Source organism: Phragmites australis, chromosome 3 (assembly GCF_958298935.1).
Source record: "Phragmites australis chromosome 3, lpPhrAust1.1, whole genome shotgun sequence".
Classification (NCBI taxonomy): Eukaryota; Viridiplantae; Streptophyta; class Magnoliopsida; order Poales; family Poaceae; genus Phragmites; species Phragmites australis.
Window position 1 is genome coordinate 25,165,235 of NC_084923.1, and position 144,179 is coordinate 25,309,413.

The 144,179-nt window shown below is 42.6% G+C and overlaps 3 protein-coding genes, 3 long non-coding RNA genes and 1 pseudogene across 7 annotated transcripts in view; 2 read left to right on the top strand and 5 right to left on the bottom strand.

Annotated features, from left to right (window-relative positions):
* Positions 1 to 13,431: 13,431 nt before the first annotated feature.
* Positions 13,432 to 20,206, bottom strand: LOC133910616 (alpha-copaene synthase-like). Its single transcript, XM_062352951.1, is given in 8 exon segments — positions 13,432 to 13,722; positions 14,017 to 14,265; positions 15,122 to 15,260; positions 15,510 to 15,728; positions 15,920 to 16,295; positions 17,535 to 17,793; positions 18,704 to 18,889; positions 20,009 to 20,206. Coding segments are annotated over 8 exon segments (1,914 nt in total). The 3' UTR covers positions 13,432 to 13,434.
* A 279-nt stretch (positions 20,207 to 20,485) lies between these two features.
* Positions 20,486 to 44,441, top strand: LOC133912724 (uncharacterized). 2 transcript variants are annotated; one of them, XR_009908883.1, is made up of 4 exons: positions 20,486 to 21,410; positions 21,615 to 21,678; positions 22,219 to 22,275; positions 44,041 to 44,441. It is a non-coding gene; the product is annotated as an uncharacterized LOC133912724 (long non-coding RNA). The 2 variants fall into 2 exon arrangements; XR_009908882.1 differs by lacking the exon at positions 44,041 to 44,441 and adding an exon at positions 23,783 to 23,887.
* Positions 44,442 to 45,336: 895 nt separating this feature from the next.
* On the bottom strand, positions 45,337 to 54,718 carry LOC133912725 (sister chromatid cohesion 1 protein 4-like). The gene is made up of 15 exons (XM_062355616.1): positions 54,505 to 54,718; positions 53,504 to 53,654; positions 50,735 to 50,993; positions 50,557 to 50,651; positions 50,428 to 50,477; positions 49,914 to 49,963; positions 48,819 to 49,576; positions 48,340 to 48,708; positions 48,120 to 48,264; positions 47,519 to 47,655; positions 46,605 to 47,329; positions 46,385 to 46,418; positions 46,007 to 46,115; positions 45,791 to 45,920; positions 45,337 to 45,693 (listed from the first exon to the last, which is right to left on the bottom strand). Exons 2-15 carry the CDS (start codon positions 53,625 to 53,627, stop codon positions 45,595 to 45,597), a joined length of 3,084 nt encoding a protein of 1,027 aa, XP_062211600.1. The 5' UTR covers positions 53,628 to 53,654; positions 54,505 to 54,718; the 3' UTR covers positions 45,337 to 45,594.
* Positions 54,719 to 56,700: 1,982 nt separating this feature from the next.
* Positions 56,701 to 81,403, bottom strand: LOC133911112 (uncharacterized). The gene is made up of 2 exons (XR_009908599.1): positions 80,939 to 81,403; positions 56,701 to 56,977 (listed from the first exon to the last, which is right to left on the bottom strand). It is a non-coding gene; the product is annotated as an uncharacterized LOC133911112 (long non-coding RNA).
* A 21,451-nt stretch (positions 81,404 to 102,854) lies between these two features.
* On the top strand, positions 102,855 to 103,902 carry LOC133912726 (uncharacterized). The gene is made up of 2 exons (XR_009908884.1): positions 102,855 to 103,110; positions 103,207 to 103,902. It is a non-coding gene; the product is annotated as an uncharacterized LOC133912726 (long non-coding RNA).
* Positions 103,903 to 108,654: 4,752 nt separating this feature from the next.
* LOC133912727 (pentatricopeptide repeat-containing protein At4g31850, chloroplastic-like) lies at positions 108,655 to 112,187 on the bottom strand (annotated as a pseudogene).
* A 31,981-nt stretch (positions 112,188 to 144,168) lies between these two features.
* Positions 144,169 to 144,179, bottom strand: part of LOC133910617 (uncharacterized) — a 4,080-nt gene continuing 4,069 nt past the window's right edge. Inside the window, exon 2 of the mRNA XM_062352952.1 lies at positions 144,169 to 144,179. This exon is cut by the window's right edge and continues 353 nt beyond it. Within this exon, the coding sequence (XP_062208936.1) occupies positions 144,169 to 144,179 (11 nt within the window).

A 144,179-nucleotide genomic window follows, 5' to 3' on the forward strand; every position in this document is an offset into this window, starting at 1 on the left:
GAAAATATCCCCGAATGAGTTCATGCCTGGAGACCTGGTACTACAAAGGCTCCTAAATGCTTCAACTGTGGGAAAGTTGCACAGCAAGTGGGATGGACCTTTCTTGGTAAAGAGTTCAGTTAAAATTGAGTCTTATCACCTAGCTACTGTCGAAGGGGAAGAGCTTCCATGCACTTGGAATGTGGATAACCTTCGCAAATTTTATGTGTAGCAAAGATCAAAGGGGTTCCTTCATATTAATGGGCGAAGCACCTATGTAATTTTTACATTTATGTAATTTCAAATTCTACATTTCAATTGAAACAATGTGCAGGTGTTGTATCTTTTCCTCACAGGGGGAACCCTTTATCAAGGTGTGAGTTTTTTACCGAGGTAATGACCTTTTTAAACCCTACTTAATATATATGTAGTTACCCCCAAGAAAATGTGTACATCTAGAATCTGTGCATAATTCATCACCGAAGTGATGCAGGCCTTCAGTACAAGGAAGCACACCAATCGACAAGAAGAGGTGAGTCGAAGCCTCACCATAAAAGCCAAGGTATGGAATGTCTAAGACGTCTTACCTTTCGACTTAACACGGGTGCAAACCCGTGGTAAAAGTCCAAAGCATATAAGCTACTTCCTCGTTGTCTTTATTTTAAATCAAATATCCTTTGGCAACATTTTCACTCTTGTGGTAAGATAATTGTTATACAATTACAACCTTACATATCTATTTAATGCATGAAAAAGCCGAAGTGCTGCCTGACTTCAGAAAGAAGGTGGCACACCTCTTAACTAAAAGTGGGGAGCTAAGAGTCCTTGCCCCTGCACCGAAGGCAAAAAAGACCTTCGAAAGCAAAAGTCGAAGTGTTTCCAGACCTCAGAAAGAAGGCGACGCACCCTCTCGACTAAAAGTCGGTGGCTAAGAGAGTCTGCCACCGCACCAAAGGCAAAAGAGACCTTCGGAAGCAAAAGCTAAAGTGTTGCCCGACCTCAGAAAAGAAGGCAGTGCACCTCTCGACTAAAAGTCAAGGGCTAAGAGTGCATGCCCCTGCATCGAAGGCAAAAGAGACATTCGAAAGCAAAAGCCAAAGTGTTGCCTGGCCTAAAAAGAAGGTGGTGCACCTCTCAACTAAAAGTCGGGGGCTAAGAGTGCCGCCCCCGCACTGAAGGCAAAAGAGACATTCAGAAACAAAAGCTGAAGTGTTGCCCGACCACAGAAAGAAGGACATTCGGAAATAAAAATCGAAGTGCTACTCCACCTTACAACAAAGGCATCGCAACGTTCAAATAGAAATAAAAGGCAGGGGCCAAGAATGCCTACCTTCGATCCTAAAACCTGGTCAAAGTCTTTGAAACAAAATAAAACTTCGGCAAAATGAAAGTCAAAGCCTGGTCAACCCTTGCCAGAAAATGTGCCTAAGAATTTCCATTTTATAATAATTATAGAGCAAAACCCAGGTGGGAGGATACATCGTCAATGGTAAATAAGCTGTAGATATTAGGCCTTCGAGAGCGAGTATGGGAGCAAATAAAAAATAAATTTGTCAAGACAACGCTCGACAGTATAGTCATCGCCAAACGACGCTTTGCGCACGTTGCTACCGAAGGTCCCTATGGCTTAAAAGTTAGGGGGACGGTGTTATCTCGATCGGCTTTGTGCACATTACTGCCGAAGGTCCCTATGGCTTAAAAGTCATGGGGAACGGCATTGTTTCTGATCAGTATCTTGAGCACGGGGTGCAAGAAGGCGCTTTTGGACACATGGTCTGTAGACAAAGACTCATCGAGACTATATAACAAAGAATAATAAGTTTATTCAACAAATTCATCGATGTCGTAATCTACAAAGTCTTTATACAATCGGCTATGACCAAATTGGAAAGCGATGCCCTAACTGGTATGAAAGGGCTGAGTCGGATCTAGCAGAGATCTGACATAGCTGCTCGAAGAGGTTCTAGATGAGGTTATGGGTGAAGCACTTTTATCTTCGACGTGTTTTGAAGAATCAGGCCTTCGGCGATAGAAAAATTGGAAATGCTCGGGTGGAGGTTCGTAAGTGTCCTCTAGCTCAGGTTTCAGTTCAACGAGTATATGCGGAGGTGCAAAGTCTCCGCGCTCAATCCTACGTGTTTCCCGCTCAACCCTTCGAATCTCTAAGTCCGAAGGGAAAAAAGAATCCCAAAATATTTTAGAGTTGGCATTACTAATTTCATATGCCCTAGCACTTGCTCTCCAGTACTTCTCAAATTCGATGGCTGGATGGTGGTGGTGGAAGGAATCCCAACAAGCCCAAGTCACAAAAAAATTATCACACATCATAGTGATGAGAAAAACATCTTCGGCAACCTACACAATGTCCGAAGGGAGGACCTACGTAGGAAGTGAAGGTAATCAAAATATTTAATAAGAAATAAACACGTATATCTAACAGTAGGTAACCAAACGTTCTAAGTTCAAAACAGCACTTCACTTATTCCTCAGACCTGCTCTCTATCTTCGGCCGCCTTGGTGGTGTCACCAATGTTTTGCGAAGCGGTAGCCTGTGAGGTTGGTGGGGGAAGAGGTTCCAATAGAAGAGGGACCACCCTTCGCCTTTGCCTGGAGAACGAAAGATCCATAAATATGCGGGAATGTGACAAAAATCTCGAAGGCATAGCTAAGAAGTGTACTCATTGATGGTTGATTTCTGCTTCTCGAAGGGCCATTTCGCGACCATGTTTACACCAGTAATTTGTGGTGAATGATCGTGCGGTGGCCTTTGTCACCTTGTCACAGCCGTAGTCGACATATCTGAAGGATAGCAAAATGTTGATTTTTGAAGCTCAGTGTGATGGACGCAACCAGTCATCTCAATTGATTGGACTAAACTTCTGGCTGAGACCATTGCACAGAAGTCACCATATAACTAAGTTGCGGGCATAAGGCTGCTGCTAGTATCGGTGATCCATCCGAGAAGGCCACCTAGCCCTGCATCATTAAGCGTTGGAGGCACGACCGAAGCACCGATTTCCTCAAAACTCTTGCTAATAGCTTCGCTAGCTGTGACGGCCTTAGGATCTAGAACCTCTAACATCCTGATAGCATCGTTAGACAGCTGCTTCGCCTCCTCTGATTCTTCATGTAGTCATTGGGCTTCAACTTTTGCAGCATTGTAGAGGGCTTGAAGCTCCGACACGTTAGCTTCGGACGCCATTAGGTTCTTGTGAAGAACAATTACCTCTTCTTCTACGCTTTGTTTACCCGAGCGAAGGGTGCTCACTTCCTTTTCGAGCTGTTACAATTGCAAAACAGCTTCCTTCATATGCTGCACATAAACCCACTTCTAGGCTTTGGCTTTCTCCACACGTGCATGATACAGAGCCTTTTGTGCCTCCGCATTTTTTGTGTGAGCATTTGCATGCTCAGCATGTTTGTGTTGAGAGTGCGAGACAAGCATGACCTGCAATAGCACAGTAGTATGAGAATGGGTATACGAAGAAAAGTTGAATAACAATACAAAATACTTTTGCGATAGCCATGTCAGAGGCATTGATAATTTCAGAAGCAGGCTTCCATGCTAGCGGAATCTAAAGCTCGAGAACAACAAAGCAATCAAATATTTTCTTCACGTCTTTCACCTCCCCAGAACTTGGCTCAAAGGAAGTAAGCTTCAGGGCTTCGGTGTCGATTGCTTTAGCATCGCGTAAGCCACTATAACACATGAGCCCCTTGCCGCCGCGGTGGGACGAAGGTGGCGAAGAACTGTCCTCTTTGGTATCTGTGGCCTTCGAAGGAGCTGGCCTTAGAGGAAGAGCTAGAGGATGAAGAGCTGGAGAATGACTCAACTCCGGCTACTTTGGCATCTTTTGTTCCTTCGAGTTTCTCAGCTCCCCCCTCTGCTGATTCAGCAACAATGTGCAGATCCGATGACTCATCCTCGTCATCGCTGAGTATGAGTGTGGCGAGGTCCACTTGCGTAGAAGCACCAGGCTTCGGCGAAGCGGCGGGAAATTCTTGTGTGCCCTTCGGAAGTGCCTATTGAAAGGGCATAGCACGAATGTCTTCTGAGCCTTCGGGGACATTTTCATCGCCCAAGCCATCGAAGGTGATTTGACGAAGTCTCTTCTTTCAAGGCGGGAGCTTTCTTTTCTCTGTTTCCTTGCAATGAAGGGTTTTTGTTTTTCCTCTTTTTTTTTGACTTCTAGCAATAGATGCTTCATCGGTTATGATGTTCGGGGAGCAGCCATCTTTGGCTTGACCTGATGAGGACAAAGGCAGCTTTGGCATGCCCTTGTAAAGAAGACCTCGTAGATCAAAAATTTGGTTGAGTCGGCGATCAAGAGCCTGGTCGGCACAAAGTTGAGCCTCGCCTTAGGTGAATTTCCCCAAGAGAAGCATAGCTTTGGTCTCCACTTCACCCACTGTCAAGTCTACCCCGAAGCACATAAAGTAAGGAAAAGACAGAAAACCAAAGCACAATTAAGAAAGGAGAGTCCCTTCGTCCCTTTATCACCGAAGTTTGGGATGGACCAAGACCTCTAAAATCAGGCTAGGGACGGTAGAGTCCCTTCGTCCCTTTATCACCAAAGGTTGGGATAGACCAACATTCATTGAGGGGGCAAACCCCGGATGCCATGAACTCTTCTACGAGGTCGCACGTGCTCAGGTGCTTTGCACACCTGGTGAAGGCTTCGAATGCTTCCCTCTGTGAGTCATTCAGTTGTACATCTGGGGCTTAGCTCCCCTTAACCTCATCACACTTGGACACAGGGTACTCTTTTTGGTCTACCTTATGGTAGAACCACCATTGCGTCTAATCCTTAGGCCACGATAGACGTCACCAGTCCGGCACGGTAAGTGAAGTTCACACAACCGTAGTGAGCCTTGTTTTACACACTGGACATGAAACTAGCTTCAGCTGGTGGTGGAGTTTGTGGGCTGCAACGAAAGCCCTGGATGAGGCCTTCTCTCCTTCTGAACGTGCTGCCCAAGCAAAGAGATTGAGCTGAACGATGGCATTCGGTGTCAGCTGGTGGAGGTAGACTTCAAACAATTTTAGAACCTTCGACACCATCTCGGCGCAAGGGAGATGAAGCCCTGCTCTAAAGTAGTCCACGAAAATGATGACTTCGTCGTCTTCGAGCACTGGAGTTTCCTAATCCTTTGGAAGTCTGACCTTCGAAACATCACTGATCAAGCCTTCCTTGATTAGTCCGACTACGATTTCTTTGTCAACCTTGGATCACCCAATCAAGCACATCTTCGGGTGACCAGATTTGCTTTTCGGAGCAATGAGATCTCTTCGGGCTTCAGAAAGAGACGTGAGAGACTTCGTATGAGAGCAAGTAATTCAATGAGCGTGCAATAAAACAAGTTAACCATCTGGCAGTACATGTAGCGGTAAAATAAAAGGATGATGTCAGTCGAGAAGATGCACATTGGAAACTGAACTGTTGCCCAAATGACAGTTAAGAATGATCCAACCGTAACTGCCATTTGTGAATCCTAAACGTCGCGTATGGACAAAATTGTCAACCCAGTAAAATAAGAACAGTCAAATGACCAGACGGGGCTATCTACTAAAAGGCAAGACGAGTCTCAAGAGGTCTTCGACGAGCCCAAGGGGATAGCATTCGATCATACCATTTGATTCACGGGTTTGGCCCATCGAAGAAGAACCTTACCCGTGAGGGGCTGCCATTGGGGAATGGACTCACGGACCCCCTTTGGATGGTGAGTCGAAGGCCTCTAATGGACACGGATTACTAATAAAGATTACAGTTGTGTTATTTCAGGATAATGCTTACCACCGAAGAGAGCCTTCAGATAAGTGACGAAGGCAGCATCAGGACTTCAGACCAATCAAAGACCTACCCACGTCACCTTCAGGAAATCCCCCGAAGGGAGCGCCGAAGCCGTTGTCGTAGGCAGAGCCTCTGAGGGACCTTCGGAGGTCAATCGAAGGTCGATTCGCGATTCCATGCCAAAGCCGGTCAAGGGTGCACCGAAGGTCCCGTCTGCGATAAACTATGGTGAAGGGTGAAATTGTAAAAATACCAATATACGTAGGAATGTACCGAATTACCCCTGAATATGCCGAGAATATAGCAGTTAGAGGAGTAATGGTGTAAATTGTAATAAAGAGTGGTTGAGTACGGGCTATAAATAGGCATCACTGTACCTAAAATGATAGTTGACATTAATAATATTGTGCAGTTTCCCATAAGCGCGCGTCACCGTATGAAGCCTTCGGCTCCCTTTAAAGGGCCGAACGCCCACCCCTGTGTTTGGTAAACAAGTTTCCAACAATTATATAACTATAGTGCTCTTGAAACACTTACAATTGCATTTTGGTATGAAAAAACAGGACATCAAATTGATTGGGATGGAGGGTATGGTTTTTGAAGGCCCTATTTAATATAAAAGTCTACTTCTACCACCAAGTGGCATAGATCAAAGCCTGATAGATCAATTGACTCACAAAGATCAGGGGAACAATAAAATAATTAATATCACAAAAGAAACAAAAAATATATAGATGTGAGTGAAGTGGACTAATTCATTGTCCTTAATGGGATTTATTACAGAAACCTTGAATTAGTTGATAGGATAATTAGGACAGAGGAATCTTTGAATGGAGTAGAATATTTGGGGAAGTTGCTTGCTCACAAGAAAGGAGCAATGAAGAGGAAAAAAGTGCTCCACTCGTAGAGAAGAAGCTTTTAACAATGAATAATACAACAAATAGGTCTTGGGAAAGTTTCTAATAACAAAAAATAAAAGTAGGATGCAAACGGTCGAGGCAAGACCACTCCACTCTATTAGTAATGTTCTCTAGCATATGTTTGTAAGTATGAATCTAACAAGTACTTGGATGAAATAATAGGCTAACTTGATCTGTTGCATCACTAAGTAATAGACTAGCCTAATCATTTCTTTCTAATCACGAGAAGTAGAACTAATCAATAGATAGGTAAAAATTTGGGGCCCTTGTTCGGTTTCTCATCTTGCTCATGACCAGGGACGGGCCTTCCTACAATGATGATTGTGGCATGAAAAGGCATCACCAAACAAGCCTTTGATTGGCTCAGGAACACTACTAAATGATTGTGATCATGAGCTATTTGCAGTTGTACATAGCAGACATATATAACGTGGGAGCGGAAATCTCACTAGTTTCAAGCATGATAGATGGTTATATGGTGAATCATCCGAATAATTTGGCACCTAACCACTTCGAAATCTAAAAGCCTTAGCTTGATCGACAGCAAGCACTACAAGGAAAATAATTTGGTGCCTGTTACTACACCCCACAAATGCTCCTAGATAACATGGCACTTCATGCAAAACCTATGCTACACAAATGTCAAAGCGACTATTCTACTGTCGACTCAACAGCATGTCGATTCTCAGCTGATGGTCAATATTTGGTGATTGCTGAATATGGAAGCCATGGGCACCATTGAAATGCAAATTCTTTGTCTGGATAGCCATCCATGGCATGATTTAGGCTTTGGTTTGTTTACCCAATGTGAACCTTGGTAGGCACTAGGCACCTGGTTACATGAGACTCATCTAACGCCAGACCACTAGACTAACAAGCTCCTCAAAAACAGCAAAGCCCTTTCCGACTAGACAAAACAACACGCTGGTGACACAAGGATGCAACTCCTCATTGCTAAAGAAATTATGTTGAAATTGGAAAATACAATGATTATATAGATGCTCACCCTTGGGGAACCAAGTCAAGATACTAAAGACAGTCCATTTCCAGCCGTTATATAATGGTCGTGGCATGAAAAGGCATCACCATACAAGCATTGGGTTGGCTTGGGAACACTATGCAATGATTGCGATCATGAGGCTAGCGGCTACAATAGACATACTCGTGGGCAGCGAAAATTGCACCAGCTTCTAGTTTAGTGGATGGTTTTGCGCCTAATCATCCAAATATTTGGCAAGTAATCTCTTCAAAAACTCTAGGCGAAAGAATCAATCAACACAACAAGCACTACACCAAGAAAATTGGGTGCTTGACATCCATGACTACATCAACCCACAGATGCTCATGGAATACATGACACTTAGGTGCAAAATAAATGACAAAGCAATTGTTATGTTGCTGACTTAGTAACATAGCACTTCCCAGGCTGCAAATGAAGCCATGGGCACAGTCGAAATGCAAATTCTTTGCCTGGATAACCATCCAATGAAGGATTCAATCTTTGGACCATTTATTAGCTAGACAGTGGCCCAACAGGTACTTTTGTTCCCTAGAAAGAGCAGTCCACTCGTTACTCAAATGAAATTATACCCAATTATGGACCTGGATAGCCACCTTCTTAAAGAGAATCGTCTAATGCCAGACCACTAGACCAATGAGGCGCTTCCCCAGTGGTGTGAACGATTGATGTCCACTATGCTCTCCAAAAATAAAGAGGAAATGATTCAACTTAGTCAATGTAACTTTGCTTAACTAGGAAAAACTTAGCTTTTTATCTTTGAAGGTACAAAGAGGTACCATGTACCCAATTGGAAGGTAGAATTTTTTGGCTCAAAACCCTAGGAACCTACCTGCTGGCCATGGAAGCTTCCAATCACCAGCAGATCGAAGGCATATCCCACCACTACTACAAAAAGATCATCACTGCCGGTTCAAAAATAACATCACTACCGGTTTTTGAACCGGTAGTAAATTAGTGGCAGTGATAATCATGAATTATCACTGCCAGCTTATGAATTGGCAATGATAGTAAGTATCACTACTAGTTTAAACCGAGAACAGGGAGTGATAATCCAACTATCACTACCGATTCAAACCAAGAACCGGCAGTGATAAACTATCCACATCTATAAAAATACTCTACCACGTATGCTTCAGCATGGGGATCAGCCTAAGTTTGATATCAAACTTAGACAGAGGCCCCATGTCAAAATGTTTGTGGTAGAGTATTTTATATATAAATCTACATTCGCAATGACAAATAGGAAAGGATGTTGCGAAGCTGCTGTACCAAGAGCTCTTCTGATGTTCCAAGTTAAAGAGCTCCTAATGTAGCAGTCCTGTGCCATCCGTTTTACATCTTGTGCTATCTGCATGACAATACTATCCGAGTGACAATAGTAAGTCGAAACGAATGGTGAAAACACAATCATCTTGAAGCAAATGTGTTTTCTGCCATTTGTTTAAATCTACCTATTGCCATAATCTTTAACACTCAAAATTAGCCACTCATTTAGTTAGCGAGATGGGAAGATGAGGAAACAAGGTTACGGGCTCGAAAATAGTGAGGTTAGCAACGGGCTCAAAGACGGTGGTCACAAGGTGGATCGGGCGGTCATGAAGTGGCTACGGGCTTAGAGACGTCAAGGTGGCTTGGGGAAACGAGCTACTCAGGCTCGAGACATGGCAAGGAGCTTGGAGTACGTGGAAGCTGGGTACAAGGGGTAGAGGCGGTCGTAGTGGCGATGGTGACCACCGCACCACTTCGACCGTCACTACCCCTCAGGAGTGGCTTTTGGAGATTGGGAGCGAAGTGATATGTGGGGAGCGACTGAGGGAGAGGAGCTTGATTTATAGAAGAATTATCATTGCCAGTTTAGAATACGAATTGGCAGTGATAATAACTAACGTCGTCGGTTCATCTTCGCTCAATTATTACTCCATCGTTTAGATATTGATCCAGCAGTGATAAACTTTATCACTGTCAATTTAGAATACGAGCCAATAGAGATAAGTATTATCACTACCAATTCAAATTGGCTCAATTATTGCTCTGTCGGTGAGATTTTAAACCAGCAATGATAGATATTATCACAACCGGTTGGTATTACGAACCAGCAATGAAGTATCACTGTCAGTTCTAGCTACGAACCGGCACTGATATCAACTATCACTACCGGTTCGTAATGGTTCACAGTTAGATCTGCCGGTTCAACTTATGAACGATAGTGATACCATATCATTGCCAGTTATCCCGAACCGGTAGTGAAAGGGGGTAGGGATGACTCTTTCTGTAGTAGTGTACCGAATCAAATCACTTTAGGGACCCATGATGATAGAGTAGTCTCAACAACATGGCCTGGTAATACTGCTCAATCTCAGTGAGGTTCGCAGGATGGTTGTCTGCTCTGTCGCGGCGAAGGTGCAGGTCATGGGTGCCTCTCGAGTCCATGATGCGGACATGAGAACCATGCAAGTAACACATGCTCTACTCTAGCTGCTCTTGGTGGAAGGATGGATTTTTGTGCATAACACATGTTTCCCTCTCGCTGCTCTTGATTAGTCAATGTTGAAATACATGTTTCTATTGAATTTGCTAGGATTGATGTCATGATAAATATGTGAATCCTATTCCACATGAGTCAGGATTCCATATATTTTGAACTATGCATGAACTTTGGTGAATAAGAACAAGAATGAACTTAGTGTGTATATATGCTTGAATGAGATGTGAATGAACTTGTATGTATATATGCTTAAATTAGACTTGAGTTTTCTATGTATATATGCGTGAATGAAATGCTTATATATTGTTGTGTGCTATTTGGAGCTACTAGAAATGCTTATATACATGGGACTACAACTGCCGGTTCAAGAAAAGAACCAGCAGTAATAGTCTAATTATCACTGCCGGTTCAACTATAGAACCCTCAGTGATAATCCACTTATCACTGCCGGTTCAAAAACTGGTAGTAAAGCCAGTTATAAACTGGCAATGATCATGATTTCTATAGTAGTGTATTCTTGTAATTTAGGGAGTCCCTACATATCCCCTGGTGTCTTATGTTTGCATATTTTAATTCACATTGTGTCTTGTGTCTGTTTAATAGATTGTGTGACTCGATTGTGCGATCTATATGATATTTTCTTGCATCTTTAATTATCTTTCCATGGTTATCTAGATAATATATGAGTATTTTGTTCAGATAATACTATAGGTATATAAAACAAAGGAAATGGCAAAAAATCTGAGAAGGTATGTATCTTTCCAGTGTCTATTTATTTGTTGCATCTCCTTATATTAAGCTTTGATGTATATTTCTTCAAGCAAAGAGTTGTTGTCCTCTATCGATGAACATAAGATCACAAGGCATGGTGTTTCCTCAAGGAAATTTAGTATGCACAGACAACACATATGTGGTTGGGGGGACATGCTTGGCAAGAAGTTTATAGAGTTACTGTTGAAAAATTTCTAAACTTAGACATGAAAGATTACCTCGACCATATGGGAACATTCATACAATAGAGGATTGATTCTATTGGCTATTGTATCGCTTGGCCCTATACTCATGTAAGTTTGGACTATTGCATTGCACTTACTACTTGGTTCTAAAAAGTTTATATTTTCTTAGAAAGCAATTGCAGATCTATATATCAGCTTTCACGATAACTCTTATATTTCCAGGTTAAGAGAGTTAAGGCTAGTTCTATTCATCCACAGAAAGCAGGTGTGCATAAATCTAAATCCGTGTATAACAAGAAATTGTTGGAACTAATATCTAAGAGTAAACATGTTACAAGATGATTAAGCTGTGCCAAGAAACATCTGAAGGAGCTATTATCTTGGAAAAGCTACAACTAGTACTAAAGTATCAGCATTCTGCAGAACTGCCACACTACACACATATCAAACATTTAGATATGTTTTTCTTACGTTTTTTGTTAATGTAAAGAAGTATCACTATCTCCTATATGTTATGATATTTCTATTTCGATTAACAATCAGTGAAATGAACTCTCAATGTAATATGTTTCTTTTATGAATGAATGTTGCACTTTATTCTTTGTTTTGATATGATATCAATAGTACTAATGCATGCATATCTTGTATACTTTTTTATATTTAAAGGATGCCTCTGTTTGGATGAGAAAAAAAGATATGATGGATCTAAAAGGGGTCAGACGGGTGAAAACATAATTTCAAAAGAAACATTTATTAATTCCTCTGCATCTCAAAAGGCATACTAGAATGCCTATATAATTGAATAAAGACATCCCCATAATGTTTCAATAGAAAGCAATATGTGACTTTTGAGAATGCCTCTACAGCCGTAGAGACATGCTTGAATGCCTCCACAAAGTGTCTCTATCTCTATAGAAATGTTTTTTTTTGATAAAGTAAGCTTTATTGACTCTTAATGTCATATCGAGATGATATCTCTATAGAAATGTGATATAATGTTTCTATAAAGTGTATATATTGCTCGAGACACAACATAAATGCAGGTACAAAGTGCTAGTACACTTTTTGAGATAAGGTATGATGTCACTATAAAATGTCTATATACACATACAAACACATTAATTCTTTGCGTACTTTTGAAATGTCTTGATACTTTATTTCCACAAATCCATGCCTCTACCAAGTGACTTTATAGTTTTTAAAGACGATTTATTAAGTAACCTTATGGTCATAGCAACACTACATGTAGTGGCACCTCTATAAAACTTTGAAAAAATGTTTCAAAAAATATATCGGGACATCATATAATGCCTCTAGAAGACAAAAATAGTGTCTCTACATACCACTTGTGTTGTAGTGTGTGTTGTTCTTAGGCTAAGGCATTCATGCTATAAACTAGGGCTATTTAATTGTTGTTGATATAGATTGTACCTCTTAGTGCCGGTTATAGGTGTATACATATATCAGGTTAACACGAAGGGGACAAACGATAGCTGGTCTAGGAACCAAGTTGTTTTTAGTGAAGTGACAATCATGCGGCTTGACTTGCTTGATCATTGATACATGTGAATACAAGGTACACTTCTTAATGTTGTAGCCTAGTGGGTTTCTCCTTAAATTACTCGCAAGGATCATATTTGGCTGGCGGGTGAAGGTTATAAATGAGTGCATGACCAAGAATGGGCACACTTAATTTAGGCTTCACCCTCGTAGTAACTACTATAGGATAAAGTGCTTAATTCATCTCCCTATGAAAAGTCTAGATTAGCTGAAAGCCTACGAACCTTTGTTTGCATAGAGTCTTTCTTATCAATTGCAATGTGTTCTTAGTTTAATTTTTATCTTCGCGTTTATTATTTTCTACAATTATTTATTTTACAACAATAAAACCTTATTATTGTATTGCATTGCATTCATATGATACGACTCAAAGCGCAATTCACCACATAGCAAGCTCCATGTCAATTCGATATAAACCTAGGAATACTTTTGGGGAAGAATGCTACAACGGTCCGTACTCTTGAAGTCATCACATATATAGTGAAAATAGTAGTCACAACATAAAATAGATAATTCCTAATCGTTTTACAAATAGACAACAACTTGCACATACATGTAACAACAACACCAGCCATAACATAAATAGTGAACAATAACCACAAGAAACGTTGAACAACAGTGAAACAAGCCACTGCTAACTAAGTGCTCACACCTTGAACCAAATAACACATTTGGTTTTGATACTTTATTGTTGTGATGGTAAAGTTCTTATGATGGTGTCCTAGAGCAATGGTTGATCAAGCAGTATAGATATCCACTCTTTGAGTATTTTTGAATCTGTGTATCCATCTATGTTCTTGTACATTGTCTCCATCATTCGTGCAAGGTTAATTACACGAACAAGGAGTTGAGGTGGTATTGAAGTCAAAGTTAGGTACTCATGGTTCATACTGTTCCATGCATTCTCCACCAAATTCCATAGCACCCCACTTCCTTCTTCCTTTGTTGTCTTAAACTCTTTCATGTAGCAAGTTACAGCAGTAGCAACATTGTTTCTTTCTGTTTCAAACTGCAAGAAGCATTTGGTAAGAATCTTAATTTATAAAGAAGTAGAAAAAATGACAGGTACAAGCTAGGTGTACTTATATTGGTACTTTGTTCATTGTGCTCTTCAACTATTTAAATAATAATATTTCTCATATAACGATTCAAGTGAATTATACCTGAGTACATATGTGCAGATATTGCACACATTAAATATGTACTGCACTAGTTGTTTCATTATAGAGATTATTCTATATAAGCCTACAATTAAAGTAGCACAAATGTTTGATCCATAATAAATTTTAAAGTAGAAGATTACCTCATGGGAAACAATGTCATCCATGATCCGAGATATAATACATGAATCCTTCACAATTTGTGGAAAATTTGACATCCATTTTAGAATTTCTTCTGTAACATTCTCTTCAAAGACAATGAAAGCTGTGCAATTAATCGCCCAGTAAAAACATGTAATGAGTGTGACCTTCAAATGCTCCTCTAAAGGAGGAATGTACTTGCTATCTCTCCAACTAATTTCAGTCACATAACCTTTGCATACATGGTTGATCTATCACAAAAGAGACAAACAAAATGGTAAAAAAATGCTACAACAAAAGTCCTTTCTCATAGTTGGAATACAAGAAGTAAACACGTCCCTTGGCTAAAACTTGGTACTGAATGGATAGTCAACGTATTGTATATGACTAAATTAGTAATTTCCTATGGAAGTGATTTTTCTTAAACTAGGGAGAGTTCATGAAACTAGTAGTGATGCTTACACTACACAATTAAGTCTAGTACGAGCAAGTAGCGAAAATATTCTCAATTATTTTTTCAAATATATTATTGCAATTTTCTTACCATGTTAAATAACTTCAATTATTATTAATCATAGCAAGTAAGTTCAAAAAATTTAGTAGCTTAAAATATGATGCAAAAAAATGGCTCACATTAGTAGCAACAACAATTCTCCTATCACTGTTTAGATAATGAAGTAGCAAAAAACTATACTTTCATCTAAGTACAAAGTTTATGTTCATAATATTTAGTTTTGGTAAAACTACCTCAATCCATTCACAACATTTTTCTGGCACGCATGACTAGGAGGCACGTAATATAAATATTTTTAATGAAATTATATCCATATTAGACTTATTAGATAGAAATACTAGTGATTTATCTAGTGAGTGAAATTTGGTATATTTCTATAAATATCACTCAAATGTTATGCTTCCTAGGTAAAGGGCCGGGCCAGTATTTAGACTATGTTAGTTTCTCAAATTCCTTGTATGCATAAAACAAGCTACATGCAAATAGATAGAACCATATATACACTTATTAAACGCAAAAACTAACACATTCATGTTTTGAAATAAAAATTATGGAAAACACAAATTGATAAGAACAAAAGAGTGAACCCCTACAATATCTCGGATAATATTAACATTTCTCCTTGCTATGTCATTTGGAAGTGCATTCTCGATTTCAGTCATAGTACCAAACATAAAGCGGGCAAAGTCACAGTAGCATCCCCGGAGTTGCTCAACTTCCTTCATGTCCCACCTACAAGAGTGGTCGTTCAAGAATATATGACATAATCATATTTTACATACATATTACCTAAAAATATTGCAGTAAGATTTTTCAAAGAGTACAATTGAGGACACAACTCCACCACATGCACATAATATAAACATATTTTAAAATAGTAAGTTAGTTGATCCATAACTTTTTTAACATGGGAAGTTACAATTTTGTATTACTAGATAAGTCCCCAACATTTTGGGTATTCAAAGAAATAGAAATAGAAACCTTTGCATCACATGAGCGAATGGTTGCAGCTCTTCCCATATGCCATAGTTGTCAAAAGTGTCATCATATGGTGTAATTGTCGCTATAAACTTCGCAAGCAACTTTCTGGCCTTGGCATACTGTGGCTCATAGTATACTCCCAATGCCCAAAAATATGCTTCTGTTGGCCTATGTCTTGCATAGAACAATTTTCGCGGGGACTCCAAGCCATGGTACCACCTTTACGAAATACATCTTTTATTAAACTTCTCGGTGTAGTTACGCTAATCAGGTAGGTCTAGCTAACTACATATTGAAAAACTAATCCTGCAAAACTCTCAACAAATCTAACAAAACGTTTTTAACTACTAGCATGTACCAGTAGACAAGTTTGAATTGAGGACTATTTTACTTCATTGTGATGTACTTACTCGCATATTTCCTTGACTTCTTCACGGTGAATTCACTGGAGCAAATAAAAATCAAATTTTGCGAGTTCAAGTAGCAAATCATTGCACTCCTCCTTATCTTCTTCATATAGAGGTATATATAATCTAGCCTCCAATCTCTTCATCCTTCGGAAAGATGGAGTTTGAAGAGCATGTTGTACTTTATCTGCTAGTGGCTTTTCAAGATGGTCAACCATTGATTTTAGAAGAGTTGCAGTTTCCTTTTGAGCTTTTACAAGAAATTGTTCATTTGGAGTGCCTAGATGAGCTGCTTCATAGAGTGCAAGCAATGCTCGGACATCGCTGTACAAGCTGGCCTTTAAGTTTCCTTGGTTGTCCATGAAGCTTTGGAATTTATCTGAAATACATTAGTTTAATTTGTTATTAGACTATCAGTTCTACATATTCATCTCAAATAATTAATGTGCATCAAGCAAATCACCTGGCAAGTTATGAAACGAAATAGAAGATATGATGACGACTACAAATTAAGATATTAAATAACGTTCAACGTATTCTGGACAACTCGGTTACCAATAAACTACTATAGGTTACTCTTGAGCGTGTTTTCTGTTGGCAAGTTAGACTACAAGACACTGTGAAACTTAACTGAGTTATTCACTAATGGACAATAATATTACTATGGTCATTCGCTACAGCATACTTATCCTATTAAAGTAGTATAGTTTTGCGACATTTATGTGTGAGAGAGTGATCGCGAAGTCTTATTTGACTTAGGCTTGGATTTTATTTAAAATGTTAAATTTGCTAGCGCCTGCAACTCAATACCGCACTAGTGCAATTAAAAAAAAATAGTAGCTGACACATAAGACTTACAGAACTACAGAAAGACCTATCCATTTCATAACTGACTTTGCTACCAGTTTTTGAACCAGCATTAAACAATCGGCAATAATAGTTGCCGATCATCACTGTCGATTCCTGAATTGGCAGTGATAATTGAGTCTAGGATTTAACTTTTTGACTACACCAAAAAATTGAAAAAAAAAAGTTTAATTTTGCACATAGAGCACCCCCTCATACTATCTACATGAGAACTATGTGCACGTGCGGTTCATGAGGCTAGAACCCGCGACCTCTCATCTCACGTGAAGCTTCCTTACAATCCCACAATACGATATTTGTTTCTTTTTAATCTTTGTTGTCCAAAACTTTTAACGATTATTTAGGCACCTAAATGACTTCAAATGAAAAATATTGTCAGCTCTAATATTGTAGATCTCATCAAGAGCTATAATTTACATATAACATATATTTCCATATGAAAATGTGAATTTATGAAGATGAACTGCAAACTAACATTGGATTATTAGTGCTGATTCATGCCAAAAACCGATAATGATATATCAGTACTGATTCTTGATATGAACTGGAAGTAATAATGGTTTTTACTATCGGTTCTTTTTTAAAGGACAATCATTGTCAGTTCTCAGTATGAATCGATAAGGATATGTTGTCATTGTTGGTTTTTTAAGGAGCCGTCAGTGATAAATGGTCACGCATTGGTACTGTTTCTGTACAGTGTTTTTAAAGTGCACCATTCATAGCAAGCAAGGTCAGGCGAGAAGAGAGTTACCCCAAGACATGTAGTATCGCTCTTGCCTTAACAACCGGAATTGGAGGGAGATTTCATGGAAGCTTTCATTGTTAAACTCCACTGAGTTAAGCTTTTGTAGTGACGCGTGGATCTCATCTTGAAAGTGGTAAGAAATGCCGAGACGCTAAACTGCATCGACCAACTTCATTTCAGCCATGGGATCGTGCATGCCGATCAATACCTTCCTTGTTTCGCTGATTAGTACGTCGCGTCTCTCTGTCATCCATTCCAGTGACTTCTGTAGTGATAATTAAATTGGAACCCAAGTGACCAAAACTTGTATAGTCAAATATACCCAAGAAAAGAAAAAAAGGGCCATACCCCAACCATGCTCCCAAAAACTTGAATTTCACGGGGAAATGATTGAAACTTCTCGCATTCAAACTATATAATTTCAGGGAAAACAAAAGATAAGTTGGCATCCATGGCAAGCGAACCGTGCAAGTTGCAACTTTAATGTCTTGCCACTGTGCAAGTAGGTGCATCTTAGAATGCGTACTCCAATGCGAACGGGTTTGTAGACTGGTAGCAAACCTCTAAAGGTGAAGGGAGTTGGTCAGAGGTTCGAATCCTCAGATCCGCACATCCCATTAAAAAGTCTCCAATAAAGGGTCCAGAGAAAGAGATCTGATGTTAAAAAAAAAAGAATGTACATGCTCGAATAATCATATTCTTTTATCTCAAATATTTTTTTCTCAATTCAATTTGGCATGGATGGTAGGCAGGTAATAGGGGGACATGAATCATTGTTTCTTTCTTTCTTTTTCTTTAATTGAGATCCTATCTTTTGTTTCTTCATGATGCAGTGGCAGGAAGCTTGTCACTTTTCCTTTTAAGAGGTGCCACCGTCTCGTAGTGCATTGGATTTTTCTTATTTATAGATCTATTGTTACTTTAAATAACTTCAGAGCGTGACAGCGTGTAAATTATTTTCGAAAACAGAATTATATTGTAGGTAAATGCAAATTATTGAAGCTCAAGTGCATCTATTCTTGAGGGATTGTATGTACGGATACTGTTATATAATACACTTATAATGGGATTAATTACAAGTATATGATATTGATATAACATACATATCTTTAAAAAATAATACACGCGCGCGCACACAGGTATATATATATATATATATATATACACACACGTACCTCATAAGTATGGAGTAGGGTAGAGTTTTTAATGAAGTAGTCGCCCCAAACGCTAGGTCGGTAGTCGACCGCGTGACGTTTCTCATCCAGAACCTTGTAGCCCTGAGCGATCACTCTGCAGCCCCTGTTGCCACTGGCGGAGGGTAATGGAGACCAAACTGGGCCTTGGTCCCCCCTTCTAAGTTGCTAAACATGTATTGAACTAGTATATATGTGAGTAAATTAAAGAGGAAAAAAGGGTTTGAATCTGATTGCTCAACGCAATGGACAGTAATATCAGACTTTCAAGACAAAGCTAGCTCTTACAAAAACGCATTTAGCTTTTATGTTGTTTTTAGCCTATTAGTTAGCCGTTGCTATTCCATTTAGCTTCCATTTTTCTCTTCCAAAGCATAAGACTACCAAGATCTCATGCATGTTAATGCGTTGTTTTGCATTTTTTTTCTCCTGTCGCACGGCTGCTCATCTATCTTGTCTTTAACATTTAATTTTTGCTCCTTGATTTACAAAGTAGAAAAATAACTTATTTGTTTTATAATGCGAGATGAATAGCGATGGCCTTTTTGGCCCCCCCTTGTTATCAGTTCACGCTCCGCCACTGCCTGTTGCTGCTCTTTCCCTGTCTCGAAGCAGCCATCTCTCTCGCGTATACACACGAATTGCCTTAGCTGTGAGAGTTCTTGATGCCTGCTTCGCTCATAGCTAGTTGCATTGCGTTTTATAGACACACTACATGTGTTCCACGAGACCACGACAGGTTTATCTGTGCCTACTGTTAGGCTACACGCTAACAGCATCGAAGATATCACCACACAAGTTTTTGAAAAGAAAATTATATGGTAACTGGTGATGATGTGGTATCCGAGATGAGCAGTTGCATATCCAAAGCCACTAATAGAAGAGCTCTCTCCTTTTTTTTTCTTTCATGTCTAAAAATTAAAGGAGGCTTAAAAGACTCCCAGGTACATCCAAGGTTAGATCCACCCATGGAGATGAGCATATCAGATCGATGCACAAGTTTTATTCTTGAGAAATCATCACCACATGCCCACATATATGGTTAAGTAGCAGGCAGTTTTTTAAGTCCTATCGCAATATAATAGACACTTCTTAGAGAAAGTCTAATAATGGGTATATCACCCACCACGTCACTGTTCTTGATAATCTGGAGGACAGAAGTGAGAGAGAGCAGATCTTTTTTAGAAATAGGTGTCGAGCGCAACACATACTTAACTCCACACTATTATTTTTTTTATACCATTTAAAAAATACGAAGAGATTCATGAAACCTTGACATGATCTTGCCTCCACCCCTCCCACGTTCTGCCACCAGGCCACCGAGATTGTCATGGCGTCACAGCCGTCCTCGTGGCCCATCTGGTCAGGCCGCATGCATCCGCCGAGCCGCACTGCACCAGAACCAGGGCCGCAGGCTACCGCTGGCCACATGCCCGAGCTAGCTGGACCACAGCTGTGCGCCTGGCAATCTTGGCCATGTGCCATCACGTCCAAATGATTCCCTGCACAATGCATCAAAACAGAACTTCCATTTTTATTCCACGAGACCAAGTCAGCCTGGGCTTTTGCTGCATTTTTTAAAATAATATTATTTTATTAAAAATTGAAAAAAATTCTATACAAAGTGATTTCTGAAACATTCACATATTCTGCGCAACGCGCTCAGGCGTGGAGCCACGTCAGCTAGAATAGGACAGCCGTAGGATGGCGATCGGACGGTCGGATCGGGCGGTTTGGTCTGCCCTGTGGTTCTGGATCCTCTGATCGAGTTCAGCTTGGACAGCAGATCCACCAGCTTCTGCACGCCTGCCTGGTACTCCGCTTCCTTCCGTCGATCGCTCCGCCGCCGCCGCCATCCCACAAAACCAGAGCAGAGCGAAAAACCCTAACCAACAGCCCCGATCCAAAGAAAGAGAGAAGAAGAGCATCAGGAGGCGTTTAGAGTAATGGAGCGGACGGCGTACTCTCGCACGAACCACTCCGCATCTCCTGCTCCCTGGTCTGCTCGATTCCCACCAAACCCCGCTCGTCCAGATCTAAATCCGGCGCTCCAATGCCCGAGGCGCCACCGCCGGCGCTGCTGCCACTGCAGGCGGCGGCGAGCGCTTCGGCGGCCGTCCTCCTGCCGCGAGCGTGGCGGCGGCGCCTTCGGGGGTTGCTGGGGGCGCGCTGGTAATGCCGTGGCTGGCTTCCTGTAGTTAGCTATGAGTGTCTCATGGCTGCTGAGGGGAATGAAAGTCTGATGACTCGGCGGTTCCCAATTCAAAATTTTGGCCCAGCATGTGTGTGCCAGTTCTTTTCATTTCGCAATCTGGCTTGCTCTAGAATTTATCTTAGGATGAAGGCGGGGAGCTAGAGTGTTCCTAGCTGCGATAATATTTCATTCCTATCTAAAAAGCACACACTAAGTTTCCTTAGTACTACTGTTCATAAGATCTTCAATTCCTGTCATCACGTTATCCTGGAGCTAAAGTATTAGGGTAATGTAACTCTGGAATGCCATGAAAATGACCTTTTATAATAGAAGCTGTCCACTTTTTGGTGCTGGATTTAGTAAAATTTTGCTGAGGCGTGATTCATATTGTTGAAATATTTGAAGGAAGAGGCGGCTGGTGCTGCAAAAGAGAAGAGGCCTCACAGGGTTATGCTCACCTGTCTACTCGCCTTGGCAGCCCATGCCTTGGGAGAGGTAACATTCGTAAATTCAGATAAATGCACGTTGTGTATTCACAATTAGTTCACATATTGCACATACATGTGCATCTCTCTCTCTCTCTCTCTCTCTCTCTCTCTCTCTCTCTCTCTCTCTCTCTCTCTCTCCATTGTAGAGGTTGCATTCGCAAAGCAAATAAATGTTATACTTATTCTCCTTCTCCCTTCGCATTCGCTGCAGCTACACTTCTGATCCTCTTTCATTTTGTTGCTAAAGGGCTGCTGGCAGTTTTAGCCATCCCAAGGTATGCTCTACTGCAATGTGACTCATGCCATGGATCATGTTGCATAGATAAACTGCAGTATTAATACAGTCCCTTGCTACCATGATCTTTCATATGCATTTTTGGATCAGGTTGCATTCACTGACCACTGTCACCAGAAGTTATGTGGACTGGTCTAACTGAAGCTTGACTATTTTTGTCTGTATTTGGTGATTACTTCTTTCTTCAGCCTGGCATAGGATATTCTTATGACAAGACTTAATAAGTTAAAAAATTCTGTGAAAATCCATCAATTGTCGAGGAATTTTGGTTACGAAGTTGGTTGATTAGCATCAAAATGAAGTCATTTGCACGAGCCACCCTAAATTTACATGGTGTTGTAAGTTACATGATGAACTGATAAAGCTATCATCCCAACTCAATTACACTTTTGTGCTTTCATTCAAATGCGGATTGGCTTTTCACACAAAACTGTGCAAAGGCCTGCTGCTTTTCTTCATTTCTTTTTTTCTTTTGGCTTAAGTTTGTTTGATCCTATTGGCTCTTGATATATGAATGCAGGATACTGTACTGGAGTTGGAATTTCAGGGCATCAAAAAGCAATTTGCTATGCTCCAGGTAAAACAATTTCTCTTTACTAGCTGCATCTGTCCCAGACTCTTAACAAGTAATAACTCATATTTTGATAGTGCCAATTTGAGCAAATGAGCCACTATCATCTTTCTAGCCTTGGATGTTAATTCTGGTAGTCCATGTTAAAATATTCTACAGGCTTGACTCAAGCAAAAGTTATACTATGAGAAAATGTAGGTTATAATGTGTTATAGCTCTAAGATCTACTTGACTTTCATTTCGAGAGAGTAATTAACCATTTTTTGCGGTGTTAGTCCGGTTACTGCCTTGTTTAGTATGAAGAGGCTACCTGTTTCCTTTATTTCATGTTTTAATAAGAATCTGTCAAACCAAGGCATCCTCAGCTTCATTATGAGTCAAAAGTATACATTCTCCTGTATCAAAAAAAAAAGTATACATTCTCCAAGGGGGCAGGACAATGGCATGGTCATTGATCTTCTTGATCCAAATTATAAATAAATACCCAGTTTCATGGACAGAATTTGCATTGAACTTTTAAACACCATTAACATTCCATTAGAGTTCCTGTGATATACAATGCTTATGTTACTCCAGTTTTGACCCGTTACCTAATTCCTCAAAAATATAGAAAACAGAACTGGGCACAAGATTTTTGAGCACCTAAATTTACCTTGAAAGCTTACCCTTGACTTAAGTTCTAATAAACTTAGCCATGACTTTGCCACTCTTAAGTTTATGCAATATAAAATGTTGACCATTAAAAGTAGACTTGTATTTTGATGGCAAAGTGGGAAGGGGTTTGGAAGGGATGAGACACTCCCTTGTGTGGTGACCGGTGACTTCACAATGTTGACAATAGGATCCAACTTCTTTGACGAAGCACTTTATCTCCGGTGACTTGATGGCATTTCCACCGGGTTGAAGAAGCAATCAATGCCTCTCTTGTTGTAGTACATGGCATTCTTCATGAGAAATTCTTTATGCTTGTACTCTTCTTTAGTCAACCAGGCCACACATGAATTTAAGCTTGCAATCTCATCTCTAAACTCTTTTTCCCTTGCATGGTTAGTCTTTAGAGATGAAACATTATCACATGAAGATGAGCAAGGTATTTCAAAGAGATCATCACAAGATGTAGATGCATTGATCTTACCTACTTTAATAGTAAACAATTCATTTAGAGAAGAATTAATAGCATCATATGCTAGTTCAAGCTCCTGATATTTGCATTTCAAGTCAACATGCTCAAGTTTTAGCTTTTTGTTACTAACCTCAAGAGACTTGCTAGATGCAACTACTTCATCATTTTTCTTAAGCACATCATTGTATTTAGCAAGCAACTCATTATGACTAGAATTAAGCATAGCATTAGTATTTTCAAGAGACTTGATTTTAGCTTTTTGTTTGTTGATGATAGTAGCGTAGTTATTCATGAGTTTAGATAGATCACTAGGAGAAAGATCATCATCATCGCTACTATCATCATCATCACTACTCACCTTATTATTATATTTTGCCATGAGGTATATAGGTGGTGGAGGTAGAGGTGCATCATCATCATTGGTGATAGCAAGACCAATGAAGTTGTTGTCTTCATCATTGCTTGAATTATCACTTGAGTTACCAACAATTTAGACCTTGCATTCTGCACCCTTCTTGTTGAAGAGTTTCTTCCTTGAATGCTTATCTTAGTTCTTCTTCTTGTGCTTGTCCTCATCTTCATTTGCTTCAATCTTCTTACCTTTGTTTATGTTCTTCTTGTTTGGTTGAGGGCAATCATATGACATGTGATCAAGCTCACCACAATTATAGCATCTCTTCTTATCTTCTCCATCGAACTTGTCAAATTTTTTTGGACGAAATTTGTTCTTCTTTGGATCATAGTTGTAGCCTTTCTTTTAGAATTTGGAGATCATCCTTGTGGTTCTTCTCGTGAGAAGAGCAAGCTCGGTGTCGGTGTCATCATCATCACTGTCTTCTTCATCGCTTTCGCTTGATGATGGAGCTTTATTTTCTTCTTATCAACCATCTTTGCCTTGAGAGTAAGATTTTTGTTGGATGAAGACTCATAATCTTCAAACAAAAACATCTCATGAGCACATATCTTCCCAACGGCGTCGATGATAGTCATGTCATTGATGTCGCTTTTATGAAGAAGAGAGATGACAATATTATATTGTGGTTTCGAAAGTACCATCAAGATCCTATGAATAATGTCTCCTTGAGACAATTGAGTTAATTCAAGAGAGTTAATCTCTTCTACAAGCATATTCATGAGAGAATACACATTATTGCACAATTCATTTGGAAGCATCTTGAATTGATTAAGAGCATTTATAAGCACATGATATCTTTCCTCACGAATTTTTCTAGAACCCTTATGAATTTCACAAAGAGCGGTTCAAATCTCATTAACATATTCCTTGCTACGAATTCTAGAGAAAATCTCTTCACTAAATCCCTCAAATATAGCATTATTTGTCTTAGCATTCCATCTAATTTGTTGGTCGGTAAAAGGGTGATCAAATCCAATGGAAGCGGCTAGCCAAGCTTCGGGGGAAATCGCCTCAAGATAGCTTGTCATGCGAACTTTTCAATAGGCGAAGTTCTTTTCATCGAACCTTTAGCACGCTCATTTCCCGGGGCCATTGCATTAGGATTTTAAGCCTATTAAGAGCACGATGTTCTGATACCAATTGAAAGGATCTAAAGACCCTAGAGGGGGTGAATAGGGCAAAAAAAACTTAAACCAACTACCGAATTCTAGAACAAAGAGCAATCTTAGCCTAGAATGAATAAAAGCAACTAGACGACCTAACAAGCTAGAATGATAAGTAAAAACATGCAAGCATATAGAACATAAATAAAGTGCGGAATTGAAACTTGTATGAAGGAAATGCTAGAAGCAAAATGCGGAATGTAACAAGAGTAGGGAAATGGGACATCGAGTTTTTCCCGAGATATTGAAGAGTTGACACTCTCCACTAATCCTCATTGTAACATCCACACAAGGATGTCGCTCCCCCTTGAGTCACCAAGACTCAAGTGCTCACTAGTGATTGCCACTTCTCCATTTCCAGATTAGCGGGCATCAAACCAAGTATACGAACTTCACGGGGCTCTCACAAGACCTCCAAGAGCTTACCGAGAATACCTCCAATCTCCATGATCGGCTAGGTATTGCCAACCACCAAGAGTAACAAGCTAACTGGTTCACTTGATCCCTATCAAGCCTAAACAACAGCTAAATACACACTCGCTACTCTTGAAGCACTAATAAAGTCCTTAATCTTCAGGTAAGAACTTACAAATCACATCAAGTGCTCTGCCTTGCTTCTAAATGATACTAACTGTGTATGAATGCTTCTGGGTTGCAAGAGAGACGGATGAATTCACGTGAGAGGTATATATAGGCTAGAGGTCCAAATCTAGCTTTACCCAATCACTCACATTTTCTATGAACATCGGATGGTCTGGTGTACACACCTCTGGCAGCACTGGACAATCCGGTGAGACTATTTTTCTTCACATGTTGTCTACTATCTGTCAGTAGCCGTTGCAAAATGCTCCGATCACATAGTATCACCGGACAATCCGGTGAATTATAATTCATTTCCTCCAAAAATACTAAGTCACTGTTAAATAGTTTGGTAATAACTCCCTTATGTCACCATACTATCTAGTCAGTTCAACTCAGATTTTCTCAAAAACAGTCCTTATGTTAAATAGTCTGGTGTATGTGTCCTTCTGATCACCGGATAATCCAGTGCATGTAACTTCAAATTTCTCTAAAGAATGACTCTTCTGTTAAATGCTCCGGTGCAAAATTCCTCCAATCACCGGATGATTCAGTGAGGTCATTTGAAACCTTCACAGAGAGGGAAAATAGTCCAGTGAGTTTAAACCTTCTCGCACCGGATAATCCGGTGAGAACAATTTTTCTGGAACTTGTCCAATTCAATCGACTTCGAGTTTTAACTTCTTAATTTCTCACCCATAGGCTTTTATGAGTTACCTAGTGCTAGATTTTCGTAAATGTGCATTCAACTATATCTAGACTCAACTAGGTCAAGCTACAACACTTAGCCCCCCCTTTATAGTACGATCAAAAAGACAAAAAAAGATTTATGTCTATTTTAAGTGTCCTTCATCATCTTGTGACACTTAGAAGTAGAAGATCCTTAATCTTGACGTGAATATCTTTTGATCGACCGATAGAATTCTATGAGAGATAAGAAAACCTATTCAATTATTATGAACTAAAAAATTTTGATTCCCTTCAAAACATACGCATTAGTCACAATGATACGGTTGCCGTTAATTACCGAAATATTTACCACTTACCTAGAGGACTAGATGCTACAACATTGCTATGACAGACTCAGGCTTCAAACCTTTTAATATTTCAAAATTCAAATTTGAACATTTTTTACAATAATTTTATTTTTTGGAGGGTCCTAAATGAGTGGAATTCGCTTATGATTGTAACAAGTACTTAGGATGAAATACTAGGCTAGCTTGATCCGTTTCATCACTAACAGAGTAGCCTAACCACTTCTTTCTAAGCACCAGAAGTAGTACTAATCAATACACAGGTAAAATTTTGGGGCCCTTGTTCGGTTTCTCATCTCGCTCATGACTAGGGACGGGGCATCCTACGATGATTGAGGCATGAAAAGGCATCACAAAATAATGATGTTCAGAAAGATCCGATAGTTTGATTGCCCTAAGATTTTAACGGTAGAAACTAGACAATGAAATGTAACTATTCCAATAAGAATCATATCGATCGAATCTATGGATCAAGGGTTATAACTGTTGCAAGTAGACTGTGACATATGGTAACGAAAATAAATTAAACACTAAATTTGTGATTCTACAAGAATTATGAAAAATTAACTAACTGAACTTTTCTGAATTTTACCTTGATACTTTAGGATGATTTTAAATGAATCAAACCAAGACAAATTATGATAATTAAAGAATCATAAAAAATCAACAACGAACAAGAAACAAAAAGCACAGAGAAGGTGCGAAATTACCCCTATCAACTTACAAAATTAGATCTCAAAGAATACTTGTGAGTTCACAAGATGCATCTCAAAGAATCTCTGAAAGAGTATGTAGGAAGCCCTAGATGCAACTCAACCTCAAACTCAGCACTTCGTGGACATTACCTATTTATCTTTGCTCCAATAACCTGGTTCTTATTCCTGACAGACACCTCCACCGAATGGACTCGGTTGGCCCCTTGCTACACGTCATCTGCTTGGGCCATCTACTAGCACACTCGGGCCGACGCGCCCCTAACTTAGGCCTCCTCGGTGCTTCTTGGGCCATGTTGCTCTGTGCATGCTCTGACTTGGAGCCATCTCTCCAACTAGGTTGCTTGCCCCTCATGCTCCTGCCCTGCCTGCTTCACACGTGCGCCTGGTAGGCCTGGGCATTCGGATTTTTCAATTATATCGGTTTGGTTTTTTCAATGTATGAATATTTCAGTTTCTAGATAATGCAAACCGAAGTTTCTGAAATTTTTTGGAAAACCATCCATTTTCGATTTCAGTTTTCACTGATCATTGAAAACCATGTCAAACCTTCACTGCAGTGGCAGCCTAGTTCTGGCTCATGCTGTTGTGGTGCGAGGGGTCCAACAGCGGAGGTCCGGAGTTGGAGGCACCGACGCTGAGGTACGCATGAGGTCGAAACTACCGCGGAGCTCTTCACGTTGGCCGACAAGTGCGCCAGGGTGACGGAGGCTCGGTCGTTGCTTGTCCCGCGCCCTGAGCAACCCGCTGCCGATAAGGCAGGTCCTTCCCGCTCCGACAAGTGGGAAAAGAAAAGGAGATAGAAGCGCGACGCTGCCCCTGTCGTGCCGACGGAGGGCCCTGCCCGCAGGCCAACACACCGAGCGGCTATCGACAAGAAGCCTGCTCCCACGAGGCCCAAGCCGAGAAAATGGTGTGAAATCCACCAAACTGACTGGCACGACCTCACTGAGTGCCGATCGGTCAAGTGTCTCGTCGAGCAGCGCCAGAAGGAGCGTGAGGAGCGCCGCAGGGGTGGCGACGACAAGGCCACCCCCAAAAACTAAGAGCTTGGGTTCCAAGAGCCCAAGCACACCGTCGCTTTCATCGATGGAGGCGCGTACACACTCTCCTCTCGTCGCTGCGTCAAGACAATGCGGCGTGAGGTGTACTCGGCGACCCCAGGCGCTGCGGCAGCAAGGCCTCTGAAGTGGTCAGAGATCCCGATCACCTTCAGTCTGGCGGACCATCCCGCGAATACTGCATGGGTGGGGCGACTACCTCTTGTAGTGTCCCCCACCATCTGCAATGTGAAGGTCAGCCGGGTGCTGATCGACGGGGGTGCAGACCTAAACCTCCTGTCCCAAGAGGCATTCAAGAAGCTGCAGGTGCCTTCGAGGCGCCTAAAGTCGTCCCTCCCCTTTTACGGGATGACGCCATGGCACAATTACCCCTCGGGCAGGTCGAGCTGCCCGTCACATTCGGGAGCCGGGATAATTTCCGGACGGAGAACGTTGTCTTCGACATCGCGGAGGTCCCTCTACCTTACAACGCAATCCTCGGGTGCTCGGCGCTCGCCCGGTTCATGGTGGTAACGCACTACGCCTATCTCACGGTCAAGATGTCGGGCCCTGTTGGCCCCATCTCCGTGCCCGTCGAGACCGGCAACGCTGTCTCCTGCACCGAGCAGTTATACTCGCCCTTGGTCTCTGCTCGGGCTGAGGTCGAAGGACGCCCAGGGGGCCCGGGACCCTCTTCATCCAAACCTTAACTCGCCGCCGACGCCTCCATCCCCACGAAGGAGGTTGTGGTGGGCGAAGACTCGTCCCAGGTCATCTGAATCGGCGGTGACCTGGGCGACAAATAGGAAAGCGTGCTCGTAGCCTTCCTCCGGGCTAACACTGACGCGTTTGCATGGTAGCCGTCAGATATGCTCGGGATCCCTAGGGAGGTGATCGAGCAAAACATTGCCATGCACTCCGACGCACGGTCGGTGAGACAGAAGATTCGGCGGCAGGCGCCCGAGCGCCAGGAGTTCATCCGGGAGCAAGTCTGCAAGTTCCTCAACACCAGCTTCATCCGAGAGGTCCTCCACCCGGAGTGGCTGGCCAACCCAGTCGTCGTCCCCAAGGCCAACGACAAGCTGCGGATGTGTGTCGACTACACCGACCTTAACAAAGACGAAGAAAAAACATCTTTTATTTCCCCATCCGAGCCGCCAGATACCAGCAGAGCAATGCTCAAGATATCCTTTAGAACCAACAAGTTGAGAGACACTCACCCACGGACTCCGGGTTAGTTCTGCAAAGTTCACTGAGTCCGGATACTCCGGTACTCAGTATTTAGTCCGGAGTCTCCGAGGTAGACTCCGGCAGAGGGTGCTCTGTTCTGATTTATTTTTTGTTAAAAAAAGGACCGGAGTCTCCGGTGTTCACCGGATACTCCGGTAGATGGTGAGTTTTAAGGCCGGAGTCTCCCTCGGAGACTCCGCCAGAGGTCAATCGGTTAAGTCTATTTTTATTGAAAAAGATCGGAGTCTCCGGTGTTCACCGGATACTCCGGTAGGAGAAAAATGTTTTAACCGGAGTTTCCGAGGGAGACTCCGGCAGGGGTGTCTCAGTTAGCATTTATTCTTTTTTGATAAAAAGATCGGAGTCTCCAGTGTTCACCGGATACTCCGGTACCTGGAGAGGCCGAAGGGTCTGGCATGTCTCCGGACTTAGTTTTTTTGAAAGCCCTGTCAGGACCGGAGACGTAGCTACATCTAAACATGGCCAAATGGGCCATTCGTGCCGGCCCGGCACGGGCCCGACTCGGCACGGCCCAGCTACGGCACGGCCCAAATGGCCCATCTACAGTAACGGGCCGTGCCGTGTCGGCTCGCGTGCCTTCCCCTCGGCCCACGGCACGGCCCGTCGGTGATCGTGCCGTGTTGGGTCGGCCCAGGCACGATTTCTGCCCGACGGCCCGGTCGGTCCGCCGGGCCAAAATAGATAAAAAAAATATAAAAAAAATGAAAAAAAATATATAGAAAATAGATAAAAATATAAAAAATAGATAAAAAATATTTAAAAATAGCTAAAAATTAAAAATATATATATAATAGAAAATACGTGTCGGGTCGGACCGTGCCGGGCCGTGTCCGTGCCGGCCCGACTCGGTCGGGCCGTGCTGTGCTGGCCCGTCGTGTCGCACGCTCGGCCCAGGCACGGCCCGTGGCCTCGTGCCGTGCCGGCCCGGCCCGTCGGTGATCGGGCTGTGCCGTGCCTGGGCCGTGCCTACAGTGCTGTGCCTCGAGCCGGCCCAGTAGGCACGGCCCATTTGGACGTCTTTAGCTACATCTTTAGATTCTAGCTGCGCGCTTTAATTCATAGCTGTTTTTGATTTCCTGTATAGACCGGAGACTCTGGACTATTTCGGATACTCCCGACCAGATCGGAGTATCCGACCTTCACCGGGTACTCCCGACCAGACCGGAGTATCCGACCTTCACCGGAGTATCCGGAAGTTTTAATCTGTTGTTTTAGTTTTAATTTTCAGAAAAGCCTATTCACCCTCTCTCTAGGCACTTTCACCCGCAACAAGGCTCTCATCCCGTTAAAAGTGTGATGACAACTACAAGACCATTGGAACTCCTCCACATGAATTTATTTGGGCCGATAGCCTACATAAGTATTGGAGGTAACAAATATGGTTTAGTTATTATTGATGACTTTTCACGTTTCACTTGGGTATTCTTCTTGCATGACAAAAGCGAAACACAAGCTATTTTTAAGAAGTTTGTAAGAAGAGCTCAAAATGAGTTCGAAGTGAAGATCAAGAGAGTGAGAAGCGATAACGGAAGTGAGTTCAAGAATATACAAGTTGAAGAGTTTCTTGATAAAGAGGGAATCAAGCATAAATTCTCGGCTCCTTACTCTCCTCAACAAAATGGAGTAGTCGAGAGGAAAAAGAGGACTCTAATTGAGTCCGCAAGAACAATGCTTGATGAATACAAGGTATCGGATCAATTTTGGGCGGAAGCAATCAACACCGTATGCCATGCCATCAATCGGTTGTATCTACACAAGATATTGAACAAGATCGTATATGAGCTTCTAACTGGTAATAAACTAAATGTGTCATACTTTAAAGTATTTGTTAGCAAATGCTTTATTTTAAATAAGAAGGGAAGAAGTTCTAAATTTATTCCAAAGGTATATGAAGGTTTTATACTTGGTTATGGATCAAATGCCTACGCCTACCGTATTTTCAACAAAACCACCGGTTGCGTTGAAATTGCGAGAGACGTGATATTTGATGAATCTAATGGCTCACAAGTGGAGTAAGTTGATCCTAATGTGCTAGGTGACGAAGAAATACAAAGCGAAGCAATCAAGAAGATGGCAATTGCTGAAATTATGCCTTTAGAGCAACAAAAGCTTCAATAGACTCAAAATGATCAAGATCAACCATCTTCATTAATACAAGTGGATCCATCAACATCAACTCAAGATCAAGGCGACAAACGACCACAAGACCAAAATCAAGACTATGAAGACCCAAATAACTTTTTGGATGGTGAAGTGGGAGATATTCAATATCAATCTCAAGTACCTCACCCACGTGTTCATCAAAGCATCCAAAGAGATCACCCCGTTGACAACATACTTGGTGATATACAAAATGGGGTAACTACTCGTTCAAGAATTGCAAATTTTTGTGAATTTTACTCTTTTGTTTTCTTTTTGGAGCTTTTGAAGGTAGAAGAAGCTCTTGATGATCCGGATTGGGTGATGGCCATGCAAGCAGAATTGAACAACTTCAAAAGAAATAAAGTTTGGTCTTTGGTGGAAAGGCCAAAGTAAAATGTGATTAGCATAAAATGGGTCTTCCACAACAAACAAGATGAAAATGGGATAGTAACAAGGAACAAAGCTCGATTGATTGCTCAAGGATTCACTCAAATTGAAGGTTTGGATTTTGGTGAGATTTATGCTCCCGTAGCTAGACTTGAGTCAATTTGTATATTATTAGCCTACGCTACTCACCATGATTTCAAGTTATATCAAATGGATGTGAAGAGTGCATTTCTCAATGGACCAATCTCCGAATTGGTATATGTGGAGCAACTGCTCGGCTTTGAAGATCCAAACATCCCGCACATGTTTTACAAACTCCATAAGGCGCTCTATAGGCTAAAGCAAGTTCCTAGAGCATGGTATGAATGCCTTAGGAATTTTCTTGTCAAAAAGAGCTTTGAAATAGGCAAAGCCCACTCTACTCTTTTTACCAAGAATGTTGATAATGATTTATTTGTTTGCCAAATATATGTCGATGACATTATATATGATTCTAATAATCAACAAGTTTGTTAAGATTTTAGTAGGATTATGACAAAGAGATTTGAGATGTCTATGATGGGGGAATTGAAGTTCTTTCTCGGATTTCAAATCAAACAACACAAGGAAGGAACCTTCATTTGCCAAACAAAGTATATCAAAGACATGCTCAAGAAGTTTGACATGGAAAATGCCAAACCAATCAAGGTACATATGCAAACTAATGGACATCTTGATCTCAATGGAGAAGGAAAAAGCGTGGATCAAAAGGTATATCGTTCCATGATAGGTTCCTTGCTTGCATCTAGGCCCGATATCATGCTTAGTGTGTGTATGTGTGCAAGATTTCAAGTCGCTCCAAAAGAGTGTCATTTAATAGCCGTTAAGAGGATTCTTCGATATTTAGTCGAGAACTGTGCATCCAGGGTGATCAATGAGAGATTGAACAACCCATATGACTATGAGAAAAATGTCGCAGATCATCGCTTTTGGAATGACTTCCAAGCATATTTTTATAAAACGGTGATCTTAGCAAAGAAGAAACCAATTACACATATGCAGTGGATTGATTGGAATTACATAGCTCAGAAAGATGATCCCGTATTCAATGAAGTCATCGCTACTTGTGAGAGCAAGAAAGTCAAGAACATAATGGCTTTCAAGTATGATTGGTGCGAGGAAGTCATCGCACAATTTTATGCCATCGTGTGGTTCGAGGGATCGGAAAATCCCTTTATGTATTGGATGACAGAAGGAGTCAAGTACAAAATAAGCTTAAGAGGATTTGCTTATCATTTTCATTTTGATACTCGAGACACATCCAAAGATCAAATCTATAACGAGAATCATCTTACTTTGGAAGAGCTTGAGTATTTTAACCATGAACGAGTCGAGTTTGGAAAACTTACAGGAATGAGACCATTCTACCTCCTTGTTTCGACTCACTTTGGCACCAAAGAGCGGGGATGCGACAAATGTGCATAGCATCTCTAGAAATCTCCTCGCCGTCATGTCCAATGATCATGCTCCCTTCAGTGTGGCGTACTTCTTTTGGGAAGAAATTGTGTTCACATCCAAATCGCCCATCAAGAGTTGTGGATACGCTCCCAACATCATGTCTATCATTGAGAGAGTGTCTAAAAAAACCTTTGTGAAGGAGATAAAGCATGAACCCTATCGGATGCGACCCCTTAACATTCGAGCTCCCTCTCCCTCGCCATCACCTCCTCATGCTCCACCAAGCTCAAGGAAGTTTGCCTCGAGACGTACTCCTCCTCGAGGGTCATCTTTTATCAAAAGTGCTCTCAAAGCCATTTTCAGAGTGTGCACTCATAATGCTACTCAGATCAAGGAGCAAGTTGTCCGTTTAAAGAAAATGGAGAAGCGTCAGAAAGCTATGTACGTCTCCATGAACCTTCAGCCACCTTGTTCACCCATCGCTTCGGATGAAGCGGAAAGTGCATCGGTTGAATTTGAAAATCCATGGGCATGGTATGATGAAGCCCAAGCAGTTGCAGAGAGCTCTCAAGCTCAAACTCAAGATGACTCCTCCGACGCCGTTCCTGGCAACGACAATGATGGAAGTGATGATGAAGATAATGATGATGACGCCGATGACGATGAAGAAGCTAGCAGCGATTAGGTTCTCTCTTTTTGGTGCTTGATGCCAAAGGGGGAGAGGGTTATCCAATTCTTAGTTTCCTTAGTTTTCTAGCTTTGGACTCTATTTCATCGTTGTTGGACATTTGGACTCTATTGTTTGTGCTCTGAACTATGTGCTCCATTTGAATTTGTAAGACTTTTTATGTTAGTATGATGATTGTTGTATTTTCTTAAATTAAGTGTGATTCATATCTTGCCATATGCATCTTGTTTACTTAATATTGCATCCCACGGATTCTAGGATATACGGGAAGCTCTTGTTTACCTAAGTGGGTTTTGGTTTATTGATGACAAAACGATTGAGAATCTAATATGTTTATCTAAGTTATGAACAGGTTTAAGTCTTAGTTGAGAAGACATATGACGTTTGACACTCGTCGAAAAGAAAGGAGAAGAAACTAGGAGTACTCAATAGGATTTAAATTCTTTTATTTTTGAAATTAAGTCTAGGATAGTCGCTCTATTAAGAGGGTTGCATTTGATTGCTTGATTAGTGTCTCAATGCTCAAGATATCCTTTAGAACTAACAAGTTGAGAGACACTCACCCATAGACACCGGGTTAGTTCTGCAAAGTTCACTGAGTCCGGATACCCCGGTGTTCACCGGATACTCCGGTACTCAGTATTTAGTCCGGAGTCTCCGAGGTAAACTCCGAGAGAGGGTGCTCGGTTCCGATTTATTTTTTGTTAAAAAAGGATCGGAGTCTCCGGTGTTCACCGGATACTCCGGTAGATGGTGAGTTTTAAGGCCGGAGTCTCCGAGGGAGACTCCGCCAGAGGTCAATCGGTTAAGTCTTTATTTTTATTGAAAAAGACCAGAGTCTCCGGTGTTCACCGGATACTTCGGTAGGAGAAAAATGTTTTAACCGGAGTTTCCGAGGGAGACTCCGGCAGAGGTGTCTCAGTTAGCATTTATTTTAATTTTTTTGATAAAAAGACCGGAGTCTCCTGTGTTCACCGGATACTCTGGTACCTGGAGAGGCCGGAGGGTCCGGTATGTCTTCGGACTTAGTCTTTTTGAAAGCCCTGTCAGAACCGGAGACTCCGGTGTTCACCGGAGACTCCGGTAACTTAACAGAATTGCAACGGTTAGTTCTGACACGTACTGTGACCGTTCTGACGCCGTTTTTGCATTGGAGCCGGATACTTCGGTGTTCACCGGATACTCCGGTCAGGTCTAACAGAACAGTAAAGACTAGTTTTTTAGAGAGGGCTATAAATACTCCCACATCCCATGGCATTAAAGGCTTGCTGTTGCTGGTGAACTCTAGACTCCTTGAGCACTTTAAGAGCATTCAAAGTCCCTCCAACCACCTCTAGTGCAAAGTTTGCAAAATTTAGTGAGTTTGGGTTTGGAGTGAGATTAAACCACTTGAGCATTGAGTTCTTCCTCGAGCATTCGCTGTGATCTTTACTCTTCAAGCTTTGTGCTTCTAGACGGTAAGGCGTCGCCCGTAGAGCACCCAATCTTTGTGGAGTGCCACGGGAAGCTTGTAATCGACTTCAAATTGAGTAAGGGAATTCTAGCTTGATCTTTATGGTCGCTAGAAAAGGATAGGGTTGGAAAAGACCCGGCTCTTTGTGAGCTCCTCAACGGAGACGTAGGCACTTCTTTGTGAGGTGGCCGAACTCCGGGATAAATCTCTCGTGTTCATATTTGTGCAATTTACTTAATCGTGCGAATTTGTGAATTTACTTATAAGTTGCCTTAGTGATCATCTTGCTAGTTTTAATTGTTGTTTTAGCTCTGTGATATCTAGTAGACCTAGCTACATTTTTAGATTCTAGCTGCTCGCTTTAATTCACAGCTGTTCTTGATTTCCTGTATAGACCGGATACTCCGGACCAGACCGGAGTATCCGACCTTTATCGGAGTATTCGGAAGTTTTAATCCGCTGTTTTAGTTTTAATTTTCAGAAAAGCCTATTCACCCCCCCCCCCCTCTAGGCACTTTCACCCGCCTAGGCCCTGGATCCATTACCGGTTTTCCAGTGCTCGAGTTCTAAAAAGACGTCCTGGGGGCTTAGGCGCTCTACACAAGAGAACCCATGTTCTCGGGCGCCCCGAGCTCAAGACATCTACCCTTCCCTGGACCGGTCGGCTGGAAAGCTGACAGCTACCTGGTGAGTTACTAAAGTTATATGAATTTCCTTCCATATATACGTAATGAACTATTGTTCCCGAGTTATCCTCGGGACCCTCGCAAGCTAATCTGTTCGGCGAGATGTTCTCCTCGCGCGCAAAACCCCACCCATGTGCTCGCTTTTTCGGAACGACAAAAACATATAGTAGTCGGTGTACCATACAGGCGGCGATGGCTGGCCTAGGTCCTTTATGGTGGCCGTGGTGCCCGGCCGGCTTGGCAGTGCCCCGAGCACTACCGAGCCTCTGGGGTTCTCGGGTATTCCTACCTCTCGAACATGAGTGGTCGGGACCGCCTAGATCCTAGGGGCGGGCTATCGGTGCTCGGCATGGTCAGTCCTACCCCGGACACCACCAAACCATGGGGACTCTTGGTAGCATTTCCACCCGCACGCGTCTCCGGTCTATTTGCTTGAGAGGTCGCAAGGTGAAAAGTGTTCACTAGCATGGCGTGTACCGTGCCAGGTGGATTTGTCTCCCGAGCAAAGAAGTTCATGTCTGTGTCTCTTGACTCAGCAGTTGTGCGAGGGCTCGAGGGCTAGACGCTCGGACGATCCCACTACTCGAACGACGAGTGATTGGGGCAACCCAACTTTCCGGGGGAAGATTGCCGGGCTCGACCCGGTCAGTACCTCGCGGTACACCAAGCAAAAGCAAGCAACATAAAGAACAAGTACAGAACGAAGTTTTGATCCCAAGAGTGGTTTCTATTATATCAAAAAGGAACCGTTCAGGAGGGGATCACTCCCATATTTACAACATTCCAAAAAACAAAAACCCTAACTATTTACAGGCTCAGGAGGAGAGCACGCGTAGCTGCTGCTGTCGCTGCTCGGGCCTGGCTCCCGCACAAAACACTCCGCCACCTTGGTGGCAACGTCGCGGACGGCTTCTCGGGCGGCGGCTTCCTTTGCCTCAACCACGCCCTGCCGGGCTGGCTCCAGCGGGAAGGCGGGGTCTCGGCTGCGGTAGTAGGTAAGAACGTGCTCGGCCACTCCTTGGGCCAGTGCACGCCCCTCCTGGGTCGCCAACTCCTGGACAGCGGCAGGAAGGGCCTCGAGGCGCCAGGAGATCTTTGCAAACCCGAGGGCGATGTGGCCTATCGACTCCTTATCCAACGACTGGTCACCCATGAACACGCACCCAAGCCCAGCTGCCTCCACGGAGTCCCGTGCCTACTGAAGGATGTCCCGCATCATCAGCTTCATGTTCGTCCGCTCTGAGAGGACAATCTCGAGCTCATCCTCGGCGTTCTTCAGCCGGGCCTAGAGGCTGGTGCCGTCGACGGTGCTGATAGGGATGCCCCTCGCAGTCGGGACCTCTCGGCGTTAGGCGACCGCCTTGGTCTGGGCTCGCTCCAGCTGCTCAGCCCGGGCCTTAACGGCCTGCTCTTGGGCAGCCAAGTAGGCCTCCTGCTTGGCGACCAGCTCCTCCCGGGTGGTGAGTGCTGACGATGCCAAGTAGGCATCCGCCTCCCGCCGCGCGATATGCTGCTCCCGGGCGTCAAGCGCCAGTGACGTTATGTCGACGTCTGTCTCTCGCAGCGCGACCTGCTTCTCCCGGTGGAGGACGTCGGCGCAGTCGCGCTCGAGCGCGTCGTTCTGGCGGGACAAGTCCGCCTGGGCAGACCGCACGGCCTCCAACCTTTTGCTGGCCGCCTCCTCCCGAGAAACCACCTGTCGCTCGCGAGCAAGCAGCTCTGCGGCGCACCTCCTCGACGCCTGGTCGTGCTCCACCGCAAGCCGCTCCAAGCGGCTGGCCTTCTCCTGCACGGCAACAGCCTCGTCGCGGGCCTCCTCCAGTGCCTCCCGCTCCTAGGCCACCTCGCGCACGGACTTCTCGTAGGCTGCGCGAGCTGAGGCAATGCGGGTCTCCAGCAGCTTTCGGGCCTCCTCCAGCCGGCCCCTCTCATCGACTACGGCGGCACGCTCTTGTTTGAGCTCGGACCGCTCTACAGCAACGACCACTTCGAGCCGCCCGATGACCTCTTGGGCGCTTCCCAGCACCTCGGGGAGGGGTTCCAGGGCCTGGCTAGAAGATGACCGGGGGCTGGGTCCCCTGTGAGTCCTGCTTGCAGAGGCGCTCGGGGACCCCGATGGCGGCCGCGCCGGCACCGCCCTTGTCGCGACCACCTCCCCTGCGGCCGTTCGCTTCTTCCTCGGAGGGCTCGGGGCAGGTTCGGCTGGGGCTCTCTGCTCAGGACCGGCCAGGGCTCTTGGCTCAGAGCTGGCCGGAGCCCTCGGCTCGGGGTCCGCTGGTGCGCTCGGTCCAGAGACAGGGGCTAGCCTCGGCTGCTCCGAGAGCTTCTGGCCTCCTGCAGAGTCCTTGGGCGGCCTGAAACGAAAACAGGTTAGTAACTAGCCAAAATCCGGGCAAAATGTGCTCGAGACAGAAAGGGAGCTTACGTGGTTTTGGGCTCGCGGTACCGCCATCGGGACTCCGGGATCCGGAAATCGGGGCTCTGCGGCTTCGGCTCAGGCTCGGGCTCTGCCCTCCTCCTTTTGGGAGGAGGGCTCTGGCCCTCGGGCCGTTGTGGGCTAGCCCCAGCGGCCGCTTCGGAGCCTACCTCCGAAGGCTGGTCGGTCCAGCCACCAGCTGTTGCATCGCCTGCCGGGCTCTGGCCCCCGGGTTGCCGCGCCCTAGGTCTAACCTTCGCCTCGGAGCCCACTCCCGAAGATTGGCAACCTCGGCTGCCCGCTGTCGCACCGCCTGTCGTCGGCTGTTGTCGCGGGGGTGACGGCAACAAGGATGAGGATGGCTAAGGGACGTACGCCTGGGGACGCTTCCCCTTGTCGCCTCGGGTCGCCGGCCTGCTATCTTCGGCGGCGGCGCCCTGCCCTCCGTTGTCATCCACCCCGGGGATGTGTATAATCTCGGGGTCCCGGCGCCCCAAACGGTCCACCAGCCCCTGGGCGTCGAAAGACGACATTGACGCCTGCAGAGCCGCCTGGCCCGGGTCTGCGCAAAGCGCCAGCTCCTCGCGTGGCAGGACTGCCCGGGTGAGGTTGTCGACGCCGGTCACCACCTTCAGCAGGGTTGCCAGGGCCCCCTCGTCGAGGTCCTCCTCTTCGCCGATGCAGGTCCTCGTCAAGTCGCTTGGACTGGTGTACATCCAGGCGAAGCGGGCGCGCTCCCGCAGAGGAGCCAGACGGCGGCGCAGGTAATCGGTGACCACCATGAGCGAGGTAAGCCCCGCCCGGCGCAGGTCGTCGATATGATTCAACACCGGGCGCATGCGCTCATCCTCCGCAGGGGCCGCCTCCCAGATCGGCATGTGGGGCTTCGCCGGCGTTTGGGGCAGCGAGAGGTGGTGATGGGGACTGACATCGATGTAGACCCAGTCCCGGCTCCAGTCGTCCCATTTGCCGCGCAACACCTGTGGGATGTAGACGTCGCCGAGTCCCTCCCGCAAGCGAAAGTTGCAGCAGCCGACAACCTCCACCTCATCAGATCCCTTCTTCTTCCCGACCGCTCAAAGGATGAAGAAGTGCCGGAAGAGTGCGACTGACGGCGGCACTCCCACGAACATCTCGCAGAAGTGGGCGAAGATCACCAGGATCACCACCGAGTTCGGACTCAGGTGGGCCAGCTGGACGCCGAACATGTCCAGCACTTGCAGAAGGAACGTCGAGAACGGCGGCACCAGCCCGGCGGCAGTGAAAGATACGAAGACCACGATCTGCCCGGGCCTACGCGTGGAGGGCGGAAAGTTGGCCGGTGTCACCACCGACGCCTCCCGCTGGCTAGCGGGGACTATCAACTTGCGGACCTTCTCTGCCCCCTCCTCATTCATGAGGCGGGACTTAGGCAGGACGCTGTTGGAGCTTGACGCGTCCTGGCGGTCGCTTCCTGCCCTCGGCATTTTTTGGGGTCGGGAGTGTGCTGGGAGAGGCTAGAAGCAAGGTGCGCCGCAGGCTGAAGAGAGAGCTCCCGGTGTGCAAGGAAGATGAAGGCAAAGGATGGCAACCGCAAGAATGGCGTGGGGGGTAACGGTTTGTTGCCCCTCTCCTTTTATATCATGGGGAATTCAAACGGCACATTCCTTGGCGCAATTTGCGAGGCGCATCTCCCTCGATCCGTGCGGTTGCCAGGCGCACCACCCTCGATCCGCGCGGTTGCCACGCGCGCCTATCGCCGCGGTATCACTCCCCTTGGAAGTCAGAAGGGCACGCGTCCTTTCTGTTTCCCGCCTGGGCCTTACCAAGAGCCTGGGCCAAAAAGACTGCAAAGACCGCAAGAGTTTGGCACCTAACGACAAGCCACGTGGCACCGATGCTGTGATCGGCCTCGAAGAAATAGGGCCCCATCCGCAGTCTCTGGGGCCATCGCCTGCCGATGGGCCCGGGGGCTACTGTCGGTGACATGGGAACTAGGGGTCCCCGAGTCCCGAGGCTAGGACAGTAGAATGCCACGTGGCGCCTTCCCATGAGGACCATCTCCCCGAGGCCCGAGAAGACCCAGTTCCGGGAGGGGTGCTCGGTGCCATGGACAGTGGTCCCCGAGTACCCGTAGTTCCCCGAGGACCCGAGAAGACACAATTCCGGGAGGGGTGCTCGGAGCCATGAACAGTGGTCCCAGAGTACCCGTAGTTCCCCGAAGATCCGAGAAGAGCCATTTCCGGGAGGGGTGCTCGGGGCCATGAACAGTGGTCCTCGAGTACCCATAGTTCCCCGAGGACCCAAGAAGAGACATATCCGGGAGTGGGCGCTCGGGACTATAAATAGTAGTCCCCGAGCACCCAGAGTTCCCCGAGGACCTGAGAAGCCCCTTATCGGTGGACCCCCACAAGAGCTCAGCGGTGAGGTGTCAATTGGTGAGGTCCGATGCTGCATTTAAGAGGGAGTGTGGTTGTCACTTCCAAACACTCACCCCCACGCCTGTCGTACTGAGTACGTCAGTCCCTGCCACCGGCTGGCAGGAAGGTGTGGGCACATTTAATGCGACGGATCCCATCGCACGTCACCCTGCGCGGGTTGGAGATATCGTTGCTGGACACGAGGCATATCGCCTGCCGCTTGCTGTGTCAAACCTGCTCTGACCGGGCGGGGATGCGGGGTCGTTCGGTGGCTGCCCGGTGCCCCCCCCCACTGCACCTGCTAAAGTTGGCGTAATGGGCGACAGGACCACCCGAGGGCGCATTTTCAACCCCTGTAACATCAAACTGCAGCCATATGATGGTTGCTTTCCATTTATGGCACATGGGAACTTGTGTCCTCCTTTCTGGGCACGCCAAGCCTCCCCCGACGGGATAAAAGGGGGTGCACTCGGAGAAGAACGGAGGAGCTCAAGCAGAAGTCTTAACACGCCCGAACGAATCGAAGAAGAAGAAGCTCTAGCACACAGTTAGAGGTCGGCACTTGAAGACCGAAGCTCTAGACTTAGACAAAAAACCTTGTAATACAAAGATCCAGAGAGAGGCATTCCCAGAGCATTAATAGCATATACACAGGAGTAGGGTATTACGCTCTGTGCGGCCCGAACCTGTCTAAAATCCCTCGAACATTTACTCCCACTAGCAGTCGATCATCCGTCCCGCCTACATCTCACATACTCGCATTAAATCCGCATACGAGGTAGATTCATAATCATCCCCCGGTCGAATCTCAAAGGGAGTTCATCCTCCAACAGTGATAGTAAGTATCATTGCTGATTTTGTGCCTTGAATCGGTAGTGATCAATGTGCCAAGTGGTGGTAAACTGCTCTACCAAGAACTCTTCAGTATGGGGATTTGACGTTCTAACAAACTTCCATCTTAAACTTTGAGATAGATTTTATTTTTGAGATAGAACTTCCATCTCAAATCTCCATGCTAAAGAGTTCCAGATAAAGCAGTTTTGCACAAAATGGCACATTGATCCTAACTGGGGTAGGCCTGGCAACAGGATAGGTTGAGGCCGGGTGCAGTAAGAACGCACCAGACCCGAAACCCAAGTTAGAAAACCCGCCCCGAACCTGAACCACTAAATAGGTGTAAAAATACACTTGACCTTGAACCCGAGTCCCTGTCGGGTTCCCCATGGGTGCCGAGGTGTCGAGAGATGGGGGCACTAAGCCCGGCGGGACCGCGGGTGACGGTGGCTTGGAACTAGGGTGTGGCTACAGCGGGGGGCGCAGAGGCAGGCGAGGCCATAAGGCAGTAGCGCGGTGCTACAGCATCGTGGGCTGCGGGCGGGGCGCGACTACGGCAACCTTAGGCCGTGAGGCAAGCACAAGCAAGTCGCGAGCGATGGCCGAGAGCTGAGGCATCGGGTGCGGGCGGGCGACGCCGCGATGACCAGGAGCCAAGGTGACAGGCGTGGGCAGGCAGGAGCTTAGGCTGTGGATGTCGGGCATGGCTGCATGGGTGAGCAGCGGCGTCATCGGGCCTCGAGCGAGCGGCATGGAGGGTGCAAGCGGGTAGGTGCCGAGGCTACAGGCAGTGGCCGGGAGCCGAGGCGTCGGGCACAGTTGAGCAGTGATGGCGGGTTGCTAGGCCTTTTCGAGCACCTGTGGATGCCCACGGGCAAAATCCTACACCCGCCCTCGACCCGACCACTAATCGGGCCTCAACCCGCAAGCCCCATGGGGCCAAAATTGGACCCGCCCTCGCCCCCACCCCAGTCGGGTGTAAAACCCGCAAGGACCCGACCCACCCTGACCCATTGCTAGCCCTAATTCGGGGGGGGGGGAGGGATGAACGTCCAGAGAGAGCGGCGACACGATGATCTTATTTTTGGTCTCCGGACCTAAGGCAAATTTGCGATAGAAACAACCTTCAGGTCGAGGCGTTGGGGTGCTAGGGTGGCATCAGGGCGGCAAGGCACCGGGGCGACGGTTGTCGGGCTAGTGTCGAGTGTCAGGGCAACGGGCGTCAAGATGATAATACGTCTAAGTGTTGGGGCGTTATGACATTTGAATTTATATTCAATGGTATCATTGCTAGTTGTAGTATACAACCGGCAATGATACTCTTTCCAATATTTAAATATCGTATATTGTGACAAATTACTGCCGTTTGGTCTCTAAAGAAGTATCACTATCGACCCAAGACCTCAACTGGTAGTGTTGTATCACTACCGGTTTGAGTTACAAACTGACAGTGATAAAAAAAAAGTATCACTATTGGCCCATGACACCAACTGGCAATGATAGTGCGTATCACTGTCAGTTCTTAACGATTCACTGATTGATCAGCCATTGGAGATGGTCAACTAGCAATTATACCTTATCACTACCGATTATTTTCAAACTTGCAGTGAAAAGGGACACAAATGACTTGTTCTGTAGTAGTGATTGTTCTCTAGTCCGAACGTCTCGCATGACCTCCTGACCGTCTTGACCTCAGTTTCTCTATGAACCTGGTCCTAGTCCCTGCAACCGGTCATGTCTGCCCTTAGGATACACCTGAACATGAACAAAACCAGCAACTAATTTCGAACACAAGTTCTTACAGACTTCACTCATGTTAATCTGCACAACACCACTCACATAAATGTATTGCACATACCAAAACCATAAATATCATTATACTACATGTGCATATTCAAGCAACATATTATCAACACATGTACATCATTTAAATTACCTTGATTTTACCAATTTTACAATAAAGCTGATTTTTTAGGACATGTGATCTCACACATGCCTTTGGTTGGCTCAGGAACACTACGAAATGATTGTGATCATGAGATATTTGCAGCTGCAATAGACATAAATAACATGGGCAATAGAAATCTAACTAGCTTCAAGTATGATACATGGTTATGTGGTGCATCATCCAAAAAATTGGCACCTAACCACTTCGAAATATAAAATCCTTAGCTTTGAGCTCGATTGGCACTACAATGCTAAAAATTAGGTGGTTGACATCAACGACTACTTCACCCCACAAATGCTCCTGGATAACATGGCACTTCATGCAAAACTCATGCTACACAAATGGCAAAGCGACTATTCTACTATTGATTCAACAGCATGGCGATTCTCAGCTGATGGTCAATATTCGATTATGATTGAATGTGCAAACCGTGGGTCCCATCAAAATGTAAATTCTTTGTTTGTATAGCCATCATGGAAGCTGTGAGTGCCATCGAAATGTAAATTTTTTTGTCTGGATAGCCATCGACAGCATGATTCAGACTTTGGTTTGTTTACTTAGTGTGGACCTTGGTGGGCGCCTGGTTACATGAGACTCATATAACGCCAAACCACTATACTAACAAGCTACTCAAAAATAGCAAAAACCCTCGTTTTATTTGAAGCTTCTAGAGCTTGTTTTATTTTGTTTTTTTGGGTTCCTTGCATCCCAAACTGCCTCCATGAAATTGTGTGGAATATTTTTTCTATCTATAAACATTCCCCATATTTTTCAATAAAGAAAACCCTAATCCTAAGCGGCCTGAACTCTAGTGCTACATTCCATTCCAAACACTGACTGAATGATTGATTTCTTTCAGCAAAATAATTTCAAAGTTAAAATTCTTAATTTTTGACCAATCTAGTTGTTGATCATGGACATGGGAAGGCGATCAGCCTGAAGATCGAAGAGCTGGACTAGTGAATGGGGGGCCTCAGCCTCACTCACCCTTCTCTGTACTGTACCCCAACCTGTGGATACCTTGGATTATGCAGCCATGATTGAGTTGATGAGGACAGTGCATCCACCCTGCAACAAGGCACATCACACTTCTGTCATGTCAGCCTAATGCACCGAATAGCAGGTTAGTCGCTTTACAAGCCCTTTCGTTGGCAAATTAACAAACGGCTTCGTGCCACCTGCCACGTTCGCAATTTGCGGCCGACGAAAGACTACCGAACAACGCAAAATTGGAGCTCTTTTACCCCCAAATCTAGCAAACGGAACGGTTCTCAAGAACGGTCGCTCGGAACAATTGGGTAGTAAAACATATTCAGCTCGACATAAGTCAAACAAGTACATCATCACTAGAGTTCAGGCTTACTAGACGAAATAACAACAATATGCCATAACTTCGAGCTGATGCTATCAGATTACACGACAGACTATACAGGAGCTAAACATATATACAATGAATAGCCAAGGTACAACACGATCCTAGCAAACACAGATCAGCGCGGGAGATGCTACAGAGGGAATAACTTAACAACATAGATGGAGTTACAAGCATGGCGGCATCAGCATTTGTTGGTAATGTGACAGATATGTATGTATCGCGCCAGGCTAGCTGACTTTGATCTAGAAATCTGACTTCAGGAGCTTTGGCCCTGGCTTTATGCTGACAAAATCAAACGGGTTTGGTTGCTCCACATTAATGTAGTCCTTTGTCGTCAGGACCTGTGAACCGAATAGAGAGCATTATCACTCAAGGGTACTAGGGACGTGAAGGCTCAGGCTCCGAACAAATCTGTTAAAGAGGGAGTAAATGCCATACCAAAGTCTCGAAGAACATTCTTGATGCTTCCTTCCGAGTCTTCCCACTTAGCAGACGATCGATTGCTACACTCTTTCTTCCCAGACCAGCTTCTTCATCGAATAAAGTCTTGAGATACTTTGCAACACCCCTGCACAGCAAGTGCACATCATCAAAATGTTGAACAAAGTATAGAACACTTAAGTGTGAAGGAAATAATACTTAGCTCAAGTGTACCTTGTGCGAGAAGACCAGCCACTGTTGTCAAGAGACTGGAATTCATCAGGATTTGGTTCATCATTATTTGCGTCATCATAGTCCCCATCATCATCATAGTTCAGAAAATCTGTAACAACAGAAGGTCAAACTATGACAAAAGCTTGCTAGGTCTGTCACAACATAGGACCAGAGAAGTAAGCGCATGATTGGGAAAATACTTGCTGTATTCTTATCAACTGGCTCGTGGAATCCTCGTCCACAAAATTTGTGTATGAGTAACAGGACAGTCAAAAAAAAAACCTGGTGCTAGGTGCTGAAGATATGAAATCTCCATGCATGTAAGGCATACACTACATTAGAGCACAGGATGATGCTTTTATCGGACAGAAAAACTACCTGTATCAACACCATGAATTGCACTTCCAAAATCCTGTAAACCAAACAGAGGATAACATTTATTATATGGCCTTAATGTAACTGAGCAAAACAGTGCAAGTACTTCTCCGCAGCAAGATATTTCAAAAGCCAGAAAAATTCATGTCATAGTAAGCAATTAACAGATGCACAAAGCATTTCGCAAGTTTGTATATAGGTAAAAACATATACATGGACTTACATTGCATTCCTTCAGTGCAAAGTCATGCACCGTATCCAGATCCATAAGAGATCCCATGTTGTTTTCTTGAAAGCAAGAATTATCTCCCATAGCAGACAAAGCGTTTTCATCCTCTGTTGGTTGAGCAAAACCAGAAGCAGGATTGCATTCCACCCCGGTAATCTCAGAAGTAGGAATCTCATTACTCCCAATCACATTAACGTCACTATGAACAAAATGATTAAAATCTTGGCCAGAGCTATCTAGAACCACATCTGGACTTGACACTTTTGCATCAGTACTATGCTGCAAATCAGATGGAATATCTTGAAGATGATCATTATCCAGTGTATCAACTTGAGCATGTGCTCTGTCAGCAAGTGCCACTTCTTTCTCAGTATCAATTAAAGGTTCAGTGACTCCTTGAAACACAGTATCGGCAACAAAATCATTAGATACACCATTAACCTGGTTGTCAGGAGGTATTTGCAAACCGTCAGGAGGTATTTGCAAACCTAAAGCAGCTGTCGCACAAGCAGCATTATTTGCTTCTGGCTGCACCACATCTGATCGAGTTCCATCTGGAATATGAAGCAGGTCATCAATAGTACCTATACCCTTCGCATCAGATGTCCCAACATTGTTGCTATCTTCTGCAATGATTTCAGACATGACTGGTAGCCCTTGTACTTCCACAATCTCATATGACCGCCGATCGTGCAAGTTGTTAAGCTCCTCGGATAGGCCTAGTTGGGATACAAAAACATCCATGAGTATAATTTTAGAGCTCGGAACTAACCACCACAATAACCATCATTAATCATCAGACTTTGAAACTAATTCATATCTCAAGATGCTTCCATATTCTCCTACTTCACTTCAGTATGGCATGCAGAAAAGGAAACAAAAAATCAAAGATAGTGTCGAGAACTTACTGGAAAAGATGGGCTCGCGGAATATGTCACCTTCCATCGAACCTTTCTCGATCATCCATATTTCAGAACGAGTACATGGAGCCTTTTTACGAATGCGCCGTATATCCTCAGTATTGATCAACTGCTGCCGTATAGTACTGGAGAAGGGAAGACATCGTCGCCAAGTCAGCTCATGCTAGAAGTTAATTAGGGCAAATAATCTATAATTGGGTTCGTAGAGACATTTCAGATGGTGCATACAGAAAACATAACCAAACAGTAAAATGTAGGACCAGGAAGTATCCCAGATCAAAATTTCAAGCAAACTGCAGCATGTTCTTCTGTAGCTTCTACAAATATCACGTATGTCAAACTTACAGTACTAACATCAAGAGGGAAGAAAATCTGCACTGAAGTAGATGCCACAAGTTTACTTCTCTAACAATGCTTTAGGTTGGCATTACGACCACATACAACAAGAACCAACTCAAGGGAATAAGGAAAGGGGAATTTCACATCCGAGGTGGCAGTAATAATTTAAGATCACAGATACATTTAGAAAATAAGCAGTCACTTGTTCATAGCAATAAGCTCATTTGAAGGCTATAAAGCATATACATACTCAGCGTGTAGAACCATGGCATCATCCAATTGCACTTTTCTCTTGAGTGTAGCTATCTTCGATCCCAACCTAGGGCGTTTCAAAGATGATGCCCTTGGTGGCAGTGGTGTTGAACCAAGCGTCAATCCAGGTGTCCTTCTACCGACTAATACAAGGTCATGTGATTAGGTAATGCAGTAAAATCCAGACAACAGGAATGTGGTGGACAGGTTATTTGTACCTAAAATAGATGCCAGTAAATCATCGTCATCAGGAACAAAATCGGTGATCCTTTTACCACGTGGTCGGCTAGACAACTTTTCAGTAGTCTCACTTTCTAGAGCCGGTAAGCTATCTTCCAGGTGTCTTTTTCTGCTAGTAAGACTGCCTATTTTGTTACTTCCATCAGATTCAGTGATTCCTTTTTCTGCAGTTATCTGCCCCAAGTCATTTGCCTGATTGAATTCAGCATCTGGAGCTGACAGCATTTTCTCAGGCTCAGCAAATTCTGAGGTTGATTGTTCATTTGGTCTATCACTCAATGCCACTTCTTGTTGCATTGCCTGGTCTTCCTGTTGGAAATCTGCATTAGTTGCATGCACATTATCCCCTGCATTACAAATAGTAAAAGAATTAAATGATCTTCAGCTTTGTCAACGAACATGACGTGTTGGGGGGGGGGGGGGGGGCGGGGGGAGCAGCAAAGAGTCAACTGATTACCTAGAGCATCAACCGATGGCTCATTAATCTGTGCTGGGTTCTCCATCATAGATGGCTCATTCAAAGGTACAACTTTCGTGGTTGCTTTAGCAATTATCAGTTCCCCACATGCAGAAATAGCATCAGTACTGATGACCAACTTATCAACAGCAGCTTCCAAGTTTGATGTTTGACACTGGGGAGGCAAATCCTCACGTGTGCATTGTTGCATCAATGAATCGATGTCCTGCACAGGCTTTGCCAATGCATATTCAGTCATCTCAGCACCCACATCACTGGCATTTGCTGTGGTTGGATGGAGAAAATCTGAAGCTGGAGCAGTGAAAGTCTCAGCCTTTGCTGTTTCATCATTGCCTGACGGTGAAGCCTTTATCTGTGGACTCAGAACAGGACTTCCATGGACTCTAGAAGGAACTGTCTCTTCCATTAAACCAGGTGTAGCTGGGGCCTGAGCACTTACAAACTCTGGTGATGCAGGTTCATCACAAGGGAAGGGGCTAGGTTGATAGTATGAAGCTGATGGCCCCGCAATACTTTCATTGTGCAATAGCATATCATTCAAATCTGGTGTCTGTACATTGTAACCATTCCAGTTAGGAAAACTGTTTCCTCCTAGATCATCTGCATTGGGTGGACTTAGCTTTCTGTGACTAGAAGGTCCATCATCCATGTTGTATCCTTCAGCAATTTCATCTTTACTTTGGTTATCATCAACGTCCATATCAGTTGGAACTGATGGTTGGCCTTGAATGATAATGCTGGGGAGAGGCAAACAAGAAAATACATAAGCAATGTTACTCAAGCAAAATATGAATTAAAGGGCAACAATGCCACACCAGCACATTCAGAATGTCATGGGAACAAATTGGTGTTCTCATAACATGAGTAAGTACACTCAGAGATAACTGGTCTTCTGACAATATCATTCAACTTAACAACTCTAATGTTGCAGCCTAAAGAAACTCCAGAAAAGTCAAAAGTTTGGATGCGAACAAAGACACAGATCATTGCAGCCAGACAAGATAACAATATAGATCAAATATCCAAGAGACTATAATAAAGATAGTATTCAATCAATAGAGGAGGAAATTTTACCCATCATCAGACTCAAGATGAATCGAGTGATCCTTGTTGAGCATTAATTCCTGACCACAAATAAATAAAATCAGCTCTCGGAGAGAAATTAGAAGTTTTAATGCTGGTATTATAGAGTCAGTCTGCTCTTTTATCATAGTATTATGAGATATAAGATAACATACAAAAACCACCAATTACCTCAAGTTCAATAAATTGCTAAGTCTACTATTAGATGGACAAGATGAACCACCAAGAAATCAGCACCTAACAAACTCAGTGTCATTCTCCAATGTCCAAACTCTACAAATTTTTCCTATACAACTCTTTCTATATTAACTATGTGTTCCAATTATCAAGTTCTACTCCAAATACATTGACATGACAAGAACAGGGTGATTTTTAAAAAAACCTTTCTCTTAATAATTGTATAGAATATCTTATTCAAGAAAATGACAAAAAAAACACTAACGGTGAAGACAACAAACTTTTCAAGAGGAAAAATGGAGAAAAATAAAACAAAAGATCATATTACCTCCTCCAGATCCAAGCCAATATGTGAAGAACTGCCATCACCAAATCTTTCTGTACATTTAATACTAAAATAATTAAAATGATATTCAAAATTTGAGTGACACAAGATGCGGACAGAGACAGGACCAACCATCTAGGCCAAACTGGGATGTTGAATACCCTGTTCTCTCTGGGTTGTCTTGCAAGGTGATCTGTTCTTTTGTGCTTACATGATGATCAATGTCACTGGATCATAGTGGGAAGTATTCAGAAAACAGAGAGGCCATTCTTAAATAATGAACTTATCAAAACAGAAGTCAAGGATTTACCCTTGAAACGCAGCTTCTGGTAGTTCAAAATCATCAAGATGGAAAGTCTCAGGTAGTGTTATAGAGTGATAAGGAGCAGTTGACTCCTCAGGGGGTAGATCAACAGCAGCGGACCTGAAGGCTTGTTTTATCTTCAGCAAAGCTTCACTGCAGTCATGGAATAGGTAGTTGACCTTCCGAGAATAGATTCTGACCACGCCTAACATTAGATGGCTTGATAACCGAAGTGCAATTGGAACGTCAGGAAATATAATTGAATCTGCAGGAATAGTGGCCATTAATAATTAACTCATAATGATAGGAAACGTACAATGTAGAATTTTTAGGCCAAACACCAATTATATCATGAAATTCATTGAACTGCCACATCAACTGTTATATTCATGGACCTGGGGAAACAGTGTTCTCTATTGGTTCCTTGGAGAAAGTAAGCAAAGGGCACAGGTAACAAATGCTCTAAATTTTGAGATCAAGTTGTAGAGAAACCATCCCCTGTACATTACCCACTAGAACAAGCCAAGGCCTATAACAGTTGCTTCACTATAATGATAACTGGAAATAAGCAGGCTTCCTGAAATTCCTATGTTACCAATAAGAAAAGAGACTGGGAAAACCAATACTGATAGTAAAAAATAAGATTTTGACAGCTAAAAATTTCACATTTATAGGAATAGAAAAATAAAAAACCCAAATTGATTGGAGAATGGAAAGATAAAGCAATCCTAATAAATCATAATAGTTTGGGTTCCCTCTAAGGGATTTGTTTCCTCAAGACATAACTCATGGTATTGAACTTCGCACAGGTAGTTGGATATATTAACCTAACTTATGGTACATGGAGATAATGTAGGCTAAGTTCTCAACAAAATTTTCTATGTAAGAAACTTGCATGTGATTTGCTTTCAGTAATTACATGGTTGCATGTTTCTTCAATCAAGCATGTTTCCCAATCAAGCAAGACAATTACATCAATTTATGCATGGCGTAAAAAAAACACACAACACAACACAGTATGGCACATAATAATTGGAATGGCATTGTATTGGCTACCTCGAAATTATTACCACCCATTGCCCAACTGACCGACTCTAACAGAAAGTAATGGGGCAAATAACCAAAATAAGTTTTTTTTTCTGCCCTGACAAGCACAGAGCAATATGGATGTATTTGTTCGTCATCTTAAAAGAAAAACTGTTCCAATTTCAGTGTTCATCGTAGTAGAATCATCATGACTGACTACTGATTTTCTATTAGCGACTTTTTTCTCAAGACAATTCCTGGTATTGAACCTTGCACTGGTAGTTGGTTGTAGTCACCTAAATTATGGTATGTGAGATGATGGAACATATTGTCTCAAAATCTTCTCGGCAAGAAACTCGTGTGTGATTTGTTTTGTGTAATTACATGGCTGCAGGTCTCCTATAAAGCATGGATGATGTTGCTAAGTGGTAGCAACATCAATTTATGCAAGGCCTAAAAGAAACACAGCACAATATGCCATATAGTAAATGGAATATGATGTCGCTATTAATATCGGCTGCCTCTAAATCATGACCACCCTAGCCCAACTGTCTAACTCTACCAGAAAACAATGCGGCAAATAACCAAAACAAGTTTTGAGGGCATGTGGGGCACAGAACTAGATGGATACATTTGTGCATCCTCTAAAAAGAAAATGCGTGTCAATTTCAAGGTTCAAGTACTTAGTGTTTCTGCAGAAGAGAAATTACAACACTACATCACAGAGCCTTCATGTACCACAGGCATCATGTAATTTTGTGCTTCTGGTAGATATTATGTGTAACAGAAATGCATGGAATATAAGTACGGCACCTAAACAGCATCAGCGTACAATCAAATCAGATGCTAGACTAGTGTATTTGCATCTCTAGTTCTCTATAGAACTATGTTTCTCCAAATCCCCCATAGAGTATACTAAACCAATATTTGAGCTACCTTGACTATTTATACGAGCATTAAAAACAGAACCAGTTCAGAAAGCCCTCTCACTCCTCCCGGTATAGCTGTGACGAACTGACAATCATATAAAAAATAAGAAAAAAACAGTCACAGACACAACAGCGGATGCTAATATTTTATCATTACAATAAGTTTTACTTAAAAATTACTCCGTCCAGTCACGAATGGATGATATTTTGCACATTGAGGCAGCCTTCATAACTCAATTTTTGCCCCAACTTCTATCATAATATAAAAACCTAGTAAAGTTATAATATTATGAAAGCAGACATCCTTCTAGTTCTCTTAGTGTCCTAGTGAGCAGTAAAGACCATACATAATTGAGCAAAAAGCAGTTGGTGCTTTTTTAAACCCTAGCGAACAATTAAACCACGAAAGGGCACCACTAAATGCACGGAACTAAATACCTTGCCAAAATTACAAAGCAATGATTTTGCTACCATGATGTTGACGAACCAGCACAAATAAAACGGTAACTCGTTGACAACTCAAAAAAGATGATATTTTTACGACCCACTTCGTTGGCAGCAACTAGAAGCTAGTTAACCCCAAACCAAAAATGCTAACAAGATTACTAATCCAGAAGCTATAGGTAAGGGGAAGAACAACACTAAACAATAAATGAGCTAAATATAGCATTTTTTTGTTTTGTACAGCTACAGGACTAACGAGCATTAGCAAAGCAATACTTCACAAACCCTACAGCAGGTCAGTTCATGGGCAAACTTAATTGCAGAGTGCAAACCCTAGATCTTAAAAAAAAAGGTAAAATCAGCAAAGAGCACCCACCTACAGAGACGCCGATGTCCGTGTCCGCGACCTGGTTCTTGCGCAGCTTCCGCTCCAAGTGTGCAGCAATCCATATGGTCCCGAGGGGCCCCTTCTTGGCCAATATGAACTGCGAGTAGAACATTTCCGGCTCCCCTCCTTATACTGAACCCTAAAAACAATCAGAAAATGAACCGGTGGACTTAGTGTTGGGCATGGGTATTCAGTAGAGCACCCAATCCTTCTTCCTTTTTCGAAAATTTGGATTTGATAGGTCACAAAGCAGGTAAGAGATCTATCTCCCAGAACAAATTGCATCCAACCAAGTTAGGGTTCCTTACCAACGAAAGAAAACAGCCCTAGATATTCTGTGCATAACTAAAAATGAAACCATTGCATGATTGTCTCAAAATGCATACGTTGGCCCAACCAGCAAAGGAAAACCAGTATTGAGTTCATTCAGCATCTCAATTGAAGGGTAGTTACTATCAGCCTCAGTTGAAAGGGTTGACGCACTAGCAAAAGAGGGGGGAAATACTGTTACAGAAACATCATCTCCAGTTCATTCTTTTGGTTCTTGGGTTCAGATTATTATTGTCCAATGGCTGCAGGGTCCAAGGTAAAAACGGTTTTCATGCAGTAACGGAGAAGCAACAAGTGTGTTTTACCTTTCTTACAGAATTACAAGTCCAGGACCAACACAATTGTCATCAGAATTCCATGTTCTAGAGTTCTTGTCTTATCAGGGGTAATGTTACTTTCATCAGAAAGTCAGATGCACTCCTTTTCAGCAACACAAGACTGCAAAAGATCTAAGATTTGTCCACTTCAACTACATCACAGATCCATCACGGCTACTACATATGAACACGGTGATCCATCACGACAGAAATCTTGTGATTGGCGAAATAGAGCGACGACGATGCGGATCTGGATCTGGTAGCGGCTCGGCCAGGTAAGTCTTCTTGGTGTAGGGAGAGGGAGAAGAAAGGGGAAGAGGGAAGGAGAATGGGTGAACTCACCGGTGCCGGCGGGCGCGGGTGGGCGACGGCCAGGTGGGTGGCGCGGCTCGCGCCGCGGCGGGTGGCACCACTGGAGCCGGGGACCGGGGAGCTGAGGCCGGACCGCCAGAGGGTGGCTGGCGTGGGCGCCTGGCTTGGAGGGCGGCAGCGGCGGATTTGGGATGTAGAGGGTAGGGGAGGCGTGGCGTGGACAGTGGAGGCAGTTAGGGTTAGCAGCTATACCTTGCGTCTTGGCTTTGGCTCCTTGCCGGTCAATGCCTCGGTGGGCTGGGGCGTTGTGTTGGAGCGCCTGGGCCGCCGGCCTATATGTGCACTGCAATCCTTTGCGGGGCAAATTTTGTAACCTCTTTTGATCTCATCAGGTGTAAATCTCACGGAGACCTGACCCGCCCTGGTTTATTTCTAGACCTACGCTCGGTTATAGCTTTTTGGCTTCTATTTTGATTTTCTTAAAAAAATCAATCGTCCGCGTCCTTCCTTCTCCTTTTTTCTATCAATGTGGAACTGTTGGATACTGGACCAATAATCTTTGTTCTTTTTCGGAGAAAAAAAGGCTTAGTTACTTCCACTTTTCTTGAAGGATCACAAATTCAAGGAACCAAAAACCTATATGCTAGACAAGAGATCAAGGTTGTTGTGTTAAGAATAGCAATTTGTATTTAATAATAGTTTATATAAGCAATATATAGAGTATATGAGGGCAAACTTTAGACTAGAAGATTGCCATAATACCTTTAACTATTATACCCTTAATATCCCTCTCAAATACAAGGCATGTGCAATAGCGTTGTATTTAAAAGAAATGACACTAAGTAATAAACTTAGACTAATACATCTGAAAACAAATTGTCTCTTCAAAAATCGTTGTAGAGTGGAGCCTTGGTAATCTTGTCAAATCAAGCCGAATAGCGTTATACAAGTACACAATGATCATGTCCCTGCAGTCCACGCGTATCTTGTTCAGCAGGAGTGTGACATCGAACGTTGGCAAGAACATGTGGTCAGGGTGGCTCGAGTCGATCAGTGCGGTGAACGAAGAGAATGGCATGTGATTACTTGGTGTGGGGGATGAGAGGCGGGAGGATGAGGTGGATGAAACTAGCCTAGAGACACCCATTGGTGACTACTACTACTGCACACTTTTGTTATTCAATTCTCAATTATTGCCACGACTATTCAAAGTACTTCAAAGCCCTCCTCCTTTACACGCCTCTTTCTATAGCCATTGGTAGTGGTAAACCCCAATTTGTAACCAGCCGCCTATGTGGACGACGATGTTGAATTGCTAACATTGTATGAATTAATCTCTAGTGGATCAACAGTGAGAGAATTGACTAGAACTTTTGAATTAGCAAAACCACAAAGATGGAATGGTAAGAAAAAAAGTACACCATACAATATACCTATTGTACGTTAGGCAAGAGATACAAATTGAACAAACACCTGCAGCCTTTAAGTCAATATAATTATATTACCATCAGATTGTTAATATTATAGTGAGTCGGTTAGTCTGTGAGATATCTATCTATATTAAAGTTAAGCCTTAAAGAAGGCAAAAGAGAGCAGCATGCCATTACATTTTCTTTGTACCATTTGATTTGAATTCAGTGATCACAATTCATCTACACATTAAAGAATCCAAAAGCTACCATAAAAGACATTTAATAAATACATGTTTCTACTAAAGATAAAGCTAAAACTGAAGGTATAATCATATCTGTTTTGAATTGAAACAAACAAAAAGCAACACAAACACTTGTCAATCATTAACAGAACAAAACTTTTGGTCTAACTGTAAAAGTTAAAAGAGAATTATTGCAATAATGTGCATGTGTAATTCTATTATTGCACAAAGTTAGCTGTTTCGTTATGAATACTCTTGAGCAACATATTTCACCATGATTTGTAGTGAATTAAGAAAAATTATAGAGTGAGATTTTTCGATGATGATTCTAGGCTTGAGATATCTGGTAGTGGAATGTTTTTAAGGTTGCCACTTGGCAATAACCTAGTGGTCATTTAAGAATTCTATAAATAAGGGTGTCCCACTCCACCCAAGATGTCATGAGACATAAGAGTCCTAAGTAATGATACCATGTGTAACACCCTAGACACTACAAAAGCATGGAATGTTACCACAACTACTCCACATACTTGATGAAATTATAAAATTTCGTAGCACCTCCTCTAAAAATATGATAAAGCGGAAGCAACAACAGATATCATAAAGGATACGTAAAATAAAGTAGCACATTATCATAGAAGCATCATAGCAATTAACCAACATATTAACACTTCGAGCTTAACTTATAACATGGCAAACCCAAAACTCAAGTTTAGCATGCTAAGATACAAATGCAACTCTATCTAATATATTATTATTACAGTATCACTACTTGATAATTAGGTGAATCATGATGTGCAAGAAGTGCTCCTACTTCCGTCCCTCCAAGCCAAGCAAAACATCAAGCACCTAGAAAGATGGTAAACGGGGTGAGATAAAACCTAGCAAGCAAATAGCTTTAACAAGCTATTTAAACTATAAGTTCATTAAGCAATGTTTTAGCCATGAGAGTAGCAACAATTTGTGGATAGCAAGATTATCCACCTCCAAATATCCATAGGAGAAAACTCATTACTTCAACGATAAGAAAAACTTATGTTTGAAACTACATAGTACAAATGCAATGCAAATGCATGTCCACTGCCTTTACACCCAACAAAGTGTAAAGTTGCACCACACCTCTCATCGGGTAACGTACAGTGCATAGCGGTACAAGTCACGACCAACAAACAATGACATATTACTTCATATGAGGTGCAATGCAAATGAATGCATATGAAACTGTAAATACCACATCACCTCATAGCTTTTATCATCCATATATACCATAATAATAACCCTTCATGATATTAAAGGCATAAAAGCAAGATAACCACATAAGACATGAATAAAAATTTTTCTTCGTCAGATTCATCAAGTTAAGAACATATATCATGGTGGTTATGGTTCTAAACATTTAATTGAAGTGGAGGTACAATAAACAATAAGTTAAAGCAAATAGCAAACCACCCTAACATTTACTTGCCTTTTCGATACAACCGACAACATTCAAACGCGATCAGGAGCACCACCACCTGATTATGAACCACACCTTAGCAAAACATTCATACAAGCATGCACATACAGTAGGAAACACGTTCCTAACACCCCAACCCATCGCTCATAAGAGAACCACAAAACAACACCTATATCCTTGTCCCGGTAAAAGTAGTAGGGCTTCACATTTTTCATATATTTTTTATGCAACTGATATCATAGCAAACAACCACACTTCTGGAAATGATAGAACAATGGCTAAAACTTCCATGGAGAAACCATATTTTTATCAGGTCAATAAGGGCTTCTAATCTGCTGTTGAAAAGAGCACTGAAAACTATCTCGAAAAGTCTAACAAAACCCTTCACATTTTTCCCATGATTAATCAAAAAATTCTAAAAGTTTTACAGAAGCTATAAAACTCCATTATCTACCACTTTCTAGTTATAGCCTTTTTGGATTTGAAGCCTCTAAGATGGCCAAAACACGCTCTGAATAAGACTGAACTCTTTTGACGATGAAACAACAACAACAACATTTAAGAGGCCATAAATGGAGTTCTACTCATCCTCTAATAATGTTATTTACGCTATTGGGAAGATTATGAAAAACACTACAACTTTGCTTCAGATCGTACCCTAAAAATCATCCCATTATGATGAACAAAAACTGGTTAGATCTATACTGTCCAGATTCTCATCAAAGAAAAACATCCAAGTTGTAACAACGATATCTCCCAAACCACAGGGGCTATGAGGGTAATCTTGGTGCCAAAAGAAAGGTAGTAATGTCCTCTACAACTTTGTCCATGTTGGATAAATTTGTTTCGGCCATTAACTTGCCCAAAAACGATGTTGAACAGGCAGGGACTGCACAATCTGATAGATTTCAGAACGTGGACGAAATTGATTTTGACCAAACCTCCAACTAAATCCCCTCTAAACTCATGATTTAAACCATAGAAATCAACCAAAAGGAGGGGATTAGGGTTGGGCATCTCACCTAACACAACCACAACGAGCACGACAACGTTCTCCGGGGTTCTCCTCCTCTTTCTTCTCCTCCTCCTTCCCTTCTTCCTTTCTCCTTCTTCTTGATCTTGGCATGCTGCAGCAAGGGCGTGATGAACAGGTCAGGGTGGCCACATGGAGGCTGGGGCATCCTAGGGTTTATTTCCCCCTCCGTCTTCCCCTCTTGGGCCAAAGCGCATGGACCTAAGGCCAAAGTTGGTTAGGTGGTTTGTAGGCGGGGCCTAGGGTGTGTCTGCCCCCTGAAATCAGCCCACACTCCCCTCCAACAAAATTACCTAAGAAAAACACTTCCCTGATTCCGTCGAAAGCTGACAATACATGATTTTTTTAATAGGATTTTAGAAAAAAAAAAGTCAAAACTAGCACTTGGGCATTACACCATGACTTAGACATAAGCATGACAAGTTGGCTATGGTGAGTCTCGGAGTGTCACTAGATAGAGAAACTTGTCTTCTTGTAGCATCTAGGTCCATATGTAAGTGATAAGTGTTCCAATGATTAATGACAATTGTATCATTGTAATTAATAATTGTGTTTTGAAGGGTATTAAAAAAATTAGTTCATAATAATGATTAGGTATTCTTAGTTCCTAAGTTAATTATATGGACGATCAAAGGACATGTGCATTAAGATTAAGGATCTTATAGTTATAAGTATCAAAAAGGAGATAAATGACACTTAGAGTAGCATAGGTCATCTTTCTTAGTCTTTTTTTTACCATACTATAATGAGAGGCTAAGAGTAATAGCTTAATCAAGTGAGTTTATATTTGGTTTGATGCACATTTGTGAATTTCTAGCACTAGGTAGTTCATAGAAGCCCCTAGATACCAAGTTAGAGCTCAAAAAGGGTTGAATTGGAAGAGCTCAGTAACAAATATATGTCATAGGATAGTCCAGTGACTTGAAATGAATTCTCACCAGAGTTTTTCTTTCGGTTCAGATCAGAAGAGAACTTCGTGCACATGATGATCTGTTGTCTAACTAGAAATCACCGGAAGCTTTTTTCGGTGACACATGTTCAAAAGTTTTTGAAGTGTTTCACCGGATTGTCCGGTGTTAGAGTGATGAGTGAACCGGATTTTTTTCAACAGAAGCAAAATTTACAAGGGAAAATGAATTTGAGCTCACTGGATTATTCGGTGGTGGAAAGAGTGGATCATTAGACTATTTCTTACAGAGGCAAATCATAAGTACAGAAAAATGAAGCTCTACTCGTCAGATAGTCCGGTGTTTACATTGTGCTCATCGGACAAATGCACCAGAGCAATGTTGTAGAGAGGTTCAGAAGAAGCTTCACTCACCGGATGGTCCGATATAGGCAAAAATGATATCACCAGACTAATTCTTGCAGCGAGGTTTGCAATGAGTGTTTTGGCCTAGTTCTTCTGACCAGACTGTCCGGTGTTACTTCAGTTGTCACCAGATGAGTACACCAAAGGATCAACGGCTAAGGATAGCTAGCACAATTATCTCTGGAGTTTTGCCTCACTTGATTGTACGGTGTGTGTGAGATGGAACTTACCAGATCATCTAGTGCTAATAGAAAAAGTGGGTGATTAAGCAACGACTAAATTTGAATCTCTAGCCTATAAATACTCCCTCACTTTGTTTCATTTATCTCTCTAGCAACTCAAAGGAGTTCATACACTATGTGTGTCTTCAAGAAGAAAGGGAGAGCACTTGAGTTGATTTTCAAGTCCCTAATTGAAGGTTAATGACTTCATTAGTGCTTCAAGAGTAGTAAGTGTGCATCTAGCTATAGTCTAGATTTGATCTTGGTGAAGTGAAACTATTAGCCTGTTACTCTTGGTGGTTAGCAACACCTAGCCGGTCTTTGGTAATTGGATATGTCTCGGTGAGCTCTTGGAGTTCTTGTGGGAGCTCCGGGAAGAACTATATGCTTAGTTTGATGCCCACCAATTCAGATATGGAGAAGTGACAATCATGAGAGAAAACTTGAGACTTAGTGACTCAAGGGGAGCGGTATCCTTTGTGGATGGTCTAACGATGACTAAGCAGGAGTGGTAACTCCTCGATACCTCAGGAAAAAATCAGTGTTCTCTTATCCATCTTCTTACTTTTCCGCATTTTCATTTGAGCATTTTACTTGTTGCAAGCTTTTCTTTCCTCATTTACTTTGTGTTCTAGCTTGCTTGTTTTTTCGTGCTTCCTTCTAGTTTGATCGTGTAGTCGTATTTTAATTCATCTAAGGTTAAGGTTGTTATTTGTTCTAGATTTTGGTAGGAGTAAATTTTTTATATAGCCCAATTCACCTCCTCTCTTTGGTCATTCAATCCTTTCACTTCTGCATTTGGTCTTGTGACAATGGCATTGTCTTGTAATGTAACTAAATTTTATTCTTGTTTATCCTCTATGGGACATTCTTGCTTCGAAAGAAGTAAAGTGGACATGCCAACAATGCATATCAAATCGAAGGACACAACCATATGCACTCAATTAGAGTTTTCACACTCTCGTGTATGTATTTGTACATAAAATGCAACAATACAAGAAAATTATTTAAAGGAAGTAGTTTATCTCTAACGCAATGACTAATCTGGGAGAATCTATAGAATAATTTGTGTCATACCATAAATATAAGTTATTTAGTGTTCCCACACTTTGCTAAATATGTGTCATTGTACAACTCAAGTTACATTTATTCATCATGTTTATTCAAAATCAACACGTCGACAGGGAGAAGTGTGACTAGCTGCCCGTAGTTCTCTGGTGGAACCACCAAAGTCTACTGCTGTTGTTCTTGCAAGAAAAATATTGAATGAGTATGATACACCAAAGAAGTTTTGGGCTGAAGCAATCAATACAGCGTGTCATGTATCCAACCAAGTGTATCTCTACCAACTTTTGAAGAAGACGCCATATGAGCTTTTCATTGGGAGGAAACTCAATCTCTCCTACTTTCAGGTGTTTGAATGTAAGTACTTAATCTACAAGAAAAGAGAACAGCTAGGCAAGTTTGAAAAACGTTGTGATATTGGTTTTCTTGTTGGTTATGCATCGAACTCAAAAGCATATCGAGTATTCAACAATGGCACCAATTTTATTGAAGAAACTTATGATGTGGACTTTAATGAATCTAATGGTTCCTAAAAAGAAGATATTTCTTGTGATGATGTAGGCGATGAGTCTTTGAGAGATGTGATGAAGAATATGATAATTTGTGATATCAAGCCTAAGAAGGATGACAAAGATGTACCTTCTACTTCTACTCCACGCACCTCAATGTCACCCCAAGTTGATCAGGATGATGAAAAGGATGATTAACCACTTCCATCACAAGATATCCATATCTCTCAAGAGGAAGCTTAAGCTCAAGCTCAAGATGTTAGACCACCACAAGACACACCTCAAGAACCACAAGTGAATCAAACTCACTATTCTAAGGATCGCCTAATTGACTTGATCATTGAGAGTCCATCTAGGGGAGTAAGAACTCGCTCTCGCCAATATACTTTATTTTGTGAACATTACTTGTTTGGAACCCACACATATGGATGAGGCTCTTAAAGATCCGGATTGGGTAATTAGTATGCAAGAAGAACTCAACAACTTCACCTGCAATGAAGTATGGATACTTGAAGAAAGACCTCAAGATAAGAATGTGATTGGAACCAAATAGGTCTTCCGCAATAAGCAAGATGAATATGGTGTGGTGGTACGCCACAAGACAAGATTTGTCGCGAAAGGTTTTGCACAAGTTGAAGGTTTAGATTTTGGCGAAACATTCGCTCCCGTGGTAAGGCTTGAAGCCATCTGCATCTTTCTTGCATTTGCTTCACATCATAACATTAAACTGTATCAAATGGATGTAAAGAGTGCATTCTTAAATGGCTTCATTAATAAGCCTATCTATGTTGAACAACCCCCGATTTTGAAGAGTCTAGATATCGTAATCATGTTTATAGATTGCACAAGACGTTTTATGGACTCAAACAAGCCCCAAGAGCTTATTATAAACACTTACATGACTTCCTCATCAATCAAGGATTCAAGATCGAAAGGGTGGACACCACATAGTTCACAAAAATCATTAACAATAAACTCTTCTTATATCAAATTTATGTTAATGATATAATATTTGGTTCAACTAACAAAGAGTGTTGCAAGAAATTTAGTGACATGATGTCTAGGGAGTTCGAGATATCAATAATTAGCGAGCTCAACTACTTCTTTGGTTTTCAAATCAAGCAATTAAAGAAAAGGACATTCATCCATCAAGAGAAGTGCATGAGGGACATCCTAAAGAAGTTTAAGATGGATGATTGCAAGTCAATCAAGACCTCTATGCCTACTAATAGACATCTCGACTTGGATGAAATGGGTAAAATGATTGACCAAAAGCTTTACCATTTTATGATTGGGTCGCTTCTTTATCTTACCGCATCTAGGCCCGATATTATGTTTAGTATTTGCATTTGTGCTCGCTTCCAAGATAATTCTAAGGAATCACATCTTAGCGCAGTTAAGAGAATCCTTAGTTACCTAAAGCAATCATCTAGCATAGGCTTGTGGTACCCTAAAAGTGCTAGTTTTCTACTCTTGGGTTACGGATTCGGACTTTGTTGAATGCCGTGTGGATCGTAAGAGTACTTCAGATGTGTGCTACTTGCTAGAGCGATCCCTAGTCTCATGGTCTTCTAAAAAGCAAAACTCCATAGCCACTGCTCCACCTCAGCAGCACCGGAGTATGTTGTGCTCAAATCCTCTATATGAAACAAACCTTGTTAGACTTGGGTGTTTGTCTAGAGAAGGTTTCACTCCTTTGTGACAACAAAGGTGCCGTAAAAATTATAAACAATCCTGTTCAACACTTTCATACAAAGCATATTGATATCCGTCATTACTTTCTTAGAGATCGTATGGCTAAAAATGATATTTCTCTTGTTAGTGTAAGATCATAATATCAATTGGCAGATAGCTTCACAAAACCTCTAGATGAAGTCACTTTTTGTAGAACCTTCTCTAGATAGGTGCTTGTCTAACCTTCTCAAGATAGTGCAATTTTGCTTGAGTTGGTGGCCCCCTAATTTCTCTTAAGGAGGGATGTAATATGATAAGATAGATTTATTTTATACTATTCATTCACATGTCATATAGCTTATATTCATGTTTACTTTCATTCACTTATTATGTATTGCATATGCATTGGCGGTAGAGAGATCACAAAGGAGGATATCACTCTTTGAGATTGCTGTTTACTTTTAATATGAACATACACCTCTAAAAAGTATGATTAAATAGACGCAAGTGCTTAATCTTTAAAGTTTTAATCATTAAGTTTTTAGTAATATGGCTCATACATTCCTTTGGAGTTTTCTTCCTCCTTTTTATTTGGTTCTTATTGCTTATTGAAAAATTATGTATGCTATAGCCGCTTTGGCATATATTTGCAAATTAGTGTTTGAGAGTGTAAGGTCTTCAATCAAACTAGTCCAAACATGCGTTTATGCTATTTGTTTGTTCGAAGTTTGGACTTAGTGAGAGATTTTAGTTATGCATAATCTTTCTCTTCTCACCGGATTGTTCGATGCTCCATTCTTTGTTTTCATCGGATCGTCTGGTATTTAGTTATCCTGCCAGTTAGCTCAATTCATCCCTGGAAAAGGTCTGGTGCTTTCGTCCGGTGAATGGATCAGAATCAGCAGATAATCCAGTGTGTAGTTTTTGAAAATTCCTTGAGAGTTTATCCGGTGCTCAGTGCTCTATCATCGGAGCATCCGGTGAATGAAGGTGGTTTCGACTATGGTTGAAAATGCTCTCTGCAAAATTTCATCTGGTGTTTCATCCGATGTTCTCTGTTGTCGTCACCGGACCTTCCGTTGTTTGAATTTTTCCACAGGTCCCACATGTCATGTAAGGGCATCCTGGCCGGCCTCTCTCTCTGTTTTTCAATCTCGACGCACCACCCGTACGCCCGCTCGTCTCGCTGACTCGCCACCTCCCGTCTCCATCTTGTCAGCACGCTGCCGCACCACTGCCTCCCTGCATCGCCGTTGTAGCTACGCCGCCACTGCCCCCGCTCCACCTCAGTAGCGTTGCTGTTCCACCCTGCTGCTCACGCGCACCAAAGCCGCCACTGTCTCATGCCATAGCACCGTCGCCACCGCCTAGGTCACCGGCTGTCGTGCTACCCAGTCACCAATAGTCCTCCTCTCTTCTATTCTTCGTGGTGAGCATTTTAATTCGGCCGATTCTTGATTTTTTTAAAAAAAAATCCTAGATCAATTTCATGCAAATTTGCCCAAATTCATACTATTCATATGACATCATTAAATAATTTAAATCTTGAATAAAAATCTACATCGCACTAGAAAACCTTGTTGATGATTTTTTACCGGGTTATATGAGGGGACATGCTAAAACACTATTGTTGGAGCTTGTGTACAATATTGTCTTTTGCTGACAACGCTAGTCCTAAGAAGTGACGGCCACATAAAGACAAAATAAACTACAAAAATATCAGTCCCCACAACCAGTCATCTCAGTTCCAATCAGCTAGCTCATCTCTCTCCTAACGTCCCGCATCTTTCTTCCACCATCTATTTCTGTTTATTTTGCGGCTTTGCTGCTGGTCTCGGCACGGTTCATAAATGCATCGGTAACCGTCCAAAAATTATGGTTACCGACCTTCTCGGCCCGGTCCGATTTTAGAAATCGAACGGTAACTGAAATTTGAATTCAAAAAATTTGAAATAAAAAATAAAAATAATAATAATTTTTTTAAAAAAAAATCTTAAAAAAACTAGACACAATTCTAAGACCTTCTGTGAAAAAAAATTCAAAAATAATGTCGTTTGCATCATATTCTATAGGGAGAAAGTTTGAAAAAATTGAAAAAAATTGAAGCGTGCGGCTCAGTTATTAACTCACGTTAAGAAAAAGTGTAACATGCAAACATATATTTTTCTTGTGTAAAACGTATTTTAAGAGAATCTTTAAAATTGATTTTACTTTATTTAGAGTTTTATTAAATTCTCTATGATTTTTACAAAGTTCACAAGCATAAAATGAATATGTTAAGAAACAACATTGTAATTAACTTTTTCATATCTACTATTATTTTTCCTACGTAAATCATAGTATAAATAAGCTAATGAAAGTGATTTCACTAAATTTTGAGGTGTGATGGGTCAGTTATGAATTAATCTAGTCGCAACACATTTACACAATCATGCATGTTACAATAACTAATTCATGAGTTCATGTATTTTTAAAAGACATATGATCATGTAAGAAGACTAAAAAAATTAGTTTCATGATTTTTGGATTAGCAAAGAGTAAACTATGCATTTAACTTGGTTTAACAAATACAATTTCTCACAGAAAATTTTGAACCTTTTTATGAGTATAAATATTTTTATCATGTAGATCATGTTACAAGGAAACCAACAAAATTTGTTTCACTTGATTTGAAGCTCAGATGAATTAGTTATTGATTTTACAAGGCTGAGCCCTTTTTGGGTTTTTTTTAACTGCGCTGAAATTCGATAAAATCGCTCTATAAATCGAGAAAACCGAGCGGTTACCGACCCAAACCGTTCGGTAACCGACCAATTCAAAAATGCGAGAAAATCGCTCGGTAACCGACCCAAACCGCTCGGTAACCGACCAAAACCGAGCGGTTACCGAACGGCTAAAATCGTGATTTTTTTCCAAATTTCTAATTTTGCCAAATGAAGTTTCTCCAAATTTTTTTGAATTTTTCACCAGTAACCGCGGTTATCGCGTATTTTCGGTTACCGAGCTCCGATCGGTAAGGTGAATCCTGGGCCTCGGTAGACGGTGCTCGTAACCATCGTTACCCTGGCCCACAACTATCATTATGTGAGCTGAATTTTCTCTTTCTTTGCTTGCACACACCCGTGTGATTTATTTGTACTGGCCCTTCTCCTCTTTGTACACACCCTGTCAGTGTACAAATAAATCATTAAAAATACTCGCGTGTAAATTTATATTAGGCCGCAGTCACTTGATGTTGTCTCTCCTCCTTCAGATATCTCGGATGCTGCAAAAAGAGAAATTGACTAGTACGTTTGTAAAGCACGTCGCTCAGATGTTCGGTTTAGTTAGGCTTCTTGTTAACTAGGGCGCCCAACAAGCAGCTGCACACCTAAGCATAACAACATTCCTGTCATTCAATGATTGTTCTCGGGTCTAGAAAATCAAATCAACCGCCAGAACCTTTTTGGGGTGTTTAACAAAAGTTCCAGAGGGCAATGGGATGAAAGAAATGATGAAATTTGTTTAAAAGTGTGTTAGTAATTCTAAATTTTAAACTTAAACAAGGATAGGACAAAGCAGAATTGTTATAAAGTAAAATTTGTATGTTGTTGTAGTTGTTTGTTCTCCTTGCTTGCGAGCAAGAGGTCGCGAGTTCGACCTCATGTGTGGCATTTTTTTTTGTTTGTTTAAAGTAGGATCTACGGTTTAATTTGTTGGTAACGTGAAAAAATTTAGATGAAATAAAGATTTTATTCTGAGACCTGTTCTAAGCATTTAAAGTGAGTGTCAAGTAGGCTATATAGATTGCTATGACGGACTCAGGCTTCAAACCTTTTAATATTTCAAAATTCAAATATGAACATTTTTTACAATAATTTTATTTTTTGGAGGGTCACAGATGAGTGGAATTCCTTAGTGGACCTCTATTAGTAATGCTTTCTAGCTTATTTTGTAAGTATGATTGTAACAAGTATTTACGATGAAATAATAGGCTATCTGTTGCATTAGGTTATGTTTGTTTCAGTTAGAGATTATGGATTATGGTTTTTATAATCACTAGCTGAAATAAACAGACATCTCCAAAGCCAGATTGTAGCAATCTGGATTGTTTACAATCAAGCGATCCATCAGCCACCAGTTTGTAGCATATTGTAAAGTCTGAAATACCAAAATGTCAATCAAACTTCCAAGGTAACTACCCGCTCTGCCACTCTCCCCTACCCCGAGTCACGCACCTGACCAACGACCGGCGAGGCTACTAGCTCGTCGGTCGGTGTGCCAGCCAGAGGTCCTATGCAGTTGCGTCGTCGCCGCCCCTGTATGGCCCTCTACTAGTCGGCATTGCCTGCAACACCACTCTCCCCTCTGTGCCACCATCCTCGGCTGTGCGCACTGCCGCTACCCTCACTGCGCCGGTGCGTTACCGCCTCTGCCATGTAGTTGCGCCACCGTCTTGCAGCCGCCCCCCCCCCCCCCCCCCCGCCCGACCGCACCCAACAACCACCGCCTTGGCCTGTTCTAGTTTTCCTACCGCTCGCCAAGCAACGATGATGACGCTCGCCACTGGATGTGGGAGACAATCCCCAGAGTCACATTCCTCCCTATGGCCTCCACCGTCACCGAGGGCAAGGAGTTTTGCGGCTCCTTCGCGCCCCACGACGGTCGCACCAGCCTCGTCCTGAACCGCCAGCCCATAGATGAGAGAGGCGCATGTGAGCCCCATCTTCATGCCCACCTTGTCCGGAACCGCCAGCACCTCCTCCCCGTCGATGAGCCCCATCTCTGTCCTTCTCCCTTTCCCTCCCTCCGTCTCCCTCTCTGGCGCTGAAAGTGCCTAGAGGGGGGGGGGGGTGAATAGGCTTTTCTGAAAATTAAAACTAAAAACAACGGATTAAACTGCCGGATACTCTGGTGAAGTCCGGATACTCCGGTATGGTCCGGAGTATCCGGTCTAGTCCGGAGTCTCCGGCCTGACAGCAATTTTCAGAATAAATTTGAACTAAAGACCACAGCTAGATTCTAAGAGTTGCACTAGGACAAGTAGATATTACAAAGCTAGAATAACACTTAAAACTAGCAAGATTGACACTATAGCAATTTAAATGACAAATTACCAAATGCACACGATAAAGTAAGTTACGCAAATAAGAACACGAAAATATATCCCGGAGTTCGGCCACCTCACAAAGAAGTGCCTACGTCTCCGTTGAGGAGCTCACAAAGAGCCGGATCTTCTCCAACCCTATCCTCTTCTAGCGACCACAAAGATCAAGCTAGAAATTCTTACTCAATATGAAGTTGCTTACAAACTTCCCGAGGCACACCACAATTTTTGGGTGCTCTTCGGGCGACTCCTTTTCTTCTAGAAGCCCAAAGCTTCAAAAGAGATAATCGCAGTAGATGCTCGATGAAGAAATCAATGCCCAAGTGGCTTTAACCCTCTCCAAACACACACTCTCAAATTTGTGCAAATTTTGCTCTAGAGATGATTGAAGGGGCTTTGAATGCTCTTAAAGTGCTCAAGAGGTCTCAAGAAAACCAGCAGCAAGCACTAAATGCTATGGAGAGAGGAGGCATTTATAGCCCTCTCTCACAGACTAGCCGTTACTGTTTTTGTCAGAGCTTACCGGAGTATCCGGTGTACACCGGAGTCTCCGGTCCTAATTCCAAAAACGGCGTCAGAACGGTCACGAACGTGTCAGAACTAGCCGTTACAGTTCTGTTTAATTACCGGAGTCTCCGGTGAACACCGGAGTCTCCGGTCCTGACAGATTTTCTAAAACAGACTAAGTCCGGAGACTAGCCGGATCCTCCGGCATCTCCAGGTACCGGAGTATCCGGTGAACACTGGAGACTCCGGTCTTTATTTCTTTTTACCAAAAAGATTAAATGCTAACCGAGAGCCTCTGCCGGAGTCTACCTCGGAGACTCCGACTGCACACTAAACATTTTACCGGAGTATCCGGTGAACACCGGAGACTCCGATCTTTTTCTTAAAAAAGATTAAACCGTAACCGAGACTCTCTGCCGGAGGCTCTCTCGGAGACTCCGGCTGAACGCTGAATACCGGAGTATCCGGTGAACACCGGAGTCTCCGGACTCTAAAGTTTTTCAGAAAGAGTTTCGTGTCCGTGAGTGAATGTGTCTCTCAACTGGGTGGTTCTAAAGGATCTCTTGAGCATTGAGACACATTCAAGAAATTAAATCCATCCATCTAAGAAAAAATCTATCCTAGACTCAATTTCAAAAGTAAAATGAATGTAAGCCCTATCTTGTGCCCTTTGTTGATTCTTCAATTGTTTCGGCGGGCGTCAAACGTCATTTACCTTCACAACTAATGCTTATACCTGTTCAATACTCGCAAAGCATGCTAGTTCTTTAATCGTTTTGTCATCAATAAGCCAAAACCCACTTAGGGGGCCTAGATACACTTTCAATCTCCCCCTTTTTGGTGATTGATGACAATCCGATTAAAACATACACAAGGATATATGAAAAAGATTTTGAATTCTAGAAGATATGGTGAGCTCCCCCTAAATATATGCATTGGTTTAAACGAAGTTAAACCTCAATGCACCTATTTGAGAATTTAAATTCACAAGAGCTCCCCCTATATCCTAGAATCCGTGGGATACAAAATTTATGATAAGACATAGAGCACACAAAACTTATGAAAGAACGACAATCATCACACTAACATAAAAGGTCTTACAAATTAAATGACACAAGGTTCATCACAAACAAGAATCCAATTGTCCAACGGCGAAAGGAATTAAAAGGAGACCAAAGCTAAGGAACTTAAGAGAAAGGATAACTATCTCTCCCCCTTTGGCATCAAGCACCAAAAAGAGAAAGACTACTCGCTGCTACCATCTTCCTTAGCATCTTCTTCCTCTTCTTCACTTCCTTCGTTGCTGTCAGAGGAATCGTCTTGAGCTTGTTGTTGAGAACTCTCGGCAGCTGCTTGGGCTTCATCATACCATGCCCAAGGGTTCTCAACATCAAAAGGTGCACTCTCCGCTTCATCTGACTCAATAGGAGAGCACGGTGGTTGGAGATTCATGGATGTGTACATTTGTTTCTGACGATTCTCCATTTTCCTTATGCGAGCACCTTGATCCTTGATTTGAGTGGCATTGTGAGTGCAAATCTTAAAAATTGCTTTGAGAGCGCTCTTGATGAATGATGATCCTCGAGGAGGAGCGCGTCTCGAGGCAAACGGTCTCGAGCTAGGAAGGGCACGAGGAGGTGATGGAGACGGGGAGGGAGCTCGAATGTTCAAAGGCCTCATTCTGTAGGGTTCATGCTTAATCTCCTTCACAAAAGTCTTCTTGGATATCCTTTCAATGATAAACATGAGATAAGGGGCATATCCACAACTTTTGATGGGTGACTTGGATGTAAAGACAATTTCCTCCCAAAGAAAGTGAGCCACGCTGAAAGGAGCATGATCATTAGACATGGCTGCAAGGAGATTTCTGGAGATACTCTGAACTATTGTTGCATCTCCGCTCTTTGGCGCCAAAGTGAGTCGGAATAGTGAGTTCAAACAACGATAGAAAGGCATCATCCCCGTGAGCTTTCCGAACTCAACTCGTCCATGATTCAGATACATGAACCCAATTTCTTCTAATGTCAGCTGATTCTCATTGTGAATTTGATCCTTGGAATTATCTCTGGCATCAAGATGGAAGTAGTGAGCAAAGCCTCTGAAACTGATCCTGTATTTGACTCCCTCTGTCATCCAGTGCATAATGGGATTTTCACATCCCTCAAACCACACTGTGGCATAGAATTGTGCGATAACCTCCTCGCACCAATCATACCTGAAGGCCATAATATTCTTTACCTTCTTGGTCTCACAGGCTGCAATCACTTCAGTGAACACCGGGTCATTCTTCCTGGCCATGTAATCCCAATCAATCCATTGCATGGGAGTAATAGGCTTCTTCTTGGCCAAGATTACTGTCTCATAGAAGTCTGCCTGAAAATCATTCCAGAAACGATAATCGGCAACATTCTTCTCAAAATCATATGGGTTGTTTAACCTTTCACTAACAACCCTTGATACATTCTTCATGTAGTTTACTGTCCTTTTTGGAGCATCAACAACAGAAGCAGTTCTCCGCGGTCTGTGAAGCTTCAAAGGTCCAATGACTTCATCGGCTTGTTCTTCTTCATCATTCTCGGATTCAGATGAGCTATCTTGAGCAACACCTTTGCCTCTTTCTTCCCTAGAGGACATTTTTCCTTGACCTCTTCCTGCAGTCACTTTGGCTGACCCCTTTCCCCTTGCAGACTCTCGGCCTCGCATAGCTTGAGATTTGGTTCGGCAGACGGTCACAATATCCCTGTCATAATTTCCAGCATCTCTGCCTTCCTCAATGTGAATACCACCACTTGCGGCTATTTTGCAGACTCTTTCACCGCTAGCATGGCCGCTTCCACTATCTTCCGATCGGGCAGGAGCTCTTGATTCTTGAGCACGGGGTCACTTCTTTGTTTCTTTTTCCTCTCGAAAGTGTGACCCTTCTCAAAACGGTCTCCAGCCATTGCAAGAATACCTAGGAGATATGGAATGCACAAAGGATGTGAGGAATAAAAGATTGGACAGGAAAAGCTGAAATTCAGGCTGATACCGGAGTATCCGATGAACACCGGATACTCCGGTCGGCCCCGACAGAAATCCTAAATAGCTAGGGTTTGGAAGATTTGGCCGACTAGAGATAAAACAAGTTTGGGAATGGGTTCTAGAGGGTACTAGGAACTATTCTACCAAAGGAAAACAACTCTAGGCAAGGGCATTGAGAGATCGGAAAGATTGTTGAAAACGGTACCTTTGAGCTCAAATCCTCCGGGGATTTGGAGAATGGGGTTCTCCGGAGATTCCGGCCTTTAATCCAAGTGAGAAAAGTAGCAAGACTTGTAGATCCTTGAGTTCTTCTCAAAAATCGCCGGAGAGAAAGTTGTTTGGAGAGAGGACAAGTGAATAGATGTGAAAAGATAACTGTTCGGGCTGGGGAAATATATAGAATTCTGGAAACACCGGAGACTCCGGTGTAGACCGGACAGTCTGGTCCTGATACTTTTACCGGAGACTCCGGTGGACACCGGAGACTCCAGTCCTGACACTTGTACCGGAGACTCCGGTGAAGACCGGACTATCTGGTAACTGGAAACAGGACGGAACTCAGCTGAGGCTGTGAACAGTGTCAGGTCTGGATACTCCAGTGAACACCAGACATTCCGGGACCTGGAACTGTCACAGGAAGATTTGGAGCTGAAAAATTGGGAAGGGGATTTTCTGGAAGAAAGATGTTGGACAAGAGGATTAATTTGCTAAATGTGATCAGCCAATCAAGCATCATTACATAGCTATGATCACAAATTGCAAATTATGGTCGAGATACCAAAATGCCAAATAATTTTGAGAAACTCTTAACTAAGAAAGCTATAAATCTACAACAAGCAAGTGTATGCAACAGTTCAAGCCACGTTCCGAGAATCTAGGATATTTAATTCACTTCTCAACTCGCAAAACCTTTGCTCGTCTAGTGGTTTGGTGAGGATATCGGTTAATTATTTTTCGGTTCTCACATGGCGAATGTCAATATCCCCTTTTGTTGCATGATCTTTCAAGAAATGATGTCTAATGTCTATGTGCTTGGTTCTTGAGTGTTGTACGGGATTGTTGGCTATTTTGATGACACTCTCATTATCACATAAAAGTGGAATTTTGGGAGTTTTGTGGCCATAGTCTCTTAGAGTTTGCTTCATCCATAGGAGTTGAGCACAACATGCTCCCGCGGCAACATATTCGGCTTCGGCAGTGGATAGAGCTACGGAGTTTTGTTTCTTGGATGACCATGACACTAAGGACCTACCCAAGAATTGGCAAGTACCCGAAGTGCTTTTTCTATCCACTTTGCAACCAGCATAATCGGAGTCCGAATAGCCGATAAGGTCGAAGGATGACCCTTTTGGATACCATAGCCCAAGGTATGGAGTATGAACTAAATATCGAAGAATTCTCTTAACGGCCATTAAATGGCACTCTTTGGGAGCGGCTTGAAATCTTGCACACATGCACACACTAAGCATGATATCGGGCCTAGATGCACATAAGTAAAGCAAAGATCCTATCATGGAACGATATACCTTTTGATCCACGCTTTTGCCTTCTCCATTGAGATCAAGATGTCCATTAGCTTGCATGGGCATCTTGATTGGTTTGGCATTCTCCATGTCAAATTTCTTGAGCATATCTTTGATGTACTTGGTTTGACAAATGAAGGTTCCTTCTTTGAGTTGCTTGATTTGAAATCCGAGAAAGAACTTCAATTCTCCCATCATGGACATCTCAAACCTCCTTGTCATAATCCTACTAAAATCTTCACAAAATTGTTGATTAGTAGAACCAAATATAATGTCATCGACATATATTTGGCAAACGAATAAATCATTATCAACATTCTTAGTAAAGAGAGTAGAGTCGGCTTTGCCTATTTTAAAGCCCTTTTTGACAAGAAAATCCCTAAGGCATTCATACCATGCTCTAGGAGCTTGTTTTAGCCCATAGAGCGTCTTATGGAGTTTAAAAACATGCTCGGGATGTTTGAGATCTTCAAAGCCGGGCGGTTGCTCCACATACACCAATTCGGAGATTGGTCCATTTAAAAATGCGCTCTTCACGTCCATTTGATATAACTTGAAATCATGGTGAGTAGCATAGGCTAATAAAATACGAATTGACTCTAGCCTAGCTACGGGAGCGTATGTCTTACCAAAATCCAAACCTTCGATTTGAGTAAATCCTTGGGCAACCAAGCGAGCTTTATTCCTTGTTACTATTCCATTTTCATCTTGTTTATTGCGGAAGACCCATTTTGTCCCAATCACATTTTGTTTTGGCCTTTCCACCAAAGACCAAATTTCATTTCTTTTGAAGTTGTTCAATTCTTCTTGCATAGCCATTATCCAATCCGGATCATCAAGTGCTTCTTCTACCTTCAAAGGTTCCAAAGAGGAAACAAAAGAGTAAAATTCACAAAAATTTGCAATTTTTGAACGAGTAGTTACCCCCTTTTGTATATCACCAAGGATGTTGTCCACGGGGTGATCTCTTTGGATACTTTGATGAACACGTGGATGTGGCACTTGTGATTGATGTTGAATGTCTTCCACTTCATCATTCAAAAAATTGTTTGGATCTTCATGGTCTTGATGTTGATCTTGTGGTCTCTTGTCGTCTTGATCTTGGGTTGATATTGATGGTTCAACTTGCATTGATGAAGATGGTTGATCCCCATCGATTTGAGCTTCTTGAGTCTTTTGTTGTTCTAAGAGCTTGATTTCGCCAATTGCCATCTTCTTGATTGCTTCGCTTGGTATTTCTTCATCACCTAAAATATTTGTATCCACTTGCTCCACTTGGGAGCCATTAGATTCATCAAATGTTACGTCTCTCGTAATTTCAACACACCCGGTGGTTTTGTTGAAAATGCGGTAGGCGTAGGCATTTGATCCATAACCAAGCATAAACCCTTCATCTACCTTTGGAGCAAATTTTGAACTTCTAGCTTTCTTGTTTAAAATGAAGCATTTGCTACCAAAGACTTTAAAGTAGGAAACATTGGGCTTGTTACCGGTTAGAAGCTCATATGAAGTTTTGTTCAACAACTTGTGTAAATACAACCGGTTGATGGCATGGCATGCGGTGTTGATTGCTTCCGCCCAAAATTGATCCGATACCTTGTATTCATCAAGTATTGTTCTTGCGGACTCAATTAGAGTCCTATTCTTTCTTTCGACCATTCCATTTTGTTGAGGGGAGTAGGGAGCCGAAAACTCATGCTTGATTCCTTCTTCATCAAGAAACTCTTCAACTTGTATGTTCTTGAACTCGCTTCCATTGTCGCTTCTAAATCTCTTGATCTTTACTTCGAATTCATTTTGTGCTCTTCTCACAAACTTCTTGAAAATGGCTTGAGTTTCGCTTTTATCATGCAAGAAGAATACCCAAGTGAAACGTGAAAAATCATCAACAATAACTAAACCATACTTGTTACCTCCGATACTTATGTAAGTGATTGGCCCAAATAAGTCCATGTGAAGGAGTTCCAATGGTCTTGTAGTGGTCATCACATTCTTCAAGGGATGAGATACTCCAACTTGCTTTCCCGCTTGGCATGCGCTACAAATTCTATTTTTCTCAAAAGTCACATTCATTAGTCCTAGGATGTGTTCGCCCTTTTGAAGTTTGGACAAATTCCTCATGCCAACATGAGCAAGTCGGCGATGCAAAGCCAACCCATGCTAGACTTAGCCATCAAGCAAGTTTTAGGCTTCACTCCATCCGTTGAAAAATCAACAAGATAGAGTTTACCTTTCAACTTGCCGGTGAAGACTATAGAGGCGTCCTCCCTTCTAGAGACAACCACACCCTCATTTGTAAAAAAACAATTATAACCTATTTCACATAATTGAGATACGGATAATAAGTTGTAATTAAGTGATTTTACTAACAAGACATTTGAAATGGAAGTATCATTTGAGATGGCAATTTTACCTAGTCCCATTACCTCTCCTTTTCCATTATTGCCAAAGATGATGTTTTCATGAGGTCCTCCATTTTCTTCAAAGGAGGAGAACATACTCTTTTCTCCGGTCATATGATTTGTACATCCGCTATCAATGACCCAACTTGATCCACCGGAGGAGTATGCCTACAAAACAAAGTTATGCCTTTATTTTAGGTACCCAAATTTGTTTGGGTCCTTTAGCGTTAGTCACAAGCACTTTTGGCACCCACACATTCCTTTTTACATTTCTATCTCTTGTGCGGGGACCAACATAAAGAGCAACCACTTTACCACGGTGGTCTCTCTTTAGCATGTATGAGGCATAAAAGGAACATTGGGGAGCATGAGCCTTCGATTGTCTTGTTTGAGTAGTGTGATCAACTTGTTTGCCTTCTTTGACAAACTTGAGGCATTCCACTCCATTCAATAGCACACGATCATTTGGCTTGCTTGTGTATTGGTCAAAACCAAGACCTCTCTTTTGCTTATTGTCTTTGGCTTGAATAGTCTTGTAAAGTGCATCCTTTGACTTATAAGTTTTGATGCACCCATATTTGACCAAAGCATTTAGCCTCTCATTTTCCTTTTGTAATGCTTGCAAGGATTTAATATTAGTTGTACAAGCATTCATATCAAGGTTAGAACAACGAGAACATCCATTGCTAGTAGATGTATTAGATAGTAAATTTGCTTCACTAGAGTTGGATGAGCCTTTCTTAAGAATATCAATTTGTGTTTCAAGAGTTCTATAATTTTCATCTAAACAAGATAATTTCTCTTGAAGCAAGAAATTGTTACTCTTAAGATCGGCAATTGAGGAATTGGCTAAATCACAATCTTTAGACAATTTCTCAACCTTTTCTTTCTCTTTAGCAAAGAGCTCCTCGAGTTCAAGGTTTCTCTCCTTTTCAAGGATGAGCAAGTCTTCTTGTCTCTCAAGGGTCTCTTCATGACTATCTATTGTATCCATTAGCTCCTTTATTTTAGCCATGACATTTTTATTCAAACCTTTGAACAAATTATCACAATCACTATCATACTCACTATCACTATCTAGGAGCTTGGATTGAGATTTTACCTTGCGGTTCTTAGCCATGAAGCATTTTGGGGAGTCGCCATCATCATCATCATCATCACTCATTAAGAGTGATTTTCTTGGTGTAGGCTCATGAATAGCAATGGTGGCGACTCCTTCATCATCGGAGTCCGAGTCGGAGTTGGAATCCCACTCTTCTCCAATATGTGCTTGACCCGAATATTTCTTCTTGTACATCTTATTCTTGTCCTTCTTGTATGGCTTGACTTTGTTGTCTTCTTTGTCCTTTCCCTTCTTCTTGTTTGGACAATCGGCTATAAAGTGACCAATTTCGCCACATTCATAGCATGCCCTTCTTAAAGTTCTCTTCTTAGGCATGTCTCTCTTGTACTTTGAATAGCCTCCTTTTCTCATGAATTTCTTGAACCTTTTCACAAAGAATGCCATTTCTTCATCTTCGGAGCTCTCATCATCACTTGTGCTTGATTCTTGGACTTGCTTGCTTTTGCTTGCCTTGAGTGCAATTTCTTTATACCTTGAGGTTGAGCTTTGTTTAGCATGAATCTTCACTTCATTTGCTTCTTCTTCCATGAGCTCATGAGCAAGAATCCTTCCAAGCACATCACTTGGAGTGAGCCTCTTGTAATCTCTTCTTTCTCGGAGGAGCATCACCAAAGTGGGATTTCTAGGAGCAAATGCTCTAAGTAGTCTCTTCACCACTTTGTGATCATCAATGTCCTCGCTTCCAAGTCCTCTTAGCTTGTTCACAAGCACCATCATCCGATCATACATTGCTTGAGGAGTTTCATGATCCTCCATCACAAATCTTCCTAACTTTCCCTCAAGCAACTCTATTTTGGATTCTCTCACACTTGTAGTCCCTTCATGAGCAACTTGAAGTGTGTCCCAAATTTTCTTAGCTTCCTCAAGTCCATCCACTTTATTGAATTCCTCCGGACTCAAGGCACTAAGCAACACACTTGTAGCTTGAGCATTGCGATGCATATTTTGTTCTTCACTTGAGGTGAGCTCTTGATCTTCCTCCGGCAGCTCAAAACCTGTGCAAACAATCTTCCAAATACTTGGATGAAGAGATATTAAGTGCATTCTCATTTTGTGCCTCCAAGCGGCATAATGTGTACCATTGAAGAATGGTGCACGTCCGGATGGCACGGAAATGTAATTGCTAGAAGAATTCAAACGATCATAATTGAAAGGAATCTCACTTCCCTTTCCTTTACCATTACCATCATCACTCCTTGATGGATCATCTTTGAAACCCTTCGGACTTCCGGATGTCGACATAATGATTCCCTCCAAGCGGTGAAGCCTTGTAGGAGGTTAGGCTCTGATACCAATTGAAAGTGCCTAGAGGGGGGGGGGGTGAATAGGCTTTTCTGAAAATTAAAACTAAAAACAGCGGATTAAACAGCCGGATACTCCGGTGAAGTCCGGATACTCTGGTATGGTCCGGAGTATCCGGTCTAGTCCGGAGTCTCCGGCCTGACAGGAATTTTCAGAATAAATTTGAACTAAAGACCACAGCTAGATTCTAAGAGTTGCACTAGGACAAGTAGATATTACAAAGCTAGAATAACACTTAAAACTAGCAAGATTGACACTATAGCAATTTAAATGACAAATTACCAAATGCACACGATAAAGTAAGTTACGCAAATAAGAACACGAGAATATATCCCGGAGTTCGGCCACCTCACAAAGAAGTGCCTACGTCTCCGTTGAGGAGCTCACAAAGAGCCGGGTCTTCTCCAACCCTATCCTCTTCTAGCGACCACAAAGATCAAGCTAGAAATTCTTACTCAATATGAAGTTGCTTACAAACTTCCCGAGGCACACCACAATTTTTGGGTGCTCTTCGGGCGACTCCTTTTCTTCTAGAAGCCCAAAGCTTCAAAAGAGATGATCGCAGTAGATGCTCAATGAAGAAATCAATGCCCAAGTGGCTTTAACCCTCTCCAAACACACACTCTCAAATTTGTGCAAATTTTGCTCTAGAGATGATTGGAGGGGCTTTGAATTATCTTAAAGTGCTCAAGGGGTCTCAAGAAAACCAGCAGCAAGCACTAAATGCTATGGAGAGAGGAGGCATTTATAGCCCTCTCTCACAGACTAGCCGTTACTGTTTTTGTCAGAGCTTACCGGAGTATCCGGTGTACACCGGAGTCTCCGGTCCTAATTCCAAAAACGGCGTTAGAACGGTCACGAACGTGTCAGAACTAGCCGTTACAGTTCTGTTTAATTACCGGAGTCTCCGGTGAACACCGGAGTCTCCGATCCTGACAGATTTTCCAAAACAGACTAAGTCCGGAGACTAGCCGGATCCTCCGGCATCTCCAGGTACCGGAGTATCCGGTAAACACCGGAGACTCCGGTCTTTATTTCTTTTTACCAAAAAGATTAAATGCTAACCGAGAGCCTCTGCCGGAGTCTACCTCGGAGACTCCGACTGCACACTAAACATTTTACCGGAGTATCCGGTGAACACCGGAGACTCCGGTCTTTTTCTTAAAAAAGATTAAGCCATAACCGAGACTCTCTGCCGGAGGCTCTCTTGGAGACTCCGGCTGAACGCTGAGTACCGGAGTATCCGGTGAACACTGGAGTCTCCGGACTCTAAAGTTTTTCAGAAAGAGTTTCGCGTCCGTGAGTGAATGTGTCTCTCAACTGGGTGGTTCTAAAGGATCTCTTGAGCATTGAGACACATTCAAGAAATTAAATCCATCCATCTAAGAAAAAATCTATCCTAGACTCAATTTCAAAAGTAAAATGAATGTAAGCCCTATCTTGTGCCCTTTGTTGATTCTTCAATTGTTTCGGCGGGCGTCAAACGTCATTTACCTTCACAACTAATGCTTATACCTGTTCAATACTCGCAAAGCATGTTAGTTCTTTAATCGTTTTGTCATCAATAAGCCAAAACCCACTTAGGGGGCCTAGATGCACTTTCAGGCGCGCCTCTCTCTCTCGCGGCCTCCTCTTGCTCCAGCTGGCCCGTGCTGTCATCCCACCACCAGCAAGCTCCACCGGATCCCAGCCACCCCTCTCTCTCTCTCTCTCCCTCTCTCCAACTTCCCTCTGGTGCCTCCGTCTTCCTCCCCTCTGACCCCCTCTCTCTGGCGTCGCTCCACTCAGTTGGCCTAGGTAGCTGGTCTCACTGGCGCGTCACGCCGTCGTCGAGCCGACCCAACTGGCCTCCTCCCTTTCTCCCTCCGGCCTCCTCCCTCTCTCCCTCTGGTCTCTCTCTCCTTTTTCTATGAGCCACACGAACAAAAGCCACATGGCCTTATCCTTGGCCTCTCCCTCGTCTCACCATCATGTGGGCCCCACCGGTAACAAGCCCATGGCCTTGGTCCACGACGAACAGGAAATCGAGCCACCCTAGTCCATCGGCCCGTGAGCCACCCAAAATATGAGGGCATTACAGACAATAGACATCCAAAAGCAACAATCCACTTATCCCATAATTCAAGTTGCCAAACAGCTACCAACTTTTACAATCTAGATTATAATAATTCAATTTTTCACAATTCAAAATCTACAAACTGTATTTTATAATCTCTAGCTAAAACAAACCTACGCTAAGTAATAGACTAGCCTAACCATTTCTTTCTACACAGCAGAAGTAGTACTAATCAATACACAGGTAAATTTTTGGGGCCCTTTCGGTTTCTCATCTCGCTCTTTGCCAGGGACAAACAATTTAAAGCAAGAACTGACAAATTCCGTATTACTTTCTTTGTTTTTTCACCATCCAGAGAAATTTAAATATTGAGCTAGTATGTATGCAGAGCCTAGGAAAAATAGCTACAACCAATGCTCCCTACAATGGATGGTACTATGCAAATTGATGCGGTCAGAGTTCACAACAACAAAACAATAGTGCGATGTAGTTAAGATTTTATAACATCAAATGAACTAACCTTTCTCACCGACTGTCGGCTGCCTGCCTGCCTGTGTGACCCTATGTGTCGCTGCACCTGTGTCGCGTTGGCGATTCCCACCTGCGCCGCCCATCGCTCGCCTACGCCGCTGCTCACCGCTGTGGTATTGCCCATCCACGCCGGCCGCTTGCTCGCCTGCCCCACGCGTCGTCGTCATCCACCTGCGCTCTACGGCTTTCCCTCGCTGAGTGAGATGGTGGGGAGGCGGCGTCCGAGTGGGAGGAGGCGCCTGAGTGGGGAAGCGACGGTGGGGCAAGGATGGTGAGGTGGTGTCGTACGTCCGAGTGGGGAGGCAGTGCTGGGATGGTGTGGATCGGAGGCAGCGGCTTGTTGGGTGAGGTGATCGAGTGCCGTGATTATTGTGTGACTCAAGCAAGACTTGTGGGGTTAGAAGGATTGTGCAGCATGAACAATACTAATCCATCTATAGGCCACTGCATGCCATCTACGAGGCATCTATGATATGGGATATGTGTTAGTTGGGTCTTCAGATCTGGTGGGAGGTGGACGGCTGAAGTGTATCTAATGTCATATCAAAAAGCATATTTAGATGATTAGTGACGGTTCAAGCGTATCGAATACCATGTCACTTTTAGCATTCTCAAAACCATGTCAAAAGCATCTGACAGCCGAAGCGTATCTAATAATGTGTCAAAAAAAAATTAATTCTTTAGTGACAGTTGAAGCGTATCAAATATTGTGTCAATTTGAGTCATTCTAAATATCGTATAAAAAACATCTTTACATGGCTAGTGATGACCAAAGCATGTCTAATATCGTGTCGGTTTGAGACGTTCACAATATCGTGCCAAAAAACATGTTTAAACATGGATATAAATACTCTTATAAAAGCGCTACTACAGAAACATATCTAGAAGACCTTTTTCTTGTAGTGTGATATAGATCGTGCCTCTTAGTATCGGTTACAAGTGCATATGTATATCGGGTTAACACGGGGAACAACCGATAGCTGGTCTAAGAACCGAGTTGTTTTTAGTGGTGACAACTACACGTATTGACTTGCTTGATCATCGATATATTGGTACATTATATATAGCTAATTTTTTTTATAATCATAAATATTAAATCTCAATCTACAATGAACCCTAGATCTTAGTAGAATATCACTAACCTTGTCCGCAAGTTTTCACAAAACCTACTCCAAAATAATGCGCAAACCTCAACCAAAATTTTCCAAACAATGAAAATAAAAAACCCAACCAAAGTTCAAAGTTGTTAGAGATAAAAAAAACAAATTCGTGTAACGAGTTCTCACAGTGCTGCAAGCAGTGTCCGTGGCTGTCGGTGTCGGAGAGGGAGTTGAAGCAGGCGCAGTCACTGCATAAGTTTCTTTTCTTTTGAGAAATCATCACCATATAATAAATTTTCTTTCTTTTGAGAAATCATCACCACATATATAGTTAAGCAGCATGAGCAGTTTTCCATATTTTACCGCAATATAATGGATACCTCTTAGAGAAGATCTAATAATGGGCATATGGCCCACCATATCACTGTTCTGGATGATCTGATGGAGAGAAGTGAGGAGAGAGAGCAGATATTGTCGTAGAAATAAGCGCCGAGCGCAATCCACTCCAAGGCGACATGCTCAATCATGCAACTCTCTCCCTCTCCTCCCTAGATTCTCTCTCTTCTACGGTGAGATGTGAGAGGAAAGAAGATAGGGTTGGGTGGATGGTGGGCCCAATAAAAATAAAAACTGTTAAATGGAGTTACCAGGAGACATGCTAAAACAATATTGTTGGAGCTTGTTTATAATATTGTCTTTTGCTGACATGGCTACTCTTACTGACAAGGGTTTGGCTCTATTGTTGGACTTGCTCCTAAGAAGTGACGGCCACTTAAAGACAAAATAAACTAGTACGAAATATCAGTCCCCACAATCAGTCATCCGAGTTCCAATCAGCTAGCTAGCATCCCTCTCCTAACATCCTGCATTTAGGCAATGGCTTTCTTCCACGTGCGACCTGTTTATTTTGCGGCTTTGCTGCTTGTCTCGGTAGACAGTTTCCATAACCATCATTACCCTGGCCCATAACTATCATTATGTGAGCTGAATTTTCTCTCTTTGCTTGTTTTAGAATTTATATTAGGCCACGGTCACTTGATGTTGTCTCTCCGCCTCCCGATATCTCCGATGCTGCAAGAGAAATTGACTAGTACGTTTGTAATGCACGTCGCTCGGATATTCGGTTAGTTAGGCTTCTTGTTAAGGGTACAACAATGCTAGGTATTTAAAAAAATGTTAAATATTATATAAAAATCATAGTTTTTAATTTAAACAAGGGCTATAGGTACTAAAAATTATAGTTTCTAATGCTAACAAAGATTATATGTTTAAATATATTTAACTATCTTATTAGCATTAATATAAACAGTGATAATTAAGTAAGCACTTTGCTCCCCTCCTAAGCAATGTGCTACTGTAGTTGAGAAAAATCATTTTTTTATAATCACCTCCTCTACGCGTCTTATTATACATGCTCCAATTAGGACGTCCAACCAGAAGCTGCACACCTAAGCATAACAACATCCCTGTCATTCATTGATTGTTCTCGGGTCTAGAAAATTAAATCAACCGCCAAAAGAACCTTTTTTTTGGGTTTAACAGAAGTTCCTGAGGGCAATGGAATGAAAGAAATGACGAAATTTGTTCAAAAGTGTGTTAGTAATTCCAAATTTTGAACTTAAACAAGGATAGGACAATGCAGAGATGTTATACAGCAAAATATGCATGTTGTTGTAGTTGTTTGTTCTCCATGCATGCCAGCAAGAGGTCACGAATTCGACCTCATGTGCAGTATTTTTTGTGTTTGTTTAAAGTCAGGTCTACGGTTCAATTTGTTGAAAACGTGAAAAAATTGTATACGAAATAAAGATTTGATCCTGAGACCTGTTCTAACCATTTAAAGTGAGTGTCAACTAGCCTATATAGATTGCTATGACAGACTCAGGCTTCAAACCTTTTAATATTTCAAAACTCAAATTGGAACATTTTTTATAGTAATTTTATTTTTTGAGGGTTCTATATGAGTAGAATTCGCTTAGTGGACCTCTATCAGTAATGGTTTCTAGCTTATTTTTTAAGTATGATTGTAACAAGTACTAGGATGAAATAATAGGCTAGCTTAATCTGTTGCATCACTAAGTAACAGACTAGCCTAATCATTTCTTTCTAAGCAGAAGAAGTAGTACTAATCAATGCACAGGTGACATTTTGGGGCCTTGTTCTGTTTCTCATCTCGCTCATGGCAAACGGGCCTTCCTACGATGACTGAGGGATGAAAAGCCGTCACAAAATAATGATGTTTAGAAAGATCCGACGAAGGTTTTCACCAGAGACCTCTTCTACAATATTTTTCACAAAATAACTTTCAGGGTACCTTAGATCCGATGATGTTCATAATCTCAGATTGTCTCACCTCCGAGACCTCTTTTGCAACAACTTTGAGGGTACCTTAACGTTAAACAGAAGCCAAGCGAGATAATCCGGGATTATTTTCGGAGGTTTTCTCGAACCAAGTTCCAGATTAAGGGCATCTTGGACTCATCGGTCATAGACGTAGCAACTCAGGGTCTAGTCAATGGCCTCCTCTACGATCGGCTGAACCGACGCCTGATGCGGTCGGTGGAGACCCTTGTGTGCAAGTTCGAGGAGTATGTATGCGCGGAGGAGGAGCGGCTCTGTCGGGGGCTCGCAAAAAGCCACCACGACCCCAACGTTGAGCCCGAGAAGTCCATCTTATAAGCAAGGTCCTCCTACGCTCCTCCCCTACTGGCGAAAAGGGGCTCCCAAAGAGGCTAACGAATTCGGAGGCCGTAAGGGATGGCTGCGACAGTGCCACGAAATCTCCAACATCAACCCAGGATGAGGGGCTCCAAACTTGCCCTGTTCTAGGGGTCGTGGTCGGGGGTACCCCGGAGCCTTCCCTGTGCGAGACCGTGCCCCACGCCAGTACTCTAAGGAAGGGCACTGGTGCACTCTACACGGGGCCAAATGTGAAAATAGCACCGAAGACTGCGGAACCCTCACAACCTTCGGAGAGAAGTACCTCATGAGGCAGGCAGCTTACGCAATGGTCAAGAGAGATGACAACAAGCGACCCAAAGGCTGTTGATCACCTGGCATTGCAGAAACCCTCCCAGCTGGCTTGCCGTCTCCACCTCTGTTGCCTGCATACTAGTACATCCCAGAGGGGGGCCATATCTAGGCAAGTGGTGCTCGCTATAACCGGGGGAGGAAGCTCCGATAGCTCCTCAAAGCGACAACGGTGAAACTACGTACGGGGGGTGAACCACGTCGGGGCAACCAACATCCATCATCAGGCCCCTATGATGAGCCCATGACTCTTTCGGATACGATCAATACCACCAATAATCCTCAAATTATACAAGATCCGATTACAAGAACACGTGCATGATAATTAGATTACCAGGTGAACTCGTTACTTGTTGTTCATATTTTCTTGGATGGATTACTACTATATTCTTGTGATGTTTTATTGCATAGGAACGTGGGAGAAGCATCACAACCTTACTAGGATGCCATTCCTCGAAGGCCAAGTCTACTCGGACTCAAGATTGAACTTTAGTCGTGGTCGTTGTCGAAGTCGTGGTCATGGTCGAAGTCGAGTTCCAGGACAGCTCGTCAGTAAAACGAGCATAACTCTCTCATACGAAGTCCATTTTAGGCAATCTTGGACATTCTGGAAAGCTTACGACGAGCTCTTTCCAATAAATATGAGCTCAACCAAATATTCCTTATAGTTTAGTCAAAGTCAAAGGAATAAGGTGCTACATCACCGTTTTGAGCCCTGCCAGGTTTTGTAATCGTGTTGGAATTGGAGTCCAAGTTGTGCACGTCTCTCTCCACGGTTGCACAACCCTAGGTCGACCTCCTCACCCCCCTATATATACACAGTAGCCTTCATAGTTTAGACTTGAGTATAGCTTAGATTATTCTATTTAATACAGTTTCGTCGTTTATCAGTTTGTTTAACCCCAAACTCGAGTCTTTATTGGTAATTAGTAATATATTGCATCTACCTGTTCTTAATTATGCTCTTGATTTGCTTGCAGGAAAAGCCTTCTTGACAAGGTCAACTGCGTCTTGGCACGGTTGATAAACACAGAGTAATGGTGTAGTGGTTGCGATGCCCCCGTCATGTTCACTCCAATGATTCTGATGGTGTGAAGTTCCCCCACTCCGATGCCTTGGTCATCTCAGCCAGCATTGCCGAAGTTGAGGTTCAGAGGGTACTGATCGACAAAGGCAGTTCGGTGAACCACCTCTTTGTACACGCCTTCAACCAGCTCCGTATCCTGCGGGGCCTGCTTTCCCCAACCCATAGGCCCTTGCAAGGATTCAATGGGGCCACACTTGATGCCCTAGGCCAAATAGCACTCTCGATCGTCTTCGGCGAGGGCCTCGTTGCGTAGACCGAAGTTATCATCTTCGATGTTGTGGACATACACTACGCTTACAACGCCATCCTAAGTCGGAGGTCTCTGAACAAATTTGGTGCTATTCCCCATCACAACTACCTCTACCTAAAGGTTCCCAGACCCTAGCAGCTAATCTCTATCTACGGCGACCAAGCTTGTCAAGGCGCATTGAGTACGGGCACCCTGCCCCTCTTAATGGATGCCACATCCATAACGTGGCCACATAGAGCTCCGAAGACCCCCCCCCCCCTTCGGCTAACCCCAGGAACTGTGGCCCTCCAAGGCTACGACCAGAGGGGGAAGTGAAATTTGTTCTAACATGTTTTGACCAGCCTGACCGAACCTTCCAAATCAGGGCAAACCTTAGTCTGGGGCGGGAAGCCCATCTCCTGACCACCCTGCGGGTAACCTAGATATCTTTGCATGGTCCCCGTAGGACCTCCTTAGAGTCAACCGTTGCATCATCAAGCATGCCCTTCGAGTTTACCCGAAGACCAGGCTGGTGCACCAAGGGCTCCGCAAACTCTCCCCCAAGCGGGTGGAGGCCGCAAAAGGTGGAAGTCTAGAAGCTGCTGAAGGCCGACGTCGTCCGAGAGGTCATACACTCCGAGTGGCTCTAGAACCTCGTCCTGATCAAGAAACATAGTGGAAATAGCACATGTGCATCAACTTTACCTCACTTAACAAAGGCTGCCCCCGAGATCCATACCCCCTTCCTCGCATCGACCAACTGGTAGATTCTACCGCTAGCTGTGAGTTATTGAGCTTCCTGGACGCATACTCTGGATATCACCAAGTGTGGATGGCTACGGAGTATGAGAGTAAGGCTAGCTTCATCACCCCTTTTTGGGGTATACTGCTACATTCGGATGACCTTTGGCCTTCGGAACACCGGAGCCACCTTCTGCCGCTTGATACACAAGATTCTGGAGCAGCAATTAGGCTGCAACGTTAAGGCTTACATTGATGACTTGTCGTATAGAACAAGCTTGAGGTCGATCACGCCACTGACCTCCAAGAAACATTCGACAACCTCCGAGCTGTAGGTGTGTGGCTTAATCTTGAGAAGTGCGTATTTGGCGCCAAGGCTGGCAAGCTTCTGGAATACCTCATCTCCAGGAGGGGCGCCGAGGCCAACCCTGGCAAGATCCGTGCTATCACAGAAATGTCACCCCCCCCCCCACCAATACAAAGGAAGTTCAGTGCCTGGCCAGGCGCCTCATAGCCCTTAGTCGTTTCCTCACCAAATCCGCTGAGCATAACCTTCTAGTCTTCAAAATGCTGAGGGGCTTTAAGACTTTCAAATGGACCCCGGAGTGCCAAGCCACTTTTAAAGCCCTCAAGACCCACCTTTCTGACCTCAAGACACTTGCGATACCCCTTCTAGGCAAAGGGCTCCTTCTATACTTATCCTCCTCCATACTCCTCACCTTTTTCGGCAAACCAGCCGCCGGACCATCCGGGGGCACGCTGGCTCAGGACTCCCCAAAGGGACCCTACCCCTATAAGGTATGCCATACCATCCACCCATCTGATCCGGTTCCGGCACGGTAGTTAACCTTCGGCCTTTTACATAGCCTGCAAAATAGCCTTAGATTGATGCATGCTGGTGGTACCCAATCGGGCTAGGAAGGCTCTATTCCGCAAATTAGTGATTCACTCAAAATAGTACACACAAACCTACATAGAGTTATATTCTTCCTCAAAATACCCTCCGGCATCGAGCCGAATGGGTACGAACCCTCTATCATTGAGCTGGAGGGGTATGAACATTTTAGCATCTTTAAGGCCTAGCTTACGTACCGGAACACTACGGACCTACCGGCATCTTGAAGGCCTAGCTAACCTCCGTGCTAGCACGGACATGGACCATCCGGCGTCTTTAAGGCCTAGCCTCCGCGCAGGAGCAGCATTGGACCCTCCGTCATTTTGAAGGCATAGCCTCCATGAAGGCTGTGGCATGCATCCTCCAGCATCTTAAAAGCATAGCCTCCACATTGGAGCAGTATTGGACCCTCCGTCATCTTGAAGGCATAGCCTCCGCGACGGCTATGTCATACGACATTGGACCCTCCGTCATCTTGAAGACACAACCTCCGTGATGGTTGTGGCATGCAGCATGGGCCCCTCGTCATCTTGAAGGCCTTTCCAGCCTCCATGACGGTGGCGGCATGCACCATTCGACATCTTATAGCCAATGACATCCAAGCAAGTTAGGGTTCCTTACCAATGAAAGAAAACAACCCTAGATTGGGATGGATCGCCAATCCAATCCAATCTACGCGTCCGCAGGGAGAAGTGCGATTGGTTGCCCGCTGTTCTCTGGTGGAACAACTGGAGTATGGATGCTGTTGTTCTTCTTCTTTGATTGACGGAGACCATGTAGTGTAATTGACTCACTTGTAAGTGTACATAAAAGGACGTAGGCATGTCTATCTGCTTCTAAGTGGTGTAAAAATATTGTAACTACATATAAATGGTACACGTAACTAGTTTCTAACTATAATATGGTTAATTTATAATCTAATTAAGTTATATCATAGAAGAATCACCTATAAGTTGTAGAATCGACTTGTAAGCACATAAACTAACTTGTAAGAATATTCAAAAATATTTGTAAGTACCATTCAAAGTTTTGCAATGTCCTATAGATAAATTTTGAGTGGCAAGAACTGAACCCAAAAGTTTTGGTTCGTTCCATTGATTAACAGCTCCATTCAAGACAAATGGAGTTGGAAAAGGTGTGTTGGCCCACGTTGAGTCGAAGCTCTCTACACCAAGAGGGCAATTGTTGGTCAAATGTTTTTTCCTTCGGTCATAAGGTCATGGATATATATCTATACATTTAAAACATTTTTAAAGATATTTTAATATATACTTTTACTAATATTTTAGTAAAGTGTTATATGTTTCCTCTTTTAATTACCTATAACACTCTACACATATCTCTTTTTGAATTGCCTTGATCAACAAACCTCTCTCTTGTGCTAAATAATTGTAGCAACTTCATGAGCACAATAATAGGAGTCTGTGTGTTGCGCAACTAGCTATGCGCATTCCAACAATACCTAGTGCTTACAAAGAGCCAAGAGCGGAGACATGGTAGACAAACAACACAATATGTAATACTAGCATCAATAACCAACATGAGTAATCATGTAGGTTGTTTTTTACCTTTTTTGTTGCAATTGTGTGTCTCATTTCTAGTTCTTATTTATTTTTTAAATTTCAATTTTGTTATATATAATAATGTGTTTTAAAGTAGAGTCTAAAATACATCTTTGTCTCATGGTAGCCTGCTCAAGTCCCCTTATGAACGTTCATTATTGGGTTAGCCATGCTCTTCACATGTTTCTGGTGATTCACATGGCATCATCAAACGATACAAGTCTTGGATAAGAATATACAACACACTAGAAAAAACTTGTTGATGATTCTTTACTGGGGTTATATGATATATCAGGTGTAGAAGTAGGCCAACACTTCTATTGGCAAAACTCTATATAGCATACTTGTCTTAAAAACCACTCTTGCTTCCTAGCCTCAAAGAGCACCATTGTATGAAGCCTCTATCCGTTGTTTAGTCCCCACCTACCCTTCTTACATATGAGTGAACTTCATGATTTTGAAAATCATGAAATGGCAAACAGATAAAATTGGAATTTTTCTAACAGCTAAACTATATTCTGTACACCTTCCTTGGTTTACCCCGAAGGGCTCCTTCCAGTATGGTGTCGTGTTGGTCACTATCGCAATATCTTCCCTTCCTGAACCTTTTCATATGCGGCTTCATAATTCAAGAGGTCCCTAACTTCATGAAATAGAGTAAAGGATTAATGAAGATCTTCACCTTGAAATGGCGAGCACCAAGAAGCAGGTAAAAAGTGGGTAGGTCCTCAATAACATTAATTGGAAATGAGTTTTTTACCTATATGGGGGAACCTAACATAAATCCCATATCAATTCAACAGTTATGGTCCATGATTGGGATCACATATGGCAAGCAAATGTTCAATTGGAACTTCGATGTCACTTGTGTGCTGATGGTAGGATTTTGACTAGGATTTGGATTTTTTATGGGTTACCGAGATCGTTTCCTGGATGGAAGTCTGGAATGAATTGGAGAGACTTGCAAACCAATGAATGGTGAAAGTGGTAGCGAGAAAAGCTAGCACAATTGCTATAAGGACCAATGAATGGTGAAAGATGAATTGCTATATGGTGATAGAAGGGGCCACGCTTTGTTAAATAGACTAGCTACAAAACTACAATCATTAAAGAGCACATACTCAGTGGCTCTAAAGAAAGAGCTACCCCACGTCTTCTTTACCATTTCATCAAATGGATGATGACTTTAGGTTTGGTTTGACCACACCAAGTAATAAGGAAATCACTAGTTCAAACACTTCGTGCGTGCTTGTCAAATTTTGATTTGATTCAATTATGCAAAGCATCACACCACACTATAAACAAATGTCTGGTGCTATCCAGTACCATCATATAGTCCATAATATTTTTTAAGTTTTGGTTATGAACCCCACTATAAACTTCTCCAGGTCCACTGTATACCCATAACACCTATAATTATCTTCCTTCTAGCTTAGCCCATAATTTAATGTGCTAAATATGTTGTAAAATATAAAGCTATCAACATTATCTCTATTGCAAATCAATTGTTTTTCAATGCCTCATGGAATAGATTTATCTTATTTTCTAAAGTCTTATCTTACCAGGATATTTCATATGTCACATAGTTTGAATACCTTTTTTGAAAAGCAACACCTACTTAATTTAGAATATCATCAATATTATAAGGTTAGTGTGAGAATTATCTAGAGTTTGATATTTTTGGAAAATGTTTATAGCGACAATATATTTAGGCAAAATACAGACTGAGATATTGCTATGTGGCAATATTGCAACTAGACTATAATTTTGGAAACAAGCACCAATACAAATAAAATAATAATCCATCATAAGATGCATATAAGATCTACATGTGACCAAGTGAGACACATAGTTAGTTAGCTATCAAAAATAGTTATTTGAATAAAAATGATGAATAAATGTGACTTGAGTTGTAGAATGATCCATGTTTAATGAAGAGTGAGAACACTAAATAACTTATATTTATGGTATGACACAAATTATTCTAGAGATTCTCGCTTGTCTTTGTTCAGTTGATTTTTATCCTAGCATATGCAACATAGTCATTGTGTTAGAGATAAACTACTTCCTTTAAATTATTTTCTTGTAGTGTTGCATTTTATGTACAAATGCTTGCATAACATTGTGAAAACTCTAATTGAGTATATATGCTTGTGTCCTTTGATTCGATATCCAGTGTTGGTTTGTTCACTTTACTTCTTTCGAAGCAAGCATGTCCCATAGAGGATAAATAAGAATAAAATTCAATTGCATTACATGGGAATGCCTTGTCACAAAACCAAATGCATAAGACAAGCTTCTCTATCTAGTGACACTCTAAGACTCACCATAGCCAACTTGTCATGCTCATGTCTAAGTCATGCTATCTTTACTTGGGACTCTTATGTCTCATGACATCTTGGGTGAAGTAGGACACCCCTATTTATAGGATTATTACATGACCACTAGGTTATTGCCAAGTGGCAACCTTAAAAACATTCAACTACAAAATATCTCAAGCCTACAATCATCCTCTAAAAATCTCACTCTATAATTTTTCTTATTTCACCACAAATCATGGTGAAATATGTTGCTCTAGAGTATTCATAACAAAACATCTAACTTTGTGCAATAATAGAATTACACTTGCGCATTATTGCAATAATTCTCTTCTAGTTTTTACAGTTAGATGGAAAGTTTATACTGCTAATGATTGCCAAAAGTGTTTCCGTTGCTTTTTGTTTGTTTCAATTCAAAAAAGATATGATTGTGCCTTCAGTTTTATCTTTATCTTTAGTAGAAACGTGTATTTATTAAATGTCTTTTATGGTAGCTTTTCGATTCTTTAATGTGTTGATGGATTTGTGATCATTGAATTCAACTCAAATGGTACAAATAAAATGTAATGGCGTGTTGCTCTCTTATGCCTTATTTAACGCTAGACTTTAATATAGATAGATATACCACGGATTGACCGACTCACTATAATATTAACAATCTGATGGCAATATAATTATCTTGACTTAAAGATTGTAGCCACTTTGTTCAGTTTGTGAGCTGACCCCCCCTCCCCCAAGGACGTCACTGATCCCAACAAGTGGTACCAAAGCTAGGGCTCATATTCCTTTCAATTGGTAGCTCATATCTTTCAAAATGATATACCAATTCAAGTAGCATTTGAGCCGTGGGTTATTTTTGATCGGTTAGGCTTCACCGTCTAGTGAGTTGTGATGTCCAGTGTAAGGATGGATATCAGTAGTGCTCCACATTTTGACGGCACTCACTTCATCCTTTGGAAAATTCTAATGACTTATTTTCTTCAAGCCAAAGGTTTAGATATTTGGAGAGTCACCGAGGAGGGGATGAAGGAACATCTCACAAACAAAGAGACGTAATTCGATGCATTGGTGAAGAGTATTCTTTTCTCATCTATATACATCGATGCATTCAATAGAGTATATTGTCTCATCAATGCACATGACATTTGAACTAAACTCATAAAAATATATGAAGGTACAAAGGATGCGTGTAATGAGAAATATCATATACTAGTCTATAAGCTAAATAACATTAAACAACTTGTCCATGAAAGTGCTAATGACATGTACTCACACTTGAATATTCTTGTCAATGGGATGAATGGGCTAGGTTTATTGTCAATTGGAGATAATCAATTGGTGATACGAATATTTCAAGCTCTCCTTCCAAAGTACAAGTTGATAGTTATCACATCCCAAAATGCTAATTGTGTAATTAAGCATGCATATGCATCATGGTGCTTTAAAATCGTGTTTTAAGCATTTAAAATGTTTCGGAAACGTATGTCTTTATCTTATACACGTTCCACCATATATGTTGGGTCTTCCTAACCAATCCAAAACCTTTTAGGAAGGAATTGGGAAAATACCCCTTGGTGGTCCAACCGCGCCACCGTCGATCTGACCACCAGAGGTGAGCAAAGCCACTTTAGCCTCTGTCCTGGGGCGGTCTGACCGCCCGAGTTTGCAGTATGACCGCCACTGTCCAGAACTACCACTTAAGTCATCGGCCAACACTCACACACTCCCACTCTCACTCACTCATACCCCCACGCCAAGAGAGAGGGAGAGACCACCTCGACGTCCACACCGACCGGAGATCGACAGAGAGAACTTCCTCGAGCTCCCCGAACGATTCCTCGAGCTCATCCACTTTATCCTCATCGTCGAATGAGTTCCTATGCGCATTCACCCACCTTAAGCCCCTACACCACCCCAGAGCTCGATCTCCAAATCGAAGCTTCCCCGAAGTGAACCTCTTTAATAGAAAGCTTCTCTAGGCTAAGATGAGACATCCCCTACCATTTCCCTATCGTTCACAAGCTCTAATCGGTCCCCATCCGCTTAGACCTGAGTTCAACCCTACCCTAAAGCTTCCCTATATGATATTTTGAATTTAGCTCGGTGAATATTGTCCAAATCACCTTAGAAGCACTCCACTAGTCCCATAGAGTATTTTGTTACCCTTCATGGTCAAAGGCATCACTGGAACCTTCGTCGATGGCCTTCAAAAGGTGCTACTGGCAGAGTTAGTCTAACCGCCACTAGGGTCGGTCTGACTGCCAGAGGCCGAAACCTTCTGCACGCCAACGGTCTGACCAACACTTCAACACTGGTCTAACCACCAGCCACTTAAAGCTATATACAGTTAGGTTGTCTTATCCGGGGTTTCAAACTTCAATACCCTAATTATTTGGCGGTCTCTTGCAAATGTTTTCGAAACACGACTCTCTATAAATGTTCAAGCATGCATCATATGCACACTTTTCCATCGTTTAATTATTTATGTAATGCATTCTTGATTCATTTAGAGAGTGTTACACTGGCGATCCAAATGAGTGAAGGCGACGCCAATCTACCAGAGTTTTGTGAGTGTTGCACCGGGAGTATCAGGCAACTGCCAAAGCAGCAAAGCAAGCATCTAAGCATATTGCACCCTTTAGTTTGAATTCAATGGAGTCTAAACTGATAAGTTGTCGCTTATGTATGTTTGCATATTTAGCGATGTCGATGTCGGGTTTATATGGGTAGAACCTATATTGTTTTGCATTACCTCTAACTTGAGTTGTTGATAATCCATATCCTTATAGCCTTGATAACATTGTTGATGTCTAACTTAAGAGTATTCAAAATACTTAGCAATTCTTAGGTCCTTGGTAGAAGACGAGCAATGGTTCAACTATTGTTCGCGAGCTTAGGCTTACATATTGTTTACAAAACACAGTGACAATGATGTGGGTTGTATGAGATGTGAGTATGAGGCGAGATGTGGATGATGCTAGGGGTAGGTCGGGAGAGGAGCCTGGATTCCATAGACCACTTTCATCATTTAACACCGTCCGTCGGCGTCGTTAGCTTTAGCACTTTTCGTACAACAACGTATTCGGATAATGGACGAATGAGTTGAGTATCATGCACCGTGCTAACGCTTGCCTTGCAGCCCCATGATGCGTAAGAAAAATAAAGGAGAAGTAAGGTGGCGGGGAGCCAAAGGTGTCCAAGACACGCCCGCGGTAACCCCGATACCATAGGGGTATGTACAAGTGGGTAGTTCTGGGTATGAGAAAGGTTGTCTCGAGGGCCAAGAGGATAGACCTGTGTCGTGTGGGTAAAGTTATACCCTCCTGTAGGGTGTAAAAATAATTCGAATTACCGCGCTCTCGATCATGAACATGCTTCTGTCCATCTGCATCGGTCGTAAAGTTTTCGGATTTTAGGATGTAGAATATGGTATGGTATGTTGGGATGATTGTTTATGGTTTTTGCTTATATAAGGTGGTTCCAGTTACATTCGTATTCAAGTTGTTTGGTTACAGGGTAGAAATGTGCTTTTGAGTTAAGTATAGGTACTCACACATAGAAGTCTAGGTTGCTTACGCTTATTAATTTATTTAAACTTGTGGCCTACTCCTTGCTAATAACTTAAATGCATAATCCTTGGAGTGAGGCTAATATATGTACCTATTATGAATTAAGTCTTGCAAGTACCTCCATACTCATACTGCATTTTCACGTTCTGCCAGTGAGGAGAAGCTCGTGTTTGGCTAATTCATGTCCGTCGATGTAGGTGGCGGAAATGAGTAGTGCAAACTACTTGTGTGGCGAGGCTTTTGGTGGAGCCTAAGGATATATGACTTCACCTAGCTTTTGGTTTTATTAGGTGTTAATCTTCCGCTTCGTATTTTCTAATTTGGTTAGGAGGTAATCTGTTATTTATCCTCCTAACTTTCTTTTGATGTAAACTGTTATAAATGGTTGAATGCTTAAGAACTTGTAATATAATTTAATTACTCGCTCTTTTTAAGCTTTTTTTGTGATACTATATGTTGGAAAGGCATGTGTTTCGATCTTGGGCACAAAACACATGTCGGGACTACCGGGATGGTATTCCAGTTAATCATCATAGTCATGATTAAGCAAATGACATTCTAATGATTAATTGAAATACTATTTGATCAGTTCCTCACAATTGTGTCCATCATCTACGACAACAACGACATGAACAAAATGATTTCAAGCCAAGTACTCGGTAAGATCACCGTCTATGAAATGACCATGAATATGAGGGTTGAAGATTCTTCCTCATCCGATGTTAAGAACTTTGCCCTCACAAGCAAGTAAGCTCTGTGCTCACACATTAAAGTGAGGAGGAGGAGGCAAGAGCAAGAGTCAAGCTCAAGTGAAGATGATAGTGATGAAGGTGAAGAGAGCAATGAAGAAGATGAGCAAAGCATATCAAGTAATGAAGAAATAGACCCAAGATCACTAAGCTCATCTCAAAATTAGAGAAGAACATGAAGAGGATCAATGCCAATATTGGTCATCTAATCTCCATTGAAGACTTGGTTAACTCAATTGATCATATCAAGAAGGATAAGAAGATCAAGAATAAGAGAAAGACAAGAGGAAGAGCCAAATCATTTGCAAGAATAGGAAGATATGTGTGTGAAGATGAAGATTTAAGCTCAAATGATGAGAGTCTCATCATCCACTCCTCAAAGAGAAGCTCCTCCTTAAGTTCATCATCACACAAGTACCTTATGGCCAAATGTGTGAAAAATGATGTAAGTGATGATGAATCTGATGAGAATTCACCCTCTCAAGAAGAACTTCTTGAATTGATAAATGAGCAACAAAGGGCCTTAAAAAACAATCTAAAGAACTTAAGAAATTCAATACCCTTAATTACATTCATACTTCTTTTGTGTCTAATTATAAATAATTATTGAGCAAATTTGAATTGCTAAACAAGGGGCATGAAGAGCTCTAGGTAAAACTTAAGGGCATTGAATCTCAACCTAAGATCCCTTTAAAGCAATCTACTTCTCTCTTTAATTCAATCCTAAGGTAGATGCCTTCACTTCTTATGATGATTTAATAGATTTATCTAGTTCATCTCTTTGCAATGAGACATATGTTGAGAATTTGTTGTAGAATTATGTAATGATCTCATTGCACAGGAGAATAATAAGGTCAAACAAGAAATATAGAAGATCAAGAAGGAATTAGCAAGATTGAAGGACAAGAATTATGTCCAACCTCCTCAAGATAACCGTGACAACATGGTGAAGAAGCTTGCAGATGGGTCCATCGTGACATGATTCAAGTGTTATCAAGAATATCATAAGTCCTTCCAATGCAAGCAAGGCAAGTAGACCAAGAATAATAAGAAGATGATGAAGATATCAAACAAGACATCCAACATCTACACCAAGCTCAACTACAAGATTAAAACCAAAAAACAACGTCTACCACTATAAGCTCAAGAAGAAGGACAATGGCAAAGTGGTTGCACACATGATCGGGCGAAAGGACTGGGGATGGAATCAACCTATTTGGATGCCGAAGGAAGCCATCACCAACATGAAGAGGCTCCAATCGGTTTGGGTTCCAAAGAAGACTTGAGGTCCACAACTCGGCTCGGAGGATTTAGAGATTTGGCGCACAAGGTGAAATGAAGGTTCAAGCAAAAAAGCAATTCCCCATCTAAAGATAAAAGAGGTAATGGTAGCTAGATTTTTGTTTATGCTTTTTATTTTGTATCTAGTATCTTTGCCTTATTTAGAATTGCATATCATATTTCATTTCCTTGCAATACTAAGTGTATGTTTTTCATATAGTAGGTCGCTTGTGTTTCTCCCTAACCCATGAGAAGCCTATATGGTTTATTAGTAGTAGGTTCTTTCATGGCATATTTCTATAAAGTTGTACCCTTTATGTCTCATGAAACCAACATATAGGGTACCCTCCATATTGTTATCAATGGCAAGTGCATGTCTCTCACAAGTATTTGATACTTGTATGCACACATTTAGGGGGCATATACTATGGGTTATGATTTTAAGACTAATATGTGTTTCAAGTGTTATCCTTTGTAGTCTCATAAAGTAATCTATATGTCCCTGAAGGTATGCAATACTTATTCGTCAATTGGTATTATTGTCAATACATTTGATCTTTTAAGCTACCTCCATGCATAATATGACTTAAACTTCATATCTCTGTATATTATTTAGTTGTGCATATGTTTCACTCTCATCATATATATGCACACATATAGGAGGAGTTTAGATCGTATTATATGAGTTTCATGAATTGTGATCCATGTTGTTTCATTTCAAATGGTATCTTCATAACGCTTTCAATCGCATTCCTATAGTTGGTATCATTTATTATCGGATCATGATTTATGAAGCTCTTTCCCAAGTGCTCAAATATTTTTCCTTAAATTCAACATATGTTTGTAACCTTTTTAAGATTATTGATAAAGGGAGAGAATTTTTATGACCAAAGCAAGATGCATGATTGTTAAGCAAGATGGAGAATTTTGCATAGGTCGCAAGGGAGATAGTGATGATGGAGAAAGGGAGAGAATTATCTCCATAGCAGACGCAACAAAAAGAGGACAAACTGAAGGTAAGAATTAGGTATGGCAAAAATAAGATCTTTCCCTTACAATTAGTTCATTTTCAATTGATATCTTTAGTGCACTTTCAATTGGTATCATTAATTTTCTTACCAATTGGTATCATTGGTTGTTCTTAACATGTATCAAGCAAAGTGGCAAAGACTTTTGCACTTTATAACATGTATCTAAGCAAAGTGTTAACCGTGACATGCTTCATATGCCATCAAGAAGGCCACACGTCATTCCAATGCAAGCAAGTCAAGAAGGAGACCAAGGAGAAGAAGAAGATGACAAACCTCTCCAACAAGACTTCCAACCTCTACATCAAGCCCAACTATAAGAACAAAATCAAGAGCAACTATTACAAGCTCAAAAAGAAGGAAAATGACAAGGTGGTTGCACACATGGTTGGAAAGAAGGATCGGAGGTGGAACCAACACATTTGGGTGCCCAAAGAAGTCATCACCAATATGAAGGGGCCCCAATCGGTTTGGATTCCAAAGAAGACTTGAAGCCCAAAGTGACTATAGGGATTTAGAGGCTTGGCTTACAAGATGAAGTGAAGATTCAAGCAAAGAAGTCAAGTGTACAAGATGGGTGCATTGATGAAGATCATAACCATCACATACCAAAATTCCTATCCAAAGGTAAAAAGAGGTAAATGAGCTAAATACTAATTATTGTCTTTTTACCTCATCTAGGGTTGCATGTGCTTATTTCAAGTTATTGCAATACCTAGTGTAGATTTTTATATAGTAGGTTGCTTGTGTTTATCTCTAACCCATGAGCAATATACATGGTTCATTAGTTGTAGGTTATTTACATGGCACTTGTCTTTCATTTGGTATCTTTTATGTGACATGATCCAATATATAGGATAAGTTTCCATTGTTATCAATAACAAGTGTATTTATCTCACAAGTATTCAACACTTGTATGCATACATTTAGGGGGAGTATATCCTATAGGTTGTGATTTTGAGACTAACATGTGTTGCAAGTTGTATCTCTTGTAGTCTCATGGAGCAATCAACATATCCCTAGAGGTATGTAATGCTTAAATGCTTCAATTGGAATCACTATCAAATCTTTGTTCGTTTAAGCTACCTCCATGCATAATATAGCTTAAACTTCCTATCTTGACATATTGTCTAGTTGTGCATATGTTTCTTTCTCATCATATGTATACACACGTATAGAGTGAGTTTAGACTATATTATGTGAGTTTCATGAATTATGATCAACGTGATTTCATAGCTTTCAATTGATATCATTTTTGGATCATGATTTATGAAGCTCTCTCCCAAGTGCTATAATATTTTTCCTTTAGGTTCAACATGTGCATATAGTCCTTTTTGGAAGATTATTGATAAAGGTGGAGAAGTTTGACGACCAAAATAAGGAATGCAAGATGAATGATGTGGAAAGATTGTAGCAAAGTACAAGATACATGAAGATTAACAAAGTGAAAGAAGCTCTTGCTTAGGTCAATCAAGGGAGACAGTGGCAGTAGGAGAAAGGGGGAGCCACAACATAAGGGGACAAAGTGGTAAGAACATGCATCCAAGCAAAAAAGGTATAGTTTTGAAAACTTCTTGAATTCATGTAGATCTCAATTGGTATCATTTGCCTCTTGCTTTGGTTGTGTTGTTATCAATCACCAAAAATGGGAAGATTATAGCGAAAATGGTCCTATTAGACCATGATTGTGATTTTGGTGATTAATGACAACATAATCAATGGGACTAACATATTTATAAAAAAAATACATTAGTAGATCTTATGGATACAATACATGAAGAAGCCACCGAAGTCGGGATAAAGTTTGGTTGAATTGGATAAGTCCCAGGGAGTTTTGCCTCACCGAATGGTACGGTGATGAATGTGTTACACACACCGGATAATGCACAGTGCATACAGACAGAGGCAGGTTTGCCTCACCAGATAGTCCGGCGATCAATGTTGTGCACACCAGAGCAATTCCACCAGAGAGGTTGCAAACGTGGAAGCCTGGAGTTCAAGGCATCAGATAGTCCGATGTGAATAAAGTGCACACACCGGACAATAAAAAGTGCAAAGACGAAGAAGAAACAGAAGACCCCACCGGATAGTCTGGTGATTAATTTGAACACACCAGAGGAAAGCATCGGAGCATTGTTGACAAAGAGGAGAATGCAGTGACCTCATCGGAAGGTCCGGTGCTCTGAAGATGTGTATACCGGAGCATATTTTATAGAGAGGGTTGCATTGGCTCAACTGGCTGAGGATAACTCACCGGATGGTCTGGTGATGAAGTGATGTGCACCGGGAATACACCGGAGCAATTTACACAGAGAAGAAGTTGGCTAGGATGGTTAAGGTATATTCACCAGAATGTCCGGTGATGATGTTGCAGTATACACCGGAGTATATGGTATTCACAAAGGCTTGAGTGGGGTTCCAACGGCTAGTTTGTGAGAGTGTACTCATCGGATGATCCGATGTTAGTACTACTGTTCTCACCGGATCATCCGGTGTTGACAGCTTTTTTGAGCCGTTGGGTTAACGGCTAGTGCGCGAGTTTGAGGCTATAAATATCCCTCCACTTAGTATTTTGAGTGTGCTAGAGTCCAGAGAAGTTCATATACACCTGAGAAGACATTCAAGCCACCAAAGTGCTTAAAGTGATCATCCAAGACGATTAAGTACAAGATTAGTAAGTGATTAATGCTTATAGGCTTAGAGAGTGAGTTGCTAGGTGATTGTTGCCTAGAGAGTGGATCAAGGAGTGATCCAACAGTGTACCTCTTAGTACGCCAACATCTTGGAGTCTTGGTGACTCGTTGGCAAGCTTGTTGACCCTTCGACTTGGTGTGGAGCGGCGGCAAGGCGATTGTACGGGGACGCGGTGACCCTTGTCTTTGTGACTTAAGCTCCAAAATGATCACGGTGGCGAGGAACCGAAAGAGAGACTAGTGGTGAGATCTTGCCATAGTGGCTTGGTGGCTCATCTGGGTGGATGCCTTGTCCTTATGATTTGGTGGCTGAAAGGTCGTGACCGGGTGCCGACTGGGAGCATATTCTTTGTGGAGCTCCAACGTGAACTAGGGGTGGTATTCATGCCATCGATACCACGGGAAAAAATTCTTGTGCCGAGTTTAATCTCTCTACCTTATTTATGTTTCCGCATTTACTTACTTGCAATTTACCTTCTTAAATAAGTTACAAGCGCTTTGATCGGTAGAGTAGATACACTAGATAAACCTAGAGGTTATTTAGATAGAAATTGATATAGATTTATCTTATATTGTTTTTAGAGCTGAAATAGTTTTAAGTGTCTTAATTCACCTCCTCTTAGGATATCACCGATCCCTACACATTCTTAGAGTAGTTTACTAGGATTAGCTATATGTTGCAAACCTTTTCGAGCGATAGAGTAGACACAATAGATAAGCCTAGAACAATTTAGATAGAAATTAATATAAATTTATCTTGTGAAGTTTTTAGAGTCGATTAATTTTAAGTGTTATAATTCACCCCTCTCTTAAGATGTCACCGATCCCTACAGTCTTGCCAACGTTCGACATGGTTTTGTTAGCGTTCGATGTCACACTCATGTTGAATAAGACATGTGTGAACCACACGGAGATAGTCGTCACGTAGTTGTATAACATTCTTCAACTTGATTGGACAGGATTAATAAGGTTCCACTCTACGATGGTTTTTTAAAGTCTATTTGTTTTTAGATGTATTAGGCTAAGTTTATTACTTAATATCATCTTTTTCAAATACAACGCTATTATATATGTCTTGCATTTGAGAGGTGTTAAGGTGTAATAGTCAAAGATATTATAGTAATCTCTTAGTCTAGAGTTTCTCCTCGTATACTCTATGTGTTACCCCATAGACTATCGTTGAATATGAGTTATTATTCCTCACACAATAATCTTGATCTCTTGTCTAGTATATAGGTTCTTGATTCCTTGAATGTGTGATCCTCTAGAACAGTGGAAGAAACTAAGCTTTCTTCCTTTGAAAAGCACAAAATTTATTGGTCGGTACCAGCAATTCCACATTGATAGAAAAATGAGAAGGGAGGACACCGACAATTGATTTTTTTTAAAAAAATCTAAAATATGATCCAAAAAGCTTTAACCGAGCAGGTCGGGTCCCATGGGTTTTACACAGTGAGATCTACGACGGGTGCAAATTTGCCCTGCGAGAGTTACGAGTCAGAGGCTCGATTTGTGTTCGGGGCGGGGTAGGTATTCGCCCGCGGCATCCACTGACGCCTGGAAAAGGATTGCAGTGAACATATAAGCCGGCAGCCCACGGCCCAGACGCCCCAGCCCACCAAGGCATCGACCGGCAAAGAGCCGAAGCCTAGGATGCAAGTATAGCTGCTTCCACTGTCCACGCCATGCCTCCACTCCCTTAGGCATCCACATCCCAAATCCGCCGCCGCCGCTGCCCTCTAGGCCAGTCGCCAGCCGCCCTCCGGCAGTCCAGCCTCCGCTCCCCGAACCCCGGCTCCAGCGGTGCCGCCCTCCTTGGCGCGAGCTGCGCCACTCGCCGTCCGCCCGCGCCTGCCTTGGATCCCGCCCACCGGCACCGGTGAGTCCACCGCCTCATTCTGCTCCCCTCTTCCCCTTTCTTCTCCCTCTCCCTACACCAAGAAGACTTACTTGGCTGAGCCACCGCCGGATCCAGATCCGCGTCATCGTCGCTCTGTTTCGCCAATCACCAGCGCACTGCCGTGATGGATCACCGTGTTCATATGTAGTAGCCGTGATAGATCTGTGATTTAGTTGAAGTGGACAAATCTTAGAGCTTTTGCAGTCTTGTATTGCTGAAAAGGAGCGCACCTGATGTTCTGATGAAAGTAACATTACCCCTGATAAGATAAGTACTCTAGAACATGGAATTCTGATGACAATTGTGTTGGTCCTGGACTTTTAATTCTGTAAGAAAGGTAACACACAGTTGTTACTTCTCTTTTAGAGCATGAAAACCGTTTTTACCTTGGACCCTGCATCCATTGGACAATAATAACCTGAACCCAAGAACCAAAAGAATGACTGGATATGATGTTTTTGTAATGGTATTCCCCCCCCCCCCCCCTCTTTTGCTAGTGCCTCAACCCTTTCAACTGAGGCTGATAGTAACTACCCTTCAATTGAGATGCTGAATGAATTCACTACTGGGTTTTACTTTGCTGGTTGGGCCAACCTATGCATTTTGAGACAATCATGCAATGGTTTCATTTTTAGTTATGCTCAGCAGAATACCATCTTCTTAGTTCTTGTAGAATTTTTGTTGTATGGAGCTAAACGTGCAGCTGGACTATTGAAGGAACATTATGCTCTGCATTGTATCTATATGAAGAATGCCCTATCTTTAAGAATACCCAAGCTTGCATACACATAAGTACTATCAATCTGTTATATGTCTGTCATGTGTGGATCAGTGAATGTTGCTATATTGTCAATTTGTCATGTGCCCATGTTGGCATATTGCTACACTGTCATGAACTTGATAATATTAGCTGGATCGCTTGTTTGTCTGATGAGTTCTTATGTGATTATGCTGACTTAATGTAGATAGTGTCAAATTGTTTGCTATTATTCCCTACTGATAGCTGTACCATCAAGTCTATTATTGGATATGTAATAAGTGCAAAGCTATTTTGGTCTGTGGTTTTTTCTGTTGCGTATGCTCTCTAGTGTCTGGTCTTTGCAATGTTAGTCTGTTGCCTGTTCAAAAGCATATCACCCCCAGGTCCCCATCGGGTTTCAAGTCCCTGCCAGGTTTGGGGCTAGGGTAGTTTTGCACCTGCTAAGTGGTTTGGATTTGGATCGGTTTTTTTATTTAGGTTTTGTGTCGGGTGTGTTCTTGCTGCACCTGGCCCCAACCTGCCCCGTTGCCAAGCCTAACCGTGCACAGTATTAAAACATCGTAACCAAGGAAGGCATTAGCAAGTTTGTCAACCTCCTTAGATATTCATCCAAAGGAAAACTGGATACACAACTGCACAAGCCTTTAACAATCTAGCCTTATGTAGGGAATGTGTAAGATTAGATAGACCAGATCAGTCCTGCTACTGAGACTAGCGATTCCATGATCAAGGATGCACTGATACCACGATATGGTGCAGTGCTATGTCGACACAATGTTTTCCGCAAAATTAGTTATACTGCTATACATATTAAAAACATACCAAAAATAGTAAATTACAAAAAGTAGCATCCTTGTAGAAAATTTGCCCCCTTTTATTAAGGAAAATAATCTGACATACCATCGACACATATCAGAGGAATATTAGTATACATCCATCAATACATATAAGAGGAATATCGATATGCATACGGTGGTACCGGTATAACAAACAGCCAGCACATCGATGTATCAGGATCATAATTGACAGAAGTATGTGTTGAATATCAATAGGAATGAAGTTTTCAAAAATAGAAATACTTTCATTTTTCCAAAATGACGAACAGAACAGATACTTACAACTTTATTGCCATGGTGGGCAAATTTGTTCTTGATATAAAGGTAATTGTTTCAGTAGCTAATGACTTGCTGTCTTTGAAACGTTGTAAAGCAATCTTAGCACCATTCATCTTTGCTTGCTTCTTAGTGTTCCCTGGTTCTCCTTGAAAAATTGTACCTTGAATTTCCACAGTTGATTTGAACGCAGCACAATGATTTGGAACATCTGAAGTTGCATTGTAGACAGGCAAGGGAAAGCCTTCTTTGTGAGCTAATTCTTGTAGAGGATTCTTATACCATATTGATGGAACCAACAGAATAGAACGATTCATCAAATAAATATCACTAGATTTACCAGATTTCATAGAATACTACTAATTTTTGGCTGAACAAATTGTTTGGTATATTAAAATATAGAGCATTTGATAAATGGAGGCAGATGCCTAGCGGTTTGGCCATATGCAACCTTAAAAAGGTCAAGGAGGTTCAGTCATTCGGGATCTGAAGAGTTGCATAATAAAGCTCTCATCATCCTTCAATTCGACCGCCATGGCAGTTAAAACATAATTTTAAGGCCTACTGCTACTGTTATTTTTGTCACAGGTGGACGTTGGTTCGGGAACGATATAATCTTTTGGTTTGGCAAAAGGTCGGCAGCTCAACAATTGTTCCTGGAAACTGTTGTGTAGTATGTACGAGTCATTTTCTCAATTTACAAGTTCACCAAATATACAAAAATGTCACTGGTCCCAAATGTATTGGCCATTCTAATTAGTGCTGTTGATTTACTTATGGCACCATCCGTGGATATTCTCTGGTCACTTTATTTCATTGGTGAAACATGAGCTAAAAAGTGCTGAAGGGTGGATTAGTCAATTGTAATAGGCGAGGCGGTGCTAACTAAATGCTCCAGTAAGAAGAAGAAAAAGAAATAGGCTTACAGTCGATTGCTCTGATGGGCTTGCTTCTAGGGCTAAGGACATCAGAGCAACTTTTGCAGCAGCAGTTTCGGCCTCCTTCAATGGGTGACAGTATTGCGTACTGTTGAATGTTTGCCCATTTATGGTCACTATTGACTTGAACAGAGGTGCATGAGGTGGACCTTCCTGAACGGGGCGATACATAGGCAGATGTTTGACTTGCTTCTAAGCATAAATTTGCAATCGAATCCTGTAAGGAAGTTAGGTGTCTACAATAAACAAGAAAAGTGAGCATGATAGATAAGGAAAAAAGCACAAACGAAAGAACAACAGAAACTTTTATAGTGGATTGAAAAGGAATAAGTCTACTTCACCGCCTATTGAGGTTTATCTATTTCATCCCTCACCTGTGAAGCCATCTAAATAACTCCTCGAACTATCTAAGACCGTCTAAATAACTCCATGGGTTTAGAGGTGGTTTGGACTATGTGAACAGTAACTGACACTTAAAAGATCTTACTCTTTTCTCTGATCCAATGGGAGACATTCCTAAGCTTCAAAAATTTTAGGATAATTTTTGTGGGATACTATAATTTATATGAAACCTATTTTTATTGGTTTGTCCCAAAAATCTTGAGCCAAATTAAAATTAAAATTCTTCAAAGTTACAACCTTTTATAAATTTATCTAATTTTTAAAGCTTTAAAATAATTCTCTAAAATCTGAGAAAATTCACTAATATTCTTCATAAGACATGAAACAATTTTTAAAATTATTTTAAGCCCTAAGTTACATAGAAATTTTGTGAGTTCCTTCACAAGGCATCACTCCTCATTAAAGTTAACAATTTTCAATGCCTTGTGAAGGAAATCACAAAATTTATATGTAACATAGGGCTTGAAATAATTTTAGAAATTATTCCATATCTTATGAATAATATTAGTGAATTTGTTCAGATTTTAGGGAATTATTTTGAAGCCCTTAAAAATTAGAGCAAGTTAAAAAAGGTTGCAACTTTGAAAAATTTTAGTTTGAATTTGGCTCAGGCTTTTTGACAAACCAATCAAAATGGGTTGCATATAAATTATAGTATCCCACAAAAATCATCCTAAAAACTTTGGAGCTTGGGAAGGTCTTCCATTGGATTAGAGATAAGAGGGAGATCTTTTAAGGTGTCGGTACTGTTCATGTAGGAAAAACCAACCCGTCCAAAGGTTATTTAGATGGTTTTGGATAGTTTGGGAGGTTATTTAGATGATTTCATAGGTGGAGGATGAAGTAGATGAACCTCAATAGGTGGGGGTGAAGTAGACTTATTCAGATTGAAAAGGAACCTTTATAACATGACCAACAAAAAGATATACTCAGCCTCACAGACATCTATATCATAACTACTTCAGGGACAATACACCATCACCGAACTTTTGCCTTTAAGGTCAACTAGTACAAGAATCTTAAGATGTCCTTGAAAACATAGATGTGCGGCACCCCATTCTTCCTCATAAAATAGAGGTGTGGCACCTCCTTACTAGCCCTAGCTGACATCGCCCTAAACCATCGCCACCAACCATCATCGTCGCCCATGGAATCCTTAGTTTGCCTCTCTCCCTTCCCTTTTATGTCAATGATTAACCAATTAAGTAGTCCTATAACCTTTCAAGAAATGTTTATTTATATTTATATTTATATATATATATGTGTCTGTGCATCCTTGTATCGGTGTATCTTAGCTCTCCATCGATACAAAATCAAAGAATAAAGTGTGCTGGTGAGTCTCTATACCTACATGAATGCTTTGTACTCCTTCCATTGTACGAGTGTATAAAACTAGGGATATTTCCCTTCGTAGCACTAATAACACTAGTGCCAAATAAGCTCATCTCTTCATTTGGTACAAGAACCACAATAACTAGCCAAAGTGCCAAACCGCTTCAACCTTGATGCACTTCCTACCACTGTTTAGGCCCTAGATTGAAACAAGAAAATGTATCTGACAGGGCACTTAAAGTTCAGGTAACCGAGGTACCTAAATCGCCCAATGCCACTGCCCGATCATCCAGGCAAAGCACGGCTCGGGAGAAAAAATGCAGCTTGGGTTAACCGACGAATTCCACCAAAAAATCGGAGGAACAAAAGCCGCATCGGACTTATTTTACCCAATCGTATGGAGCCACGATAATCCAATACTACTACCCGATCATCCAAGCAAAGCACTGCATTCCTACTACCAGTTATGTCGACGGTTTTATGGGCTCAACCTCAGCATGGCAAAATTCCAGTACCATGGTCAGGAACTGACACAGCAGCTGATTTACTCAGCTTTACCATTAACATACAATATATGCTGACAATGGCCAAATATCTCTGATAAGTGAAAAGTTGCAGACTAGCAGTATATCTTGATCGAGTTGTACTCTTGGAGAAAGAAAAGACGATAGTAGCCTTGAACTGTGTAATAAAAAGTGTAGTAACTAACATGAAAAATTAACTAGATTAGTTGTTCACCGCATGTCGAACATTTTAAGATGTTTCTCTTCCAAAGAAATATAAGTGCAAACTACTTTTAAGCTAGCAGCAAAAGAGTAGTGGTACAGAACTTAGATGTTGATGAGTGTTACTGTTTCTATAATTTCAAAGTGTCAGTGAAATGGAGCACACGGTCCCATTAATTGTATCTTACTTAAAATTTCTGCCAACAAAGAATGGCACATTAATGTATAATAAGATCTGGAAGCACCTTCAGATATGTTGAATAACGTATTGGGTACTATCTACAGTTGATCATTTTCCCACTATAGACAAGACTATAGAGAAATAAGTACATACTATAACCAACTTCTCAGTCACAATTGATTTGGAAGTTGCATGTAAGTGCTCGAATTAGGTCGGCACCCTCCAACAATCATCCGACCACAGGCAGCATATGCATTATCAGTACTGCCAGAAACAGTGTACCCCTTAATAAGGGCATTATTTGTGAAAACATTAGGCTCCCATCCTTTCGTCAGTAGTTCTTCATACATCTGCCTAGCTTCAGCAGCCTTTCCAGCTTTTCCTAAGTGGAGAATTAATGAATTGTATGTGTACAAGTTTGGGGCAATTCCTTTCATCTCATTGAGGAGAGAGACTGCTTCCTCTATTCTTTTAGATTTCCGAAGGCCATCAATGAGCAAATTATAGGTGATAAGATCAGGGTCAAGTCCTAATTCCATTAGTTGTCTAAAATAAGACAACCCATCATTTAATCTTTCAGCTGTGCAGAGGGTATCGATAAGAACTGTATAGGATTTTATATCTGGGTTTATTCCCCCATCTACCATCTTCTGAAAAAGCTGACAAACGTTCTCTGTGTTACCAGCTATTCGATGTCCATTCAGTAGAATATTGTAGATGGTGCAATAAGGTTTGCATCCATACTCCAGCATCTCCCTGAAAAGATTTTCCGCATCTTCTATTTTTCCAGCTTTTAACAACCATCGTGAAGAGGACCATATGTACATGGTGTGGGAGAGAAGCCTTGGCTCATCAGGTTGTAGTACAAGTCTATAGCCTGGTCTAGCCTTTTTGATTTCACAAGACCCGAAATGATTGTGTTTTAAGTAACATAAGTTGAATTTTAACATTTCCTCAATCCGCATGGACTTTCCCATGGCATCGAGAATCAAATTGTAAGTGAACTCATCTGGGCCACATCCGAGTCTTTTCATTTCAGCAAACAAGCCTTCAGCAATATCAATCAGGTTTTCATCCACAAGGCCACAAATAAGAGCATTATATGAGCCAGTTTTTAGTGAAACTCCAAAACTATTAAACTTTTACATGAGTTCATGCACTTCAAGAGCTTTCTTGTGCTTACTGAGATGCCTGATTAATGGGCACAGAAAGAAATCATTCAGGAGAATTCCACTTGATGCTATGTTTTCAGCAAACTCTATTGACTTTTCCATGCCAGCCTTCTTCAGTATCCCTTCCATTAGTGAATGGAATGAAGATCTATCCATATTAGAATCAGACTGAAGAATGTATTCCTTAACAGTACGCAGAGCTTCCTTCATCAATCCATTTTTCACAAAACCCAGGAGTATAGTACACAATGTCGCATAATCTGGAGCAAGAACCTTCTTCATTTGACAAAACATCCAGAATGCCTCGTCAAATCTGTCCTCTTTAACAAGGCCATACATGATAGTGTTGTAAGATGAACGGTCAGGTATGCAACCTTTTGTAGTCATACTGTACAGCATATCTATAGCACAGTTCACGTCCCCATTTTTGCAGAGACAATCTAGAACTGTATTGTATGCAATTAAATTAGGTGGGTAATTACTAGAGCTCATTTCTTCAAGCAGATGCATTGCCTCCTTAACTTTACCTTCTCTTCCTAATCCTGCCAAAAGTGTGTTGTATGTACCATCAGTGGGCTCGATTTTCATTTCCTTTAGTTGATGGAAAAGTTGCCATGCTTCATTTCCCCTGCCTCCCTTGTAGACCGTATCAATCAAAGAATTCACTGCAATAACATCAGGGACACATCCATTTTCCATCATATCAGAAAAAAAAAAAACTTCACAGCTTCATCAGCTTTTGACGCCTTGCTGCAACATTTGATCATCATAGTGTAGGTGATAGTGTCTGGAGAAACTCCCATAGCTTTTAATTCATGGAAGACCATTTTTGCCATTCCATGTCTACCAGATTTAGCAAGACTATACAAAACGGAATTACCAGCAACAACAGTCGGAACAATCCTTTGCTCTTCATAATCTCATATCTTTGAATTGCCTTCAGAGATTGGCCAGATTTTCCATAGTAATTAATGAAAAGTACATGTGTGTAGCCATTTGGACTAGGACCATGAATATTCATATGGTTGAAGAGCTCCAGAGCACGGTCAAACATATCAGCTTTCAGAAACCCAGATATTAAGGAGTTATACGAATACTGCTCAGGCGATATACCCTTTTGCTTCATCTCGTCAAACATAGTTGAAGCTTCATCGACCCTCCCAACTTGGCATAATGCATCCACAACTGCAGTATAAGCAACAATATTGTCATTATACCCATCAGCTTTTCTATTACTGATTGTGAGTCGCCACTGTCACCACACTTGTCTAAGAGAGTAATGTATGTCACCCGGTCAGGTTTCTGATCACTCGCTTTCATCTTCCAAAATATATCCTTGGCATGACTAAGCCGACCAGTATCACAGAGAACTTGTATAAGCACAGTATGGGTAACAGCATCCGGCTTGCACCCGGCATCCTCCATTTTCCCAAGAATTTGATACGCCTCCTCAAATCTTCCAGCCTGCCAAAGAACCCGAATGCAGATGGTGTATCTACACACATTGGCTTCACGTCGCGAGCCTCCATCTCGCTCAACAACCAGAGAACCGTGTCGACATCCCTCCTCTTCCCAAACGCCACCATCAGCACGGAGTAGGTCTTCACGCTCGGTGCAATACCGTCCTCCGCCGTGGCCTTATAAACCTCCATGGCCTCCCTATCGAAGCCAGACTTTACGAGGAAGTAACTCAAACCATTGTAGGTGTACTCGTTCAAGGAAATCCCCGCGCCCCTCATCACGGGCAAGGCCACTGGCGCGCTCTGGAGCCCTCCCTCGACGCCGACGCCCCTGAAAATGGTGGCGAAGGTGCCCACGTTGGTCTTGACAATCTGCTTCTGCATTAGGTCGAACACCTGAGCCATGTCCCCGCCCCGGCCGTGGGCGCGCATCAGCTCATGTAGTTGCACGACTCTGTGGTGTCGACGAGCCTGGGCTGCCGCGCCGCCGTCTTGAAGAGCTCCAGAGCCTGGGCAGGGCCGGCGGCCGACCAGAGCTTGTGCACGACGCTCTCCGTGCCGGCCCCCCGTCGCTCGTCGCGGGGCGGCGCCGGCAGGCCCGGCGGGCCGCTTCAGCGGGGCTACCAGGAGTCCGGGCGACGAAGCCCCTATGTTCCCGGGCCTTTTCGTCCTCGCCGGGGCTGCCCGCGTGCCCCCCCCCCCCCGCCGCCGCCGCCGCCGCTTAAGACACCCGAGCAGCAGAGTTCCATGGCGCCCGCCCGCCGCCGTTCCTGATGGCAGAAATGGCGAGCAGAGCACTACCTGAAATTTTCCAAGAAACGTGAGAGGACAAGTCGCCGCGGTATGCTCAACTGGAAACTAACGTGCTGCTCTTGCTTCGGCGTGAGCCCACCTCTCGGAGTCGCTCCGGTGGTGGCGGAAGGGAAAGGAGGTCGGGCAGAGGGAGTCTGGGTTCTGTGGGTGTTTTATGTCGGCTGCATCACAGACAATCGAACTAACCGAGTTTTAAGAGCGACTACATTCCACCTATGTATTTTAATCGAAAGAACAATTAATAAGATTGTTTGTTGTCTCACTATTATGTTGTGTCTATAAAGATAAGAGAATCAGTATCTCATCGGTGGTGATCGAGAAGTTACTTACCCATCTATCGAAACTCTAAGATGATTTTAAGGGATACAGAAACGTGGTGAAGACCACCACCGATATCGTCATCCGCACCTACGTCACGCTGGTACTGTATCAAGATCATCTATACCGAAGTGATCGTCTTTACCGACTTATACATCTATGTCATCATCTCTTTGCACTAAGGTATTACCGAGTCTCTAATAGCATCGTCCAATTCTGATATATGTTCACGCTTCTGCTAATGTTATGAGTGTTCGGTTTTGAGAGCTAATGATAATGTGTTATGGTAATTAAGATCTAATATGCTATTAGAGTCGTACTAATCTCTAATCAAACCCAATATATCTTAATCATGTTGAACTATAATCGGATAATACAATTTAAGGTTTGTTTCAAGTGAATTAGTCATGTTCATGCTAATTGTTCCTTGGGTTAGATCTGTTACCAGGTCTAAAACCTATAGATCTATAGACCTGACCCGTCCCGCACGGCCCCGTTACCAGCGTTACTTCTGCCATGTCACCGGTTCAGCCGTTGCTCACCCCTTCCCATCTGCATCGGCCCAACAACTCAAGTGAAGGAATTAATCCACCCGTAAGTGGGCATTGGGCAACACGTGTATGCCACGCTATTGGTTTGACTTTCCCAACAACCAATGCGGGGTCGGTTCCTACAACGTAAAAGCCAGGAGGCCCCTACGGCGTCCTGTCCCCCTGCTGGTCCTTCTGATTTGCTCCTTCAAACCGCAAAAAAATTGATCCAAAAGTAAAAAGTACTTTCAGTAAAAAGCTGACCGAATCACCGGTTGTCACCATGAGAAGACGCGATTAAAGGTCTGGGGCGTCTGCCATATCTCTTGGCCCCTTGATCTCCGATTCTCGTCAACTGGGAAAAGTTCGGTTGGTATTTCCAGAGCCGGCCATTAATTCGGTTAGTATGGCAACTGATTCTGTCAGTTTGATGCTGAGCCACGTACACCACTCAGTCATAAATAAGGGTATTTTGTTTCAGTAAGAGATTATAAAAAGTAAGTAGTAAACTGTGGAGGGTAAGAAGTTAAATGATAAAATTTAAATTGTAAAAGTTAAATGCCATAATATGTATAAATAGGTAGAAGACAGATTGTTGTATCGTAGATTAGATTGTTAATAACTGTATTGCACAGTCTATCTATTTATTTTAGTTTATAAATTATGATCAAACAAAGCTTAATGTAGATTGTCTCCAAACATAAGCAAAAACAAAACTCTACAAACATTTTCATTGATAATCCTGTTGCGAGTAGACTTTCGCATGTTAGAATCATGCCTGAGCTGTGCTTACGCGCACGGGTAAGGTTGAAATGCCCTTTTATCGCTGTATGCCAGTAAAGACAAATAACTCTGCTAGCTAGCTTACATCAGCTTTGTGCTTATGTAAGACGCCCTAACTGTATTTTATGCACTCCTTTCTATCACAAATAAGTGTTATTTTAGGTTGTATATGGTAAATATTTTTATACTTTGGTTACATAATTACTTTTTATATATTGAGTTTGGATATTTGAAAATAATATAGTAGATTTATCTCGAAAATAGTTTCATAATAGTATAATGTTGCTATATTCTATTAATATATTACATCCAAAAAGTAGTACTCAAAAATATATTTTTAGAACCATGTCCATATTCAAAATAATATTTATTTGTAAATGGAGGGAGTATCATGGGCATGAAGTAGTATGATATTAGGCTCTCCAATACTTCACCCCAAACAGTGTCCATAATAATTAATGCATCAACCACATTAGAGTAGGTACAACTCACTCTCTTTTAACAAAGGAGTAATCGGATAGGATACGAACAAATATCGTTGATTCTATATCATATCTTACATTTTTTTTATCGGAATCGAAGCCGGACACGGATAGTATCGGATATTGATACGGATGCGGATAGTCTCAATCACAAATACAGATCGATATAGATCTAATATGTGACGAGCCAGATATGGACAATATCGGTCACGAATATTTATTTGGATATTTAGTAAAGCAACAACTATATATATCGCATATGTTGTGATTATTCAACCATTTCACGTATCTAAAACTCAACTCATTAGAGGTCTAACAAGCAAATCAACAATATACTCATATGAAAAGAGTTATGTTAGAACAAAATCAGAGAAGTTACGAGTGGTCAATATACTACGTGAAGATTCTATTAATTATTTGAACATATTAATAACATAAAATAAAAAGTATCAACTACAAACTTGTAAGTCTCGTTGAGAGCTATACATTTCATATAAAGATCATCTTCATCTGATTCCGTATGAAAAAGTTACAAGCTTTGGAAATAGGCTCGGGTAGTCTTCGGATATATCTGATTTTTTTTAGATATCTAGCTTTATACATCCGAATTTGATATTCGATACAATTATTCAAGATCTGATATGATATTCGAGATTCGATTAGCATATAAAACGGTTTAGATGATCAGGCTAGTGAAAAAAATCTGACCCGTTTTCACCCAACCCTCCAAGAATGCAAGGCATTTTTGTTTATTTGCACATAGACCAAGGAAAAATCAAAATGATTAAGAGAACCATAATTACTTTGTCTAAAGGGCAATATTCAATGCAGGCATTTCAAGGTAAAATTAGCTATTTATTGAGGGATATATAGGGAACACCACAATAAATTTGCATTGAAACATGAAATAAGCTTTTGTATTTATGAATAAGATTGTTCAAAATATGAGCCTTATATTTTTAAACGAATGGAGTATAACATGCCATGAAGTTATTTAAAGAGAGAAGTCATGCTGCATGAGACATAGATTGTGAAAATTGCCCAACAAACAAGACACGACAAAGAAATGCCCTGGTCATGGGCCCCTGCACTTACCTTTCTCTCCTTGCTCGACACAAGCTTGACGCCAGCCAGTCGCCCCGTTCTGCTAGATTTGGAGCTAGATGCGCACATACCAATGAGAGGAGGATAATATATAATTATTGTTTGGGCCCATGATAGACACTATGTACTGGGGAGTTTTGTTTGTACGCTTTTGTGTACATGTGACATGGAATGCGACGTTAACGCTACCTTGTAGCGTCAATATTGGCAATTTGGAAGTGCCCTTACTGTTTGGTCTGGTGTCCGCCATGGACATCCACTGAAGGTTTGACTTATCATTTAAGTCTTGTCGGTATAAAAAATAGTAAAGTTTTTTTAGTGGATTCACACCGGTAAGATACCAGCAGGTGTTGTATGTCATGTTTGTCTGAAACTGTGGCCACTTCGCGCGACCAGTCAGCGACCTTGCAACTAGGCTCTCCGACTAAGCTCCACAACCAGTCACCAGCTCGCAGGAGCAAACCCCACGACCAATCTCCTTGGACACGGGGCAGATATGTGTCTAAATAGTCTAATCACAATAAATGCTTTTTCACTCGAGTATTTCCCTTTCTTAGGTCCTCTTTCTGGTAGTCCAAGGCCTGGTCGGCGTAGAGCTGCCGTGTCCCGTCCCGTAACATTAAATGATACGGGAAGACCTGACAGGCATGTCAGGAGGTCTTTTGCAAGTGTGTAGGCGGCGCGTGGGGACGGGACGTGGCAATCCAGGCGACCGGATGGCGTAGGTGATGGAGCAATGGGACAGGCTCTGTGGCGCCGAAGAGCAAGTGGGATATGTCTGCTCTTAGTAATGATGGGCCTAGGTGAGAAGCTCTAGCTAGGCCTGGGTCTATATCTTGACTCACATGTAAATCCTCTCTCCTTCTGATATATAAAGGGAGGAATACCAGACTTGCAAAGGGATCGGAAAAAGAGAGGCCTATAGGAGAAAGAGGTCGAGAAGAAGGCTTGGCAAGAACATCATCTGTAACCAACTTAGACCACAAGAAAAAAAAATACACAGGATGTAGGGCTATTACCCTAAGGGGGGCCTAAACCTGGATAATTCTCGGTGTTCTTGAGTGGCACAAACACAAAAGGATTCAGTAGGCACTCCCCAAATAAAGATCACGCACCCACTGTCCAACATACCCCAGAATCACTATCAGGGATTTACCCTCGACATTTGGCGCGCCAGGTAGGGGGCGCTTTTTCGAGTTTGGGATCCGAGTTGATGTAAGGTGTTCTTCGTTAGGTACGACCCAAACAGGGCCGATATGTCCCAAACTTAGGACATCGGATCAGGATCCGAAGGTTTCAGGAGGCAGCAGAGGCATCCATACTCCTCACGGCAAGGAAAGCTCACGTACTGCAAGCTTTGGGGGAATGGACTTCTTCCGTGGTAGCCCCACCCGGAAGAGTGCTCACCGCGCCGGGACTGCCACCCCCAATCACGTGACGTGAACCAAAACCATCGGGCAAGTATGATTCGATCCGACAAAAGAGTATTGGGGAACTAATCGCGTGTGTTGTTTCTCCGAGCAGGTTCAACCCAAGGAAGAACAGAATGGTCTACACCTTGAACTTTTGGCACGAGTAATGACCATTCCCCGTTGGGTACTAGTAAGGAAGGCAGCTTACCAGAATCTTAGAAAGGTAACCCTCTCCCTTCCCGATGCTAACCACCCTTCGATCAAAAGGGGGAATCCTTGTCCTACCTTACCAGAGTTCAAAAGGTCATGGATGCGGTACTGGTCGCTAAGCGAGACATGCTTTCCCCCGACCAGGAAGGAGTGAGCACAGGACCATGCATCATCAGGTACATGGTTGAATTATATTTTTCTCCAGTTATTAAAAACAAAGCAGAGTATGAGAGCCTCTTAACCAGAACACGAGCAGCACCTGCGTAGGGAAAAACACCTACTAGTGATGAGGGACTTGCTACTGGGTGTAACCTTGTTGCCAATGGGTTTTTAGTACTCGGACTGGACGATGGCGATATACCTCTCTGAAGTGAGAAAGTTAGAGCAACGCTCCATCGACCGAGAAGTCACACATGTCCCTCGCAAGGATTTCTTCCCTGGCAGATGGGCTGGCTCGTCTAGCCTCTTCTTGCGAACCTGCTCCGGTCAGAGTCTTTGAGAAAAAGACTCACAAGGCCACCCGTTGCGGTCTTAGGCCAACGCAGAAGGGAAGCTCTGCTTGTAAATGGAACACCAGAGGCAACACCTTTGGAGGCAACGCCTCCCATGATGCCGTCAACCTCAGGTGGCCATCATGTGGTCGCCCTGCTCGATTCGGGTACGACTTGGATGGATTAGATCTCGGACTACCTTTAGAATCAAGCAACCCCTGATGACGATATGTCAGCAGAAAAGGTCACGAGGGCTAACCGCGAGAATCCTCCTTGGTAGAGGGACGCCTCTACCACTAAGGAAGCAACGACCCTTTACTGAATTTCATCGCTCAGGATGGGGGAGCACAGCGCTCCCTAACATCCTCGGAGGTAGACGTGGAGGCCGAACCTCCCACCGCCCTCCAGGATACTCGCGAGCAGGTGAAAAGGTGCGAATCGTGCCAGCACCATGACCAGAATACCAACCTACCAGCCCGGGCACTACAAACCATACCACTCTCTCGGCTTTTCGCTGTCTGGGGGCTGGACATCGTGGGACCATTCTCTAAAGCCCCAAGCAGTCCTAAATTCCTAACCTTAGGCACAGCTGTGACCACCACATGCGAAACTAGTATCAGGTCGCTGATGACCTCCAGTTTCCTGGCCTCACACGATCGGGTTTGCCAAGATGGTCGGTCGCCGATTATATAGCTCGCGAAGCACCAGCTCTATATATGAGGCTGCTCAGAGACGAGCCTATTCGTCTATTTTGCAGGACCTTCCGGATGAATGTGGATATGACTTGTAAGTTTTTCCAAAATCCAAGTAATCAAACTCTTTATGTTGTAGGACTCTAAGGACAAACACAGTCTCTCGCAAAATTTTGAGATTTGTTTAGCCCGCTCGCTCGTGTTGATGGGACGAGATCCAAAGCTAACCCGCTCGCATGATGACAGGGTAAAGGAGCCCGAGAGTTAACAACCACAAGGCCGCAAGTCCTAAATCGGGTCGAGCGCTGGTCGCCACTGAAGGACTCGTCGTGCTAAGGGTCTCCCTTAGCACCAGGAATGTTGCTTGCGAGCGGCTTGATGCAATCCTCCCTAAATGATACAGACACTCCGAAGGCTATTCATCATCTAAACACGGAAAAGACCCACATAAAGGCCAATGCCTGTCATTACAAAGCTCGGGGGCAGGTTCCAGATAGACCTACGATATTTCCTCATAGGACCCAAAAATACCCCTGAGAGGGTCGAACTAGACGGTCCAAAGACAGGAACAAATGACATAAAAATGAATCAGACCGGGTGCTGAGTTCCTCTGCGGTCATCCGAGTACCCTCAAAATCGACGTCGACTGCCGGCAAGAGGTCCAGGTCGGGGAAGTGGTCACTGACACGAGCAAGGGCCATACAGGCACCGGAGACTCTGACCTCAAAAAGATGGTCTCCGACGGTCTCGTGAATCCTCTTCTTGAAGCCACCTGCCTCCTCGGAGGCCACCAGAAACCACTCGATATGACCGGCATGGTGTCCCTAGGGGTCAGACGAACCTGGACACTGACGGACCGAAGCAACGAGTAAAAAGGGGTAAAAGCTCAACTGATTTGGTCGTAGAACACCACTCATCGCTCGTCGCTCTCCTTGGTCAGCCGCTCGAGTTCATTTTGCACCGCATGGAGATCTTCCCGGCAGCGGCGAAGGCAGTCATAGAACTTCCCCCTCTGTTGGGCGCTTTCCCTGGTCATCCATTCCAGGTCCCTCTGCGCACCGAGTAACTCATCCCAGCAGGCTAGTCAAACAACAGAGCGTAAGCCACACTAATGTTAGCCGGTCGAATCCTACATGTGTAACCTAGAACCATCACGTGATGCGAGTGGTCGGGCAACGCACCTTGAAGGTCGCTCAACGTACTCGCCCGCTCGGCCACAGACCCCCACCAACATCTGGCCGCCACCTCCAAGGATTGTCGGTCGGAAGGGTGGTCGACGAGAATGGTCGGGGATTCGATGAGGGCTGAGGAGCCAATCAGCGTAGATGGCGGATCGGTTCGGGCGGAAGACTCAGACACTTCGGGAATTCTACGACCACAACGACATGATCTTGTCAGGAAACAAAGGCATGGGGGCTCCATTCAAAAAATGTTACATAACAAAGGTTACAATCGAGTTTTTTTTACTTCTCGACGGCCTCCACCCGGAAGATGCACGTCACGTAGTCCACCGCCCCCTGGCACTCCCGCTGAAGTCTCTCCTCGACTTCTGGACCGGCAACCGCGGCCCCTTCCTGGACCAAGCCCAGGTTGAAGTTAGGGTCACGGCTACAGTAACACCGGAAGAAATACTCCGCAGTCGCTCTCACCGACTACCAGACATCCTCCGCGCCCCTCAACGCCAGGGTGGCAGGGAGCTCAGAGAAGTGCTCCGCAAGGACCAGGAGGGCTTAGGCCCAGGCTCGGGCGGTGCGTCGTCCTTCGGTTCGATCACCCCCAGCCTGAGGCTACCCAGGGGATCCGCCAGCGCTCCAGAGGCTTCTCGGAGAATGTTGAGGGTAGTGCGCTCATCCTCCTTGAGCTGGGAGCACTCGGCAGCCAGCATGGCTTTCTCTTGGCCAGCCGCACCTCCTCTACATCTCGGCCAGCTGCTTCTCCAGCTCAGTGCAGCTGCTGGTCGCCGTATCCTTCTCTTCGACCAGCTTGTGGACAGTGGTGGGGAAATGGCTGACCCATGAGAGTAAGTCAGGAGTCAAAACAGACTCCTCGACCAAGAACGTGGGGCCTGGAGCCACCATCGATACGTTGAGGGGCAAAGCCAACACTGGCAGAGGCGTCGGGTATTAGGTCAAGGCACCGTTGGGGGGGGGTGGTCATGGTGGTTGCCGAGGGCCTACGACAAACGAGCAAAGTGCGGAATCAAGAAGAAAAGAGCAATTCAAAATACCTAGACCTGCCCAGAAAAGCTTACCTCTGCGATGGAGGATGGAGCACCAGCTTGGCCCTCACAAAACTACCAGATCAGCCGATCGGAGAGGACAACCCCGCAAGTGGGCCGCCGGTGCTCGGGGTCTCGCGGGGACGTTTTGACGCCTCCGCATTCGATGAGCCTTCCGCCTTCCTCTTCCTGCACCATATAGACGCTAGGATCACAGCGGTAGAGTCGGACCGCGCTTGGCCAGGGCAGATTTGTTCGCGGGGCGCCGGGTCGCTCCCGAACAGGTCGCGGGACGCTGGGTCGCTCCCGATCTGGTCGCGGGGCGCCAGGTTGGTCCCGGACTAGCTGCAGGATGCCGTGTCGATTCTGATCTGGTCACGTGACGCTGGGTCGGTCCTGGACCGGTCACGGGGCGCCTGGTCGGCCTCTTGCTGACCGACATCACTCATGGGGCCACCGCCCTCGTCCACCACCGGACCCTGCGGAGGTTGACTACCTCCCGCCCCAGTTGGGTGCGAAGCACAACCAGGACGGGGGATGTCCGGGGTGGGGGCAAACGCTTCCCGATCGATCTCCTGAAGGGTCTCATCGACCTCGTCGATTATTAGCCTCAGGGCATCGACCTCGGGAAGATGCTGAACATAGCTCGAAAAATAAAACTCTGACCACGAAAAAAAACTTGGAAGAGGAAGTTTTGGGAAAATACCAAACACACCAGCCTAATCCGAACTCTCTCTGCCAGAGGGAGCTCGCATAGAGGGACACACAAAGGGCCTCCTTTCCTGGTGGCCGCCGCCATCAGGGACCTAACCTGCAGGTCGATGACCTTGTTGGAAAGATTTGAAAACAATGATAGTAAAACACCACTTGATCAAGCCTCTCGAAGCAAGGGGACGACTGTAACATTACGTGCAGAGCTCTCCCGGGTATCATCATTGCTTCCGGTGGACAGGTAGGCCGGGTGCGCCCTTCGCCGTAAGGGGCACAGTCGGCGCTTGATGAGGTCGTGGACGACATCCAACCCCGACAGACCGGCTTTTGCTAGCGCCCTGACCCGGTTGGCGAGGGATAGTAGCTTGGCGGTCAGCGTGGGAGAGCTCTCCCAACTCTTTGCAAGGCGCATCGACGCTTCGGGCACGCGAAGGTTGTCGAGGGAGTCGTCGGTCGTGAGATAGAACCACTCCTCCCTCCAGCCCGATCACGACGATTTTAGGTTCACCTCCAAGTAGGAGCTGACGACACCATCTCGGAGATGGAAACCATAGCTCCCGGTGGCCGCCCCTGGCTACAGCCGGGCCACATAGAAAAATCTGAAGAGATCGTGACATGGCTCGACCCCTATGAAGTTCTCGCACATGTGAGCAAAGATGCTCAGCATGATGATTGAGTTGGGGTTCAGATGAAGATGACAAATGTCATAGAAGGAGATGACGGTGTAGAAGAACTCGGAGAAAGAGGGGATGAGACCGGCCAAGAAAAATGAAGCGAAGATTACGATCTCCCCCTAGGGGGGAGCAGGAACATCTCCCCCAGGGCGGTACCTGGAGGACAGGAGACGCGGAAGCAGACATTTTCGTACATCTGCTTCAGCTTCATTGCGGTGCACTTGGACTTGGGGAAGTCGGCCTCCTTTCTGGTGTGCGGCACCATGTGGAGGTTGTGGTGGTTGTTTAAAAGACTCTGGTGGGGGTTGAAGGCAAAGATCTCTGGCGCAAGAGCTCAGGTGGCGGAGAGATTTCTGGGGCCTTCTGTCCTCCCATTTATAGGATCGACTCGGTTCCGCCGCCCCAGCTCCCAAAGATCCATCTGGGGAACCAAAATTCCCTCGAAACCCAGCATCCATTAAGGTTTCTCTATCCTACTATCCTTTTTTCTACGGACGATTAACCTCCCATCGGGATGTGGTTTTCTGGGCTAAACCACGAAAGTGGACCGTGTCGCTGACCACTCCCCAGGTGAACTCATGTTCACTTAGGGCCCAAGTGGTTCGATTGGGTCCAGCCACGACCATTTGACAAACTGCTCAGTCTACCACATCCGCGAAGGAGGTTGGGGCTACTGTTGGTGTAAAGAATAGTGGGGTCCCCTCGCAGGTAGACCCACGCCGGTAAGATCTTAGCGGATGTTGTATGCCACGTTTGCTCGGAACCGTGGCCACCCCGCGCGACCAGCCAGTGACCATGCAACCAGGCTCTCCGACCAAGCTCTGCGACAAGTCACTAGGTCACAGGAGCAAACCCTGCAACCAGTCTCACCTGGACGTGGGGCAGGTATGTGTCTAAACAGTCTAATCACAATAAATATTTTTTCACTCGAGTATTTTCCTTCCCTAAGTCCTCTTTCTGGTCATCCAAGGCCTGGTCGGCGTAGAGCTGCCGTGTCCCAACCTGTAGCATTAAGTGCTACGGGATGGCCAGATAGGCATGTGAGGAGGTCTTTTGCATGTGCGCAGGCGGTGCGTGGGGATGGGACATGGCAGTCTAGGCAACCGGGATGATGCAGGCGGTGGAGGGATGGGATAGGCTCTGTGGCGCCGAAGAGCAAGTGAGATACGTCTGCTCTTAGTAATGATGGACCTAGGTGGGAAGCTCTAACTAGAGCCTGGGTCTATGTCTTGACTCACGTGTAAATCCTCTCTCCCTCTGATATATAAAGGGTGGAGTACCAGGCTTGCAAATGGATCCGAAAAGAGAGGCCTAGAGGAAAAAGAGGACGAGAAGAAGGCTTGGCATGAACATCATCTGTAATTAACTTAGACCATTAGAAAAGAATATACAGGATGTATGGCTATTACACTGAGGGGGTCTGAATCTGGATAATCCTCGGTGTTCTTGAGTGGCACAAATACAAACAGATTCAATAGGCACTCTCCGAATAAAGATCACGCACCCACTGTCCAACATACCTCAGAATCACTATCAGGAATTTACCCTTGACAAGGCTCGGTTACCGAGCCCGACTGGTAACCGAAAATGTGCGGTTATCGTGATAACCGCTCTTCGTACAAAAATTATTTGCTAAAATTTGAAATTTGGTCAAAAATTTATCTGAATTGCCTGACCGGTTACCGAGCAATTTTCTCGATTTATCGAGCAGTTTTCTCGAATTTGCTGTATTGTCGGTAATTGCTCGGTTTTCTCAATTTTCAGTGAAGTTCAATAAAAAAACTCAAAAATTAGCTCAATCTTGAAAAAATAATAACTAATTCACCTGAGCTTCAAATCAAGTGAAATAATGTTTTTTGGTTTCCTTGTAATATTATCTACATAATAAAAGTATTTATACTCATAAAAAAGTTTTAAAAAATTCTGTGAGAAAATGTATTTGTTAAACCAAGTTAAATGCACAGTTTACTCTTTGCTAATCCAAAATTCATGAAACTAATTTTGTTAGTAATCTTACATTATCCTATGCCACTCATGAATTAGTTATTGTAACATGCAGGATTATGTAAATATGTTGCGACTAGATTAATTCATAACTAACTCATCACACCACTAAAATTAGTGAAACTACTTTTATTAGTTTATTTATACTATGCTTTATGTAGGAAATAATAGTATACATGAAAAAGTTAATTACAATGTTGTTTCTTAACATATTCACTTTATGCTTGTGAACTTTGTAAAAATCATAGAGAAATTAATAAAATTCTAAATGAAGTGAAATCAATTTTAAAGATCCTGTTAAGATACTTCATACACAAGAAAAATATGTATTTGCATGTTATGTTTTTCTTTAATATGAGTTAATAACTGAGCCACACGATTCAACTTTTTTCATTTTTTTCAAACTTCCTCTCTATAGTATATGATGCAAATGACATTATTTTTGAAAATTGTTTTCACAAAAGGTCTTAAAATTGTCTCTAGTTTTTTTAGAATTTTGTTTGAATTTTTATTTTATTTTTTCAATTTTTTGAATTCAAATTTGGTTACTGTTCGGTTTCTGAAACTGATCCGGATCGGTAAGCTCGGTAACCGCGAATTTTGACCGATTACCATCGATAAATTGAACACTGCATCCACCACGGCCACTGTGACCATTGTCGTTATTTTTTCTTCTTTTTTCCTACTAGGAAAAGAGCTTTGCGTGTCAAGATTTACAGAATATACTAGCTAAGTATTAACATGTTATAATAAAAAATAGAAATATTGGATATGGTAATATCAAATATACAATTTAAGTATGAAGATGTAGAGGTACCGGAGAGCGTCGCTAAACAAATACAACATGAATGATGTCATACATTGATTTTAGATGAGATCTGAAAAAGAAGAAGAAAATTATCCGTTAACTTCTTTATTTATTCTCATTAGTAAAATAGATCCTATATCTAGAGCCGGTAGTGAGGCGTGGAGGTTGGAGGATAAAAGTGATGGTAAAAATGAGTAAATTATTTAAATTTTAAGGGTTTTTATTAGATTAAATGAGAGTATGAGAGGGATTACGCGAAAACAACTTGTGCTTTATATTGTGTCTGTTTGGCAGAGCTTCCAGATCAGCTCCTAGAGTGGAATCAGTAGGAGCTCTGACAAACAACAATTTATAATTTTAACTTTTAGAGTGATTCTGTGAGAATAATTCCTTAAAATAAACTAGATGTTAGAGCTAGAAATCTAGCTTCCTCTACTTTACTTCCCATAAAATAACTTTTTTTATAGAATTTACCTGAAAGAATCACTTTTAACCATATAATCATTTTTCATGATGAATTATTTTTTTTTAAATTTAAATCAGAAAAACTAAACCAAACAAGTAGCCGAAAGTGCAAAACATATGGGCATACCCTACGCAGCCAGCCGCGTGACCATCCCTATTGTGAACCACCACCGTCAAAACATTGGGTCAGCCAATCAGGGTCTATTTGGGACGCAGGAAGAAAACACCGGAATAGGAAAAAAAACACAAAAAATAGGAAATAAATGTTCTGATAAAACAGAGGAACGAGAAGAAAGTAAGGTGCTTGGAATGAGGAATGCAAAGCGGACGAATCATTGCACATTGAGATAATATAGGGTCATTAGTACGAGGACACTCCCATTCACTCACTAATGGTGGCCCAAATAAATCAAGACCTCACCGGTGACGCGAGTTCATCACTCAGAAACTTCAAACAAGCAACTGAACATATATTCTTTGCTTAAGTTAACCCACGTTGTATTTATGTCGACTATTATTATACTAACAGGTTACGACTTAAAGTTGTATAACTGATAGGGTATAGCTTTTGGCGGACTTATGTAACACGATTTTTTATAAATATGAGAAGATCTTTGTCGTAACTGTTATCATGATATAGCGATAGACTTGTAGAGTATCGATGGTTTTGCTAGGACTCTGAGCGACTAGTGTTACAAATACGAGAAAGAATATTTATAGTCATACTATGAGGATTAGTCTTCGACTAAACCTCATTATAAATATTATGTCTCCAATATCATCTGTGATCTCTTATGCGTATCATTTTGGTGGATCGATTGCTTCCACGCAACTTATCTCTAGCAAAAAAAAAAAAAAAGTTGCATTGTTCTTATCCCTTTCCCACCTCGCATCTAATATCCCCACAGTTCTCTTCCTGGATGTTTTTCTTTCCGGTGAATTCGAAGGTGGCAACAGTATTCAAGAGGAATTAGAGTGGTATTTCCTCTATTCTAAACGTGCTAAAGTTTTCACAGGAACTGGGTTCCCTGTACTTTTCCTGCTCAGATCCTTCATTCCAAACAAGCCTCGAGGGATCAAACTAATCCGCTCGATACTGTACACCAGTACACGGACAAGATCAAATCAATTCACAGAGTGCGCGACACATGTATGCCCAGCCCTGCCATCGGTTTGACACCAACGGCTAATGTGGGTTGGGTCCTGTCCTCTATCAAGGAAATTCTGTTGCATGTGGGTTATATCCAGTCCTCTATCAAGCAAATTCTGTAACATTAGACTCTACGGAAGATCTCTTTTCTGTAATAACATGTGTCTTTTTTCTTCAAACCGTTAGATCAGAGAATATATAACTAGATCAAGATCTTACAAAGATCTTTCATAAAAAGATCTTATAAAATTTGCTTCGAATCAAACAATGATATCGATGATTAGTGAGCTCAACTATTTTCTTAAATTTCAAATCAAATAATTGAAGGAAGGAACATTCATCTATCATGAAAAGTACACAAAGAACATCATCAAAAAGTTCAAAATGGATGATAACAAGTCAATCAAGACCCCAATGCCTACAAATAGACATCTCAATATGGATGAAACGGATAAACTGGTTGACCAAAAACTTTATCATTCTATGATTAAGTCACTTCTTTACTTTACCACATCTAGGCCTGATATTATGTTTAATATATGCATGTGCGCTTGTTTTCAATCTAATCCTAAGAAGTTGCATCTTAGCGTGGTTAAAAGAATCCTTATATATATATAAAGCGCACACCTAGCATAGGCTTGTGGTACCTGCAATATGCTAGTTTTCTACTCTTGGGTTCCTCAGATTAAGACTTTGCCGGATACCGTATGGATCGTAAGAGTACTTTGGGTGGATGCCACTTGCTAGGGCATTCTGTAGTTTCATGGTGTTCTAAGAAGCAAAACTCCACGGTCTTGTTCATTGTGGAAGTGGAATATAGCCGTTGGAGAATGTTATGCTAAAATCTTTTATATAAAGTAAACCTTGTTAGACTTTAGTGTTCGTCTAGAGAAGGTTTTACTTCTTTGTGATAACGAGAGTGTCGTAAACTTGCAAACAATCCCGTTTAACACTCGCACAAAGCACAATGATGTCCCTCACCACTTCTTTAGAGATCATATGGCTAAAAACGATATCTCTCTTAGTAATGTAAGATTGGAAGATCAATTGGCGGATATCTTCCCAAAACCTCTAGATGAAACCACATTTTATAGATTACAAAGTATGTTGAACGTGATAGATGTTTCAAACGTCATATGATACCTTGTCATATAGATGTATTTCATGATATATACTTTTCTAACCTTCTTAAGATATGGTAAATATGGATTTTGCTTGAGTTAGTGGTCCCCTAATTTTACTCAAGGTATGTTGTTGGGTTCACCATAAAGAAGCTTGCGAAGCGAAGTAATATGGCAAGATAAATTTATTTTTATACTATGCATTCACATGTCATATAGCGTGCATACATGTTTACTTTCATGCATATGTTTTGCACTGCATGTCCATTGGTGGTAGAGAGATCACAAAGTAGGATATCACTATCACTCTTTAAGAATGTTGTTCACTCTTGATGTGAACATTCAACTCCATAAGTTGATTAAATAGACATTTATGCTTAGTTCCTATTGAGTTATGTCCTAGTGAATTTAAAGTTTATATCTTTAAGTTTATAGGCAATATGACTCATACATTTCTTTGGAGTTTCTCCCTCATTTATTTATTGGTTCTTATTGTCTATTACTAAAATTATGTATGCTATAGCCTTGTTGGGCTAATATTTGCAAATGAGTATTCGAGAGCATAAGGTTTTCACTCAAATTTAGTCCAAACATGTGTTTTTGTTGTGTGGTTATTTAACGTTTGGACTTAGTAAGAGATTTTAGTTCAGCAAAGTCTTTTTCTTCTCACCGGATGGTCTCACATTCTCCTTTTTGTTCTCAGCGGCCCATCTGCTATTCTGGTCTATGGTGGTTTCTTAGAAGTTCTGGCAAATAGTCCGGCAAGCTTAAATTTTCAAACATCAGATCTTTCAGTGTTCAGTATGCAACATTCTCTCAGAAAAGGTCCGATGTTCAACGCAGTTGATGAACGGATTATCCGGTGCTTGTGTATCTGTTTTTGGCTCAGTTCTTCATCCTCCTGGACTTTGGTCCGGCGCTCTGTCGCGTCATCGGTGGTCTTCTTGCATTTGCAGTTTTCATGGACCCACCTATCATATTTGAATCTCACTAGGTTTTTTCTTTTCTTTCTTTCGACACCACCGCATCTCTCTCTCCTGACACCGATGTGCCAAGTCGCCGCCCTTGCCACTCCCGCACCACTGCAATGCTCCATGCCACCACCCTAACCTCGCCGTGCCGCCGCAACACCCACCACACCATCGTCCACCTTGCCAGCGCACCGCCACACCACTACAACCCCACACGCCTCTACGCTGCCGCCCCTGAGCTGCCTGCTCGTGCCGCCACCAAAGCCTTTTGAGTCGTTGTCGTTTGCTTCCTCTCACTGCTGGCATCCCTCTCATATTTCTTCATGGTGAGTTTCTCTAGGTCAGCTTTCATGATTTCTTGCCATGAGTTGATCAATTCATGAAAATTTGAGCAAAATTCATTCAATTCAGCTCACTTTTGTGCAATTGATCAATTTCTTGTGTCACACTCGTTAATTCAAAGCATGTTCCTCAAAGTTCATATCAAATTCATGCTTTAGGGTTAGAATTAGGGTCAATTTCATGTCAATTCTTTCAAACACGAAGCGCTCTCTCATCCGTTTATTTTCAATTCTTTCTATTGTTCCTATGGATGGATCGTGAGCATCGTGACAAGGGCAAGACAGTTAAACCTCCTAAGAAGAAGAAGTCTAAGGGACAGAAGGGGTGTGATCGAGCCATAGAAGCAGCATATGCTCCAATCACCTAGAGTGGACGAGGTATTCGTATTGGAGGTGACAATTCTTCGCCTCGTCGGTGCACCCACACTCGGTATGCCACAGGGTTGGGCTCAACACCTTCTGGCAAATCATGTATCCGGAAGAGGGCTCATCAGGAGAAAGAGCCAGAGGAGGAGGAGGAGTAGCAGTAGCATACAGAGCAGCCTCCAGCACAAGCAGAGATCAGGTTGCATGACTTGATGTCCTTCAAGTCACCAATGATCAAGAAGCTGTGGTTTATGCCAGTCAAATGTGGTTTACCCCGCAGAGATATGTGGTGTAAATCTCAGGTTTTGGACCATACTACAAGAGAGCTTCCATGAGTCCTATATGAGGAGGAAGGTTAGCTTGAGTGAGTATAAGATACTCAACTGGCATTATATGTAGTTGGCATCAGGAGGAGTGGATGTGCATACTCACTTTGACGCATTCCCAGGGTTATCAGTTCTGCTCACGGATGTGAATAGATTTGTTGAGGAGTTGGTCAGAGTCTTCTATGCCATGGTGTGGATTTCTCAAGAGAGGGACTTCATCCAGTTTATGTTCTAGGGAGAGTATATCAGACTATACAGAAACAATATGCTTGAGGCATTAGTGGTTCAGATTAGTGCAAATATCTTCACGAGGTCACTCATCCGAATGCCAACCCGCTCTCCGTGCTCTCATTAGAGGAGTCTTTACTATAGATGATGAGATCAGGCTATTATTTAGGCAACCCTTCATCCCAGGTTCATCGAGACTACGAAATATGCTCACACCTGAGGCAAAGGCCATTCATATGGCTATGAGACGTAGCTTGTTGTAGCGAAAATGGTCCTATTAGGTCATAATTATGATTTTGATGATTAATGATAATATAGTCAATTGTACTAATATGTTTGTCAAGTATATGCTTTAGTAGGTCTCATGGATGCAACAAAAGAGAAGTCATCGAAGCCGAAACAAAAAGAAGAATAAATTGCACTTATTCCATGAATTTTGATGTGACCAAATAGAATGGATTTCTATATAATCTTGTAGATCTCTTCACAAGCTTTACATAGAGCCCAAGATCATCAAAATCGGAGTTCGGAGCGAAAAGTTGTACCCAAAATACATAATATTGTTCTCCTGAAATTAGTCCGGTGCTACATAGGATAATCTGGTGAGAACAATGAAAAACAATCTGGTGTTCATAGAAAGTTTGAAGTAGAGTCTTTTGCCTCACCGGATGATCCAGTGTTCACAAAATGAACATATCGGACTATTATTTCCAGAGAGCTCCAAAATGAACATATGCATGTAGGATAATCCGATGCATTTGTCTAGTGTTCAGTAAGTTATCACAGGATAATCCTGTGTTCACAGATGAGTCTGAGTGGGTTCCAAGGGCTAGTTTCTTCATAAAATGAACACACCAGACTATTCTTTCCATAGAGCACTAAAATGAATATATACATATAGGATAATCCGGTGCATTTGTCCGGTGTTCAGAGAGGCTTGAGTGGTGTTCCAACGACTAGTTTGTGAGTGTACTCACCAGATGATCCGATGTTAGTACTACTGTTCTCACCGGATCATCCGGTGTTAACAGCTTTTTAGAGCCGTTGGGTTAACGGCTAGTGCGCGAGTTTAAGGCTATAAATACCCCTCCACTCAGTCATTTGAGTATGCTGGAGTCCAGAGAAGTTCATATAGACTCAGTCATTTGAGCATTCTGGAGTCCAAAGAAGTTCATATACACCTGAGAAGACATCCAAGCCACCAAAGTGATTAAAGTGACCATCCAAGGCGATTAAGCACAAGATTAGTGAGTGATTAGTACTTATAGGCCTTGAGAGTGAGTTGCTAGGTGATTACTACCTAAAGAGTGGATCAAGGAGTAATCCAACAATGTACCTCTTGGTACGCCAGTACCTTGGAGTCTTGGTGACTCGTCGGTAAGCTTGTTGACCCTCTGACTTGGTGTGGAGCGGTGAAAATGTGATTATGCGGGGACGCGGAGACCCTTGCCTTTTGGCTCAAGCTTTGAAGTGATCGCGGCAGTGAGGAACCTGAAGAGAGGCTAGTGGTAAGACCTTGCCTTGGTGGCTTGGCGGCTCATCCGGGTGGAGGCCTTGTCTTTGTGACTCGGTGGCTCAAAGGCTATGACCGGGTGCCAACCGGGAGCATATTCTTTGTGGAGCTCCAACATGGACTAGGGGTGGCATCCATGCCATCGATACCACAGGAAAAAAATCCTTGTGTTGAGTTTGCTCTCTCTACCTTATTTACGTTTCTGTATTTACTTACTCGCAATTTACCTTCTTAGATAGGTTGTAAGCGCTTTGTTCGGTAGAGTAGATACACTAGATAAACCTAGAACATATTTAGATAGAAATTGATATAAGTTTATCTTGTATTTTTTTGGAGCCGAAATAGTTTTAAGTGTCCTAATTCACACCCCCTCTCTTAGGACATCAACGATCTCGACACTTGTTGCCGTGGATAGGCTACATAGAGGCCATTACCAGCATTCAGCAGTGGCTGGTTCTCTCCATCCTCACTCACCAGCAGTCTAATATCATGGATCTTATTCTATGTGAGATTGAGGATGTGACAGTAGACAGGATGACCATGGCAAGACAACAGCCCTACACACACTTGATCTCCTATATGGTAGCTCACTCGGTCAGGTTTCCTGAGTTTCTTCAGACCTACGAGCAGTCTCCGACCTACTTCAGGCAATACTCATCTACTGCACCTTCGGATATACGCCGAGGTCAGTGCAATATGTTTCATTCTTAGGAGTAGATTCTAGTTGGAGAGAGAGAGAGAGAGAGAGAGAGAGAGAGAGAGAGAGAGAGAGAGAGAGGGCAATAGTTGAGGATCAGGCCCTAGTAGAGGCCGAGGCAGAGCTCCCTCACACGATGTTCGACAATGACAACAATTTGAACTCGGACAATATTGAGTACTTCCCTCTGGTCGCTAGGTCACACGACGTCGAGGCAGGAGGATCCTCTTAGGCAGTTATGTAGACTTTAGCTCCACACTCTTCAGTACCTGAGACAGGACCTCTCATACCTTCTGCTACATAGCCTTCGAAGTTGACTATCATACTTCAATAGTAGCAGCAATAGCAGTAGACAATTCATACAGAGACATAGGCAAAGCTTCATGCCAATCTTATGCGCCAGCAGGAGCAGTAGATAGTTTTGATGCAGTCCATGCAGCAACAATAAGCCATGTTTGTAGCTCTTTAGTCTGATAGGGAGAACAATGACATGATGTTCTCGTTTAGCTCATGTTGTTTAGGTTCCCTATTCTAGGCTACATGCCTTTAGTATCCAGCAATTCCACATGCAACTGCTCCAGCTTTGACTCCTCTTCTAAGCAGAGTTGGTGGTTTCTTGTTGTCCCCGGTCTTAGGTCTTCTCTCCACAGGGAGTTTCTTCCAGCCTGTCGACGCGCCTCAGAGGCCAGTGTCTGCTCAGTTGTCTACTCCTATGATCATTAGGCCCCTCAGTGTTGAGGACTCTCCATAGCCAACCGTCCCTCAGTAGAGATCTTTTGTTGTCCAGTCCGCCTTTGATGAGCTTGATGCCATGCTTTAGGACATAGAAGCTCAGAGTCAAGGCACCACCAGCTCTAACCCTTGTCCTGACGCAGCTTCGTCCAAGGTTCTTGCCCTGACTTCGTGTGTTGTTCCTTCAACAGGTTCTCTTTTAGCCGACATCAACGCTGCTGCCACCGAGATTCCTTCTTCCGCGTCTGACTCAGACTCCGACTCAGGATCTCAGTATGTGGTGTGACCTTCTTCGGCAACGACAGCTCCTTCATCTCCTCTGTCCCCGGATGCTTTGTCGCATTGCCTTTTCGGTGCTTAGATGCCAAAGGGGGAGATAGTTAGGTGGAGTAGTTGTCAGGTTGTTAGGGATAGTGGTAGTGTTTTCAGGGGGATCTTGGATAGTTGGTTCAGAATGTTGGATATTCATGGTTTTTAATGTAATTATGAGCTATTTGACTCTTTCTTTTGGTGTATTTCACTTGTCATAATATTGTGTTTAATTTCATGCTTAGCTTAATTCTATTCCAAACTAGCATGATAGGTTGTTCTAGTGCTAGGCTTTCCCTTGCTTTATTGTTATATGTCATTTATTACCTAGTATGATAAGGTGTACTTCAATTCATATCTTTATCTTCTCATTTGTGTTGTCATCAATCACCAAAAAGGGGGGAGATTGTAGCATCTAGGCCACTAAATAAGTGATAAGTGTTTGAGTAATTAATGACGATAGTATCATTGTGACTAACAAGTTTATTTTCAAGGGGATTAAAAATTTAGTTCATAATGACGTTTGGTCAATCTTGGTCGCTAGATTTGATTCTCTGGATGATCAAAAGATATGAACATGAAGAGTAAGGATCTTCTAGTTCTAAGTGTCACAAGGAGATAAATGACACTTAGAGTAGTATAGATTTTATTTTCTAGTTCTTTGACCATACTAAAAATAGGCTAATATAGTAGCTTGATATAGTTGAGTTTAGACTTGGTGGGACACTTGTGAAATTCTAGCACTAGGTAATTCAAAGAAGCCTATGGATAAGTTGTCGAGAAGATAGAACTCAAGAAAGTTTGAATTGGACGAGTTCAGAAAAGGTTGCATATGCTAGATGGTTCGATGTCTCCACTATTTATACACGCCGAAGTGTTTTTGACTCATAACACAAAGTTTGAGAGCACATCAGATGGTCCATGATAGGGCATCTAGGCTCCTTGTGGGTTTTGGCTAATTGATGATAAACGATTAAGGGACTAATGGGTTTATCGAGTTTATGAACAAGTTTTAGTCCTATTGAAAAAGGTTAAAAGAAGTCAATGTCCCTCAAAAAGAAAGGAGAAGCGGCATGAAGAAACTCATAGAGTTCAATTCCTTTTATTTTTGAATTTGAGTTTAGGAATATCGTACTATAAAGAGGGATGCTTTTTGTAATCTTGGTAGTGTCTCAGTGCTCAAAGTATTTTGTGAAAACCAAATTTTGAGAGACACCATCACTCATGGACACCGGGAAAAAGGGCAGAGTTGTCTGACCCCAGAGTCTCCGGGTAGGTCCGGAAACTCCGGATTCTGTTAGGTGCTCCGAATTTTCCGAGTGAGACTCTGAGAGGAGCTCTCAGTTTGGCTTTAATTCTAAACCCAGAGTCTCCTGGTTAGCCCGGATACTCTGGACCGTGCAAGTGTTCCGAAGTCTCCGAGTGAGACTACTATGAGAGAGTCTTAGTTTCGCTTTAAAGTCCGAGTCTGGATTCTTTGGGTTACCCCGGATACTCCGGATGCTGTTAGCGTCCCGGATTCTCCGAGTGAGACTCCGAGAAAACTCTCGATTAGGCAAGGGTGTTTTAGCCAGAGTCTCCAGGTCCTAATGCTTCCAGACCTTACAGGCATCCTCCAAACTAGTGTAACGGCTAGTTTTGACAGGTTAGGTGCGTGAGTTTCTATGCTACCCGGAGACTCCGTGTGAACCCGAATACTTCGAGTCTATCTGAATAGCACATTAACGGCTAGTTTTTGGGGGAAGGGTCTAAATACCTCTTCACCCCCTTTCATTTATTGCTGCTGAACCACCAGTGAACAAACACTCTCTAGAGCATTCAATAGCCCTCCCAAACCCTTCTAATACTTAATCTTTTCTAAGATTTGTGAGTTAGGTTTGGGGAGTGAGATTTGGAGAAAGAGAGCAATAAAAAAATCTTTGAGCATTTTGAGTTCTTACCGAGCTGCGATTTGCGTTCTTTTCTCTTGAAGCTTTGTGCTTCTAGACGGCAAGAGGTCATCCGTAGAGCACCTAATCGTTGTGGAGTGCCACGGGAAGTTTGCACTACCCACGAATTGAGTAAGAACCCTAGCTCGATCTTTTTGATCACTTGGGTGAGGATAGGGTTGAAAAAGATCTGGCTCTTTGTGAGCTCCTCAACGAAGACATAGGCACTTCTTTGTTAGGTGGTCGCACTTCGGAAATAAATCTTGTCTCCATTTAATTTCTTGCAATTTACTCATTCAAATTGTTATTTGAGGATTTGCCTCAATATTGTTGCTTGCAAGTATTTGGGTGCAGGATTATTGTTGAAAGGAACTTACCCATCTTACAGAGACTTTGGTAACTCGTAGATTACATTAGATTTACTTAAACTTACTTTGATTTCAAGTTCCTATATAGTCCGGATAATCTGGGTGAACTCGGATACTCCAGAACCCAGAGTATCCGGATTGAGCCGGAGTTTGATCCGCTACAGAGTTTTAAATTTCAGAAACGACTATTCAGCCCCTCTAGTCGACATCAAGGACTTTCAGTTTGGTATTTAGGTGATGAACACGTCAGATCATTTTATAGGAGATGTTCAATTTTCACAAGATGAAGTTTATAACATGCCAGATAGTCCGGCGTCCACTCAGTGACTTCAGCGGAGCATTCTCCAAAAGTTTTTCTCAATGTGCAATGGAGATAGGAATTCTACTCACCGGAAGGTCTGACGTTTTAGCTGAAAGCTTTGCTGAAGGAGATGGGCGTGGGGCTGGCATGACCAAAGCACGGTGGCACGAGAGGCAGTAAAAGCACACGTGGCATGCCCGATTAATGGGTAGAATGGGTTATGTCCAGCTCGTTTAACCCGTTAACCAGTTTTTTTTTATTTTGTGGCCGTTTTGTGATCATCGGGCTCCATAAAATCAATTTTTTCTTTTGCAAAAATCACCAATTTTCACCTATAAATAGAGCACCACCTTGCCATTCCATTCCACACTAGCAACATCATTTCCTCTCTTGTTTCCTTCACTCATTATTATCTCAAAGTTCTTGAGAATTTGTGAAATTTGACAAAATTAGTTTGAATTGTTGCAAAAAAATCCGAGAAATTTTAACACCGTCATCCTGTTGTCTTGAAGAAATCTTGATGATTTTTTTGCATCATTGTTCTTTCTTGTTTATTCCAATATTTGTTTTAGTATTTGATTATTTCTAACTCCGAATATTTGAATTATTTGTAGTGCTATTCGACATTGATCATGGACGCTCATGATCATGATACGTCCATTGATCATGGTTTTTTTCTTCAAGGACTCGTAGTGGATTACGACCCCTTCGATAGCAATGTTGTAGATGAAGAAGGACCCAACGGTGAACCTTCAGCTAGTTCACATGCAACACCACCTCCATCATCAGGCTTTAAAAGTGCCCATACGTCAGCAAGCACTAACTCCAAAAGATCGACGATGCAAAAAAACACTGGCTCCAAAGTGCACACACGTCAGCAAGCCACTACTTCCGAAGATTGGAAAGACTTTGAATGAATCTACAGAGAGAAGACGGGGTAAGTGTCAGGTATGTTAGATGTTATATTTATAAACATGAATTATCAACAAAATCTTCAGTGGAATGGGACACTTGAAGAGTCATGCTGTAATTTGCAAGTGAAGGGTGGAGAAGCCATGAAAGAGACGGTGCTGCAGTACAACTGTGAGGATTAGTGACGTCTTACGAGGGGGGTGAATTAGGACACTTAGAATCTATTCAGCTCCAAAAATAAGACAAGATAAACCTATACCAATTTCTATCTAAATATTCTCTAGATTTATCTAGTGTGTCTACTCTACCGATTAAAGTGCTTACAACCTATCTAAGAAGGTAAATTGCAAGTAAGTAAACGCGAAAACGTAAATAAGGTAGAGAGAGTAAACTCGGCACAAGGATTTTTCTATGGTATTGATGGTATGAATACCACTCATAGTCCACGTTGGAGCTCCACCAAGGATATACTCCCGGTCGGCACCCGGTCATGGCTGTTGACCCACCAAGTCATAAAGACAAGGCCTCAACCCAGATAAGCCGCCAATCCACTAAGGCAAGTCCTCACCACAAGCCTCTCTTTCCGTCCCTTGCTGCCGTGATCACTTCGGAGCTTGAGCCACCAAGGCAAGCGTCTTCGCGTCCCCGTACACATGTCTTGCTACCGCTCCACACTAAGTTGGAGGGTCAACAAACTTGAGCAACTCTGGCTCAAGTTACCGGTGAGTCACCAAGACTCCAAGACGCCGACATACCTCTCGTTACAAGTTAGGGTCACTCCTTGATCCACTATCTAGGCAGCAACACCTAGCAACTTTTCTCTCTAGGCCTATAAGCACTAATCACTCACTAATCTTGTGCTTAATCACCTTGAATGCTCACTTTAAGTACTTTGGTGGCTTGGATATCTTCTCAGATGTATATGAGATTCTTTGGACTCCAACACCTTCAAATGACTGATTGGAGGGATATTTATAGCCCCAAACCCACTAACTAGCCGTTTCCCAATGACTCAGAAAATTTGTTAATACCAGATGATCTTGTGAGAATAGTGATACTAACACCGGATCATCTGGTGAATACATACTCAGGAACTAGCCATTGGAACCCCAACTAAACCCTCTCTGAACACCAGAATACTCTGGTGTATACTTCATCTCCATCACCGGACTATCCGGTGAGTTATACTAAGCCATCCGAGCATTTGCTTCTTCTCGGTGTAAATTGCTTCGGTGAAGCATATGGTGTGCATCTCTTCATCACCAGACTATCCGATGAGTTATCCTGAGCCAAACCACGCCCTTGCAGCCTCTCTGTGTAAAATGCTCCGGTGCATTCATCCGGTGTTCAATCCATTCACACCAGACGTTCTCTTCTTTCCCCTAGAAATGCTCCGATGCAACTCTCTGTGATCACCGGATTATCCAGTTGGTTGATATTCAATCTTTGATGGCTGCAACCTTCCCTGGTACAAATGTTCCAGTATGTATCCTCCTCTGATCACCGGACCATCCGGTGGGTTTTTCTATTTTGCCTTGTGAGTAGAAACACTCTGGTGAGTGCACGGGTCTCAACATCGGATTATCTCCTGCCTTCTTTCTCCTCTGCTGAGAATACTCCGGTGAGTATAGACTTAAGTACACCAGACCATCTGGTAAGAACAAATCTCCTATGACTTCTCTAATTCAATCAAATTTTGTCCCGACTGCGCTGTCTTCTTCATGTGTTGCATCCATGAGACCTACACATATATTCTTGACAAACATGTTAGTCTCATTAACTATGTTGTCATTAATTATTAAAATCACAATCATAGCCTAATAGGGTATTTTCACTACAACAACCTCGATAGATCTATTCGTCATTAGGAGTATGTTGCAACCCCGACAGATCTCTACCTTATTTATGTTTTAGCATTTACATTCTTGGAATTTACCTTGCTAGAGTAGGTTGCAACCCTCTTGAGCAGTGGAGTAAACACACCAGATAAACCTAAAACATATGTATATAGAAATTGAGATAGGTTTATCTTGTGAAGTTTTTGGAGCCGGTTAGATTTTTAAGTGTCCTAAATTACCGTCCTTTTAGTATGTCACCGTTTCTCATATTTGGTATCAGAGTCTCACACTCTTGATAGGTTTAATCACTTAGAGTTGTGACGTTTGGGGTTAGGATGAATACTCATAATGCTTCACTTTTTGATGGTACAAATTTTCAACGATGGAAAATCCTAATATCTTGTTATTTGTAAGCCAAAGGTCTAGATATTTGGAGAGTCACTGAGGAGGAGATTAGACCTCGCATCACCAACAAGGAGAGACAATTACATGAATTGGCGAAGAGTATCTTTTTATCATATTTAAATGTTGATGCATTTAATCGTATTTATTCTCTCACCAATACACGTGATATTTAGATTAGCCTCATTGAAATACATGAAGGTAAAAATCATGTACGTAATGAGAAATATCATGTGCTTGTTACTAAGATCAATAGCATCAAATAATTTGCACATGAAAGTGCTAATGACATTATCACATTAGAATATTCTTATCAATGAGATCAATGGGTTAGGTTTCACGTAAATTGATGATGATTAAGTGGTTAGAAGAATACTTCAAGCTCTTCTTATAAAGTATAAGTTGATAGTCTCCATCATCTATGATAACAGCGACATCAAAAAGATGACCTAAGTCAAGTGCTTGGCAAGATCACCGTCTATAAGATATCTATGAACATAAGGGTGGAAATCTCTTCCTCATCCGACGTAAAGAACCTTACTCTCACAAGCAAGCAAGCACCATACCCACACATGAAGACGAAGATGAGGAGCCAAGAGCAAGAATCAAGCTGAAGCGAAGATGATGAAGATGAAGAGAGTAATGAAGATAATGAGCAAAATACATCAAGTGATGAAGAAATGAACCCCGAAGTCGCCAAGCTCATCTCTCAAGTGGAGAAAAACATTAAGAAGATCAATGCTAAGATTGATCATCAAATCTCCATAAAAGAATTTATCAAAATAATTGATCGCATCAAAAAAGAGAATAAGATCAAGATCAAGAGCAAGAGGGACAAGGGGAAGAGCCAAATCATTTGCAAGCAAGAGAAGATGGGTGAGTGAAGATGAAGATTAAAGCTCAAGTGATGAGAGCTTCATCACTCACTCCTTCAAGAGAAGCTCTTTCTCAAGGTCATCATCACGTAAGTCATCATCGCGCAAGTCATCACATAAGTAATTTATGGCCAAAGGTAGGGATAGCGATGTAAGTGATGATAAATCCGATGAGGATTCTCTCTTCTATGATGAACTCCTTTATTTGATCAATAAGCAACAAATGACCCTTAAAAAACAATTAAAAAACTTAAGAAATTCAATATCCTCGATGACATTCATGTTACCTTTGTTTCTAATGATAAATAATTATTGAGCAAATTCAATTTTCTAAACAAGTAGCTTAAAAAGCTTAAGGCAAAATTTGAGTGCATTGGATCTCAACCTAAAGTTTTTCTTATGCAATCTACCTCTCTATTTAATTTCAATCATAAGGTAGATGCTTGCACTTCTTGTGATGATTTAATTAATTTATATAACTCATCCTTTTGTAATGAGATATATATTGAGAATATTCTTGTAGAACCATCTAATGAATTCATTGCACAAGAAAATAATGAGTTCAAACAAGAAGTGGAAAAGCTCAAGAAAGACTTGGAAAGATTAAAGGGAAGAACCATATCCAACATCTTCAAGATAACCATGCTACTATAGTGAAGAAGCCTACGGAGGGGCCCACTATGACATGTTTTGAATGTCATAAAAAGGCCACAAGTTATTCCAATGCAAGCAAGTTAAGAAGAATATCATGGAAAAGAAGAAGATCATGCACCTCTCCAACAAGACCTCTAACATCTACACCAAGCACAATTACAAGATCTAGACCAAGAGGAATCACTACAAGCTCAAGAAGAAGAACAATAGTAAAATAGTTGCACATATGGTTGAGAAAAATGATCGGAGGTGGAAACAATCCATTTTGGGTACCTAAAAAGTCATCACCAATATTAAGGGCCCCAATCGATTTGGGTTCTAAAGAATACTTGAATCTCGAGAAGACTATGGTGATTTGGAGATTTGGCTCACAAAATAAAGTCAAAGTTCAAGCAAAGAAGCTAAGTGTATAAGATTAGACGCTTTGATGATGATCATGATCATCATATACCTAAATCCCTATCCAAAACTAAAAAAGGTAATGGAACTAGATGCAAAATCCTTCAATTGTTATAGCTCATTTTCCTTGTCTAGGATTGCATATGCATATTTCAATTTATTGCAATACCTAGTGTAGGTTTTCATATGTTAGGTTGCTTATGTTTCTCTCTTTTTTATGAGCAACCAACATAGTTTATTAGTTAGAAGTTTCTTTCATTGCACTAGTTTCATAATGGTATCTTTTATGTGCTATGAACTAATCTATATAGTATCATTTCCATTATTATTAATAACAAGTGCATATGTCTCGCAAGTATTCAATACTTGTATGCACATATTTATGGGGAATATATCTTATATGTTGTGATTTTGAGTCTTATGGAGCTATCAACAAGTCCTCGGATGCATGCAATGCTTAAAGATTTCAATTGATATCATTGTCAATTCATTTCTATATTTAAGCTATTTTCATGCATGATATGACTTAAACTTCCTACCTCTATTTATTGTCTAGATGTGCATATATTGCTACATTACTACAAGTGATATTCACAAGTGGATCCCATTATATGTATGCACACATAAAGAGAGAATTTAGATTATATCATGTGAGTTTCATGAATTATGATCCTTGTTTGTCTTTTTCAATTGATATCAATGTCTTCTATCCTTATAATTAGTATATCTTTTTAATTAATATCATTTCATTGGATCATGATTTATAAAGCTCCCTTCCATGTGCTCTAACATTTTTCCTCGAGCTCAATATGTGTTTGTAGCACTTTTTAAGATTATTGATAAATGCGGAAAAGTTTGATGACCAAAGCAAGAAGCAAGATACAAGTTATCTAGGAATGTCGAAGTTGATAAAGAGGGAGAAGAAAATACAAGAAACAACATGAGACACCTAGATTGACAAAAGGTGGAGAATCTCTTATATGGGTTGATCAAGGGAGATAGTGGCAATGGAGAAAGGAGGATACACAATAATAAGGGGACTAAATGGTAAGAACATTCATCCAAGCAATATAGTAATGCTTTGCGATCTTTACGATTGGTATCTGTCGAGGGTAAATTCTTGACAGTGATTCCCGGGGTATGCTGGACAGTGGTGCGTGAATGGTGTTTTAGGGGGTGTGTCTGTGTATAGATGGTGGATTCAGGGACACCAGGGGTTATACAGGTTCGTGTCTACCAAAGGATAACAACCCTACGTCCTGTATTTGTGTTATCGTAGATCTCACTTGGTTACAGACGGTGTTCTAGCAGTTTGCTAGAATTAATTTCTCTACCTTACAAACGGGGTCCTCATCCGTTTATATAGTAGGGAGGGGGAGAACTTACATGTGAGCCCTACACAGATGGCCCCTACTCATTCTAATATCTAACTCAAATCATCGTTACGGAGGACCAGGCATGCCAACTTGCTTTGACGGTATTGTATGTCGTGTTGTTGTGTGCCGTCGTGTTTGTCCCGTAGAGCCTTACCTCGCCATATTTAATGTAATGGGACGGTATGATGCCCTTCTACACTGTCCCCGTCCGCTTACCTCTCCGCGCTGTCCCTGTCCACTTACCTCTTTGCACTATCCCCTTCCACTTGTCCTATCGGGTGGCTGATAACGTCCCATCTGTCATGCAGCGCTGCGCCGGCCTGTAAAGTCTCACTCCGTAACCTTTAATGCTATGGGACGGGACAATGCCCCCCTACATCGCCCATGACTTTATCCGTCGGATCCAGTGCCTGGTGAAGAGAAACGTTCGAGCGGGTGCCAATAAAGGCGCTTCGGATGGGTTGCGTCTAATCCGGTCCCGCGACCAGTGGGGCTGGTCACGGGTTTATGTGAAGGTGTAGCGAGATTGATCGCTGGAGGCCTTGCATTGGTCACAGTAACCCTACCCTGATCGCGCAACCGATCAGCTTTTTAGGAGGCATGTTCCCCTGGCTATTTACACCCTTCGTGGAGCCTGTTAGCCGAAATACCCCTTTACTCAATACATCGACAGTAGCCCCTAAGCTCCCTCGTGATCAGATTTGGCCTGATCCTACCACTTGGGTCCTAGGCCAAACGTAGTTCGCCCCAGGAGTGGTCATTGACGTCCTTCGTACTCAAAGTTCAACTTTGAGTTTCGTATCACAGGGGGAGGTTTAAGTGTCCTTGGAGAGAGAAAAAGAGGAGGCACATTTATTGTCGTTGAAGGACTCTTGGTTTTTTCTGTGTGCTCCCTCGGGTTTCGAGCGGTTTGAATGCTGTGTTGGTGGGGATGCCGCTGTAGTCTTTTTAAGGGATGGGTGTTTGAGGGTCCTTCGAGTCCTCCTCTTGCATTCCTTCTTCCCTTCAAGCCTTTTGCACCTAGAGTACAGTTCTTTATCCCGTCTCACGTTTGGCTCCGTAGTATAGGCAGACCCTGAGGCCATGGTGCGCTCCTCTCCCTTCTCGCCGAAGAGGTTGACGATTTCGAATGATTCAGCGGAGGGGGAGTTGCCCCCAATTCTAGATCCGCCTGTCATGGTGCTCTTGGATGCGGAGTTTGCTGGGAGCACATTTTGCAAGATCAAAGATGATACTCGCAAGATTGAAGCCGATGACCATCAAGCTTCCGTTCCAAAGATGGCCGCCTCCTGTCAGTTCGTCTCGCTCTCCCGCCCGGGTGGATCCCTCGGCCGAGGTCATCGATGTTTCAGATGACGAGGAGGGGATTGATTGGAACCTTCTGGAGAAGGAGAGCGACGAACAAGAAGACTCGAAGATGAAGGGAAAGGGAGATCTTCGGGGTGCGCTGGAGCCGGTCAGCAGCTCCAGCAGGGCCTTTGCATCGATCACCCTTCCTGGCCCTTATGCATGTTGTCGTCTAATCCACGGAGTGGTGAGCTGTTGTTCCACGGAGGAGTATAAGAGGTTCCTTGACTCATTTAGGGGCAGATATAGGCGAGAGTCCAGTGGACCCCTTCTGTCAACTGCGCGCTAGCTGCTCGAGCTAGGGAGGATAGGGTAGGGGTGTAGCAAGATAGTTAGCCCAATCAGATGTAACCAGTCAGTTTGTAACCTATCCTCTTTATGAATAAAAAATGCTGGGGTTTTATGGCGCCCATATTTATTCTATCCCCCTTCCAGGGCCTTGCCGATGGTCAGAGGACAAAAACGGAGTCCCGTGGTTTTTTGGATGGATTAGCCTAGACCACTGCTTGGAATTTTTTGGGAAAAACTTTTTCGGTGTTGATGCAGAGAATTGGCTCTGCATGTCCCATCCTGATAGCTAGTGAGGTTCTTGGCGTGTAGAACGGCCATAGCTCAACAAGTCTGTTGGTGGCAACCAGCGCTCGGCCCGAGTGAGTACTTGTGGCCTTGTCATCGTATTTCCGGCCGCTCGTACCCCTGTTATCGCGTGAATATACGGGATGGGGCTTCGCACTGTTCTGGGGTCTCTGGCCGCCTTGTTGTTTTGTGCCTTGGTCACCAGATTCGGTAGTGGTCGTCAAGCGTGGTCGCACGCTATGGTCGGAGGACCAATTTGCGGGGAATCCGTTGCTAGTGGGGAGGTCCTGCAAAACGGGGAGTCTGGTTTTTTGAATTTGAGAACTTACAAGTCGTATTCTACGCTCGTCCGGAAGGTCCTACAAAATAGAGAAAATAGGCCCGTTTTCAAGCGGCCCTACACATAAAACTTGCGTAACAGGGTGATGTTCCAGGAGTTGTGTAATTCATGGCCGTTCTCTATGAAAAGACATACGTGTTAGCTCAGAGGAAGGTGATGAGCGCGAGTTCCTATTTGGGGT

What these genes read in the sequence shown, in the direction of transcription:
- LOC133912725 (XM_062355616.1), bottom strand. Translation starts at nt 53,627, where the DNA reads ATGTTCTACTCGCAGTTCATATTGGCCAAGAAGGGGCCCCTCGGGACC. An exon ending in ATCCCAGTTTGGCCTAGATG is followed by an intron (nt 50,478 to 50,556) that starts GTTGGTCCTGTC and finishes TTAAATGTACAG; the next exon opens with AAAGATTTGGTGATGGCAGT. An exon ending in GGCTGGTCTTCTCGCACAAG is followed by an intron (nt 45,921 to 46,006) that starts GTACACTTGAGC and finishes CTTGCTGTGCAG; the next exon opens with GGGTGTTGCAAAGTATCTCA.